This window comes from Arvicola amphibius, chromosome 15 (assembly GCF_903992535.2).
Source record: "Arvicola amphibius chromosome 15, mArvAmp1.2, whole genome shotgun sequence".
Classification (NCBI taxonomy): domain Eukaryota; kingdom Metazoa; phylum Chordata; class Mammalia; order Rodentia; family Cricetidae; genus Arvicola; species Arvicola amphibius.
In genome coordinates, this window is record NC_052061.1 from 29,874,640 (window position 1) to 30,018,818 (window position 144,179).

The following is a 144,179-nucleotide window of genomic DNA, read 5'->3' on the forward strand; positions in this document are numbered from 1 at the left end:
TGCTGAAATGTGGGATCTAGGAATCTGAATGTGATGCTGGTCTTGGTGATGGTGGTAGTGGTGGGACATGTGAGGGTAGGCGTGGTAAGTGTGGATGTGGGAAGGCTAGTTTGAATACTCCTTGTAATTAAGAATTTTCTAAGTAGGCTCCTAAAATTGTAGAGAAGACACCCCACCACTGGCCAGTTCAAGTTGCAGTAAGGAATCAGATACCAAGTCACCAAATTCGGTTTCCTATGGCTTACGCCATTCGGAGTGATCTGCCTCTGTCTCAAGTTTAGTGTCTGGTTGGCCAGGGTACACTTTTATAGGAAGGTGAACCAAAACCTTAGCCTCTACCCAATCCTATAGCTTCATATCTAAGGGAAGGAGAGTTTCTGAAATAAAGAGGAACGGCAGCTTCTGAAACAGTGCCAATTCTTCGCTTCTAGCCTGCATTCTTCTCTCTTGGCAAAGAAGGCTGGAACAAGCCTTTTTTCAGAAAAGGAAATGTTTCCCTTCGTCTCGCAGATGCATTTCTGTGCCAAAGTTGCTTCTACCTTTACAGCTAATGCACATAAAAAGAGAATACTTAGACAGCACGTCACAAAGGAGTGGTTGACTTAGGAAGTCAGGGGGTTATAACTGCCCCCCAGGAAAATGCCACGCTTTTCAAACAGCTTCAGTGGCCATGGCCTTCCAGCAGCCCATCTGGTCAAAGTCCAATCCAGTGCCACACCACAGCTGGAGTGAGTCTACTCAGAATGCAAGTGCAGCTCCCTCTCTCCAGAGAAAAGAGACTCAACATTTCTCCTACTTTCTGGTCACCAGCAGGAGTGTCAGGCACCTGAGTCCCAAGACTTCTGTGCTCCAGTTACTGCCAATTACTCCAGCTTTGCATCTCTCCTATCACTTTAGATTTCCATAGTTTGTTGTTTGTTTTTTTTTTTTTTTTTTGCAAAGGCATATCCTTCATATCTGCAATCCATCCTGAAAACCTGTCTGATACTTCAAGACCTAGGATTCTATGGACACCCTCATATGAATGACTTCTCTGCCTTTTTCAGCTTTCATACCTTGTCTTCAAATACCCTCCAGGTCTTTCTTAGTGTAGAACAGGGGGGTCTTCATCATCACCTTCCGGTAGAATAGGTCATCACACATGTGTACTTAAAAAAAAAATCCCCCCTAGCCATCACAACCAGCATTCTCATCCCTGTAGGTCCAAACAATCTCTGAGAGCCTACAAGGCTTCAGCCAAGGTGCTTATTGGTTTACATAGCCTAGATAACCATGGCGCTTATTTAAGGTCAGAGATCAAGTTGAATGAATAGGCAAATGAAAATAGCCACGTAATAGTGCAGGGAACGTACTAAGCACAACAATCATTGGCTGCTCAATAATTTATAAAGATAAATCTATAACTATTTATTTCCTTTTAGAAACAGGCTTTTTTAAAAGCAGTTCTAGATTTACAAAGAAGTTGAGGCGACGGTGCATTATTCCTATGGGTCCTGCACCAGTGATTCACTGTTAGTGGCATTCTGTGTTGTCATTGTATCTTTCTAACAATTAATATTCAATCTACGCAGGCAATTAACTAAATCCTAAGGTACAGTCTGTTTTTCTTAGCCCTGAGTAATTATGTCTCCAGTACTTGGATTTAACTGTGGAAGTTCATCAAGTTTTTCTAGTTTTAACTGTCTTGAGCTTTAAGAAATATTAGCAAATATCTTGGATTATCTTGGTGCTTGCTGTTTTTCTTAAGACTGAAGTAGGATGCAGAGTTTGTATAAGTTTGTGGGCTTATGTACGTCTAGCCACACCCATGCATGCATGCACACTGAAGAGCAGAATGATAAGGTATCATTCCTATCACAAAATAGCAAGGGCACACACATGCTATGAATGTAGGTTATGACTGTTGATGCTGGTCTTGGTCACATAAGTGAGGGAGTCCTTGCTACATTTTTCTGTTTGCTGCTTTCATTCCAACAGAATCAGAAGGAAATGACTTTGAAAACAAAGCATAAGAAGTGGGAAGTCGTATTCTCTTCCTGAAGACAGGACATCTAGGAAAACCATGTAATTGGTCTTCTCTAGCAAAGACCCACATTCCCTCCTCTGTTTATTAATTCTGTCAACTATTTATTTAGATGAATATAAACTCATGGATATTCATTTTATAATTGGGGTTTTCATCCAATACAGCCTGATTTTAATATTAAAATTATCACAGTCTTGGTCACTGAGAGCTCTTTCAATGGGTTCTTGAGCAAAAAAATTATCAATATGAGTTTATTCTTATACTTGAGCCTTTCTTAAATTTTATTCTAGGGTCATCTTTCATATTTCCTGCCTTAATTTATTCAAGTCCTTAATTTATTCAAGAGTTCCTGGTATCTTTTACTGGAATATGGTTTCAGAAGCCAAGATTTGGTACCAGCTCTTCACTTTGCCATTGAAGCGCTATTTCTTTCAGGCATTCTCAATTGGCCAAGTAAAACAAAAAAATTTGAAAACTGCGCGCGCGCGCGTGTGTGTGTGTGTGTGTGTGTGTGTGTGTGTGTGTGTGTGTGTGTGTGTGTGATTTCTGTACATGCATATACATATGCTCATAAAAATTTCTGCTGTATCTGTTCTAAGCTAAACATACTGATGTCTCCAGGACTAATTTACTAACGCATAATTCCTTTACCTTTCTCTCCTTGGTTATCTGTAATTCTACTTTAACAACAGAAAGTATGATTTATACCATTTGCCACATATTTTGTTTAATCATTCAAATCTTGTATAAATGTACAGCAGTATCAGAATTTTAACCCATAGCCTTGTGCAAAGCAACATTGTCAAGCCAAGTGTAGGGCCTATGTGAGAATCTTTTTGCTCTAATTCTTGCAAACTACCCAATTCCAGCATTACTCTGCTCAATTTTTTTTCCTTTTGTCCTCTTCAGTGAAGTTCATTTATGCATTTATGATATGGCTACACACGTGTTTGTCACAGCCTGTATGCCTTCCTCAAATGGAGTTATCCTGATTTCTAAAATGATTTCTAAGTACATGCATTAATGTTCACAGTTCGTGAATTAGAGTTCTAGTATTCATTCATTTTCCTCATCTATTTCTCACTCATTCATTATTTACTCCTCTTTCATGCTCATAAAAATAAGCTGAATTAGCTTAAATTTAGAAAATGACTCTCACAGTGGATTCATTTTCAACACAAAAAGATTAGCGTCTAGAGAGAAAAAAGGAATAAGTATCGACTTAGAGAATGTCAGGATCCAATCACTCCACTGAAAGTTCAAGTCAGTCCTAAGTCTCCTGGGGCCACACTGATGAAGAGAAGCATAGCAGCACAAGGTGCCTTTTCAGACCCTAAGTGTTCAGAGTTAGTGATAAGGGAATGAGAGGGAGGTGTTTCTGGATTAGACGATATTGACTCAGGCCCTCAGTTAGAAGAATATGTTCAGACTTAGTCCTTCTGTCCAAGCAAATTACATTGTGAATTCCACATAGTTTCTCTGGAAATACCTCCCCCAGAGACTCACACAAACACATGACATTCACTGTGAGTCCAGGATGCTGGCCTTCATCGTCATCATCACTACAATAGACAAGAACTCAGGTTACATATTTGCTCACAAAATACTTCTGCCTGTTTTTCTCATTCTTGGGGCCACATGGAATATCTTGTTCCATCATTTTTCACTCATGCCCATTTTGCAAATCAGCAGTCTAAGGGTCAAAGAGGACTTGACTTTCACTTGACAGGTATTGAAAAGAAGAGACTAAATTCCAGGACCTAGCTGTCTGCCTCCCTCTCTCACAATGAGCATTACCATTACCACCTCCATCCATATATACGGTCTGGATTCTTTATTTCTGATTCCTGCAGGTATCTATATTGAATGACCTAAGATCAAAATACAGGCATTAAAACTTTCCAAAGCTGTGATAAGCCCAGGTGGCCTCATTTAGTCAGGAAAGCAGATGTTTGATTTATTTTCTCCCAAGACATTCTGAGGTATCAGTGTTTCGTTAGATCTAACATTGTTTCTAAAACGCCGAGAAACGAAAAGCTGTATTTGTTACCTTTCTGGTTTTGTGATAAAACACTATGACCAAAACAATTTATGGAAGAAAATGTTTATGTTGGCGCACGTTTCCAGGCGGATAAGAGTCCATCATGGTGGGGAGACATGGCAGCAGGCAGGCATGGTAGCCCGCTGGAAGTGGAGTAAGGCTTTAAACTCTCAAGGGCTCCCAAAGCCTGCCCAATTGTGTACTTCCAACAAGGCAGCAACTCTCTGTAACCTCAGTAAGCAGCACCACCACCACCAGACAGCCTGTGAAGGGTATTTATCATTCAAACTACCACAAAAGGCAAAGTACAAAACATCATGGCAGTGCCCCTGAGGACCCCTCAGTATTTACACATAATACTTAATATTTGCTATTATTTTTACAAAGAATTCAAATGTCTATGATTGAAGGCTGAGAGATAGTTCAGCTGTTAAGAGCACCAACTGCTCTTCCAGAGGACCTGAGTTCAGTCCTCAGCAATGACATGGTGGCTCACAATCATCTGTAACAAGATCTAATGCCCTCTTCTGGAGTATAGGGATACATGCAGAACATTCATGCATAAAAATATAAATAAATATTTTTTTGAAAGTCAAACATCTATATCCTGATATCCACATTCATGGCACTCATTACAAACTTTAAGTAGGAGGAGACAGTATAGTCACTGCAAGATCAAGGCATTGAGGTTTCAAAGTAAAAAACCATATGAGAACAGTCTAGGATCAAAGAGTTTGTATGCCTCAGTTCTCCCAGGCACTGGTAATCATTTAAGCACAGTGGTAGAATTTGTACTCACAAATGTGTCACCAAATTATGTTTTAATTCAAATGTATTATTTTGTGTATGCTTTCCTTCAAAGGGTGACATTTTTGTTTTGTCTTTGTTTGGTTTTTAGATGTGTTTTGTTCTAAATAATTAAAATGAGTGAATGCTTCGGTGTTTATCTTAGAAAACGCTTAGATATATGGAAAGCAGGAGAACCCAGGATAACTCATTAACTCAATAAACATTTACTGTGTGTAAATTGTGCATCAGGAACCGAGGAGAAAGAAATAAACAATATTGATCCCTGTCTTCAGGAAGCTCAACATCTAATTTAAGAATCTGTCTCTGGGGATCTAGATTGCTGAGGGTTTTTTTTATGGCATGAAAGGCTGGTAGTTAAATCCTTCCTATTCTATGAGGCTTTTGGGTCTCCTGGAGGTAAGAAACATTGAATTAAGCCTTAAAGTTTGAGAAGAAGCAACAGGATTCATATATTAAGGAAGGAAGGAATCCATTTGGAGAAAATTGAGAGTGGGCTTCTCGGACAGGAGCTGTGATTATCCTTAGGCTAAATCAAATTGAGGCCTCACACACAGAGAAATCGGGAACGAGAGACCACAACTAGGTCTATTTCTTCTTGCCTCAGTTCCCTAATGGGTGTGCAAGGCACAATTGGAAACTGGTGGGTAAGTGAGTGAAGCCCCTGGTGTGGATAGTCAGGGCCAGGCACAGAGCAAAGCACAAAGGAAACATTAATTATCATCATCATCATCATCATTATCATCATCATCATCATCACATGGAATACCGAGCAGAGCCTATTCATTTGAGCTAATAGTATTCATTTTAACAGAGAAACAACATAGCTCTTCTTTGAAGAACAATTTCCCATTTGGGCTCAAGCAGTCTAATGATGCCCTCCAGATAGCTTAGAGCCCTGCTTGCACTTGTCCCTAGCCAAACCTTATCCTAGACTATGTTTCTCACTCATTGAAATCCTGTAATCATTCTAATTCCTGTGATACATTATTAGTTTTAGAAAGGTGACCTTGAACTTAAGAATCTTTTGGTTTGCTAAAAATACAGCATAAAATATCTAGGAAGAGAGTGATGCTGTCATAAAAAAATAGGATAAAAGGCACTGAGTTTGTTTTTAAAATCTGTGTCTTATAAACTGGGTGTCTTATAAACTGGGTTGAGTGGCCTCAGACTAGATGTGCATCTTAATAACACATCATATTTCTCACTTGCGGACTGTAAGTGGTGAAAACCTCTCGCGATCATAATTTTGAACATCTGAGTTCAAAGATAAAATACAAACATGGTTTGCATAACTCAGAAAAAGACAATGACTTTGTTGTTGTTACTTTGTTTGTCTGCAGTGGAGTCTCAACGGTCAACAGATCAAGTTCTGGTCAGAATAGGGATGGTTTATTTGTTTGGACTTATTTTACTTGTTTATTATTTATTGAGACTAGTTCATACTCTGTAGCTCCAGATTGACCCAGAATGTACTCAGGCTGGCCTTGAACTCACAGCAATAAGCCTACCATAGTTTCTGAAGTAGTGGAAGCACAGTATGATTCATAATATACAGCATATACATCTTATCTATTCATCAATACAAAGTTTTGGAACTTGGCTCCATAATCTTATCTGGGTAATGATAAACAAAGGTCACAATCTTTCTAAGGCATGGTTCATCTATATCAAGCTGGAATCACTGAAATAGTCAGGGATTCTGGTGGCATGGTCAGAGGTAAGGACTGCCTCAGCGTAGCATGCATGACCACCAGCTAGTCACTATCCGAACAACCCTTAGCAGGCCTTGCGAAGCTCTGAGATTTATTATCGAGCAGGAGAAAGATAGCCATAGCTACCTCTACTTCTTATGAGACAATAACCATAAACTTCCAGTTGCTGCTGTATCTGAACATTCCTACTGAATTCTCTTTGTCCAAGCTACAGAGCCCTTTCATTGAGCCTTGTGCGTTTTGAGACGGACTAATTCAAACCATGGTCCAGGAGTCTGAGATTTGAACATTCCCCATCTTTGCCGCTGAGTAGCTCATTGTTCCTAAGAAACACTTAACTTTTCTGGGCCTCATTAATCTGCTCTAAAAATGGAAGAGAGGAGAGAGAGAAGGAGGGAAGATGGAGGGACAGAGGGAAACAAGAAGGGAGGGAGGGATACAGGGAAGGACGGAGAGAAGGAAGGGAGGCATTTATATATAATGGCATTTATACCAGGCAGGCAAAGCACTGAAAGTTTTTATTTCCAAGATTCTGAACCCATCAATCATCCCTTCCTCACTTATTCACATACACACACAGGCACACACGCACATGCACACAAACACACTCTCCCCCCCCCCTCTCTCTCTCACACACACACACCACCAGCACACAAACTTTTCAACATGCTCAGAACACACACACACTAGCCACCTACTATGTACCTGGGATGAGATTTATAGGCAACAAATTCTTCGTATTTCCTGAAACTGTGTTTTCTAGCATCAGGCATTGAAACCAAGCACACGAGTGCCTCCAGTAAAGTGGAAGTACAGGACATAAAATCCATCGCTGTTAAATTCTGCACTGGAGCTATCAATGCCCACCTTCCATATGGGGTTGCATTGCTGAGCTTTGACTCATATTTAGCTTCCTAATGTGGTCAGGGAGGGTTGACTGAAAGAAGAGCTAGCTACACCACAAAGAAGGGCACATGTGCCCCCTTGGCTAAGGTTTACTCTTTGTCCACTTCCTAGTTTATGTCCACAGGAAGGAAGCAGTGGGGACCAGCACTGATTCGCCCTAAGGACAGCTGAGGGAATGTGCTTCAGTTAAGAAAGAGAGAATGCTTTGGAACATGGAGATAGAATTACTAGATACATGTCAGCTTGATCTGGGAAGCCTGGCGATACTTTTCCTGCCCCTGTCTCTGCATTCTGAGGACAGTTAGCCAGCTAGCCATCTATAAACGCTGAAGGCTCTTTACAGAAACGTGTCCTTGTGAGGGAGAGGGCTGGCCTTATTTTACCAGTAGAAAGCTATTATCTTCCAACAGCTGTTTATAGTTAACGGCAGCCCATACTTAGAGCCTGAATGCCGGAGCCATATTTACTGCTTGTGGATTTGCGGTGAAGGGAGCCAAGCTTAACCCTTTCCAATCCCAGTACTTAATGGCTTCAAGGATGGGTGAGCTGGAAGAAGATGCAAACAGAAAGGGCAGTTTAGGTAGAGGGGAGGCACAGGCTGGTGAGACAAGCAGTTGTTTCTAATTAGTGACATTGTTGAGGTTTTAGTCTGTGTTAGCAATGGGTTGAACATTTTGCATTCATTGTTTCTGTTCATTCTGACATTCAGCCTATTAATACTGATATACATCTGTCCATTTCACAGGCTAGACAAAGGAGGCTCAGCCAACAAACACCCAGATTAAAATAAACAAGAATTCTGCTGCAGAGGCAGGGTGCCTAACACCTAGATCCTACCGAATTATGCCTCCCAATAATTGAGAAGCACAACTGAGCATAGGCTATGTGCTCTGACTGGCACTCCGGCTATCTAGGAAGGTGATGCAGTAAGGATGGAGAAAAGTTAAAGAGGGTTGACCAGAACTCCAGGTTATGCAGGGAGAACTGGAATTTATTTAAACAGAGTTCATTTAAGAAGAGAACAGAGCTCCCAAAATCCAAGCCAGTGTGGGGACTGCCCACTTACGAGAGAGGCATTGGAACATTGATTTGGAGCATGTTTTGAGGAGTGGGCAGGGTCAGAGCCCTAAGAACCCCTCTCTAAGCCTTGACTTGATTGTTCACAGTGAGCAGCTTAGCAGCTGTAGTGGGAACAATATTTTGGAAAGGACAAAGAAGGTGAGAAAAGGTTGGCTTCTCTGTGATTGTCCAGGAACAGGAAATGGCCAGGGTTACTGGGCGTGCCCGATTGGGAGTCAATACAAAAAGGCATGTCTAAAGAAGAAGTACAAAGGACATTTGGGTTTGTTGTCTCTAAAAACGAAAGAGTGGTTAAATTTGCCATCAGGAAGTTGGATGGAATGCTGCTCAGACCACTAACTCAATCTCAAATGGCACGCATTCCTGAGGGTTCCAGGGCTAACCAGGGAAGGGAGAGCAATACAAAGACTTTGCCAGCTCTCTGTTTCTCTTGGTCTCTCTCTGTTGGTTTCTGCCCCCCCTCTCTCATTTTCTCAGCATGTCTGGAACTTTTGTCCCCTCTATGACTCCAGCATCTTTCCCAATGACAAAGAAAGCCAAGGATTTGAAACCCGTTGTGGAGCACAAAGAGAGGTGAACTGAATTTGGTGGGGAGGGAAAGTTGGCTGACTCCATACTTTATTCTCTGTCTTGGTACCCAACAATTCACAGTGGGAAGGAGAGTGGCTTGCCAAAGGGCTCTGTGTGACTGAGCTAAACTAGAAGAATATGTAAAGTTCAAGATGAAAAGACAGCCTTCGCTGCTGAAAACAGGGCTGGGAGCTCACAGAGCTTGGGAAAAGAGGCTTCACAAAGGAAAGTGCTTATTTGCAAACTCGTTTCTCTGCAGTAAATGCTCCAAGGACCTCTGGCAGGAGGAATTCCTGGACACAGGCCTCTGCATTGAGCTGTTACTGATCTGCGGTTAATTGCCTTTTTCCAGGCTCCCTTCTGTGGCCAGCAGAGGTCTGGGGAAAAGACTTGGCCATTTGAATCCCCCAAGTTCAACAAAGTTAGAGGCTTACAAGTACAGAGCTGGGGGAAAAAAAAATCTCACTTCCCCTTCTCTGAATTCCTTGTTTAACCAGAGGTATGAGAGATGGGTCGGGCAAGCAAACAGGGAGAAAGGTCAGAAAGGTAGGAGTGACAGCCACACCAGCAGAGAGATCGTGGGCAGCTCAGCTGTCTGCACTAGTAGGAGAACTGGACTGTCACTCACGGGCAGCCCTGCCCTGGAGTTTTACTGCAAAGCAGACTTAGATTTTTTTCTACTGGCCAAATGGCCTAAGGCCACCTTCAGAAATGCCATCCTGGGCTTCCATTACTTGAAATAAAAGCAAAAGAGAACAGCAGCTATCCAAAAAAAGGAGACCTAAATGTCAGAGCGTTGTTCCAGAGAAGCAGAAAAGAACACACAAACACACACATGTACACAAGCACACACGTGTACACATGCACACAAATGTACACATGCACACACGCATACATACACACACATACATGCACACTCATGTACATGCATGTACACACACACAGTGGTGCACATTCAGTTGCACTTGCTTAGTAGACTTTGAATTTTGATCCTCTCATAGGCCAGTCATATGCCGAGGGATACTCTCTCGCACAGCTGTATGGTAGCAAAAAGCCCCAGGCCCTAGTCTCACGCAACCATGAGAGTAATAAGCAGGGGACAGTCTGTAGTATCGGAGTAACTGCTAAGATTTAATATTAAACAGGTTAGCTGGAGAAAATTCAATTTTTCTTATGCTATTTTCCCTTTGTGGTGGGTTCATTGGACTTAAATTCCATTATATGTTAAGGAGCAACTGCAGGTACAGACACATTACCTGTACACACACACACACACACACACACACACACACACACACACACAGTAAAAAGAAAGTGAGGCTGAGAAATTGATTTCTTGAAGGAATTGGCTCCTGAGACTGCAAGGACTGGAAAGTCTTAAATTTATAGACCAGGCCAGTAGATTCGGGTCAGAGTTGATGTTGCAGTCGTGAGTCCAAATTCCACAGTCCAGCAGACCAGAGACTCAAGCGGCAGCATTCTTAATGTCCCTGTCCTAGAACACTGAGAATTTTCTGCCTCACAGGAAACCTGTAACTTGGCTCTCGAAGTCTTTAAAGTTGGTGGGTAAGGCCCATTCACATTATGGGAAGCGAGCTCCATCAAAGAGCAAAATGGATAAGGATTGTAGCATCCAACACCCTTGTGGCAGCATCTATCCTTGTATCAGACCGAACAGACCTGTAGCTCAGCCACAGGAACGTATAGAACTGGTACTTCTCCAGCATATTCCCTAATGTCCAAAGCCAGCAGCAGTCTAGCGGGGGGGGGGGGGGGGGGATATCAATTGACAAAAGCCTGAGATCAACACAGGAGCCTGCATTCATACTGTACTCCAAAACACTTCAGAAAAAAAAAGAGTATCACAAGCAGTACACATCAGAGTGTCTCCCCAAATCAATTTCCAGCTCTCTGCTCCTCTCTGAATCTATGATGCCCACCAGCACGTAATCCTGAGACTCAATTCCTCTGCAGACAGCTGTCCTGAGTTCTTCCCAGACCCAAGCACCAGACCACTCTATGGCCAGTGAGTAGGAAAGCATTCCACCAGAAGGACTTATATCATGGACCAAAGGCCCCCTCCTGGTTTGGTTTGTTTGCTTTGCTTTGTCTCTCCTGGTTATGATTTAACTCAGCACGTTTGAGATCCAACCACAGTCCTGCCCTCCATAAATTCCTTACACCTGGTTTCTAGAGGCCTTGAAACTTATGTCTATGACTTAGACTCACTCCCAATGAAAACTACAGCAAAGAAGCCTGGCAGTGGTGATGCACGCCTTTAATCCCAGCACTTGGGAGGCATACACAGGTGGATCTCCGAGTCTGAGGCCAGTTTGGTCATTAGAATGAGTTCCGAGACAGCCAGGGCTACACAGAGAAACCCTGTCTTGAAATCACCAAGCAAACAAAAGAATAAGAAACTGTAGCAGATTACAAATTATGAAATGATCAGCAGGAGCTAGGACTCTGCCTATAGATCAGGAATTCGGCACTTGCCCTAAATCCTGAGAAACTCTCTCAAGACTTTACAGGTAATAAGGAGGTGAGGCTCCAGGAGACAGCAAATGTAAGCACACATCCAGAAGTCCCTGCTAAAGTATGTCATCCTCTCTTTCAGATCACAGTGTCGGTGTCTCTCGTATTGCTTCGAACCAGCTTTGGCCACAAGGTCAGTGACTATAATGGTGATAAGACCTCCCCCTCTGGTTTGGGGATAAAAGTCAATTTTGAGGTTTTCCAGACCTCTGGTTGGTACATTCAGACCTCATTTCCCAGCCTTGCCCAGGGAAGCCATTGTATTCATAAAGGCCTATGTGAAGGTCATGATATAGGCTCCAGACTCAGATTAAATATATGTCCTAAGGCCATTGAGAATTCATATTCATGAATGTTTCAATAGGATTAAATCCATTCCACCAAATTCTGTGAAATGTAACTAAAATTTTGAAGTGTGGTACTGCATTAACTGCTTTGTGTAGCTGCAACCAACATGCTTTAGGAAAAGTACCTAAAGTGGGGGATTTTTTTACTTACAGCTTCAAAGCGTTACTTCACCCCAGGTGAAGCCAGCTTGGTACCACCTTCTGGAAGTTCCAGCCCCTCTCAAAATAGTGGCACCAGCTGAGGATGTAGGGTTTTAGAAGAGATGTCTATAGGAGACAGTTCATACTCAAAGAGACCCCACTAGATGTGTCTTAAGAATCTCTCCTAATGCAATGATAATTGAAAAACAAACAAACATTTGAAGCGTGAGTATTGGTAGGCAAAATGGAAACACTTCCAATTCCGCAATCATGGAATTACTCTGTTGTTACTGTGGAGTTCGGTGTCCAGGCCTTGGCCAAACGAGTCAGTGAAATCGCTTGAGAAGTACAGTCAACGTGTAGCTTACCTCTGTTGATGCTGGCCACAAAGAAGCCTTCAGATGACTACTGATGAGAACGGCCCCTAGCTCAGTCTCCCTTCAAACTGAGCTTCTTCTTTATAAGACGGTTCATTGTGGTGACTACATTCCTGGCTTAATTATTTGATGTCTTTCTTCTCTGCGGCAATGAGTTTGGGAAGCCTGAGTCTGGTATACTAACTTCTGGTAACTCTAAGTACATCTAGCAAACGTTCATTAAGTAAATTAACACCAGCCGACCATCAACCAACCAGTAGTTAAAGCACTCAGTCTATCAACTGGGACCTGGCATGCGTCTTCATTCATATGCCTATGTCCAGTTGGAGTCAAAGCAAATGGGAATCCAATTAAGTAGGTTTCCACCATCCTCCTCCTTTCTACTATTGTGGTATCCATAGTGAGAAACTGCCCCGTTTTCTGCAAGGAAGGAATTATTTGTTTTGATGAATCCCTAGAAAAGCACTACCAGTGTATGCATGTTATCAACTACACATCTTTTATCTTCCTTTCCTAAAAGTGTTCCTTCAAAGCCTGAAGAAAAATTGTGTTTGGAGATTTTTTTTTCCTATACTTACTTTTGTCCTTCAAAATGAAGGTGTCTGTAAATATATTTAACTAAGTCAAATCACCCTCCTCTCTCTCTCCCCCCACTCTCCCACCCTCTGTCTCTGTGTCTCTGTCTGTTTCTCTATGTCTGTCTATCTCCCTCCCTCCCTCCTTCTGTGTGACCTCTAGTCTCATCTCACGATACACTAAATGCCCTAGCCTTCCATAGAATAAGAATGGAAGTTAATGAAGTGTTCATTAGACATCAGGTTCGGGTTAATCCTGGAACTACATAGAGAACAACGGAGATGTAGTCATGCCCCTTGCACATGTTTGAGGAAGGCACAAATTAAGCAACTGGAATAGGAGCTAATAAAGTACTGTGGAAGTCCAAATAAAAGAAAATTTTGTCTAGTATGTCAAGACAAGTCTCCTTGAGAATACGATATTTAGCCTGAAAATGAAAAGAATCAGTTGCTAAGTAAGCAGAGTTGCCTTAGGGATGCTGCTGTGGGCGGAATGAAGGATGGTAAAGGAGACTCGGTATTCAAAAGGGACTTGTTATATCCATGCAAAGGAAAGAACGTAGCAGAAGGGAGCTTCCCAACATAACACATACCATATTCCCTCTGTCCTTGTCCCTCATTACTCTTTTGGTCTGAAATACTGACTGTTACTCTTCTCATCCTACCATATACTACCGGGTTCAATGTGTTTTTGTGTTCTGAAGTTTTCCCAGAATCTCCTTTGGTGGAAATTCTTTTTCCCTTTGAATCTCTTTATATAAACATATATATGTGTATATATATACATATATATGTATATACACATACACACACATAAATACACACACACACACACACACACACACACATTGGAGCTCATCTGGTTCTAGTTTAACCATGTTACACTCTACCCTTTGTATGACGGCAACCTCAGTACACGTTATTTGCCAACACACCAAGTAGCAGTGCCGAGAGGAACTCAATCCTTTTGCTAGACTGAATTGAATTAAACTATTTGATTTGCCCTTCTTCACAGTGACAAATATTCCAGGAGGCTTTGAGCCCCAAATCACACCTAATTTGCAGTCATTTTCTTCTGTATTTCTGACAATAAGGCTTTCTATCTAATTATTGTCCTCAAGAAATCCCACAGAGGGCAAAAGGAATGTAAGCTTTTGAGTGTGGAGCTATCTCTAAAAGAACATATTGAGAGAAAGGTTTAACTTGTGCAAGAAGATTAATAGTCTAAGCTTAAAAGTCATTAAGAAAATGTAAGAGAAGGATGAAACTGGAATAAACAAGGCTATGTATAATGAAACAGATTTTTATGTCAAAGGCAAATTATCAGCATTAGAACTGCCACTGAGTTTTACCAGATCTGGATGTGTCCTGGATATGTTGCATGGGGAGACAGACACACCACGAAAAGCTCCAGCCACAGAAACTGGGTCAGCACTGAAGATCTGAGAACATTCTAGAGAGGATTGTTCTGAGAGCTGGATGTCTGGGTTTAGTAACTGGGCTTCCTGTGTGCTCCCCTGGTTAGCTTCTGCTCTTCAGCTAGCCCTGGTTTGGGGGCCCTTTAGCAGACAACTCAGTCCCTTCTACACTGGACACTTTCTTGTTCTTCTAGTGCTTAACACAGAAGAACTACTCAGAGGATATGTAAGATAAAATGACAACTACATAACAATTCATTGTTTTAAAGCTCTCTTTTCCTTTTGTGCTGCCCTTTCCTTTTGTAAAATGAACACCATAGTGCTACCCCTGCTTGGGATATAGGGTTGTCATGAGCAAGGGCTCATGTATACACAAAGCATCCTTGGAAATGGAAGCGTCACACTACAGTATATATAGAAAGGCATCTGTTCAGGCATTTTTCTTCAGGTTCAGAGAAACCTGACTTCATTCTCTTCATCCACTTACTGGATCATGTGCTCACTCCATCATCTGCAGATGTTCAATCCACTAACTATCATTAATAATACATCATACTCTCTACTTACCGCTAAACATGCTTTATAGGATTGCCACGGTGAAAGAGTGAGGTTCTTTGATTGGAAGTCAAGGCACACAGCCTTTTGATTTGGGGCTTGTATGAGACAGCACAGTTTGTTTGCTGTTTTCACACCACACAGGATGAAGAGATTTTCCCTTCCATTCAGCTGTCCCAGAGCATCTTGTTGCATCTCAATGTTTACAACTCAGGAATGCAACTGGCTATTTTTTTTTTAATGGTGGCCCCCTGGAACAACTCAGTAAGAGTCTGGGCTTTGAAAAATACTGTAATGTAAAAATAAATCATCCCAAACATGTCTTCCAAATTTCTAATATTCTATTGAGGTTTTTTTATGAAATACAGTTGATAAGTATCTGGAAGTTTAATTTTATTTGTATGGACATCATAATAGGCCTTTACTGTATAATGCTAAACAAGGATGCCCTGCCAATGGCACCTGCTTTCCTGTAGCCTACAGTATACAACTAAAGCCAAGTGTGAGCCAAGCAAACACAACCATGTGTGGTACCTAGAGAGGAATGGAGAATGAGCAATGTGCTTGCAGAAACCCCTAGCGGAGTGGAAGGTGCACTTGATGCTGAGAGCAATCTTTAGTCTGCAGTGACTTGAAGGCACACGTGTGTCAAAAAAAAGTACATAGTGGGAGGTGGGGAAAGAGCGCTCTCATTGCCTCTATGTATTGCACTTTAAAGTTTGCAGTCAAAGTAAAGTAACTAATACCAGATACTGTGGTTCAACTCATAGTTCTGTATTTTTCAAATTGATTTGAGATGTTATATAACTTTGCTGCCTTAACTACCTCAGTGTCTTAGTTAGGGTTCCAAATTGCTATGAAGAAACACCACGACCATGGCAATTTTATAAAGGAAAGCACTTAATTGAGAATGGCTAACAATTTCAGAGGTTTAGTCCATTATCATCATTGTAGAAAGCATGGAGCATGCAGGCAGACGTGGTGCTGGTGAAGGAGCTGAAAATTTTATATCTTGATGTACAGGCAACAGAAGGTGAACTGTCACACTGGGCATGACTTGAACATACATGAGACCTCAAAGCTCACCTCTACAGTTTCACACTTCTTCCAACAAGGCCACGCCTACCCCAGCAAGGCCGTACCTCCTAATAGTGCCACTCCATATGGACCAAGTATTCAAACACATGAGTCTATAGGGGTTATACCTATTCAGACCACCACATTCCACCCCATGGCTCCTATAGGCTTGCAGCCATAACATAATGCAAAATGCATTTAGTTCAACCTCAAAAGTCCCCAAAATATATCACAGCCTCAACAATGTTTGAAAGTCTAAAGCTCAAAGTCTCTTTTGAGATTCATGTAATCTCTTAATTGTAATTCCCTATAAAGTAAAACTCAAAGATCACATACTTATAATATATGATGACATGGGATATTTATTACCATTCCAAAATGAAGGAAATGGAGAATGGTGAAGAAATACTGGACCAAAGCAAGACCAAAAACCAGCTAGGCAAACACCAGATTCTGTTTCTTTGTGCCTGATGTCAAAACTCTCTTCTGATCTCCAACTATTTTCAGCTTTGTGAACTACAGCACACTTCTTTCCTTCGGGCTTGTCCCACTCCCCATTAGCAGTTTGTCTCAGCAGGCATCCCATGGCTCTGGCATCTCTAACATCTTGGGGTCTCCAAGGCAATCCAAACTTGACTTTTCCAGCTTCACTCAATGACCTTTCTAAGTCTCCATGCAGGGACACCCCTGCCACATGCCTACCTTTGGCAGCTTTCTTAGTCACAGAGGGGGATTCCATAACCCCCCTTTAGCATTCTTGACTCTAAAGCCAGATCCACGTGATGAAAACTGCCAAGTTCTGTCACTTGCTGGGGCTGAAACATGGCCCCCTTGTTCAATTACATCTTCAGCAGCTTTCTGTTTTCCATGGTTTCCAGCACTGTCTCAGCTTGGCTGTTTAGAAACTTGCTCTGTAGACCAGGCTGACCTTGAACTCAGAGATCCTCTTGCCTCTGCCTCTGAAGTGCTAGGATTAAAGGCATGGGCCACTATACCTGACTCTGAGTTTTTCTTTAATCCCTTCTCATAAATTGGAAACTTAGCTGGGTGGGAACTTGCCCTGAAGTCACCACTCCCATTATTCCATTTATTAATCTGTTTATATCCTAGAACATAGGACTTCGCTCCATTTTACTTTCTAGTGCTCATTTTTCCCTCAAATTGCACATCTTGTATTTCCCTTTGCTCAGCTTGCTCCTTTTCATTATAGGTCAGTATAAGAGTGACCACTAATAACCACACAGAGTCGATACTAGGCTGTTTGAGGTTTTTCTCTGCCAGTGGAATTAACCCAAATCTCTTCACTTTAGCCTCAGGCAGACTCTTCAGACAAAATCAAAGGCATCCACATTCTTCACCAAAATATCACAAGAACACTCTCTCGGCAACTTATTAAAATTCTTCTCCTCTGAAACCTCTTGAGCCAGGCCCCTACAATTCAAATCACCTTCAGCACCACTGTCTTCCATGTCCCTATTAGTATGACTCACTAAACAGAGCCTCAAGTATTCCACTGTTTTCCTAACTGAAACTCCCAGTGTCCAAGCTCCTTCAAACAAGAGCATGCTCAGGCCTATCACAGTTCCTGGTACCAATTTCTGTTTCAGTTCGGTTTCAATTGCTGTGAAGAAACACCATAACTATGACAATTCTTATAAAGGAAAATAATTCACTGGGAATGGCTTCCAGGCTCAGTGATTTAGTTCATTATCATCACATTATGAAGTACAGAGCATGCGTACAGACATGGTGCTGAAGAAGGAGCTGAGAATTCTATATCTTGAGATGCAGTCAAGAGGAAGTGAACTGTCACACTAAGCATGGACTGAACATATATGAGACCTCAAAACTTACCTCCACGGTTTCACACTTCCTCCACAAGGCCACACCTACCCCAACAAGTCCATACATCCTAATAGTGCCACTCCATATGAGCCAAGCATTCAAACACCTGAGTCTATGGAGGCCATTCCTATTGAAATCACCACACTCGTCAATAAAATGTGAAGTACAAAGCCAGATTGTTTCTCAGTGAACCCATCTATCAAAAGGCTCTTGATGGACAGCAGAGCTGATAGTGAGAGCCATGTGAGTGTTAGCATTATGATCAGGAGGATGATCATGACTGTTACTTCCAATAATATTGTCAGCCAATTTTAAGAGGCAAATCATGACCAAAGCCTCAAATTTCCATCTGTAAATGGGAATATTAGCACTTACAAAAATTATTTCAAGAGGCAAATCATGTCCAAAGCCTCAAATGTCCATCCATAAATAGAAATATTAGCACTTACAATGGGAGGAGATTAACTGACATGATAAATGCACTGTGCATGTCTATAATAGGCATTTTTGAGTACTTAGAAAATACTAGAAATAGTCCAAGTTTCCTTGAGTCTAAACCTTGACCTTGGCCCTAATTTGACATTAATCAGCTGTCTAGATGCAGAAATACGAGCAGTATCAGCTCCAGGCTTGGCTAAAGCAAGGAACCCAAAGCAGAGGACAAATTAGCCGTATCACCCTCCCATCCTTGCCTAGCAAAACCCATTATAATAGCCAAATACTGCATCTTGCTGAGCTCTCCTTTTATCAGCTATTCGGTCATGGCACTTCTGGTATCTCTGACCCTGGACAGTTTCCCACAACTGTTGCTCTGAGCATCATTCTCAGTGAAGAAAGAGTCAGTGATACAAGGAGGTAGATACAGTAGGAAATCTGAGTGTCAAGGAGAGATGCAATGACCTTAGGTACCCATTGATGTCAGTCTAGGGGCTGTTGTCAGCAAAAAGAACCCATCACCTAGCCGTTTTCCCAGGTTCTATTAAAAAGCGGACACCATTAATCTGTTCTACGTTACTTCTCATTATGTAGAAATGTACTCTTGATCAAAAGTCCCCTTGTTCGACTGCCCGTGGCTGTGGGCCACACACCAGAAATTCCTAATTAGTCAATATTATCCACCCAAACAATTTCCAGAATTTGAAAAGCTCAGAACTATGTCTATTATTGGGAAGACATAGTCACACAAGATGCAATCTGGCAGTCAGTAAGATAAGGAGAAATATCCTTCAAACAGTATTAATTAAGGGACAAACTGCTGATGCCGTTGATTACATTTGGTTTATCAATTTTCTGAGGCTAGCCAACATTGATACCACACAGGAACTGAACATCCTTCCATTTGAAGATAAAGGAGATTTGGAATAGATAGAGTTACACCAATATACTTGCCAAGACACTTAGAGACGCCAAAGAGACTGAGACATTCTCTGACTAGAGTGCATATTTCTAGGTCCGTTGTCCTTTCCTCAGATCTATTTACTTTAATATCCACAGAGTATTGAACTTTACTTAATCACAGTCACCCCCTGCTCCTTCTATTTCTGACTACCTCAAGTAGAAGCAATCCAGATTATATAAAAGACAACCAGTACAAATGAATGGTGGTTGGTCTGTTCTTTGGATTTGTCTACTCGAACCCGAACCCTTTAGTTGATTGACTTCTTCCTTTGTTCCTTCCCTTTTTTCCTTCCTTCTCTCCCTCCTTTTTTCCTTCCCTCCCTCCCTCCCTCCCTCCCTCCTTCCCTCCTTCCTTCCTTCCTTCCTTCTTTCCTTCCTTCCTTCCCTCCTTCCTTCTTTCCTTCATTTCTTCCTTCTTTCCTTTCTTCCTTCCTTCCCTCCCTCCTTCCCTCCTTCCATCCCTCCTTCCTTTCTCCCTGTTTATTTTAAGAAATCCATCTAGTAAAGCTTCTCAGAAACTGGATACCCAGCAGATGATCAGAAAGCGATCCCACAGCATGTGCTTTGCCCGCTTCACTGATGCTATTTTCAAGCTGTCACAACCACAGGAGTCATGCTCCTATGAAAAATAAGCTTAAAAATACAAAAGTGTTTTAAAAATGAGAAAATCCCAGTGCTGGGTATTTTGATGTCAACTTCACAAAAGTTAGAGTCATCAGAGACGAGGAAGCCTCATTGAGAAAAAACCTCCATAAGATCAGGCTATAGTCAAGACTATAGGACATTTTGTTAATTAATGATTGACGTGGGAGGACCCAGCCCATTTTGGGTGGTGCCATCCCTGGGATGGAGGTCCTGGGCTCTATATGAAAGCAGGCTTAGTAACCCATGGAAAGCAAGCTGCCAGTAAACAGTGTTCCTCCATGGGTTCTGCATCTGCTCCTGCCTCCAGGTTCCTGCCCTGTTTGAATTCCTCCCCTCACTGCTTTTGACAATGAATTATTATAAGGAACTGAGAGTGACATAAGCCCTTTCCTCACAAAGTTATTTTTGATCATGTTTTATCATAACATACTAACCTAACCAACACAATCCTTAATAAAAAATACTACTTATTATCCGTTAACATAAATCCCTACTAAACATGCCAGAGGAAGGACTTTGTCTGCTTAGACAGCTTCTGACAAGAATATCCTGTTCCTTAGTCCTCTATTCCAAATCCACACCCTTCAGGTTGATCTAACAAAATGTGGGCTCAATTCTGCAGGTTCCCAGATTCAAACCACTATTTTTGCTTTCGGTTCATAGCCACATAAAATAATTCAAACTCCTTCCAGAAGAATAAAAGTCTCTGAATTTATTAGAAAGTAATTCTTGCCTGATAGACTCTTCTGTTTTCTAGACCATAATAATAGCCTTTCATTTGTTTCTTCTATGGTTTAACTTGAAAGTAACTTCCAAACATTCCATTTAAAACCGAGTGTCCTCCATAGCTCAGCTCTAGGGGGAAGAAACTGATAGGTAAATCCAGTCACTCTTCTGCGTAATAATTGAGTAAAAATGGAACCCAACAGTAAACAGAAGCCCAAATGCATGACCCCAGATCCCAGATTCTGTTGATGTTTTTGTACGATGAATAGGTATTTCCACAAATAACATTGTAGTATTGTTGCAACCCATTAATATTTAAATGAATGCTTCCATACTGTGCATATGTTTTACACTTTATTGTTTACAATCCATTATGTGTTTGTAAGATGTATCTGCTCATGTACACCAACTTATTTTAGTTTTCGCATAGTAATCCATTATGTGAGTTAACCACAGCTCACTTATCCAATCCCATTTTACCAAATATTTAAGTGTAGGAGAAATACAACAATGACCTGGAGGCCAGCCTACATGACACACTGTATGGCACTTCTAAATATGCTTATAATGATATAAGCCTTGTTATAATGTATAACCATGTTCCTGAACATTCCTGAAGTCAGAACACTGGATTCTGAAGTAACATGAGTGGTTAGCCTGCTGTCATGTTTGCATCCTCCAAGTCTCCCTTTAAGTGTGCTCCTTCCACATAGAGTCCCTGGGGTTACAGGTGCTCGCTACTCAATATGAGGTAATGTGCTAACAATCGGTTACCACGATATAAGAGGTTGTTCACATGCAATAAAGTAGATGCTGGTCCTTTACACGGTCTCCCGAGTGGTCCATCTCCACACCCTTTACTAACCCACAGGCATTGTGGTCCTTATTGAGGGACGCCCTGGTAAAGACTGCAGTTGCAAGATATATCTTCTCATTTACACTAACTCATTTACAGTGTTGTGTAGCAACACATAGCTTGCTTACTAAATCCTATTATACAAAAGATTTACAAGTATCTTAGATTGCTTAAGATTACTGAGATTACAATTGTACAATATATATATATACATATATATACATACATATACACACATATGAGCACATATAAATATGTATAAACACTCCTTGTATGGATCCTCACATACATTTCTTTACTGCTTGTATATATGCATGATTTTCATATAAACTGATAAGTGGAATGAACTGTTTTAGAATATTACATATAAAGCATCGATGGGCATTGACAAACTGTTCCCTTTATCAATTTGCCAGTATTAGCAGCACATACTTAACCTCAAATTGAAACTTAAAAGATTTTATTAGTTACATTCTCCAAGGATAATATAATAAAATTGCAAATAGTCACCAAAAGCAAGCAAAAATCAAAATTACTTGAAAGCCAAAGCTATACCCTCAAATAACTGGGCAACAAACCTAAAGTGTAGTAAAGAATCCAACAAATCTTATCAAATTCTATGAAAGTCAACTGAAAGTTGAAATCTAGGAACATACCACAAATTAAATTCACAGATCAAAAATGTTTTCAGTTCACACATGTGAGGCCCTGGTTCTGCAAAACAATTATTCCTTTCATAATTAAAGTATAAGGAAATGTTTAAAAAAATGTACCACCCATTTTTCTAATGCAGAAGCAGCAACATAAACCAGAGAGAAAGAGGAATTAACAATGTCTGTAATTATTAAAAAGGTAAAGCAATAGTAATAATAAAATCTAAAATCTGTTTCCTTGGAAAGACAAAAGGTAAACAAATATGAAAGTTACTTTCGGAGAAAGAGAGAGAGACAGCGAGAGTAGGATTTGCTAGGAAAAGGACCTTCTGCAAGCAGGAAAGATGTTAAAGGGTGTAACACATGCAACTTAATGAAATTAGTTTTTGAACCTAGAGGAAGTTTAGGATTTCTTCAAAAAATGACCAAAATTAGCATAAGAGAAAAGTCATATTATTTGTTGTTTATTACCATAATTACTACTGCATATAAAACATTTAATGTGCATATTTTAGGAACTGGAAGTGCTAATTTTTCTTATTTAATCAGTATACATCATATAAGAACATAAGTAGATTATGGTACATAAATATGTCATGTTTTCAGAGTTTAAAAAATAATAGATAGACTGATGGATCATGCAACCAAACCCGTCTCTCTGAATATGGCCAACAGCGGGGGCTGACTGAGAAGCAAAGGACAGTGGCTCTGGGCTCTGATTGTTCTTCATGGAAGGGCTCTGTGGGAGCCTTCTCAGCTTGGTCGATCACCTTCCTGGACCTGGGGGGAGTTGGGAGGACCTTGGTCTTAGCATAGAGTGGGGAACCCTGATGGCTCCTTGGCCTTGAGAGGGAGGGAGGGGAGGTATGGGTGGAAGGGAGGGGAGGGAAGGGGGAGAAGGAGGGGAGGGAAGGGGGAGGAGGAGGGGAGGGAGGGGGGAGGAGGAGGGAAGGAGATGGAAATTTTTAAATATAAAAAAAAATAAACCATGAGGAAAAAAAATAATAATAGATAGGTAGATAGATAGATAGATGATAGATAGAAACAAATCATCAGCAACAAAACACTAGCAATTCCCTTAATCCCAGTACTTAAGCATCTGAGACAGGAGAATATTGATTTGGGAGCTAGTTAGAGCTACATAGTGATACCCTGTCTTATTTGATCATTACATATTACATATGTGTGTTAATGATTAGATTGTGGTCCATAAATATGTCATGTTTTCAGAGATTAAAAAATGATTGATAGATAGATAGATAGATAGATGATAGATAGATAGATAGATAGATAGATAGATTGATTGATAGATGATAGATAGATAGATAGATAGATAGATATAGATGATAGATAGATAGATAGATAGATAGATAGATAGATAGATAGATAGATAGATAGATAGATAGATAGATGATAGATGAATAAATAAATAAATTAAACAGTAAAAGGCTACCAAGCTAAAAATAGTGTTACACGTCTGTAATCCCAGTACTAAGGCATCTGAGTCTGGAGAAACTTGATTTGGGAGCCAGCTACATAGTGATACCCTGTCTCAAGAGAGAGCAAACCACAACAAAGTAACAAAAAGATTTGGAAAAGATCCCTTTTCATTTAAAAATTGACTTTTATTTAAAAATATAGAAGTTCAAAACTAGCTATCAGCTACCATCAAGAAATGAGTAATTTCAAATGTTATATAAAATACTTCAGATCTTACCAGAAACAATTCCCAATGCAAGAGACACAAACGGGCAGCAACAACATGAAAAAGATCTTCAACAGTAGTAGCCATTGGGAAATGCAAATTAACTACAGTTAGATCCCATTTTGTAGCCAGAAAATGGTTTAATTTTAAAAAGAAAATTAAATAACAAACGTTGGCAAAGACGTGAAGAAGTTAGAATCCTCACTCACTGCCGGTGGAAATGCAAAACAATGCAGCCATTTTACAGCACTCTGCCACCTCCTCAGAGTGAACTGCAGAATTACCGTGCGATCCAGCATTTCCACTTCTAGGTATATACTCAAGAGAAACGACAACTGATGTAAACACAACAATGTGTGCAAATGTTTAAAGCGGCTTTATTCTTAATGGCCCCAAAGCCGAGACAACGCAAATGTTCAACAGAAAGTCAATGGACAAGGAAAGTGAGGAATCCTCTAAGATGCAAGTAAGTGATAAAGGATAATGTTCTGGTCCATGTTACAACCCAGAGACAAACTGAAAGCATTATACAAAATGTAAAGTCTGTGTGTATGATTCTGGTGTGCAAACAAGTTCAGAATGGCTGACGTATAGACCGATAGCCTGTTAGTGGTTGGGAAAATGTAGGCTCCTTTGAGGAGTGACGGCTATTTTTCAGAATCCAATGATGGTGAGGGCAGCAGGATCCTATGAATATTCTGAAGCTGTTGCACTGTGTACTTTGTATTAGTAAAATGTCTGTTATGTAAATTATACATAAACAGAGCTGTTGAGTCCCCAAAAGAATGGCCTGAAACACTAAGGATGAGCCAGATGGACCCACTCTTAGGTGCTATTATTTTGAAAACATTGTTGTATACCTATGAGGCTTCTGGCTCATTCCATGTTCTCAATATTCATAAAAAACCCCTAATAAATAGAGAATTAAGCTTTTTATTCTTCCATAGAAAATAAACTGTGAAAATTGCCATTCTGTTGCAGAATACATGGAAATGTCTCATTGCAAATACTATGTCTGTGCCTAAATTGATAGAATCAGCTAAAATGCATGTTATGGAATTTAAAAACAATAAAATTAATGCAAAAATGTATTTATAACATGTATTGTCTTGTGCCGACCTAAGGAAATTAATTGTAAAATGACTTAATAGAAGCTTTGAAAGAATGTGTATTACACAGGTATCTATATACACAAACATCTATGCATACAAATTTCGTTATGAAATGTGCTCACTAAAAAAAAAAAGAAAAAAGAAAAGAAAAGAAAATGAGTCCAGCCTGGTCTACAAAGCAAGTTCCAGGACAGCCAGAGCTACAACTGCCTGGAAAAACAAAAAAAAAAAAAAAAAAAAAAAAAAAAAAAAAAACAAAAAACGAAAAGAACCTAATTTAATGACTTCTGCACATGTCTCAATCATGTAATGTTGAGCATGACTTCCTTTCTTTCAATTTGAAAACAAATTCTATCCCATCATTATCCCATTCCATGTAGACTTTGACTAGAAGTGTTTCGTGAAGCTAGCTAAAATAAGCATACCTAATAACCAGAAAAGGACAGACAACAGGGCCGGTTCATAAATGTCCATGACCATATGTATAGAGGATCTGAAGTCTTGGCATCCGCGGGATAATTTAGTAGTCAGCTTTTTCTGAGTACTTTTAAAGGACCTTAACCTTCCTCCAAGTTGTACTAGATTTCCTAAAAGACCACTGCACGTTTCCTGCTTCCGTTTCATTACACTGTTTCCCGTCAATGTGTTCTGTTGTTTACCAAAGTTTCTAAGCTAAACGTCCTGATATAGCACCGTCACTTGGGCTCCTGGTTCACGTGTTAATGTGGAACCCCTGAGCTCACAAACTTACTCCGTCCTCTGTTAGACCCAGGCACTGTCAGTGAGATGCAAACCTCAGAAAACTAAGCAATTCAGGACTTTTCTCTATAGCTCAGAGCTTCTTAGATTACATGGTTCCATCTAAGTACGTTAAGTCTTTACGTGTTTCTGAACCCTTCTGGCGTTTTGTCTGTGGGATAAAGGTGGGGAAGTTTGCAATCCTTTATCAAGAGGTATTGACTGGTGCAGATGATTTCACACAAGACCACTGAGACTAGACAGGGGTTTGTCCCTCGACTCTTGAGAACAAGGACCCCAAATCTGGAAAGTGCTCTTACCTGCTTGGAGTTTAATTTCTTCTGATACCGGCAACACACCCGAGGAAGACAAAGCAAGTCAAAAGCACATTCCTTGAGAGAATAAGCGACCCAGGATGCCTGAAAGAGAGAGATGATGCTTTGAAGACACCACTCATTGAAGAAAACTAGAAGAGATGATGTCAAGAAAGAAAATCTAACTGAACTGAGCATTGAAGCCTTAAAATACCCCTGTAAGGTGAGAGTTTCATGCTCACTGGTTTGACAAACATTTTCCCGACAGAGAAAATTTAACACATTATATAAATACCCCAATCCGCAAATGCTCTGGTAGTAATAATTAGTTTTCTCCCCTTTTCATCTCCGTTGTTTCTGCCCACACATATTTCCTATTTCAAGCTTTGGTGTAACAAGTGCATCTTTCAAAGTGGAAGCCCACGCCTTGTTTGCACAAACACAGGTCTCTTTATCGCCACGTGCAGTCTCTCTAGTACTCAGAGCTGAACAATGCAGCATTTTCTTCCCTTCCAGAGCGCTGACAGAATTCATTTAATTTCCATGCAAAATGCAATCTGCGGATAATAATAGGTCACTCGCAGCAATTTCCTTCAGCCTGCCAGATCACCCATCACCGTGCTAATTGTGGGATAGTGTAGTGCACAGCCAAGGCGTGCACTTAGAATTAGGTTGGGCCTCTCATGTTGGTGATGCTACGGAGAACACAACAGGAAATGTCAGCAAATACCATAGGCGTTGCCCTTGTCCTCTGAAGTGACGGAGAAACCAAAGCAAGGCTTCTTGTGTACAGAGCATCTTCCGCTTCAGTAACCCTCATGTCTCCTGCAACACCTATAGACTCCTGGTATTTCGCCAGAAATGGGTATATGCTGACGTACTCTGATGGCCCTGCTTCAACAGTTTGGTGCTCCTTGGAGAGAAGCTAAGAGCAGGATGATTGTTAGGGCAGGTGCCAATCACCCTCTGAGTGACTATCCCTGCTTTAAAATATTGATCACAAACCTTCCATACCTTCTTTTCTGAACAACTTTTCTTTACGTAGAAATTTAAATTGACCACGATGTTGTATTTGTGTGTGTGTGTGTGTGTGTGTGTGTGTACGCGCGCGCGCGCGCCTGCGCATGTGTGTTTAGGGGGTTTCCAAACTCGGGAAATATCACAGAATGTGATAACATAAAGATGAACCAAAACGATGACTTTACCCATATTTCTTGTTTAACTTTTTTATCATATCTTATTTTTCTCATAAAGAAAATTCAGGATCACTGTAAATTATTCTGTTATGAGTTTAACATGAAATGTCTCTCCAGAGTTGTGTGTTGAGTGACTGACTGCTTCCCCAGCTGGTGATTGTTATTTTGGGAACTTCGGTAAGTCAGGTCTACCTGGAGGCAATAAGGTCCCCTGGGGCATGTCCTTGTGGGCTGAATCTTGTCCTCAGTTCATTCCTGCTGTCCCCTTTTTCTCTGTTGTGGGGTAAACAGCCTCCTCTACCATATGGCCTTCTCATCTTGCTATCTATCTCACCCTAAACCAGAGCAAACAATCTGACCTTGCACTCAAACCTTGAATCTGTGAGCCAAAACAACTCTCCCTCCTTGAAACTGTGCTTCTTGGGTATTTATCACTATGACAATGCCTAATTAACACATTTGGAATGAGTAAAGAAAACAGAGACAGGCCCCTCCTCCAGAAAGCCTAGTTCAGGTGCTGCTGCTGAAGTCAGAGTAAGGGGAAGTTAATCTTTAGAATGGAGGAATATGACACGCGGGGGATGTGAATGAAAGAAAAAAATAGAAATAAAACCCTGAAGAGAGTGTGCGCCCCAGACCTGTCTGCACCATAGCTGCATGCTGAGTCCCACCTACTTCCTGTTGTATAATGGGGATTGTATAATGAAGAGTATTTAGTGGGTTGTATAATAAGGGGGTGTTCAGGCAGGCCCTCCAGCCCCTCCATAGCAAAACAAACAAACAAGCAAGCAAACCAACAAACACATCAAAACCTGCAGTCTGCTGGCTCAGCGCATAGTTTGGACAGTGTTAGGGAGTCTGGCCAGATTTTCAGGTTTTGGAAAAGGAATCCAGCAGACAATTCTCTGGTTTCCTTCTGTGGTTTTGTTTGGCTCTGAGAGGATAGAATGTGTAGTTACCACCTGAGCAAGACAGAGAACCTCAAAGCTCTGGGAGAAGAGACAAGAGAGCTAGAGCTAAAATCAGGGAGAACAAGAGAGACGGAGACAATATACACAGGCAGAGGAGGTTAAAAAATGGTTATTGAGAAAGAATGAGGAGAGGAGAAAAGAAAAAGACACAGGCAGAAAGAGTAGGGATCAGAAAAAAACTGAGGGAGGAATGATGCAGAGGGAAAGGATAGTGCAGAAAAAGTAGCAGGCAATGAGGAACAGATGTTTATTTGGTTTATTTGTGATGGTCACAGTCTTTCTTTGAGGGAAGCCAAGGCAGAAAATCAAGACAGGAACAGAGGTCATAGAAGAGCTCTGCTTATTGGCTTACAGGCTCAGAGGCCAATCCGATGGAAGCAATTCCTCAATCAAGAGTCCCTTTTCCCCAGTAACTCAAGTCTTGTGACAAATCTGACCATCACAATACTCTAAGTCAACCTGCATACACATACACACACACACACACACACACACACACACACACACACCACACTCATGTGCGCATGCACACACACACACACACACACATGTGGGAGGAGGGACTGCTCTGTATTCATATCCCAAAATAGCATTAATGACCTCATTCAGGCTTAATGATCCAAATTAAATTAATAAACTAAAGACCACCTCATATTTCACAGGTACTACATGGCAAGCCCAAAACTGAATATTATTTTATCTAGTATGTGCCTGGATCCTCACAACAAGTTTGTGTGATACATTTTCCTCAGGCCAGAATCTGAGAACCACTCAGAGTCCAGTCATTGTCTCTTGAAGCATGCCGCTAGCAAGGGGCCCAGCTGGATTTCAAATGCACAGCTGCACACCTCCTGAGCTTGGGCTTCAATGGAGACGCTGGTCTATATTTCCCACTGTTCGTTGCCTTGGTTTCTGAAGATGAGCACTTGCCACGCTGTCTCCCTCCCTGGGTACAGGTAACTCGTTGCAGTCCTACCAATGGTCAGCAGGTAAGCATCACCAGTAACCGCATGTTAAGGGTAGATAGCGGAAGTCTGCAGAACTTGCTGAAACCTAGCAATGGGTACAGAGCTCCGAAGAGGCATTTGAGCCTATGTTGCCCTATGTTGATTATGAATTTGATGGGGGGTTAGAATCACCGTGGAAACAAACCTCTGAGGATGTCTATGAGGGAGTTTCTCGATAAGGTTAATTCTAAATGAGGTAGGTTCCAAATGTAGGAGGCATCATTTGTAGTTCTGGGGTAGCAAACGGAACTTCTAAGAGAAGTAGGGCTGAGTGGAACACTGTCTCTTCGTCTCATCCCCCTTCTCTCCGGCTCCTGAATGCAGATACGATATTACCAGATGTTTTGCAGCCCAACCACCTTGCTTTCCTTGCCAACATGGATGATATTTCCTCAAACTAAAAACCTAACACACTCTTCCCCCTTAAGCTGCATTAGTCATAGCAGCAATAAGAGCATCTGCTTTGGAATGTCACTTTAGGGTCAGGTCTGGAAGTTGGCACTCGTTTTGCCTACACTACGTACGGGTCCTCCCATAGCCATTAGACCTCCTGGAACTGTCAGCCTTGGATTAAAGGACACCAGAAACCCTGGATGTCCCAAGCTTCCTCAATTACGTATCTTGGGACAGGTCTCCTTGGTCGTCTCTCTAATTATCTTGCCATCAACTCTAAGTCACTGTAGCACACCATGCCTGTCTGCGCTCTATGTGCTACTATACAGATCATGAACCGGGCAAGGGGCTGGAGATTGAAACACACAAAGACTCTCAGACAGAGACACAGGTCATCCTTGATGCAAGAATGCCCCTTTATTGTGTCCAGAGGTAGCTTATATAGGGATAGCCACGCCCTAGCCAAACACACCAGAAACCACTCCCCTGCCATCAGGAACTCCTGAAGGTCTCCTGCTCAGAGCAGCTAGCTGTAGGCACTCAGATCAGGGGAAAACAAGTTGTTTACAGGAAATTCAAAATCTGGGGGTTCACAGCTCCCAACAGGTCACTTTTCCTGTCCCCACAGTACTTGCCTCTGATGCAAGTTTTCTTCCTGATTTTCTACACTGATCTATCAAGAGCAGAAAAATGAGGCAGATCATCCCTTAACATTTTTGTTGTTAAAGTTTTGGATGCTAGCTCCATAGCCCATATTGGTCCCAAACACACAACTGTCCTACCTCAATTTCTTGAGTGCTGGATTCACAGGTATTCACCATCCTGCCCAACTTTGACTTTGATTTCAACTTCCACTGCCCCCACCCAAGCTGAGGAACATCTCTCCCTGTAGGAAGGAGCCCTCCAAAACACAAAATGCCTTTGCCTAAAGCAAGAAAGCTTGTTCTATTGAATTATACAAATGCTAGCAAAACCCCAAAATAAACTCAAGCCGGTGGCTCTGAAAATACCAGGCATCATCAGGTATTCCCTCGGGGGGCGCACACCCTCAGAAGTCTCTGAATCCCAAGTCTGATTTTCCAAACTGCCTTTCTGAGCCATTTACCCTGTAGAGCTCAGCTTGCCTTTAGGCAGCCCGAAGGCTGAGGGCCCTGCTCAGGTGCAGCCTCTGAGTGGAGTATGCCCCTAATAAGGCAGGCGTCAGTCCAGAGAGAAAATATTATCAGTAATTGTTTATGAAGGATGTTACAGTGGCTGAGAAGGGAGCAAACTGTCTGCCCCAGAAGACAGTGACCAGAATGTAAAATTCTCACCTCTATTTGTAGCTGATGAGTGAGAGAGAGAGGAGGGTGTGGCCTTTCTCTCTTAAAGAGCAAAGGCTAGCACCATCCTTTAAGCAGGGACTGAGAATCATTGAATACAGATTGGTGAGCTCTGAGGTACCTGTCTGCATGCAGGAGGCTGGAGATTCCAGGAACATCACTCTGGGAATGAAAATATGGTTCAGCTCTGCAAATACTTGGAGATTAGAAAAGCCCCTTGGCAGCTTTGACTTTAAGTGGGGATTGTTCCCCGGGGAGAAATCAGCTGCACATTTGTGCAAACATATGGGCATAAGGGAGGAAATTGCTCGAGCAGGGTGGCTTTATCTACCTGCGGTGAAGTCAGAAGTAGAGAAAAGTACTCTGTAGGTATTAGAGGAATGGGCTGTAAAAGCCTTGTGGCCAGAAAGAGGCCTGGGATCTCTTGAGTGCCAAGTTCCATGGCACCCTTTCCCACAGTAAGAATGGTTGGGCAGGAGGTTAGAACAGGGGTATAGCATTGAGAAACAAGAATCCCAACTGAGAGCCTGTTCCAATTTTGTCAATCTGCTTCTGAAGGGATAAACACACTCTGTGAGGACGTCTTTCTAGCAGAATCATTATTTAAACACAACAAAATTCTTCAGGTTTGAATTGTAGTTCATTGAATTTTTGACAATTGCATTTCCCAAGAAACCATTTTCCCAAATGAAATATAGACAGTATTTTTATCACCCCAGTAAGCTCACTTTCTGCCTAACCAGTGTCTCCAGCATCCCATCTCCTTGCTAGAAGCAACCACTTTCTGACTCCTGGTTACCACAAGGTTACTTGGACTTACTCTAGAACTTCCTATCAATGAAATTGTACAGCAGATATTATTTATGTCTCTTGCAGCAGAACACACTTGAGATTTGTTTCTGTTGTGGATCACAGAAGTTAGTTCCATTATCTATTACAAGACTAAATCACAGTGTGTTCATCCACTTATCTGTACATGGACATTGGACTTGACAAAATATTTTTGGCTGTTATCAAAAAAGGTATTGTAAACATTCTTTTCAAAATATAAAATTTTGTTAAAACGTAGTATAATAATGGTGTGTGTGGTGTATGGCTGTCAGCAGAGGGCTTATGTATGAACATTACGGTGCCCACAAAGTCCAGAAGAAGGAATGGGGTCCCCTGGGCCAGAAGTTACAGGGTTACGGGTGAATGTGAGTTTAGATACTGAAAGCAAAACTCCAGGTTTTCTGGGGGAACAGAATAAGATCTTACCCACTGAGCCATCGGTCCAGTCTCTCTCTCTCTCTCTCTCTCTCTCTCTCTCTCTCTCTCTTTCTCCCTCTTCCTCTCTCTTCTCTCTCTCTCTCTCTCTCTCTCTCTCTCTGTGTGTGTGTGTGTGTGTGTGTGTATGTGTGTGTGTGTGTGTGTGTGTGTACAATCCATGGCACCTGTCAGCGGACAACTTTCATGAACCATCCACTGTGTGATTTCCAGTTATGGAATTCAGGCCATCAAGACTAGATTGGCAGCAAATGCCTTTATGTACTAGGTCGTCTTGATGGCGTAAACATTCTTGTGTAACCTTTTTTTGTGGAAATATACACTCATTTTACTTAGGTAAATTAATGTAGCTGTGGGTGTATTTTTAATTCTGTATGAAGTTACTGAGTTGTTTCTCTGTGTGTCTGAGTTCTTTCCCACTCCCACCAGTGGAGCAGGGCAGTTCCAGGCCATGTATGTGCGCTCAGTCAGCTTGGCTACTGTGGTATGTCAATCTTTGCTTAGTCTTCCGCCTGTAAAGCAATGTCTTGTTCGGTTTTAATTTGCAATTCCTTGAAGACTACTCACATGTTGTAGCTTCTAATATGCTTACTGCTCGCCATCTACCTTCTTTGGAAAACAATTTGTCCACTTTCTTACTGGATCACATGTTATTATTGAATCATACAAGCTCTTTGCATATTGTGGTTACAAACGTATTAGAAGTCTATGTCTCTCTTTCTGACTTACACAGTCCTCTCTTGATAGCACTGTTTTTTAAGAGCAGAATTTAATTTTGCTGAAGCCCAATGTATCATTTTTATTCATTATCATAGATATTTGTTTTGATTCTTTAAGATAGGGTTTTTATTTATGCTCAATTCTGAGCTAGTGTGGGATTTCTTTATAGCATCCGTCTTCATTCCAGCACCCACATGGATCCCACCTCCAAGCCTACAAGGTGGACCGGCCTCAAAGGCACAAAAGATCTGCATCCCAGAAGGTCTCCCTGACTGCCTGACTTGATTTCACCTACTAAACAGTACTAGCCTCATACACCGAGGATGACCTTGATTTCATGATCTCCTTGCCTCTACCTTCTGGATGCTAGGATTACAGATCTCTGGTTTATGAAGCATCTAGGCAAGCATTTCACCAGCTGAGCTCTATTCGGAAGCCCTGATCGGTACTTTTTAATGCCTAAGAAAATTCATCCGCTTTATACATGAAGATGTCCTTTCTGGCTCCTATCACCATCACAAGATTAACTTTGCTTGTTTTAGGATTCCGTAGAAATGAAACCACCCAGTACATATTATTCATGCCTGATTGTTTCGTGTAGCATGCCTCTTTGCTGGTGTTACAGAAGTTAGTCTGTTTTTTTCATTGCATAAATAAATCACAGTGGGTTTATACATTCATATATAGATGGATATTGGGCTTCATAAAAGTTTTTAGCTATTATCAATAATGCTATTACAAACATTCCTGTATAATTATACTGTTTCATTTTTATGCTTAGGTCTATAATTGAGCTCAAAGTAATTTTATGAATAGATTGTCAGGATTTAAGACCAGATTTTATCCACACAAATATTTAGTTGGTTGAAAATTATTTCCTGAAGACATTTTTCCTCTATTGACTTTCCTTAACATCTTTATTATATGTGTGTCTTTGTATGTGTGTATCATATGTAATATATGATAATAATAAGACCTTAACCATGAATAGAGATATGTATGAATACTCATTCTGTAAATCATAGGAGTGCTCAGGATATCTTTATTCTAATAGTGGTGTTTCATCCAAATACTTGATTCCTGACATAGAACTCCTAAATCCTTCACAACTCCTCGGTGGCCTGCATGACAGCACACAGTAAGGCCATCACATGATGGAAGCCAGGGACAGAAAGGCTGACTCTTCAGCAAGTCGTGTGCATAGGTGTTTGTGTGTGTGAAAGGAACGGATACAAGTCCATACACATACCAATCAAAAGCTTTCCCTCTGAACTGAATCTCTGGGCCTTCAGAAGCCCTCATAAGGAAACTAGTTCAATCCATAAGAGGAGGATCCCTTGTGACCTAATAACTTCTTGGAGGTTCACCTACTAGAACCTTCACAATACCTAGTAGATAGTTTCTGTACCTGAATTTTAAGACAACATATTCAAATCATAGCATTGCCCAAAAAGTCTCTCAACCATGGCCTGGGTCATCCGCGGTACATTTTATAATCCCAACACTTTGGAGGGTGACATAAGAGGATCAGGTGTTCAAGACCAGCCTAATCTACATAGTAAGTTCAAGATCAATCTGGCTTACATGGTATGTTAACTCAAAAAGTAATAGTAGTAATAATAAATATAATAATAATTTTATTCCTGAATATAATATGACTGAGTGCAGAGTATTGTAGTTCTTGAATCATCAAATGAGGATAGTCTGGGCATCAGCAACAATAAGTTTGTTTCTTTGGCATACTAGTATTAGGAATTCATATTTTCTATTCATCCTGTTTGCCTAGGAAACATTAAAAAAACTAACTCAACCTCAATCACTTTCTCTATTGGTCATCATTGGGCTCCATTGGTGTTTTCATATGTCATGAAATTAGCTTCTTCTTATACTTTATATGGCAAAATGGAGACCAACAATTAAAACAATGTTTCCCAATATCAACATTTAAAGATATGCATTTATCTCTAAGTGTATTTGATACTTCTTATTTAGGTGTGTACGTGTGTGTGTTGCATTTCCATTATTATATGATTACATGACCATGAACTGGCATACAGAGACCTGAGCAAGACATCTTCCTTTGTTGCTCTCTGCGTTACGATCTTGAGACAGTATCCTCACTGGACCAGAAGCTCACTGCTTAGTCTAGAATGGCTAGTGGATGAATTTTTGTAATTTGTTGCTTCCCCTCTGCTCCAAGTTACTGAGCTACTCCATGCATGTGAAGTCATACTCAGTCTCTTGCATGTGTGCTGGAGATTTGAACTCAGGTCTTCATGATCTTACCCACTGAGTCATCTTCAAGTCCTATCGCAAATTATAAAATGTGTGTTTCAAGTACCATCCATTTAAAACTTATTAACTATCCTGGTTACTTATTCTCTTTCGAATTATTTGTAGATTTTCCAGACACCATTTTACTAAACACTTTAAATGTTATTTTAATCTTACCAGAGAACATGCTCTATGATTCCAACCAGATGACATTTACTTGACTTATATATCTTTATGAACATCCCCAATATACTTGTCATAATATGTATATTGTAGACACTGGAGATATGATCTACAAATGTCAGTATGTTAAATCTGGCTAAAACCACTTTCAAATTAACCACCAGTTCTGATTGATTGGTGTTTCTCTTGACTTTTGTCAGGCTTCCCTTATGGATTTTGTAGTATTTTTATTCATTGCATACATGTTTTTTAACATTCTTTAGAAGTCAGTGTATTAATGATGGTGTGATATGCTTTGTCTATCCCATTATTCCCTGATATAAGTCTGGTTTCCTGGTACACAGTGCTGGCTTCTTTTGTATATCCACAGAAGTCTGTTCATGATGTCTCTGGCCTTTGGCTCTTTGTTTACCTATGTGTGATGAAGTGTGTCTCTGAAAAACATGCTTTTGACTCTCCCTTTACGTGCCATATGGGAGCTGCCCTTGACTGTCAGCTCATTCCCCTTCCTGAGAAGCATGGGTATCAGCTTACTCTCTGTGGAAGTTCACTGCTGAGTATCTGGCTTCTTTGTATTTGTTTCCTGTTTTCTTCAGTTACTCAAGCTGTGAGCTGATTTTCTCTGTTGAGCCAGTCCTCTTGCTGAGTCTTTACGTTTGATTCAGTTTTTCTTGTGTTGTTCTGTAGTGGGTGTCCCACAGACAACAACACATCCTTGGTTTACCGGAGTTGGCATTGTATCTGCACAGCTGCAGGAGAAGCCTTGTGGGAACAGTCCTCCTGTCTGTCCCCTCTGCTCCCCATTTCCTTCTCAGCTCCTCCCTCATCTTCTTAATGTTTTCTCTAAACAATCCGCTGTGTTTTACGTCGGTAAAGGAAAGCGTAGCTCTTCATACTTAGCATTTCTAGCTCTTCCTTCCTTCCTTTCAAATTCTAGTGTCCATTTTTCATCATTTACATTGGCCCTGATGTGTTCCCTTTTGCATTTCATCTAGTGTGAGTCTATATATATATTTCGGATTCTGTTCATCATCGAGAAAGCTTTAGTCTTCATTTGAAAGCTGTTTGTACTGACTAAAGAATCTATCTGAAAATGTTTATCCACACAGTCTCTCCTCACCTGATATTTTACAATACCATTTCTTTGTTTTCTTGATTTCATTGTTTCATTTTTTATTTTGAATTATTAAGCCTGCTATGATTCTTCTTCACATTCCCCAACTTCTAGATGGTTCTATGGCTTTTCAGTAACAGAAACTTAACTATATCATGTCGGTGTACAATTTTCTTTGTATCTGGCTGCTTGATCTAAGAGTCAGTGATTCTGATCGAATTTCAAAACAGTTTGTCAAATATTTTAAAAATATTGTCTGTCCAATTTCCCCTCCCTTCTTGAGAAACTCAATCAGAAGTTTCTGTTTTATTTTTCAGACATCCATTAGATGTATATTTGTACCTTGTCATTAAGTTTATGGGTACCTTTATTGTACCCAGTATGTCATTAATACCACCAAATTAATCTCCATTTCAACTATTGAAATGTCTACTTAAAAATTTGAATTTATCCTTTTCTGGAAGCTTCTCTACTTGTACTGAAATTCTCCATTTCTTTTGCATATTTATTTCTTTAACATTATTTTGTAGGTTAAAGTGACTGTCTGTTAACTCTAATCCAATGGTTCTCAACCTGCAGGTCACAACCCTTTTGGTGATCGAACGACATTTCACAGGGGTCACTTAACAGATATCCTGCATATCAGAAACTTACATAATGATTTGTAAGAGTCATACAATTACAGTTATGAAGTAACAACATAATAATGCTGTGGTTGGCGGTCACCACAATATGAAAAATTATATTAAAGGGTCACAGCATTAGGAAAGTTGACAACCACTTGTCTTATCTGTTTATTGGTTTGTTTCCTCATGATCAAGATTTCTTCCTCCATCTTCATATATTTAGCATTAAAAAAGAAAAAGGAAAAATAATCAGCTGGGCATTGTTGTTACTACTCTACAGACTCTGAATTCTTCTGCTTTGTTTGAAACAATGGTAGTGGAGTATATTCACTAACACCTGGATGCTGTAGCATTTAGTTTAAAGTTGTTTTAGGCTGATACTGTTTTGCTTTCTCCCTTAGTTAAGGTCAAATGTTTTAGTTCTCAGAAGTGGTTTCATTTCCTAGGCTTGGCCTTTGTATGTTTTCAGAACCAAAGATGTTTAACAAAATTCACTGGCATAAGAGGATTCTAACTCAAAGCTCTTGGTGGGTAGCAGAGGAAATCCTGCAAGGATGTTTCATCCTTTAAAATGTTAATATTGCCTCATACAACCATAGGGTCTGTCCACACCTGCATAGTTTTAAAATCTCGTAAAGATTTTTAAGGGATTCATATATGAACACTTGGCCCCCCCCCCCCCTCTCTCTCTCTCTCTGTGTGTGTGTGTGTGTGTGGCTGCATTTTTTCTGAGAATAATCTCTGGAGATTGAAGGATTCTGTCTTCTGACTCATCAGACGCATAAATCTGCAGCTTGGGTTCTAGCACCCACATTCTGTTACTCTCGGTATGTTCCAGGGAATAATATATAAAATTCTCGTCTAGGAGATTTTCTTTGTTCCAGAATCAAATCTGTAGTAGTTTCTCTTTCCTTTGGTCACTTTTTTTTTTATTTCTCTGCTTCTTGAAAATTTGTTTTATGCTCGTATTTTTATTGTTTTCATTGGAATAACCAATCTAATGCAAATACAATTACCTAAACTTAAAATTCTTGGTAAGTTTATCTGGTCATTTCGTCAATAACCATTTATAAAGCCTGTCTTGGTCACTGTTCTATTGCTGTGAAAAGACACCACGACCAACACAAATCTTATGAAAGAAAGCAATTAATTGGGGGCTTGCTTACAGTTTCAGAGGGGGAATCCTTTATTTTCATGGTGGGGAGTATGGCAGCAGGTATGGCAGGCATGGAGCTGGAGAAATAGTTGAGAGCTGTACCCTGATTCACAAGCCAGGAGTCGGGGTGGTGAGAATAGACCTGGTAAGGGTTTGTGAAACCTCCAAGTCCATCCCCAGTGACATACTTCCTTCAGCATGCCACACCTCTTAGACCTTCTAATCCTATCAAAGAGTTCCACTCCATGGTGACTAAGCATTAAATCTTATGAGTCAATGGGGACCATTCTACTAAAAGCATCGCCAAGCATTTTCCATTGGTTTTGTGTTGGTTGTGACATTGGCATCTTAAGGGATGACGCTAGAGAATGAAAATGGAAGTCTTTCTGAGGAGTGTCACATAATAAGAGTCACACACTAATGTATAATGTGGTTATGAGATCCTACAGCAGGCCAATTTTAACCATTAAAGAAACCCATGGAATTGTCTCTGAAGAAAAGAATTCAGCTAGCGTTTAAAAGAGCCACTGGTCCCTGGAAAGTATCCCTGCCATTTCAGTTAACCAGTTCGCAGTGCATATCCTAGAAAGGAGGCCAGGATACTATGGTGCAGTGATTCATCCATAACCTTTTCTAGATCTATCAATGCCAATGAAAGCATCCTTCATAGAAGTCCTACAAACTTAGAGATCTTTAATTGGAGTTTTGGGGGAGAGAGAAAGTGTAGCCAGACATCCCAGCCAACAAATGAAGCAGAAGGTCAGAGACTAAAGTTCTCAGGCCACTTCTAGATAACAAACAGAAATAAGATGGGGACACAAGATCTAAGAATCATCTTATCCACCTAAGAAGAAAGGACTGGGTGGAGGGATGAAAACTTCCTTTACAGATTGAAAATGCTACTGCAGGAGCAGAACTATCAGTAAAACAGTACGTTGTTCCCATTCTTGAGCCCCGTGATTCTCAGCCTGCAATTCCTGTTGAGATCAGCAGGAGCAGGAGGCAGGGCTTCTCAGCAGCAGGACCCCAAGTGTGGGAGCCAAACACTTTTACCACAAACCTGGAGAAGGGGATGCCCTGTTCTCTTACACTTGTCATAGTAACTACTTAATATTCTTTTATGTTGATTTATTCTGAGTTATGTCAACTTATGGTAATGCTTTCTCAACTTCTTTTAAAATTATGAAATAATTACAAGGGGTTGAATGGATACTTAGTCCCTCTTTTTCTTTCTGGGCAGTGGTAGGCATTCTGCCTAGAACTCAAAGTCTGATTAGCCAACCCTTGATATAATTTGCCTTTTATAAAATCCTCCTGGTTGAGTAATAAAATGAAACACATCCTTCAGAAGATGCTCATTATCTTTGTATTAATTATATTTGACTGTAGATGGAACGGCAGGGGCTGTGTCCCGCCACCCGGCTAGCTTTACCCAAAATAATTACACGGAAACTGTACTCATTTAAAACACTGCCTGGCCCATTATTTTCAGCCTCTTACTCACATCTTGACTAACCCATATCTAATAATCTATGTAACACCACGAGCGGTGTCTTACCGGGAAATATTCAGCATGTCTGACCTGGTGGCTAGCTTCATCACATCTGTCTCACTCAGGAGAGGCATGGCGGTCTGTCTTACTTAGGAGAGGCATGGCATCTGACTGAGCCATCTACCTCACTTCCTTCTTCCTGTTCTGTCTACTCCTCTCACCTAAGGGCTGGCCAAGGCAGTTTCTTTATTAAAACAGCAGACTCTCCCACATCATTTGACTTAGCAACACTTCTAATCCTATGAAGAATATTTAAGAAAACAAAACAAGACAGCAAAAAGAAAGGCATAAAATATTCACAGCCTATTACTTAACATTTGTCAATGCTAACATTCAAGGTTGAAGGCTTGGTTCCTTTTAGCAGATGCATATGGATTGAACTTGGGACTGAATACATCCCTTGGAGTGGTTGGATATATATGCTAAGTGATAACACTACAGGTGTTTGCTGAACAAATCATAGACAGCCTTTTAAGTCATACTAAACATCATATACTTTATTCTTAAGGCAATGCAAAGTCACTGAAAGGTTTTTAAGCAAGGGAAAGTGTACAATCAAGTTTGTATTTTAAAAATATCCCATATTGCTAGCTGTCATGGCACATGTCTTGAAGTCCTTAATTTGGGATGCAGAGGCAGGTGTATCTCTGTTAGTCTGTAGCCAGCCTTGTCTACAAAGTGAGTTCCTGAACCAGAGTTACATATGCTCTTTAAATAAATAAATAGTCCCTGGCTACATGGCAGAGAATGTAGGGGTCTGGGGAGATGCTGTTAACAGGCTGTGACTGTCTTCAAATGAGAGTTGACAAAGGTTGAGACAAACGCAGGAGTGATGGAAGAAGAGAACATTGCACAGGAAAACAAGAGATAGTTACGAAAGACAAAGGAAAATGTCAAGTAAATGATGGTTGGATGTGGTATCTTTTAAAAGATTTTCTTTTTGTTTTTGCCTATGTGTAGGCTTCTCTTTATCTTAGTAATATTACCTTAAGTGCAGAAATATTGTGCTGTTCATTTCTGACTTAGCATTAATACCATATTTGCTTCTTCTTCCATGCTGCTAAATACAGTGTAGTGATTCCTTGATGTATGCAAAGAATTTAGCCCTTCACACCCTGATGTGGAAGACAAAAATGGTTCTCCAGGTTTTGCTAACATGTCTGATTCTGTAATTGATTCTTTTAGGCATGAAAAACCTTCTTTATATTTTATTTCTTTTAGAATAAACTCTCACAAATAATTTACTGGGTTATAGTATAGAACCATATTAAGATTCTCATAGGAGCAAGTGCATGGCTATATTTTATCATCTTCGTCACATCACTCAGGACAAGACAGAAGTCATCACTAATTAGACTGGTTGTGTCAAATCCCTTTCTTCAAGGAAAAGGCAACAGTTTGCCTTTACTTAAACAGATACATATATATACTGTCATAATTACTACCCATAATATACTGTCATAATTACTACCCATAGGCTGACAGAGCATTGTAGTCACCTTCAGAATAACACAAAGGACTACAGATGAATGAAGAAATCATTTTACAAAAGATATGTAGTCATTGGTTTGTTCTTATGGAATTCGAAGGTTTGACAGTGTGATTCCTCTACCCAAATCATACTATGGCCTGGTAACTGTTCAGTTATGACACAGATTGGGAAACAGCATCTGTCAATTTAGCACGATATCTTCAAATATGCAATATATGCTTTGAATATGCAACTCATATATAGCAGCATTTCTCCCACAACCACAAAATGTGTGTCTGGAATCGCTGGGGTAAAAGTGAGAACAAATCCTTTAATGGTTGGATCCATTCAAACATGGTCTAACCCCTGCGCTACACCCTGGAGCTCTTCTGATGTGAAAGCTTTAGCTACTAATGGAGAAATGTTTTCCATGAGAGACACAACGACCATGCCATTGCATTAGCAGACCCCTCTCAAGTTCAGGCTTGCAGCATTACAAAACTCACTGGGTCTAGAAGGGTGGAAGGGCTTGTGTTTACTATCCTAACTAGATGACTGACCATGACCTCAAAGGAAAAACCAAGTTGCTGCAACACACTGAGTCCGAACAAACTATACCTGTAACCTTGATAGGACATTGAATAAGTTGTAGTATTCCCATGTGTAATGACAAAAGTTAATAGGAAATCACAGCAAACAAATGGAAGACAAAATAACTAAAGAATTAGACCATACAGGAGTTGAGGTTGGAGCTATGTGATTGGTAAAGAACAGTAATTAGGAGAAAATTGGAACTGGGAGTTTAGCATAATAGAGGAAAGTACAGTGGTCCCTCTGTCTCTGAGTGACATTGAGTGATGCCTTAAACCACAGAGAGCACCAAGCACTGTGCCTACCATCTTTTCCTTCACAGACACGCCTAAGACTGTGTTTCTAAACCTAAGAGAATTGTGTGAAAGCACAGTGGTGACTTGTAACAAAACAGAACGTGTGACAATGTACTGTAGTAAATGCTATTTAAATTTATTAATTTATTCCTGAAATTTTCCATCCTAGGCTTTAGTTTACCAATGGTAAGTTAAACTATGGTAAGAGACACAATAGATAACAAGGAACTACAGTACCAATAGTGCTAAAGGGCAATTTAGAAACAGAGTGTGATACATGACACGTGAACACACATGTGTTTTTACATTCATGTTTTACATCTCTCCTCATCTTTTCTCCCCATTTTTATATAAAGTTTATTACCATGGTTCATAACGTATTTAACATCCACTTGATTTTCACACCAGAGATTTATTCGTAAATGGTTTCACCAGGCATACCAAGGTAAGATATATGAAATGGAAGTTTAGATAATACATGGGCAAAATTAAAGGGCTAGCCTGCCTTCTGGAAAGACTGGCAGAGTTCAGGACATGCATTCCTTAGCCAAGCTAGGAACAGAGGAGAGAATTCAGCTTAGCATAAGAAAGAAACTTCTAGTTCACACAGCACAGCATTGAAAGTGTGTCTGATTGTCCAGGTGTTTGGCTCCCAACCCCGGGAATCTAAATGATAGTCAGGAAATTTAATGAATTAAATACGAGATTGTGAAGTCAATATAAAGTGCTACTCTTCTGGCTTTATATTTAAGGAAAATGATTCTAAGAGAGGTGTTGTAATTCACCTCGCACTCAATTTGCAGTGGGCTAACTCCATCCAGTACTGAAATCTTGCTTTCCCTATTACTGATGACAAAAGGACTATGGGTAAGTTATTAGGCTTCTTCTCCTTCAGCTCCTTTGGGGAGACATAGTCTCTCTTGAGTAGTAAGCACCTTATTTGGAATTACTTTAATATATATTCAAAATGCACCATTAAGAGAAATTTTAAACTAATTATTTACCCTATGAATCTCCAGAAATTTATAGGCTATTGGCATATTATTAACACCAACTTCTCCATCCTTAGTCATGCACAGCTCATGATACCCCAACACACACACGCACGCACGCGCACACACACACACACACACACACACACATACACACACACCAAATAAACATGGGTTTGAATTCAAGAGCTTTTGTTGATGTATTCTTGAATGTGGGAGACAGCCAAACTATTTAGATACGCAGACATTTATGAGTCCATGAATGTAGCTAATTCTCCTATGCATCCAAAAGCATGGAAATATGTTTCTCTTGACTTTTGAAATATATGCTCTTAAATCCACTTTATAAAATGAATTATGACTGTATAATACCTAAGTTACTCTTAAGATGAATATTGAGCTGTGGTTTTCATAAGATGGCCAAACCTCCCTCCCATTATTTCCTCCCAGAGTATAGATATAGCAGAAAACCCACTGAAACCTGATTAGACATGTATCATGAACAATAATCACTTGTTCTAATCCACTGAGAAGTGATACTTGACTATATATGCAGCAGAACCCAAACGATCCTGACTGACACACAAACCTACAAGCCTTGCATAAGTTTGAATCAGCAAACCATTTCTGAGAGATGGATATGTGATTACATCCATTCTACAGTTGCATAATTTAAAATTTCATGGCATGTGCAAATCACACTGTGAGTTTGAGATGAAAGAATTAAAGGAAAAGGGGATCTACGTTCCTTGAGAAGACAAATGTTTGGTTCTGTGCTGGAGAATTTGTTGGATTCTCTAGAGAGCAACTTTGAGTTTTTCCTGACTAGGATGGTTTATTCCGCTAACAACTTATATCAATTGATCTTCGGAAGAGATAGGGCCATAATAAAATGTACTTTTGCACACAATATCCCCCAAGGTTGCACTCCTGACCGAGGTGCTTGAAAAGACTTATCACAATAAATAAGTAAGTAAATAAATAAATAATAAAAAAAAGACAGTCCCTTTGAAAGAAATGTCTCCTCTGGAAAACAAATCCCAAAGGTGGGTGTAAATACATCTTAATGGACTACAGCTATTTCTAACCTGCCCCAAAGGTTAAGTGTTTCACCTGTGACTGCATAACACCTCGGGCGGTGGGGGCAGAGGTCACACACAAGAGCATGGAGCACTAGAAACAAAAACATGAGGGAAAGAGGAAAATTTAAGGTATCATAATAAAATTGAGTTACAACCAATAATCTATACTGTCCAATGAAAAATGATAAAACTTTGCAAATTTCACGGCTAAGTGGTCTGCTAGAACCCACTCTTTACCCCTCTTTCTACAGCATACCCAAGATGATGGAGATCCTGCCTAAAACATAAAAGACAAGAAGTAGAAATGGCCAAATCCATCTTCTTAACATGCATTCTCATCTGTAGAAACAAAACAACAAAACAATTATTCCTTTACCTAGAATGTTCTCTGACAGATGATGGAGCCATCTGGTCCCTGAACATGGACTGCCTTCTAAAAATGAGCTAAACAGGTAGTTTTACACATTAGAAAAATGCTGTTAAATGAAACAAAATTCTTTCCAGAGCAGTTAGCTTTAGGTGAGGAAGAGCTAGAAAGAGCCAGCATCTCCCTCAGCTCTGGCTATTGGCACCCACTGGGTACTGACTGGACGCCTTTTTTTTTTTTTTTGTTCTCAGGAGCTACGCTTGGTTTTTGTATTGGTGCCTTGAGTCCTCGCTGCTGTTCTTGATATCTACCATTTTGTACACTCCAAAGCTGTTCTTCCCACCACTACCTTTCTCACTCTGGCAACACTTCTCATAGATGACACAAGGATTTTCAACATACCATTTGATTTACGTCACAGCATTGATCTTTGAGGTAGATGGCTCAGTCAGATGCCTCGCCTCTCCTAAGTTAGGCAGACCTCCGAGCCTCTCCTCAGTGAGACAGATGCATTGGAGCCAGCCATTCAGACATGCTGAATCTTTCCCGGTAAGACACCATTTGTGGTGTTACATAGATTATTAGATATGGGTTAGTCAAGATGTAAGTAAGAGGCTAGAATTAATGGGCCAGGCAGTGTTTAAAAGAATACAGTTTCCGTGTAATTATTTCGGATAAAGCTAGCCGGTGGCTGGGAGCTGGGCGGCGGAAAGCTAGCCCACAGCTCCACACAACAGAATGGCACCCACATGGATAACTGAATCCACAGAAAGCTTGAGAAAGCTTGGGAAAGAATAGAGTAAAGCATGGCTTCTTGGTAGCAGCAATTTCTCGGGACTGAACGTGTGTTTTTCGGTTTTCAGCCGTAGCAGGAAAAAAGCTGTGCTGTTTTAAAATGCCAGCTTTCTGGGCCGGCCAGGGCAAACTCTGCTTAGGGCAAACTCTGACTCTTTCAAGCAGGCGGTCCTGACTATGGAGCTTTTGATTATTGTTTAACACTGTTGCAGCTTGCTTGCTGGCAAGGACCTTGAAACACTGTAGAGTTGTGGCGATAAACTAGGCTCTGGCCTGTATCTCAGCCACAAGGCTGGAATCGCAGAAAGCTAAGGAGTGGGCTGGATCTAGCTGTCAAAGTCACGGCTTTAGTCCTACTGATATTGTTTGGTAAATTAAAGACTCATGTAGTCAGAAAAAGAGAGATATACAGTAAAAGAAAGATTCAAAGTCAAAGAAAACATCAAAATGGTTTACAATGTGTTGAAAATATATGCAGGCTAAAGGTTAAAGTTCTTAAAAGTAAAAAAAAAAAGGATGTAGCTAGGGTGTGGTGGTATACACATTTAAACCCAACACTTGGGAGGCAAGGTAAATTGACCTCTGAGACTTCAAGGGGCAGAGGTAGATTGAACTCTGTGACTTCAAGGTGTGGTAGCACACACCTTTAATCCCAATGCCTGGGAGGCAGAGACAGACAGATCTTTGTGAGTTCAAGGTGTTGTAGTACACACCTTTAATCCCAGTACTGGGGAGGCTGAGGCAAGTAGACCTCTGAGTTCAAGGACAGCCTGGTCTACGGAGTTATTCCAGGACAAAGATATACAGAGAACCTGTCTCAAAAAGTAAAAGTAAAAATAAATGAAATAGAGGTTAAAGTAAAGCCACATAAAGATGGAAAATACACAGAGAATCTTGATACTGTATACTATTATGCTCTCTTTGAATTGTTTGAATGCTGAGGAAGAAGCAACAGCTGCTAAAAGATATTTGTTTATAAATGCTCCTGAACTAATCCATGCTCCTGAACTAGATATTTTGAAAATACCTTGTCTTCAGAATTTGGATCTAAGGATATGATACTTTGGAAAAGAGATTCTTCTTTTATTTTTACAGAAAATGAGACCTGTTGGATTGCTTCTATCCCAATATGGTATGACAGACCACGCCCTCCTGAAAGGTTGCTGTGAACATCTTCAGAAAATTACTTCACCCAACTGATGACTGAGATGAACCTGGCACACAGGTTACACTATGAAAGATCTGATTAACAGCATCCCCATTCAGCAGGAAGCAGTTTGGAGAGAAGTAACTGCGTCCATATTCCCAAATATTGTTTATAAATGTTCTTTTACATTTAAAGGGGGATATGATATGGAGATGAATAATTTGCATTGATATGGATTTTGCTTTAGTGATTTAAATTTAAGGTCAGTTTTGTTATATGTATATGTATTTCTGATACTGATTAAGGTATTGTGATTGTGTAGTTCATTTAAAATGTAATGTATAATTAGGAAATATAGGTTGTTGATGGATAATCATCAATAATAGTTAAGCTTGTAGTCATGTTAGATTTTCTATATATAGAGAGATATATTTCAGTTAGATAGACATTCTTCATATCTTTCAAAGACTGCAAAATATGGCATTTAATGTTTTAATAACTTAGGGTTTTTCATGACAATGAGACACGTCTGCCTCTGGCAGCACCAGCTACTTCAAGAGGAAGATGGGCATCGAAGAGGCTACTTAAGGAGTTTGATAGCCATTTTGGCAAGAAACTGCTCTTGCCTGGACTATTGGCATAAACTGGACACAAAGAACCCGCAGAGAGAGGACTGCTGAACTTGCCTAAAGGTGAGATGGTCTTTTGGGGTTCCTGACTCATGAAAGAGTCTGCGAGACGTTCTACAGGACACAGCAGAAAGTGACTGAACTGCCTTCGAAATTTCCTGCTTTATGGAAATGTCTGCTGGAAACTATGGGCCTGTAGGCCAAAGATGGATGCCTCAATGGTACAAAAGAACTTTGGGTGACTGTCCAGGCAGCGAGATGTCTCTTTCATTTCTAGAGTTTTGGAAGTAGCTTATTTCTTGTTTACTTAGGTAAAATTATATCCTTCTGGAGTCTTTGATGGAGTTGAAGAAGAGATAGATAGTTATAGTTGTTTTCCTTTGTTATGATAAAAGATAAAGTAGATATAAATATTGTAACTGTAATTCTTGCTTTATAACTGTTTTGTTATATATAATTTTACTATGTTAAAGTGAAAGCCTTTTTGTTTAAACAGAAAAAGGGGAAATGATGGAGGCGGGTCTTCTATCAATCTGTTGATTTCATTGGTTAATAAAGAAAACTGCTTGGCCTAATAGGTTAGAACATAGGTGGGTGGAATAGACAGAACAGGAAGAAGGAAGTGAAGTAGATGGCTCAGTCAGATGCCACACCTCTCTTAAGTTAGGGAGACCACCGTGCCTCTCCTCAGAGAGAGATGCCATGAAGCCACCCACCAGGTCAGACATGCTGAATCTTTCCCGGTAAGACACCATTCGTGGTGTTACAAAGATTAGATATGGGTTAGTCAAGATGTGAGTAAGAGGCTGAAAATAATGGGCCAGGCAGTGTTTAAAAGAATACAATTTGTGTGATGTTATTTCGGAGTATAAGCTAGCCGGTGGCCGGGAGCTGGGCAGGATGAAAAGCAGGCCTGCCCACAGCTCCTCACTACAGATCTTAAGCATGTCCATGGTTCTGTGTCTCGCTCATACGAAATCCAAATGTTCCAAGGCAGAAAAGACCCATCTACCTCGGCTCCCTTCTTAGAATGTGTTCTTAAACACCTGACCCTTCGGTTCCATCTCTAGTCTCAACCTCCCATCCTTTTCTACTTTCTAAACCCCTACTGTCCCCTCCAAACTCCTATATTTTATTTTCTATGATGCCTCTTCCTGCATTTGGTCCTACACAAGTTTGCTGGGATGGGTTCAATATTTTGTTTTTAATCCCTTTTTGACCTGACTTTCTACACCAGTGAATTATGAAGGCACTGACATCAAGGAATCAGTGATATCATTTGATATCACAAGATATGGTTGTCATATAAATATGAGGTGGGGGAGAAGACTGGGAAGAATTAAGAAGGAAAGAACAGAGAAGGAAGGTGGAATGGGAAGAATCCAACATCTCTGATAGTCTCTGTCTCGTCTCTTAGTCTAGAGCCCTTTCCTCTCTTGATGGTTCTTTCATCAGACACTCAAAAGTAAAATCAAAGTAGCCCCATGCAAGTTCTTGTTCATTAATGAAAATCATATTTACATAACATTTTCTTCAAACCTGAGAAGAAAATTTAATATAGGATAATAGAATTTCTACAATAAGGAACTCATATAGAACTCACTGATATTTGAGATTGGATATTGAAATGATATGACCATAAAATATAGCAACAAAGTAAATTGTTAGAGTGTTACATCATCTTTAGCAACACTAGCATGCAATGTCTCCTGTAGTAAAATGCTCTGCGGAGTGAATGTTGCTGTTTCCGTTCTGTAGAAGAAGAAAGGGAGTTTGGAGAATTCTCAAGGCCACCTTGCAAACCTGAGGAAAAAAGTCCCTGTATGCAAATCCCTGAACTTCTGATGATTAAACTTCACTTTCTAAACACCCTGCCGAGCTACTGTGCTTTCAATACAAAGTCAAGGAGATTTCCTTGAACTTGCATGTCACCCTGGGTTAGACTGTCCTTTGTTTGGCAGTTCTTATTCACTTTCTTATCCAAGTTATACCAGCGCAGCACGTACCTAATAACCTTCTCCAACAGCAAGAAGAGCGATGATTTCTTTGTCTTACTTTTTTTTTTTTTTTTTTTTCCCCGATGATATCAAAACCACTGTTTGCCAATGTCTCCCCTGCAATTAAATGAGCCAGGCAAGGGGAAAGTGCATGCTGAGTCCCTGGAAACCAACGTTCTTCTCACAATCAAACAACTTTACATGAAAATTTGAACCCTGCCTTAAAAGCCTGGAAGAATTCTTGCATTCATAGAGGTGATTCTTATGCTAAAATGTCTAAGTGTCCCCCAGACCTCGAGGGAACAGTCTACTTCAGTTTACCCATTCAATTAATCTTTTAGTAAACACAAAGGTCCTAAATGGAACCAGGCCTTTTTATACACAGCATCTATTAATAAACTAAAGATCCCAAATCTGGTAGCTGACGCTCTTTTCCTCTTCTTTCTCAATTTAGTTCTTTCTACATTTTCTTCTGCTAGGGCTTGAACTGCTGTATTGATGAGAATCTCATTACTTCCTGAGGTCCCCAAGGTTCAGTGGTTTGCAACATCTATGGGACAGGTTTCAGGGACAAACACAATTCCCTCACTCATGGGGCATGGTGGAAACATGGAGAGGCCAACTTGTTAGGGGCCTTTGTAAAGCTCCCCTGTGGTCCTGCATTAGACTAGCAGGCTCTAGCCTGTTTTAAGACAAAAGAGACCCGACCATAATTAAATAGTCAGAGAAATTCCTCATAGGTTTCTGCCTTTAAACATTCAGAAGGACACTAATTAGGTGGGAACCCTTCTCTGCCAAGATCCCCAGCACAGAGGGAGGGCTGCCTTGGAGGATTCTTCTCTAACTAGCAGCAGTGTGTGACCCCCTCATTGATTCCCTAAATTGTGTTTGCCCCACTAATAAAGCCTAAAGGAGGGAGCCGGCAGACTGCCTGCCTCTATCCATCCAGGGGACACTGCTTTCCCTAGCGTGCTCTGCTGGGCATGAATGACCCTTTTGTTTTCCTCGCAAATGTTTTGGCAGGGCTTCTGAAAACAGTAGTGAATGAAAAACCACATGGTTCTGATTGTTTTCTCTGAGCTCACACTGATTTCCTCGGGGTGTCTGTCTCCTAGGGGAGGTGCCTCTGGGGCCTGCAGATCAACGCTGTCTGTAAACTTCTCAGCTAATCCCCCCAAAGGATTTGTTAAGAAGTACCAAAATAGACACAGTTGTGCTCAAAAGGGATTTGTTCTCTGCCTGGGTTCCAGTGATCATCCCGGAGAAAGGTACTCCTGGTTAAAGGATACCCTGAGCTGAGGAAAAGACACCGAAGTCAGGGCAGTTGCTAAAGCCTTCTGGAGAGGGTCTTCCAATGTTTTGAGTGAAGGAATAACAATCAACCAAAGGTAGAAGAAAGGGAATGGGGTGGAGAAAGTTACCATTTTGGAAGTGTGCAACATTGCTGGGAGGGTCACCTTGTCACCAGTCTGTGATCAGGGTTTCTCAGTGGTTGACGTTTTAGTTAGGGCAATTCTTTATTCTAGGGACTTCCCTGAACAGTCTGAAGTGCCTATCAGCACTCCCATGCGTGCAGGCAGTAATACCCCACCTCCTGCTGCAGCTACCAAAAGCAGCTCCAATTTTGCCAAATGCCCTTTGTTGTGAGGTGGAAGAGAAGGCTAAATTCACACACGTTGAAAAACCACTGAAGTTGTCGGATGAAGAAGACAAAAATAAATGCAGAAACAGTCAGTGTAACTTGGTTCTGGGATTGGCAACTATGAAAGACCCTTGCTTAGCCTAATATGAGCTGTGACTTCTGCCTGCCTCCCACCCTCCCTTACAAGAGCACAGCAACAGGTATGCAAAGAATATGACTGAACCGTCAGGACTGTGAACACCATCTCAGGTTTCTCTATACTTGAGTCCCAGGAACAGCAGGAAGGGGGAACTCTGGCACTACCCACGACCCTTTGACTCCCTCCTGGGGTGCACATATGCCAGGGGCTGAGAAAGAAGGAGATTTCCCAAAGAAAAGAAGGCTGTTGACATTTTAACAACCTCATTTGGCAAGTCATTGACCAGCCCAGGCCACAGGTCACGTTCCCAGCTCTGACATTCTGCTTCATGCAAAATGAAAATCCTCATGGTGATAATGAATACCTCCAGCCTCTAGTTACACTCTGGGGGTAGAGAAGATGTATCGGCAACCTGAATCTCCCCAACATTCTTATGTATGAAATGGCGGGTCACGCACATACCTGTGGTCTCCTTCTTAGCAAGGCCAAAGGCCTACCCCTCTTTGTCTTCACTGATTGCCAATGGGCAATTACTCCATCTGGTTTCTACCAGTGACTCCCAATTTCTACCTTCATGATCCAGCCACAACTCCCTGATGCCCTGAATTCCAGGTTTATAGCAGTGTCCCCACCATCCCTCCAAAAAAAAAAACAAGTCTGTATGTTTTTACTGTGTGCTTGCTTGAAATTCTTGAGTAGTTTTCATTTCTTCTGAACTAGGGTCCTAGCTTGCCAAGACAATCACACCCATGTCTTTGTCTGTTTCCCCAAACCTCTCAAGAAGTGTCCCCTCCTCAGTCCTTTCACCACCTGCACCTCAGTGAGCCCCACATAATTCTCCAAAACTCTTCTGCTCAACCTCAGACCCAAGTCCATCTCTCGGCACAACAAAACACTCATGACCAACGACTTCGCCAAGACCCTAACTTTCAAAAGCCAACGAAATGATCCAAGGGGCTGAGGAAATGACCCGGTGGATAAAGGACTTGCTGTCAAAATATGAGGACTCAGATTGTAATCCTCAGAGCCCTCAGAAAACCAGGCAGGACATAAAAGTCTGTAGGTCGAAGGCTGCAACACTTTGATAGGAGGCAGAGATAGGAAAATTCTTGGAAGTGAACTCTCCTTAGCCAACACAAAGCAGAGAACAGCAATGAAACTCTGTCTTACACAAGGTGAGAGACAGGGGCCAACACCTGAGGTTGTTCTCTGACTTCCACGCATCCACCATAGCGTGGGCGTACCTGTACTCACACGAACACCTAAGCGTCGTGCACCCCATACAAGTCTTTCCTTCCTGGAAAATGTAAACATATTACATCATACAGTTAGAAATATAGCCGCCATCATAATGAATGAATCTAGTTGAGAGAGTGAAACATTCCTGTGATCTCAGCACATGGCATGACTTCATGTGGGCCCCGCCAGCCACCAGCACAAGACCCTAATGAGATTTCTCAAGCTTGAAACAAGGAATGAGCTATGCTCCAGCCTCTGGAGCAATGAATGGGTTTGGTGAGTGTGGAAATGAGGAAGATGAAATGCTGGGTGCTCTGGACACTCTCTGTCCAGCCAGCCAGACATACCTGGCTACACTCCCTACGTGTGTCTCAAAAACTTCACAAGACCCGGTCTATTTCTCCCTTGTCAGGGATTGTGGGGGTGAGAGGCAGGGTCGCATGTTCTGGCCTCACAGACCCAATGCTTTGTTTCTCGATCATTGCAACTAAAACCAGAGTAAACAAGCAGAAGCGGTGTCTGGAGGTGGAAAAGAAATGGCCTTTGGTGTGAGCCAGGCTCTGTGTAAATCTACCCCTGCTACCTGCTTACAATCTCTGTAGTCTGGGAATAGATCTTTTAATTCTACTGAGCCTCAGTCTCCTCCCTCCTTACTAGATGTAACACCTCCCTCCAGGATTGAGTGTAAATTCTACTTCTCCCGTGCTCAAGTTCAAACGTTAGGCCCCCTTCATGGTTCCTATTCCATGGTTGATTTCAATAACACCAGCGATGCTAACAAAATCCCTTAGCCTAAAGTTTATCCTTCATCTTTGAAACAAACTCAAAATGAGTAAATGTTTTCTTGGGGAATCCAGCTCATAGGGACCGTACTTTGCTGTAAGCCTGGCAACAGACCAGACTTCAGACCTTAGAAATAAATCTGAATCTTGGTTCAGCTGACTGAAGATGTCAGAGATGCTTGTGTCAGAGAGGCTTCCAAAGAGACTAAGGCATCAGAGAGTGTACCAGTCTGAGAGTTGGTACTCAAGTTCCAAAGACAAAGGAACTGGTTGGCCTTTGGTATAGCCTTGTGTAGCTTTAGGAAGGCATGCTGGTTATAAAGTCCTTTAATAAGCAGCCCAGGACATTCACAGGAGAGGTGTGAATCTCTCCGCTGCAGGAGGAGGTACACTGCAGGAGGAGGCCATGTTGCATTTGCAAATTCACTTTTTCAGTAACTGTCTTGGTTCCTTTGTCAGTGTTCTTATGCAATACTTGACCACAACAGCATATGGAAGAGAGTATTTAATTTTGCTTGTAGTTTTAAAGTACAGCTCCTTGTGCCTGGGAAGCTATGGTGGCAGGAGCATGAGGTGACCGGTGACATGACACCGTAGTCAGGAACCAGAGAAGGAAGGAAACAGAAGCTGGGGTTCTCCAAATTTCTCCCTGAGATTCCAGCAATGGACTGATACACCCACTCTACCCACAGTCAGAGCTGGTCTTCCTCCTTTAGTTCACCCGTGCCTGAAACACCCTCACAGACACGCAGATTTGTCTCCCTGGTAAGTTCAGATCCCATCAAGTGGACAGTCTATATTAACCAGCATGGCAACTCACAGACATGCATACTTATCTCTCTTTTATATGTAAGGAATTTTCATCCTAAGGTCATAGAGACAAAAATGTGACTTGAGGACTTGAGCCTCCAGATCTGTCTGATTTTAACGTTCTAATTCTAACGTAATAGTTACGATGTCTGGTAAGTAAATACCCTGTTAAACTTGCCTCTCACATAAGCAACAAATAATTTTTGTATAAATATACCCACACACATTTTTCAGGATAAGTTTATCTAAACTAGTATACTTTGAAAAGCATCTCTTAGCTTGTCTTCCATGACAATTTAGCTGAGCTTCTTGCATTTTATCTGACAATGCTCCTTAGGAGGCTCAGGCTGCATAAACAGATGACAAGAAGAGGTAAGACTCTCCACCAGCAAACTGGTGAAGACATGCCTTTCAGAAGTGGAAAGTCACGTCTTTCTTACTGAAGGGTTCTTAGAACCCTAAACGTAAGACTACCATACTTACTTTAACGATTTTGGAAGAGCAGAGAGCACTAGAAGGTGTGGGGATTTTTAGGATGGCTTTCTCCAGGAATCTGACCTAGATCTAGACACCTCAAGGATATGCAGAGTGAGAGCTACCCATCAGAGCTGGCAGTGGAATGATCCATGGATAGATAGTGCTGCCTGAGCAAATTCAAACCATGCCTATCTTTCTCTGAATACTCATAGGTCTTATTTGGAGGCTCAGACAAGACAGCCACCGTGTTGATTATTTATTTGTGACATTTTATTTAATCTGTTGACATTGCTGTGAGGTAGATTGAAAATCCCATTTATTGACTGATAGATATGTGGATGATGAAATCCAGATCACAATTCAAGAGTAGGAGACATAAATTTAACACAGACCCACTTATTAGAAGCTTACAGCTATTATTGTGTTATATCCATGAAGTGTGGAGATCACCATTTTGTAGCTATGTAGTTGGTTTTTCCTACAACCACAGCTCATATTGCTCTCTCCGAAGTCATTCTTCCTGAATGATCTGCTGTCAGCTGATCTGTACCCCAAGTGACTCACCTCTCAAGCTCCATGTCAGAACTGATGATATTTATTAGCTTTTTTTTTTTTTTTTAGTTTTATATACATTGGTGATTTGCCTGGGTATATGTCAAGGTGAGGTGGTTTGGATCCCCTGGAACTGGAGTTACAGACAACTGAAAGCTACCATGTGGTGCTGGGAATTGAACCCAGGTCCTCTGGAAGATTAGACAAGGCACTTAACCATTGAGGCATCTCTCCAGCCAGAACTGGCAATGTTTATGAATCTTATCTGATACTTTCAATGAGATGCAACACTTCTACTCCATACCCCAAATCATTCCCTAATTTGGCTTCGGATTTGAACTCTCACTATAGAAACTAGGTATTCCCTTCCCTATTACATGTATAATGTCTCTTACTATCACTGGAGATGTAGCTTATCACAGTGGTTATGAATATAAGCTATAAAGCCCTACTTCTAGCTCACCATTACTGGCTGTGAGACATTGAGCAAACTGTACAATGTCTCCAAGCTTCAGTTTCCTTGATTTATAATTAACATTATAACTCTTACCAAAAGACATTGTTATATAGGCTGAATAACTTAAAGGCTATAAGTCATTTAGGATATTGTCTATTGCAAAATAAGTGTCCATTATATATTATGTTTTTAGTATTACTACTAAATAATGACAGCAAGGAGTATTTTAACTCTCGGTAGGTATCAAGCACATAGATAAACTTACATACACTATCTAATTTAATTCTTGCAATAGCTTCAAGGGTTGGTTGAACTGCCATTAGCTACTGGATCAGAGTGAACAGGCAAACATTGGCTGACTATGGAGTCTATACTATCAATCCCAGATCTCTCTACTCTCTTGAATTTCTTATTTATTGTTGAATGTGCTTCAAATTAGTAGCTGAGGTGAATGTCACCATTTTCTTTATTAGGGTAGCACATGTAACACATGTTACCCAATCAAAATCTTTGTGATTATGCGTAAGAATTTAAACAGCAAGAATTCAGTGAGATCATAATAGTTGGCCTAACTTAGCTTTTACATTGGTAGAAGTGCTATTCCTTTTCTCTATGTATGTGGTGTGCATGCATGCATGCATGTGGAGGTATTCACAAGGGTGTGGGTGCTTATGTATTCAGGTGCTTGTGCTCATGTATGTACGTGTTTAGAGCTTCAAAATTGACATCTTGCTTGATTCCTCCCCATTTTATGTATTGTATCATGGATACTCACTGAACCCAGAATTCATCATCTATTATCAGTTTAGTTAAGATCTACAAGATGACCTGCTTTTATGCAAGTCTTGGAGAACCAAACTCCATTGTTCATACTTCTGTGCCAAATTCTTTATCCACTGAGCCATTTCTAAAGCCCATGCTAATAGATTTGTACATTAAATGGCAGGTTTGTAGTGGGGAGCAGTGGGCTGGCTTCCCGCCGCCCGTCTAGCTTATGCTCTGAAATAACAACACATAAATTGTATTCTTTTAAATACTGCCTGGCCCATTATTTTCAGCCTCTTTCTCACATCTTGACTAACCCATATCTAATAATCTGTAACACCATGAGTGGTGTCTTACCGAGGAAGATTCAGCATATCTGACCTGGTGGCTTGCTCCATCGCATCTGGCTATAGAGGCAGGGCAATTGTCTGAGCCATCTACCTCACTTCCTTCTTCCTGTTCTGTCTACTCCACCCACCTATTTTCAAACCTATTAGGCCAAGCAGTTTTCTTTATTAATTAACCAATGAAATCAACAGATTGATAGAAGACCAGCCTCCATCATTTCCCCTTTTTCTGTTTAAACAAAAAGGAAAGGCTTTAACTTTAACATAGTAAAATTACATATAACAAAACAGTTATCAAGTAAGAATTACAGTTATAATATTTATATCTATTTTATCTTTTATCATAACAAAGGAAAACTATAACTATCTATCTATTCTTCAACTCCATCAAAGACTACAGAAGAACACAATATTACCTAGGTGAACAAGAAGTAAGCTACTTCCAAAACTCTAGAAATGACAGAGACATCTTGCTGACTGGACAGTCACCCAAAGTTCTTTTGTACTGTTGGGGCATCCATCTTCGGCCTACAGGCCCATAGTATCCAGAAGATTTTTCCATGAAGCAGGAAATTTCAAAGGCAGTTCAGTCAGTATCTGCTGTGTCCTGCAGAATGTTTCAAAGACTCTTTCATGAATCAGGAACCCCGAAAGACCATCTCACCTTTAGGCAAGTCCATCAGTCCTCTTTCTGTGGGTTCTTTGTGTTCAGTTTATGCCAACAGTCCAGGCAAGAGCAGTTTCTTGCCCAAATGGCTAACAAAGTCCATAAGGAGCCTCTTCGATGCCCATCTTCCTCCTGAAGTAGATTGGTGCTGCCAGGAGCAGACATGTCTCATTGTCATGAAAAGTCCTAAGTTATTAAAACATTAAATACCATATTTTGCAGTCTTTGAAAGATATGAAGAATGTCTATCTAAAATATATCTATGCACATCTAGAAAATCTAACTATCATAACTACAAGTTTGACTATTATTGATAACTATCCATTAACAACCTATATACATTACATTTTTAAATGAACTACACAATCACAATACCTTAATCAGTATCAGAAATACATATACATATAACAAGATTGACCTTAAATTTAAATCACTAAAGCAAAATCCACATCAATGCAAATTATTCATATCTATATCATATCCCCCTTTAAATGTAAAAGAACATTATAAACAATATCTGGGAATATGGACGTAGTTATTTCTCTCCAAACTGCTGCCTGCTGAATGGGGACACTGTTAATCAGATCTTTCATAGTGTAACCTGTGTGCCAGGTTCATCTCAGTCATCAGTTGGGTGAAGTAATTTTCTGAAGGTGTTCACAGCAACCTTTCAGGAGGGTGTGGTCTATCATACCATACTGGGATAGAAGCAATCCATAGGTTCTCATTTTCTGTAAAAACAAAAGAAGAATCTCTTTTCCAAAGTATCATATCCTTAGATCCAAATTCTGAAGTCAAGGTATTTTCAAAATATCTATCTTGGATTTGTTCAGGAGCATTTATAAACAAATATCTTTTAGCAGCTGTTGCTTCTTCCTCAGCATTCAAACAATTCAAAGAGAGCATAATAGTATACAGCATCAAGATTCTTTGTGTATTTTCCATCTTTGTATGGCTTTATTTTAACTTCTATTTCGTTTATTTTTACTTTTATTTTTTTTTTATTTTTTGACAAGTTCTCTGTATATCTTTGTCCTGGAATAACTCTGCAGACCAGGCTGTCCTTGAACTCTCAGAGATCCGTCTGTCTCTGCCTCCCAGGCATTGGGATTAAAGGTGTGTGCTACCACACCTTGAAGTCACAGAGGTCAATCTCTGTCTCCCAAGTGTTGGGATTAAAGGTGTGTACTATCACAACAAACTACTTCCTCTTTCTTTCTTTCTTTCTTTCTTTCTTTCTTTCTTTCTTTCTTTCTTTCTTTTTAACTGTAAGAACTTTAACTTTTAGCCTGCATGTATTTTTAACTCACCGTAAACCATTTAGAGGTTTTCTTTGTCTTTGAATCTCTCTTTACTGTATATCTCTCTTTTTCTGACCACATGAGTCTTTAATTTACTGAGCAATATCGGTAGGACTAAAGCCGTGACTTTGGCGGTTGGATCCAGCCCATTCCTTAGCTTTCTGTGATCACAGCCTTGTGGCTGAGATACCTGCTAGAGCCATGTTCATTGCCACAACTCTACAGTGTTTCAAGGTCCCTGCCAGCAAGCAAGCTGCAACAGTGTTAAACAAAAATCAAAAGCTCCATAGTCAGGACCGCCTGCTTGAAAGAGTCAGAGTTTGCTTTGGCAGGATGACCCAGAAAGCCGGCATTTTAAAACAGCACAACTTTTTTCCTGCTACAGCTGAAAACTGAAAAGCTTTTCATCAACACCGTTTAAGTGTTTTGTGGCAGGACCTCTTAATAAGCTGCAGGGTTTTGCAGCTGAAGCTGAGTCAGGAAGCCTCTCTTAGATGAGAGTGCTTGCTCAGACCCGAGAAATTGCTGTTATCAAGAAAACATGCTTTACTCTAGTCTTTCCCAAGCTTTCTCAGGCTTTCTGTGGATTCAGTTATCCATGTTGGGTGCCATTCTGTAGTGGGGAGCAGTGGGCTGGCTTCCCGCCGCCCGTCTAGCTTATGCCCTGAAATAACAACACATAAATTGTATTCTTTTAAATACTGCCTGGCCCATTATTTTCAGCCTCTTTCTCACATCTTGACTAACCCATATCTAATAATCTGTAACACCATGAGTGGTGTCTTACCGAGGAAGATTCAGCATATCTGACCTGGTGGCTTGCTCCATCACATCTGGTTATAGAGGCAGGGCAATTGTCTGAGCCATCTACTTCACTTCCTTCTTCCTGTTCTGTCTACTCCACCCACCTATTTTCTAACCTATTAGGCCAAGCAGTTTTCTTTATTAATTAACCAATGAAATCAACAGATTGATAGAAGACCAGCCTCCATCACAGGTCTGTTGCAGGCCTTGGGTTTCTTCCTACACCACAAGAACATCTTTACAAATTAATTATTGTAGAGGAGTCATATATATTCAAACTTCTTATATTTATTTATGTTTCAGGAAGGCTGTTTGTTTGTCCCAGCTGCCCAGAACCTAATTAATCACACAAAACTATATTATTTAGACCACTGCTTGGCCTATTAGCTCTAGCTTCTTATTGACTAACTCCTAAATACTAATTTAACCCATTTCTATTAATCTGGGTATCACCACATGACTGTGGCTTGCCAGCTAAAGTTGCAACCAGAGTCTTTCTCTGGCAGCTCCATGGCTTCTCTCTGACTCTACCCTTCTTTCTCCCAGCATTCAGTCTAGCTTTCCCTGCCTACCTAAGTTCTGCCTTGCTATAGGTCCAAAGCAATTTTTTTATTCATTAATGGTAATCACAGCACACAGAGGGAATGCTCACATCATATTTATATATGTTATATATTTCATTTATTCCTTAACATAATTTTTAAAGATTAACATATCATTTGACTAACCCCAGCTTGAATGGAAGAAGGAAACAAACTTAAGAGACATTTTACTAGATGTAGAACTTGCCATACAGTGCCCGTCAGGGTCCGTATTCCTGGTGACTCTCAAAACATCTTGTACCAGCCAAACCTTTTACATCAAGCAAACTTCCCTTCAGCTGAATGTGTGATTCCTGGGATGTTTGTCATCCTGTTTAGTCTCCAGAAGACCTTAGACAGGGACCTTTGCTAGTGAGTGGGACAAGATCTCTTCGAAAACCCCTGAGTAGGCTTTGTCTCATCTACAGGCAAAAACCTAATTGAACACTTCATTCGGTGACCCCCTCCCCAAGGAAAAGCTTCCTAAAGCACTCAATTTTTACAGACCTGAAAAGAGAAAAATCAACACTTATGCAAAATTCCTGTGGCACAGGTAGATAAGACATACAAAAAGATAATCCATTTCAGCTATATCCAGAATGACAATGGTCAAATGGCTTGACCATGAACAAGTTTCTCAAATTCTGTGGACATCAAAATCTATACCTATAAATCTGTGGGAGTCCTTTCCCCCAAAATTATGGCAGGTGTCAAGTGAAGGCATAGATGTTGAAGCATGTGGAATGACCGGTTTTCACTGCCATTGTCATTGGCCTGTTAACTTGATTCCCAAGGGCCACTCTCGTCTGTATTCATAGCACACTGATGAAATAACGGTTCTTTTGTCAAACTTATAACATATTTGAGCATCAACATTCAATGATCCACATACTTTGCTATTGAATAGGGTTGATTTGGTGGCATTTTCAACTATCCGAGTGAAAAAAATCAGGCAAGAGCCATAAAAGTATGATTTCATTGCTTCTGCAACTTCCCGAACCCAGACAGTTATAAACTGATGCAGCGTATCTCCCTCCTATCTAGTGCTGTTCTGATTTCATAAAGCCACTAAGAACATCCTGCACTACTTTTATATACATCACCACTTTTATAGCTTTGGGGTCATAAGAAAAAGCCGTTCGTTGGAAACTAAGGATTTTGGGTCTTGTTGCTTGTGAATCTGTGGTTATTTTTGAGCAGGAAAAGAAAAAGCCAACTAGAAATTAGATATTTCTATGTAGTATGTCTGCTTACTGTGTCCCATCCAGTCAGTCCACATTCTTCCAGAATGTCAGATCGTTCTTTCCAAAACACTATCGATAAAATATTGGCCGGCTTAACTATCAAAGATTCCCCTGTTGCTTTGATTGGAAGACACTAAGTCCTTGGCCTGGAATACAAAAACGGCTAGTGTCTGATCTCATATCTCAGCCACATAAAGAAAATGACTAATGTGTTCTTCATCTTCTCCAAAACTTATGATGTCAAGTATAATGCGTCCTCTCTGCCACTTTGATAAGCCCCCTGCCTGGATTCTCCAATTCATCGCCACCTATAAATAAACACTCAGTTTCCTTGGTTTAATTTTCTGTAATACTGGGGGTTGAGCCTAGAGGCACTGTGCATGCTGGAATAGCATTCTGCCACTGGGCTGTGTCCCAAGCCTTGTTCAGTTTTAGATTGAGACCAGACCTTGCTAAGTTGCCCAAGTGGACTTTGAAATCACTTTGTACCCCATGTTGCCCTTGAACTTACGTTTTCTTGCCTTAGCTTCACTTGAATAACTTGGGTACAGGACTTTCCTGCCAGGCAAGGATTTTTAAAAAGAAAACAAGCAGAAGTAAACCTGGTGGCATCCAAAGTCAGCTCTTTGTCTATCTGCCAACCAGGAGCTAAACTTCTTCCTTGAAATGGCCATAGTCTTCCCAGTCACTATGTTCTGCCTGTGGATCTTAATCTTCGGTCACCCGATCCTCCAAACTGAAATCAACATTTCCCTTAGACGAGGAAACGGCCATGTTCTGTATCCTGCAATGCAGGATGTGTGAGGAAATTTTATAAAAGGAAAGGACCCTGGCAGGAAACTAATCAAACCATGCAGCAGTTAAGTGGTTTAACCCCAGCCAAGTGGAAGTTCTGGCAGATGGCTTGGAGCCCACTACAGTCTGCTTTCCACATTGGAAGGAAGAAGGGACTGGATAGATTGGTACATGCTTGTGTACATGAATGTGAATCATCACAGGTAGATGTCTGTCAAATTCTGAACTCCCTCTAGGAATAAAATGAGCAAAACCCTTTGATCATTAGGCAAATGACATCTCTCTTTATTTGGTACACATAGAAACTCTTCTCTGGTCCTAACCACACTTAGTAAATGACCATGCAGTAAACTTTGGCAGAATACCCAAGAAAATTCTAGGGGAAAATAACATTATTTGATCTCTAGACAACAATAAAACTTACTTATCTAGAGTTAAATTTGTTTTTTTTCTTTTATTACATGTATTCATTATTATGTGCACTTGCATGCATTTACACAATTATGCAGATGCTATAGAATACAGACATAATAAGACAATTCAAGGGAGTACGCTCTCTCTTTAACCTCTTGGAAGCTGAACTCAGGCCATCAGGCTTGGTGATAACAATGTCACTGAGCCATCTCGCTGGCCCAACAGTTAGACTTTTAAACATGGTCTCATCTTTCACTATTATGCCCTTCTGCAAAGTGAGTTATTCCCCTTCCCCCCCCCCCCCCCCGACTCAGATGTTAAAACTACTTCCTTAACAAAATCAGCTTCAAAGACAGACATAACTGGTGGCTTAAATGATGATGTGTCCCTTAGCCACTAATGTACATGACACTGAAAATACCAACCTAGGCATTTCTCACATGGTTGGGTCATTTGGCAAGTGACTGAAGGGACCCTGAGAGAAAATATTTTTAATGACAATGCTGACAATTCATATGAACAATTCTGATTTCTACAAAGTTCCTTGCCTAAGTTTAGTTCCTTAGTCTAATAAGTTTAGACAAAGCTTAGGACTTTGTCTAATTGCTATAAGGTGGTATTAGCTACTGGTGGCTGGAGTGACTGACACAATGTCACATGCTAAACAAGTAGCAAAGACAGGCTCTTGTCTGCAAGACACTTTCAGTCTAAAGAAAATAACAAAGGAAGGAACATATCGCTCTATGTCACATCCTCCCATATTAAGTAGCAAATCTAAAGGAACAATATCGAATACCAGTGGATAATCATACTCATAGGAATTTGGAAAGCATTCCCTTCTTTCCCCGTAAGTACCTCTCCTAGTAGGTATAACAACACACTCCAATTATGGCTAATAGGCCATTATGGGGTTCTTCATATCCATGTCACCCCCAGCTCTTAACTGCCTCTCTCTTTTGAGTTCTTGAGCTGTAAACAAAATAGCTGCATGAACTCAGCCCTTGACATTGGTAGCAACCCTGCAGCCCAATGATTCTTACGTATAGATCACACAGCAGGGTACAAGAACTAGGACCAAAATCAGCTTCGTAATTCCCAGCACTGGAATATCAATCAGTAAAGTCATTAAAAGACTGGAAACTCTGAAACCCCACTCCTAAAGGGGGTAAAAAAGGAATCCATTTCCACAATAGCCCATGAGTAAGTGCAGCCCTTGACGTTTCTGGCCCTTCACATCTAAGACTCTTACACTCATGCTTTGTATAAGTTTCATATAGCCTGCCTGTCCCTGTGTATTCTAAAAGTTTCCTGAATGGTCCATGTATTTGGAGTGCTTTCTCTTGTTAATAGCACAATACCACAGCATACAGTTTTAAAGAAAGGAGGTTTATTATGCTTCAAATGAGCAGAGGTCACATATGGTGGATGCCCTCTTTTTTGCAGAGCCCTGAGGCATCTCAGGCAGGAACTCCCTTTCTCCCCCTCTCTCCCTCTCTTCCTCCCTTTCTTCCTTTGTCCCTTTCCCTCTCCCTCCTTCTCCTCACCTCCCTATCTCCCTGTCTCTCTCTCTCTTTAAAATGCTCTCTTTATCTCAATGGTGTTTAAACTCCAGTATAACTTTCAGAGGGAAGAAATCATATATAAACCACAGCACCCCTGGGAGGTTTCAAACACATCAGAACTTTCTGGAACAGATCTCATTTTGGGTCCAAATACAAGGCTCTTTCAAAACCACTAGTGTTCCCATAATAGGTGACTTTAATGGGAAAATGTGATGCTTATCCTCACACTTGTCTTTTCTGTCCTGTACACGGAATACATAAATAGTGCTTTACAGAAGATTAAAATAAGGCAAAGGCCAGAGAACCAACTGTGTGCTCTTTCCTAGTAATGACCTTAGGAGTCATAATGATTCATGTTCCCAATGGACCGCACTCCCTCTGACTCTGAGCTTACTTACATGGTACCAAGATGAATCAAAAGCATTCTAGCAGATATGCTCTGAGAAGACTGTAAAAAGCCTGACTCTCACCTGCCCTGCCCATTTAAAAATCCTTAGCATTCTGTTGTTAACAAAGAGAAGAAAGAGCTAGAAGTTGCCAGGGTTTCTCATGCTTCTGTCACCACATTGCCCTTAGCAAGTTCTGTGACCTCTCCAAAACAAACTGGTTTCTTCCCATCATGGGACACTGGGGAAAGGAGCAAGCATCTCGGTGGTAGCATTTTATAAATATTCAGAATCAGCAAGTGATAAATAAGGAAGCCACAGCAGCATGATTCAGAGCGTGAACTCTACAACCAGCAAATCTGGGGGTGTGCCTTTTAGCTTAGCCACCTTCTATTGCTGTGACCTTGGGGAACTCGACTATTTTCCTTCAGTCGTACTTCACGTTAACTAAGAATTATAACACTGATTACATGGGGCAAGGTGTCAGTGAAAATAACTGAATGCATCTAAACCTGAAGCATTAGCTAGTATTCGATGTAGAAAAGTAATAATCTGCCTTTAGGACAAGGCTCCTTCCATAATAGTAAGATTATTTTCAGCCGTAGGTACTATTCAAGTACTAGACACACACCAATAGACTCCTAAATCCAGACTCTTGCCGCCAACAAATGCCCTTCTCCTCTTAAAATACAAGCTTTGTTTCACATTTCCCCCAAAGTATTAAAGCATATGGTATTTCATCTGCTCCCATAAAAATCTAAAACACATACAGATGTTCTTCCCTCCAAAACGTTGGACTTAGAGTCTAAAGGCATGATTGTGGATTCTGCCTCCCCTGCTTAAGTAACCTAGTGTGTGTGTCCGGGGTGGGTGAATCACTTGGCCGCCTCTCACTAAGGCTCGGGGTTCTGTCACCAGTGGAATAGCCTTGACATAGTATGATAGCAACAGTGGTCAAAATGATGGCAGTGGTGGTGGTAGAGAAACAATCATACATGCACTTCACAAACTTACTAGGAAGATCAACCTCTTTGTTAGATAACGACTAGAACCCTGAAATTATCACATTCCCATTAGCCTCAGTGCTTGTGATTGGAAACCAAGGCTCATGGAGATGTCAAGAGACTCAACTTCACCTGTTCTGCCCATCAAGCCAAATTGCAACACCTTTCGATGAATTAAGCCTCATACACCATCTGGGATCTGCTAGCCTTTGACCTGTTTTTGGTCTGACTCCAGGATGAAATAACCGCATGCTCACTGAACCACTTGTGAGAAGCTTGACCATCTCTACCTTCAGTAACAGCAGGCTCATCTCTGACTGTGTGAAGAGGCAACGGCCCATTAGAACAAAGCAAATCTGAATGTGTCCAGCCATCATTGGAATCTAGAGAGAACAGAAGGACCTTAGAAATACTCTAGTGCAAATTCTCTATTGCCATGAGGCTACTGGTACTGAGTGGCTACAGAGCTTTTTATAGTCTTCCAGAAAAAAAAAGAGAGGAGATAAAACATAAAGTAAATCTTCCAGATGCCTGGGCTATCGCTCTGGGTCTCAAGTGGCTATCTGGCAGGCATAAGTCACCTTCATCAAGGTGTCCCTGAGAGTCAGTGAGATAATTTGCCTGGGCTGTCAGCTATGCTTTAGATAGTTATTTCACCGTTGTCAGTTCCTACTCTGGTGGAACACCCATGGGCAAGGAGAGACCCAACATCCTCCCAGGTGTATGCTTTCATGCGGTGGGAATGCAGTGTTCCCCAAAATAGTAGTATCCATGTTCTTACTTAATTGACACTCTTCTATCCAAGGTCTTTATTGGGTCACTCAAAATCAATTAGGGGATGCAGTGAAATTTCCCTGGGTGTCCACGAAGTTTAAATATCGGTTGAACCCCAGAACTTGGTGAGGGAGACAGCCATGGGCACTCTAAAGCTTTGTCAGATAGAGTGTTCCTATGTCTTAAGTTTAGAACTGTGCTACCTAATCCAGGAGCCACTGGACGGGAAGTGTAAACTGAAAAGTAATTAGAATATAATTTAGCGAGATTAATTGAAATGGAAGACAATTTTTAATTAGAGGTTCAAGAGTTTTTTTCTTTTTTAAAGCTTTAAATTCCATTCCAACACTTACTGACCCCCATACTACACAGCACAATTTAGGAACCATCCCTCATCTTTTCCGGTAGGTCTGCTGAAGATCCGTCTCTCTGCTGGCATACACAATTGCCCCTCTTCTAGACTCCTAGGATCCATGTCTCCTTTCTTCAGTGCTTTAATTTGCAGGGGAAAGACTTGATGAACTAGGTTTAGATTCTGTAATGATCAGCTATGATCTGCGAGAATCAGATCATTTTAACGCAAGTCAGGCCTGGCCTCTAACTGAGAGCATGGGACATAATAGGTGGGTCTTCTTCATGGTGTGGGCACCCCAGTCTCCAGACTCATCAACGTGTATCTGTATAATGACTCCAGGAACCTCCCTGTGCATCCTACATAATGCTCACAGTAGCCCGAGACTCTAAACTAGACAACAGAAAATGGTGCATGAGATGGCAGAAAAGGTTAAGCAATAGACTCGGGGCTTTGAGCTCCTTTTCCTCTGTCTTGTCTGTCACATGCAGGGCACCTTTTGTGGTCTTATTTTTTTTAATTAATTTATTAAGAAAGACACTTTTGTTTATTTCATTATTGTTCACTTGGAACAGCATTCCTGAAACATCCCAGTATAGGTTTTTAAAGATGAGTGAACAAGAGAAAAAGCAGGGGGAAAACAAAACAAAATGAAACACATTTGTGTCTCCTTATCTCAAATGTGACCCAACGTATCTGAGGCTCCGTGGCCAAAAGGAAGGTTTATTTCAAATCTAGAGCAGGCTCGGAATGCATGGTGTGCTTTTCAGAAAGCAAGTTCAAAAGAGGGACAGGGAAGTCAGAAGAGGCTCCATTTAGAAGCTTTTGTGCAATCTATGAAAAGAGGCTATCCAAATAACAATGAAATTGAACACATAAAACTAATTATTGGAGTCATTTTTAATTAACCTACCAAGATAAATAATCCCTGGAACATTTGTTCATTGTAGAAGCTTTATCTCAAGGAGCAAATAACCATTGGTTTTTGTACTCATTGGGTCTATATTGACTGAGCATCATCAAATCCTTATATCGAGTGGTTGTGCTGGTAAGCAGGCTGCGAGATTTAGTTACCCCCGCAGCCTCCAGTTCCTCCTTCACTCTTTCAAATTCCTCACAGAATATTTGGATCTTCTCTAGTTCCACCTGCCTGCACAGCAGTGTTTCCCATGACAGATCCGTTCATGGCCCCGGGCCCCAAACACCCTCAGCCCCTGAAGTACAACATGTCCACCTGCGTGGAGAGCCAGCAGCCCTGTGTGGAGACACCCACAGCTTTGGAAGGCCCTGGGTTCTTCGTCTTGCCTGAGCGTTAGCGTCGCCGGTGGAGCTTTTAAAAAGACCCAGTCCAGCTGCACTGCAGACTGATTAAACCAGCATGTCTGAGGATGGGACTAGCATCAGTAATCTTTAAAGCTCCCCAGATGGCCGCAAAGATTACTTGAGTGGCAAGCTCATGGACAGCAGCATGGGCACAATTCAGAGCTTGTTAGGAATACAGACTCACAACCCCACACCGAGAGATCTCCTGAACAAGAATTTATACTTCCTTGAGACATCCCAGGTGACTCGTTTGGACATCAAAAATTAAAAAGCATGGCTGGACCAGTGCTCCTCAAGCCGGATCATACATCATAAGCACCTGGCTGTCTTGACCAAGCCAAGAGTTCTTGTCTCACCACATCAAGAATCAGCATTTCTGCAGTGACATGTGGCTGGTAATACCAGCTGAGGACCACATTTCAGACAGCATGCTGTCTGGACTAAATAATATTTAATAATAATAATAATAATATAATATTTAATAATAATAAATAATATTTAATAATAATAATAAATAATAATAATAATATTATTTCATTTATTAAAAAGCCAATAAATTATTCAGTTTATTCTGTAAGACTTTTAGGTGAAGATAACATTTGGGAACAAAGAGGATATTGAAAAGGGATACGTGAGCCTAAATTTCATGGAACTTCTTAGACTCAACAATGAACAAGAAAACAACTAAAATACTAAAACAGGCATCCTGTTAACTGCTTATGAATAAAAGTATACTGAGAGATGAGAGAGAAGGTGACCAGAGGTGTCATTTAATACCAAGTGGTTCAGTACGCATGTCCTCCCAGAAAGACAAGCAGTCGGATGAGAAAAGGGCCAGGACAGAAGAGATGAGGTTCCATGAAAGAAAATCTATGTGCCCAGCTCAGAGTAACATACAGAATTCCAAGCAGGGTGGAGAGGCCAAGGGTTAGAGCCAACTTCACTCAACTTCTATCTAGCCTCACCAGCTTCTGACTACACCGTTTTGGGGAAATTCCACTTTTCATTTCCTGTCCCATTGACTCATCCAGCTTCCTTTGTAGGATTCTTTGGAAGATTAAATTTTCATCAAGAAAGTCATTCATGCTCTACGCACACCAAAGTTATGCTTGCTTGCTCAACCCAGATCTCCAGGGGGAAGGCAAACAAAGCTTGCCAACAGTAGGTGAGCCATCCATCTTTACTGAAGCCGGCAATAGAGACATAAGAAGGATGAGATGTTTCCTCTGTTCTCAGGAAAAAACTCAGCCACACAGGAAGAAAACACAGCAGGAGGGAAATGAAGAAAAACCAAGACACACAGAGAGCAATGTTGGATGTGAATTGTGGGACAGACGAGAAGGGGATACCCCAAGGACCGGGAGAAATCTTAAAAGACACAGAGCAGCAGCAAGAATTTAAAGGAAGAGAAATAAGAAGAGAGCCTTACACATCTGCCTCCATTTTTTATTAAAGAGCTAGATGCCTAAGCCTAAAGAAAATAGGAGTCGAGAAACTTTAAACCCCTTGTCATTTATATTTACAGACCTTATCAATTATGCAAATATGTTTACTCTTCACGCCCCTCCCTTATCTCTTCCAAGGACTGAACTGCATCTCTTCAGGATTCCTGTGTTGTTGCTCTAACCCTCAGAGTGACTGAATTGGAAGAAACACCTCTTCCGAGGTAATCGAGGTTAAACAAGATGAAAAGGATGGAACCCTGATGCAAAGGGACTCATATGTTTACAGAAAGAGGAAGAGAAATGAGAGGGCCCTCTTGCCCCGTGTAGAGCAAGAGCACCCAGTGAGAAGGCGGGAGGCGATGTGCCACAAAGAGCCCCTTTGCCCTGCCGAGCATCGGTTTTCAACGCGACTGACTTGAACATGCTGAGAAGAGAAACGTCTCTTCTCTGCTCCACAGCCTGTGGTACTTGTATGGTTGCTCGAACTAAGACAAATCCAACCTGGAAGCAGAGCTAAGAAAGTAAGAGCCAGTTAGAATAAGCAGTAGCATGATGATATCCTATTTTCTTTTGCTACTTGTGCAGTGGGTGAATGGGTGGGTGGAATCTGTGCACACGTACACAGAGGATTGCATATATGAGTTGGTTCTCTGCTTCCAACACATGGGTCCCAGAGACAGAACTCAAATCGTCAGGGTTGATAGCAGGTGTCCTAGCATGGAGAATTTTTTTATGTTTTTTTGTGAGGTCCCATTTGAAAAAAAAAATACATGAAAGCAGAAAAATTAACTTTCAACTAATGGTAGATGCTCCATAGATGTCAGTTTGGTCTCTGACTAAAATTGTGAGTTGCCATTGCTTCCCTGGTCTGAACACAGTCATCCCACATATGAGCAGAAAATGAGAGTTAGGTTTAAGCCTAATTGATGCTCAACTGTCAACCGCCTCTACCGCAACCCTCTTTACAAGTTGCTTAAGAGATTTCCAGCCAAGATGCATTTCCCTTAATTTGCCTCGAGGTAAATAACAGCTGTCATTGTCTTCTATGAGGCTCATTAGAGGTGATTAACCATCCAAGTCCTCTAGTTTCAAGGGCTCCAAATGAGATAGCCTTGCCTACTTGTGGGAATTTCTGGAGATCCAGCTTAGGGGTCCTTTGAACTGACGAGGTGTAGGAGGAGTCTCTGAGCCCCACAGCTTCACAGAGATGGCTATATTCTTCATTTGGATGTTTTCTGTTACTTCTTATATTTGGGGTGTCAAAGACTGTTCAACAATCCCATTTTCCTTCGATTGCCTTTAGTTATTTGTGATAACAAAAGGCACAACTTTGATCAACAGCTGTTCAGGATTGGGTAATGAAAAATATGTATTAAGAGAGTTCTGGAAAACCTAGAGAACAGCCAGGAGCCAAGAAGCTGTGATTATGCTTGAACTCCAGCCAACAGCGTGTCTCCCTCCCCCTCCCCCTTCCTCTCCCCTGTCCTTCCTCTTCTCCCCCTTCCTTTTCCTTCCTTCCTTGCTCCTTCTCTCCCTCCCTCTTCTCCTTTGTTTCTCCTTTTGTACTTCTTTTTTCTTTCTATGCATATAGATAGGTGAAGATTTTTATAAGTTATTTCAATCTATTGTTTTTAAGGATTTTTGACCCTGGAGAAGCTACCAAAATCCCAACTCCAGTCCTCAGACCGAGCACATCAATTTCACAGGTGTATGTCAATACACATCCAGGTGGCTCAGTGACAGCAAAGATACAGATGACAAATTAACACCCAGAGGCCAAGCAAAAAAACCTGCACACTGGGATGAGAATTTTGAGACATCTGTAGTTGGACTTCATGTGTCTACTGTGAACATTTGTTTGTGGGGCTAACTCCTGCAGTTAGGTCTGTTTCAGGGACTCATCTGTGGATGCCTGCTGCATGCAGCAGTTAGTGTCCATGTGTGGTCATTGCAGATGCCAGATGTAAACTCCAGACCATCTTGGTACATTAGAGTGGCAGATGCTTTGGGCATCCTGTGTCTCATTCTCTTGACCTGCCTCTGACCTGCCTCTGATCTCAGCCAGGGCACTGGTGGGCAAATCTATTCTCTCCGAAAACTTTTGCCCCTAATTAAAGCATGAGGCAGAAATTGTGGGCCACTGTACAAAAACAGCCCAGCACAACACAGCACAGAACTCAGCACAGCTGGCTTTCTACTCAAGTGTTTGAATTCCTGCTCTGCTCTCTTCCCTTCCCTTCCTTTTTCCTTTCCTTCTTTTTTCTCTTCTCTTTGTCTCCCTTGATGTGCCATTTTTCTCCCTTCCTTCCTACTTCCCCTTCCCCTCCCTCCCTCTCTTTACCTTCCTTCTTGGCCTTATTTCTCACTTCTCAGCTTTCTCTTTTCTATACTCATATAGAAGGAGAAGGGTGTTGTGGGGAACTTTCCCTAGGGACATAGCAAACATCTGTTTACTCTAGATGAGGCACCAACAAAGAAACTGTATCCTTCAAGTATAATTTGATGGGCCAGTTGAGTGTTTACCTGGGGGTGACTTGCAGGAGCGTGGGTAAAGGGTTACTCAGGGGAGTACAGAAAACTTAGGAGTCGTGACATGCTGAAGCAGACAACTCTTTCCAGGAACTGTAACTGCTTATATGTCCTCCCAAGGGATGCGCCTCATAAGCCCCCATCCTTGTGTCTGACAACACGTTAATGCATCCAATCCTGTAGGAGGACCTCATGCCTGCACTCACAGCTGCTGAGAATTCATGGCCTTATTGTGCTAAGAGGACAGGCTTCGACATTGATGCAACTATTTACTATTGGTCAACAAATAACCACGTGGATACTGATGTCAACAGAGATGCAGATGATACGTGGATGCCTTACAGTGTCTTTTGTGGAGTAGCAGCATCTTAAGTTTCACATGGGACATTGTTCAATTTGGGGGCATCTGGGGACCTGAATTAGAGCTACATATCACATTGTACATTTGAAAAAATGTCTTCAGATCACTCATGAACACCGGAGTATTTCATGGCTAGAGAAAAGATGAGCTCGTGAAGCCTATCAAAAATCCTCCCCAAAACACCTTTCATTCTGGTAATGATGGTTGGCCTAATATGAACTGGAGTATTACAGACTCTTTAAATACAAGGGGAAAAATTCCCTTCTGCTATTCCCATATCCAAGCTCATTGTCAAACAGCCAGAGTCATTCGTTCAATTAACATGGAAAACAAAGTTACTCTAAATGAGTGAGTGCAGGTTCATTTTGGTACTTAAACACTCTCACTGCCAGAAAAACTAATTCCCGGAAAGCATCCTACCACCATACAAAGGAAGTCATTCTCAAGGAAAAAATAACAGCCCTAATATAATCACTTTTCATTTGCACTCATGCAAGAAGTTGCCAAATGTTTACATCCACCTATTCAATCAAGAAGTTGCCTTTTTGCAATAATTAAAATATATGATAGCTGTTCCAGTAGTCACCTTGTGACACAGGTCAAGACACTGAGAATCTCCTAGTAGAGCCTTGGTGATGAGGACAAATTTAGCTGGTTGATGGGATACATTTTACTCATGAATCTGAATCAAGTCTTGATTTGCTGCATATATACAGACAGGAAGAGACACAAAGATACGGGTATGCATATGAGCATACATACACACACATGCACACATGCGCGCACACACGTGCACACACACACAAAGTAAAAATAAATAAATGAAATAAATATTGGCACTTCCTGAACAAATAGTTCGTTTTAACCCCGTCTATCTGCCAATTATCCAACTAGCGATATGTCTGTTCAGTCATTGACCATTTGAAATCAAGAACATTCACTTTGAGCAGCATTTAAATTACTCAGCATTCAATTTCTATTTATTGTAATAACTTCCCATCAGTCCCGTAAGTGGAGGCTGACATTTGGCAGTGTCCATTAGCACTACGTATTGTTCATCCATTCCCTTGAGATCTGAGCAGTTCTTTTTTTCCCTTACTGTACCTGTGACCATGCTTTTTCCTGGGCTTTTTCAGTGGCTTGTCTCTAAAAAGAGTACCGTTTCTGAATCCCAAATGACTTCTTGCTTCTTTGCAGGTGTGTCTGCTGTGGACTCAGCAAAGGGAATGTTTCTGAGTAGGGTCTGGAGGCTGCAGCATCCACCCTCTAGGCTGGTGTACCTTGGAAAGCATCCTTTACAGGCAGGTTATAGGAACCTACCTGTTTACTATGACATTTATATCATGTATATCAATCACATCTATCTTTGTCTCCTCATATCTCTACATCCCTTCCAAACCTCCCTAGAGTCCCTACCCCACCTATCTCCAAATTTCATAGCCTTGTAACATTCCAGTTCTGATCACCTTCACAGTCTGATTAGTGGAGAAGCCTTGGCACCTTCCATTCCATTCTACAGGACTATAAACTAAAAACAGAATCAAAAGACTGAGAGGTCTAGGGGTGAGAGGGAGATGGGAAGGGGAAGAAAGGAGAGGAGATGGGAGGGAAAGAGAGGAAAGAAGGAGAGAGCAGAGGAGAGGAAAGGAGAGGAGAGACAAGCAGAAACTTGCTTATCAGTGAGGTCATCCAATTAATGAATTGATGAACATGTCTCAGTGATTTCAAATAAAGAAGAACCTGTCTGATTTCCAGGAAATATATCAAACCCTTGTTTTCCAGATCATCCTGGATGACTTTACTAAAGAAATGGAATATTGTATATATGTAAAGTGCCTGACAAAGCCAACAGGTCTAAAGTAAATGCCATTCTTATATTGTGGCCAATATGTATGGGACACTGTTATTTATAGTTGTAGGTTTCTTGGTTTCTATTTAAAATAGCATGCATACAGCCTGTTTGGCCAGTAATACATTGTGATAGCTTCAGAGTATAGCCCCACAAATGGACATTGCTCTTAATTATTCAGAAATACGACAAATTCATCATCATTTCCCAGGCCTGAGTATCCTGGGACTCCGAGAACACAGCTCAGACATTATTCCAAAGCCACAGCCTTTCACATAAGAAGTATGGGTCCCCAGTAGCCCACCACCACCACCAAGGTTAAACCCACCCAATAGGAATATGTCCGCTTTCTGTTTACATGCTACAGGCAGACTTTTCACTAGCACTATGAGACCAGGAAATCCCCCACAACATTCACACTCACATACTCACACTACACACCCATAGTGTAAAACAATCCATATGTTTAAGAAGCTGACTGAAAAAGGACCTCAAAGTGACTATTCATCTACCACCCTTGTCATCAAAAGAGACAAGACCACTCGCCCACTGCTTTCAACCATTTGTGAGCTCAGGATATATAACGTTTGAAGCCCATGAGACATCTTAGATCTTATAAGCAGCTCAGCATTTGCAGCTGGGAATAGGAGGTGGGGCCAAGAGAAAGGTTTTCAGACTGAATGTATATTCATAAAGAAGACTGTGAGATACTGGAGCCTTCTGCCTTCTTTTGTCCCCTAGCTCCGAGGTGAGTAGTTTTGCTCTCCCCATGAAGTACTGCCTTTTGACAGGAGCCAATCAATCATTGACTGGAACTTCCATGGGCCTCTACATGTTTTATCTGTTAAATTGATATCCCCGGTATTTCTTACAGTGAGAAAATTTCCCAACATAAACTCTAAGCCTTTCTCTGGCTCTGACCATGTTTACTTATAATCCCTCTGTTTGCAGCATTCAGATCCCCCCAATCTTCTCTGGAAATAAGCATGACTAGAAAGAGAAGAAAACCACACATGATTCCCAAACACAACACACAAAATAGTATCCCAGAATGGCACAGCTTACTGTGGGACCTGTCTGCCTGCCAGCCATACTCTCCTCTGATTGCTGTCTTACCATGGGCTATAAAGCAAGCCCAATGCCCCTCCCCCATTACTCAGATGAAAAAATAGCCCTGGAATATTTATGAGTTTTGTTCACATATGACCAGAGTGGTTCAACATGCAGCCATGACGCTGTCTATCTAAATAAGTGACCACAGAGGAAGCCTCCAGTGGGCGCAGACAATCAAAAATCTTCTGGAAGATTTCTAAAAGTTAATGTCTATGGTCAGTCCTGAAAAGAACTTAGGAATTGGCATTAAAAGGGTAGAAGGGACATGCCCTGGCAGAAAGGCATAAATAAAAGCATGGCAGTGGAAAACCCAGGTCATTCTTCTACCCGCAGTTTGGTCATCATGGAGAAGGAAATGTAGGAAAGAGGAAAGGGAGATAGGACAATAAGAAAGGCAGAGGGGTGGATACATCCTTGAAGGCAGTTATGTGCAATTGGCTAGAGTAGATCTAATTAATAAAGGGACACTATCACTATTTGACCTTAAAGTGACTCTCTGCCATATCGCATATGTTCAAGGGGTCACAGAGTGCTGGAAGTGCAAGAAGTGCTATGTAGCTTTGAAAGAGGCCCTGACCAATGGCACTATTTCAAATGCTCCAAGCTTGAACTATCCCAGGGTACTTCAACATTCTGTGTTTTAATATTGAAGAAGCTGAATGTGTCTGGCACATGGAGCAACAGTAAGAGATTTCTCTGAATAATCAGACTGTCCTGGCACCGATTTGTCATGGGGACATGGAAGATAAAAGAAAGGCCGGAGCAAGAGAACATAGCTCAGAAGTCAGCTCTTTGGCCACAGGGAGCCTGAACCTTGAATAGCTCTCCCATGAGATAATGCTCTTGTAAACTGTAAATATTTGTCACTTATATTTGTTTAATAAAATTTTGATTGGCCAGTAGTCAGGCAGAAAAAATAGGTGGAGCAACCAGACTAAAAGAATTCTGGGAAGAGGAAAGCAGAGACATATTTGTCATCTAGAAGCAGACAAAACAAGATGAGAATGCCACACTGAGATAAGGTACCAAGCCACGTAGCTAGACATAGACAAGAATTATGGGTTAATTTAAGTTGTAAGAGCCAGTTAATAATAATCCTGAGCTAATAGACCAAAGAGTTTACAATTAATATAGGCCTCTGTGTGTCCCTTTGGGACTGAATGGCTGTAGGACTGAGCTGGACAGAAACTTCCATCTACATAGCTCTGCTGTTAGCTCACACTCTCAGACTGGAGAAAATCTGTAGCTCCTGTCATGATCAATAAAAGGGAGAGGACATGGGGCCTTTACAGAGCAGCACTGCACATAGAGCCTTTCCATAAATGGAAGCTCTTCGCACAGTGTGCCTGTAATGCTCTCTAAGTGAGCGTGAAAGAGAAAGCTGACAGTTTTGGGTCATGGGCACCATCCCTGAGGGTGAACAAAGGGAATGTGACCTGGGAATTGTGGGAAAAGGTGGGGACCTGCATCCTTGCAGAGGGCTGAAGAAAAGATGGCAAAATCCTAGGTAGTTAAAGCAGAGAAAGGCATGTTTTCCATCCACAGGGAAAATTTTAGGAAATTGAACCAGCAAGTCTAGCATACACAGGAAGACCTGCCGAGGCAGAGGGGTCATTTTGGCTCTAGAAGAAATGAAGAAAATTCACAAACCAAGATGTAGGAAGGGGCGTAAGAGCCAGGACAAGACAAAGAGGCAGAACTGCAGCCAAGCCATCTGAAGAAACTATAGATGATTCAGGACATAGGAGTACCGAAAGAACAGATTTCATCTTCCATAAATCACTGAGTGTGCTGTTCTTCAAGATCAGAAATCACCATGCCTAGAGTGAGCCTCAGGCCTTGGCTCAGCAAGAGCTGGGACCCTCATTCTCATGCCTTCTCCACTGAGCATTCCCGCACTACTAGAGCTACCGATGTGCTCCCACAACACTGAACATGGCACACCCCATTTATCCTCAGCAGAACAAGAACATCCTCTGTACTCTGTTGGCCTAGATCATGTGCTGATCTCCGCTTAGAGAGTATAAGAGCCATGATGGGGAAATCTAACCCTTTGTTGATACTGTCTCCATCCCTTGAAGCTCAACCAGCACCATGTGCCCATGATGCTCCAGATGTAACCAATTCTTCTTATGGCCTAAAGAGTCTGACTCCATATGTGATGGGGGAGCTAACCAATCCCCTTTTTTGAGGGGCGTGTCCCCTGGGAGGAGCAAATACCTTTAAAACATCCGTGTGCATTTATTTTCGCTCTCTTTGTTTCCTGTGCTTCGCTGGAACTCTGGCTTTGTAAGTTTTTCCCTTTTCCTCCTTTTATTAAAGCTGCATATTTTATAATAAAGCTAGTTTGGTTAATTCCAATTGCCGACCGACCACGCCCCTTCGCCCCTTCACATATGGACTCACACGTATCCCACCCATATCACCAACCTGGCACCCAATCATATGATTGGTTAGACTTCCCAGGCCACTGTCTCAAATAATCATCCTTCTTTCTTCCTTCTTTTACCCCATTAGGCTCTGTGGGACTCTTAAAGTACTCATCTTGTACCCCAAGTATGGCCATTTCAAATCCATTAAATCAACTCTCCCACCTTTGGCTCCCTGTTCAAGCACTGTGTGTCATCCTGCTTTTCAGACTTGCCAATCAGTTAAGAGCTTGCCACTTCTGGATGCTTCTCCTTGTCAGTCATAGAAATATTGTTCTGGAGGGGCTAACAGAGGTCAGACTCGAGATGCACCGCACCATTATTAGAGAGCATCTCCAGAATGCTCCAGGAAACTCCTCCCACAGGAAGTCAGATCATAAGGTACCGAGGCCAAAGCAGCAGCAGAGTGAAGAGTGGAGGAGGTAAATGAGAAAGGGCTCTGTATCCCACCTTCAGTGTGTGAGGATGCTGAGCAAGTCTGGTACGATGCTAATAAAGGTGACTTACTATGTGTTAAGCCTGTGTGCTGTACACAGGTGGCTCCCCTTTGATCCTTGGATCATCTCTGGGAGCTAGACAGATTCCCATTTTACAGAAGAGACTTAGGCTCAAAGTGAGGTGACCCTGAAACGAACACAGCCCTTCAACAATGAGAGCCCAAATATGGACCTAGGTCTGGACATTGCCGAAGCCCATTCTCTTTCTGTTTCCACGGTACTCTCTCTCTTTATCTCCCTCTCTACCCATGCTGGGAGGAAAATGTCAAGTCAATTCCCCAAGTCTGAGCTTTGAAAGTCCAGGCCAAGAAGTACAGCAAATATAGTACACACGACATATCTGGTGGGAAGCTAAAAAATGTCAAGTTTTGAACCATGAATTATTTCCCTTCTGTTTCCTCAAATCAGCACAAGGCCATCTGCTGTGGGATTTCCTCAGGCAGTTCGCTAAGAACAATTTCCACCCAGGTCTCTTAAGCCTCCCATGACACTGTCAGAAGACTGACATTAAAATCACAAGAGTTAGAACCATGGTACAGCCTGTTTGAGAGACCTTAACCCCACCTTTTAATACCCTAGCTTGATTGTCAGATCTCTGCTTCATTTCACAGACAATATACCTTCATTCTTCAACTAGAAAAAATGGAGCCTGTTAGGAAATCTCTGGGACAACATACTCTAAATTTTATTAAGGTAGGCATGGCTGACTGTTTAGAGAGAGGAGAGGAGAATAGTACTCAAATTCTATGTATCCCATTAAAATTTTAATCTCCACAGTAATCATGCACAAGGTGTACTATAATCATCCCATCTGACAGAAGGTCCATAGCAAGGTGGAATTTATTTTTGTCATCATAAGGTACTGAAAACCAAAGAGTATTTATTTGGGGCAACAGAAATACATACTTGGGATAATTAGGAGCTTGAAGAAGTGTCGTCACAGCCTCGCAACCAAGGAGCAAAGCAATACTGAATTAGAGTAAGTCATCCAATTTCCCCATTTTGCAGATAGAAATACTGAGACCTAGACAAATGATTCTCTTAGAATACATGAAAGTCTTGCGTTCTTCATTACAAACACTTCCAACAGCACAGGATTTCTTAAACTCTCTGAGAGTGAAATGCCTGCAAGAGATGCTCTCAGTACACTGGCCAGATGCTTCCTGAAACAAGGGTTTCCATGTCCTAGCTACCCATGGCTTACAGCCACAGAATTCTTAGGTTGGTGGCAGCCACATACCAGAGTGGACTGAAAGTTGCAAATGTCTTTGTAAACCATAAAGACAGTTCTCCTCCACTGACTATGTAGGGGCATGGAAGTCTGAACCTGGGGCCTGTGAGATGACTCAGCAGGTAAATTCACGTGCTGCCACGTCCAATGACCTACATAAGATCCTAGGATCACTGGTAGAAGAAGAGAACCAGCTCCCTAAGATGTTTCTTGACCTCTACTTGATTTATATGTATGCTTTGGAGTGTGTATGTGTGTGTGTATGGTGTGTGTGTGTGTGGTGTGGTGCTGTGTGTGTGTGTGTCTGTGTGTATACATACATACCTATATGCATAAAACAAAAGTAAAAATGATGAAATTTTTAAAAATTGGTTGTTTGCTTCCTGATAGGACAAACTAGAGCATCTCTTTACCAAAAATCCCCATGAGAACAAGCTGGATGAGTCTCCAGCTAAGAAATTAGATTCTGTAACTTGTTTTCTTTTGCCCTATTTCTGCACTCTTCTGTTTCCTTTCCCTAAAAACAACACACTCTTCCTAAATCATATATATGAGAATCAATCCCTGTCCTGAAGGAGGCAAAATCCCCTGAGGGAGGCAAAAGAAAAAAAAAGTCCTTGTGTCATAATCCCCTGGATTTTGCTAAGGATTTCTTTCATAGAATCTCAGTTTCAGACTTCAATACTGTATAAATCAGAAGCCTTAAAGATATCTAGTCAACTCTGTCATTTTAGTTATGAAATACATGTCCAATGATGGGAAGGAAGAAACTCATCAGCTCATACAGATATTGGTCCCCAACATATATTTCTACCAATAATAATAATATTAGACCCAAACAAACTAATTCCCAATTTCTGCAATGGAGTACAAACTCACCATCCCCAATCCAGAGAGAGAAATTCTCTGTAAACAGAAAGAGAGGGCCAGGATCTGGCCTCAGAACTTTGCAAGGTCCAGTTTGGTTATGATTTGATAGGCTCACAGTATGAAAGTTTTGCTCTATGTCCCAGCATGTGCATCCACACAGATGTCTATGCACGTTTGGGTTTGGAATTCCATGATCCTAAGACACCCTAAGTTGATTCATCTCCTATCTTTCCTAAACTGAAGCAAACTGTTCTAAAATGTTATTGGTCTATAATAGTATGTATTTGTTATTACCAGTTGGAATTCCACACTAACAACAAACACAAGTTAAAACATGTATGTCCAAATGTTAATGGAACATATATAGATTACAAACAAATATGGTGCTCATGTAGTCGGGAGTATTGTGTATAAACCCTTGAAGGAAGTGCTCTATACCATAAAAATCTTGGGAAACTCATCATCCTCCAGTTCAGACTGAAATTTCTACATCCTTCTTATCATTTGAAATAGTACCTCTCTTCCCATGACCACAGCATCATGGGCTCAAAAATGGCATTGCAGGACTATGCTCCCAGGAAATAAATGATAAGGACAAGAGAGTCTCTTCCTCTGTCCACACATGTTTTCAAACATATTTACATGTATTCCTCAAAAAACATACATCTACTATCTTCATCATACACAGCACATGTGAGATCTAACCTTCCTGTGTCAAGAAAGCAGATTTCAATATCTACCAGGGACACAGCGTATAATTAAATGGATGAAAGCTTGTGCAAGTGAATAGAAGTTAGTTGTTGTCTGTGCCACAGAAGGAACGAAATAGGTTACTTAGTAAAGAAAAGAATGAGTAGTATCTGAAAGGGCTTTTGGGAACTGCCAGACAAGAAATGTCAGCTGTGTGAAGAGAGAAGGATGAGGACTCAGGAAGAAAAGGCACCATATAAGAGCATGGGGCCAGAAAGAGCATTTCATGTTTGACTCTCTTAGAGGAGTGAAGTAGGCAGTGGGGCAAGGGACATGAAATAAGTATGGAGCACAAGCTGAATCAAGATCACACGAGATTTCACCCACCATAGTAAGGTTATTTGAAGTAAAGTGGAGTGCGAATGGTCCTTAAGCAGAGAGGTAACACAAATCTATCTGTACCCCTTGTTGTGACTCTTACTAATCTTCAGACCTCCAACAATCACAGTGAAAGCTCTTAACAAACATTTGTTGGGTAAATGATTCTGTTCTCCAATTTGATCCTTGCTTCCTTATTCGTAACAGGCTCTTTGAGACTCCCAGCTAAACCCCCCCTTTTTAGATACTATTTGTGGTTTCCTACTGTTAAGAAAGAGTCAGAGAGCCCGGGCGGTGGTGGCGCCCGCCTTTAATCCCAGCACTCGGGAGGCAGAGAGGCAGGTGGATCTCTGTGAGTTCGAGGCCAGCCTGGTCTAACAAGAAGCTAGTTCCAGGACAGGCTCTAAAGCTGCAGAGAAACCCTGCTCAAAAAAACCAAAAAAAAAAAGAGTCGGAGAAATATATCAAACCCATAGGATCCCCCCTTCTTTAGAAGGGCCTTCTAGTAGCAAGGGGAGTTGAGATATAACTCCACAAACTACCACCAAGTAACATCTTGGCTTTTAAATTAAATGTCAGTACTGGCTTTTCCACTGGAATCTGGCCCAACCTTCTGGAAGGCAAGATCTGGTTGAAAATACAGGCCAGCCCCCCTCAGGATGGAACTATCTTAAGAGGGTATAGAGTTATGGAGGGTGCCCACTCACAGGACACTGTGAGTAGAGGTGGCACCGCCCAGAGAAGTGTGAGAACAGAGGGTGCCAGTCATGGATAAAGGGAGAGGGGCCCATCACATAAATATGGTGGAGAGCACCCAGGGCAATATGTTAGACACCTGTAATTAAGGCTTTTGAAACTCAAAACAGGTGGATTGTGAGTTTGAGGCCAACCTGAATTATATAGTGAGTTCCTGGCCAGCATAAGCCATGTTCCATACATTGGCTCAAGGAAAGAGAAAAGAAATGTAATAAGCCTCAGTCCTAAGCTGAAGAGCTTTTGTGAGTTGTCAGCTACTGGGGCGGGGGGGAGGTCTTAAGTTTTATGGATGTTGCTGCACATTTTGAAAGCATAAATAGGAGGGTGATTAATAAGGAACAAGAAGAGGAAGAGGAAAAAGAAGAGGAGGAAGAAAAGATAGAAATGGGAGGGAAATGTGTTGAATGAGATGTCCGGGGGGGCAGTGGGATGGGGAACTGGAGTGGGTTATAATCAAAATACTTGAATACATATATGAAATTGCCAGATAGATATATAAAAATATGATAAGCTGGACGGTGGTGGTTGCACGTCTTTAGTCCCAGCATTCATGAGACAGAAACAGCAGATCTCTGTGAATTAGGGGCCAGCTTGATCTACAAAGCTAGTTCCAGGACAGGCTCCAAAGCCACAGAGAAATCCTGTCTCAAACAAACAAACAAACAAACAAACAAATAACTAAATAAATGATGGCCATGGAAGAGCCTTTTATGCCTCATCTCCATAGTCGTCTTCTAGTGAAGATGCCACTAAAATCTGATCTCTAGGGAATCAGATAGGTGGCCACATGCCAAGACAGAGAGAAGACAGAAAGGAAGAAATCTGGTACCTTTGCTTCTTATTTCTTCTTGCGTGGAGTTTTTATGGATGTCAGTAAAGTTTGTGTTCACTGCATTAGGATAAGAGACGTTTATAGTCTAGTTTCCTCTGTCTCTTAGTGAGAGCCAATTCACCATACATTGCCTTATGTACACGGCACCCACAGAGGAATAACCTTTGTTTTAGATGTTTCCTCCCCACCAGTGTTTGAGTTTCCAAATGTCAAAATTCTTAATGTCATAGTAGGCATTTCCCGGTTCGCCCCATTCTTCCCTGTGCTCACCTCTAAGTATCCATTCCCCTAACTGAGACCTTGCTCATTGACTCTGGCCTCACTCCACAGTCAATACCATCCTATAATGGGTGTCAGATCTTTTAAGTGTCGGGAAGACCACTTCTTCCTTTTGGTGTGCTCAGAAGGGTCAAGTTCATTACTGGAGGCAGATGAAGCAGAGCTAGCATGGAGTATGTATCCCATAATGACAGTCTAACAGGATCTAGGAGATAACTTTTCAGATGATAAAGTTGAAGGTTAAGACCATGTAAGAAAAACCCACATGATTTAGATATCAAGAAACAACTTCTAGTTAAATCCAAGTCTACCTAATTCTACAGATGGTTTTATTCCACATAGCCTACCTTCCCCACACACCAAGACACCCAGTTTACGAATATTCTCTCCTTTTCCTTTCTCCCATACACTCTCCTCCCCAAATCACTTGCAACTATCATTTGGTTCCCCCATCTCACACACCTCCCTCAGTCCTTCCCTAAATCTTCTGTTTCGGGAGAGAGGGCTCCTTAAGCCTCCTGCAGACCACGACAGGAATGCAGTTTCTTTGGATTTCTGAGGGACCAGAATTGAACCAGAGGCCACCAGAGCAGACGACATCTGCCACAAGCAGACTGAGACATTTAGCTTCGCTCCTGTGAGGATCTCATCTGGAGCGTATGCAGCTTCAGAGCAGGCAAACATCATAGCCATCAGCAAGGAGTTGGCTTGAGTTTTCCCCAATCTCCAAAAGTCAGAAGTGCTTAACTACACAAGAAGCCCCCTTGCGGGGTTTCCAACTGTCAAAGAGAGAAGTTTAATCTTCTTCACACTCTACAACTGCCGCCTCTCCCCTTCGCTGTCTCCATCTGGCACTGGAAGGCATGAATCTGAGGGTCATGCTCTTCCTGGGCCCTTCGAATGTGCTTTGGTTGAATATGAAGTTTCCACCCACCAAGTTTCATGCGTTAAAAGGCCTGTTCCCCAGGTAGAGATGCTACTGAGAGATAACTAAAGCACTAATATCAGCAGGGGATATGTTAATATGCTCAAAAGCTCATAGCTGGATGTGCTGTTTTGAAGAAATAGGTCTCTAGAGGTCACCGAAAACCTCCCTCTCTCACTCTTTCTGTCCCCAGTCCATAACAGTGTAACAGTCCCCCCCATCCCATGTCCCTCCAGCCATGATACCTTCTGCCTTACCTCCACTACATGATACCGCAGGAGCATATGCTGGTATCTCTGATATCTTATACCCAAGTATTTCCCCTCCTTTTAAATGGTTTGTTTAATCAGGTATTTTTTTTTTAAAACAACTAACACCATAGATATTCCTACCTCAGTACTCCTGCTGGTCTGTCTCCTCCATCTGGAGTCTAGACCTCTATCTTTCCTTTCAAATTTCTCAAAATCCGTGTGCCATCTACTTCTCATACATTGTCGCCATGTTATTGTGACGTTATTGGCAGAGAATCACTTTTCAATGTGATGAGAGTACAGCATAATATGCCACCCTCTAGCTAAGTAGTGTGTGTGTGTGTGTGTGTGTGTGTGGTGTGTGTGTGTGTAAGATGAATATGTGTGGCATGGGTGCATATATATGTGTGTGAGTATAATAGAAGATTACTTCAATTCTTGTTACTCAACATTCTCTCTACATTGGATTTTAAGACAAGGCCGCTCATGGCCTGGAACTGACCAAGCAGCTAGGCAGACTAGTGAGATAGCCCAAGGATGCATCTGTCTCTGCCTCCACTGTGCATGCCACCACTCCCATCTTTTTTTTCATGTGGGGTCCCTGAGGGCTCAGACTCAGCGCATCATACTAGGCAAGATGAGCACTTTACTGACTGGCTGACAATTCAACTCCCGTTCAATAAATACTCCACCATTACATAACAGGTGCTAGGCTCTGCGTCAGATTCGAGAAATAGCCATGAGCCTAAGGGGGAAAAAATCCCTCCCTTCAATAGGACTTATGTTCTGCTGTGTGGAGTGTCTGATCCCGAGTTAAGTTAAAAATAATGGTTCTTGTAAGGTATTGCTTGTGCATCTAGCAAAGAAGACACATCTCTATCTTTCTTCTCTGGGACACGACACAGTACCCTGCTCTCAGTAACATCCCATCATTGTCTTTATGTTTGATTGAGGAGGACATGAATAATTACAAAAAAAAAAAAACCTCCCACAAATAACCCGAAGACCAAAATTAACTTCCATTCCAAACACAGGTTTTTACTGAAATACAAGTCAGGGAGCACACACTTATAGATCAAAGCTGCCTCAAAATCTGCACTGCATTTTTCTTGGGGAGGGCGTGTGGCTGGGAAGGTCTTAGTGGAGCTGAATACATAAAGTTACCAGAAAGCCTCCAAATCTCAGCCAAGGATTCACCTGATCCTAAAAGCGGGCCCTCTGGCAAGGTGATAGCCCGTCTTCAGATCAATCTCATCGTTGTGCTTCATAATCAAGCCACTTCCCGAAAGACCTCAGCTCAGTGGTGCTTGCTGGGGTTTCTTGTCCATCCTGTGTGGCTGCATCTCTCTTCTTCTGCAGTAATAGAGGGTGTGGGGAGCACATCTTGGTCATGAAGGTTTGACCTGATTGTGGCTAATGGTACGGCAGTGACCTTCCTCCTTCTTGCCGCAAAAGAATTCTACACTGGTATGAATTTGAAAGCATCCCACCCACCCCTTGTATTGCCCCGCCCTCCCCCCCCCCCCGCAGAATGCAAACCATTTCCTTTCATGAACTAGACAAGACCATGACATCACAGTGGTTATTGTGGAGCAGAATGGAACAAATCTTTAGGGTCTCCTCATATAAAAATGTCCATAGAGTATACCTTTTTGGTGGCCAACAAGAAGAGGAATAGAAGGTTTTGTACAATCTGCCATGTTTTAATATGTAAATCCAGGGGTCTCCCTTGAAAATAACTCCATCCCCAACTTACCAGAATAAGGAAGAGAAAAAATGGCAATGAGAAGATGACTGAACTTACCATGTGAAACAAGCTAGTGACCCATCTGATACCCATCCTCTCTGCAGGAACTCCCAGGCAACTCCAACTTCCATGTCTGTACTAACCTCAGGAGTGGCTGCAAGCTCTGTATATTCACACAGGTTCTAGAATAGGCACAGGGCCTTCCCCTTAATTCTCAGAGGCACAGTGAATATAAAACTGGAATCTCCAGGGATATAACAGAGAAAAAAGAACATATATACATGCCCCAAATCCTATACCTCACTTTGAAAAACATGATTTGCTTCTGAAATTTGTGGCAACCCCACTCTAGCCCTGGGCTTGCTACCATGTGGCAAGCATTGTTAAGACTGCACCATCCAACAGCAAAGAGCTGGGTGTCTGTCTTCTCAGATGGCCATAGAAAATGGGCGTAGGCATTGCACCTCATCATATGGGAGATGGGGAGGTGAAGGCAAGAAGATCAGAAGTTTAAGAGCATCCTTGACTAAGCAGCAAGTTCAAGGTCAGTCTGGCTAGAGTAGAGCCATCTCATAGAATAAAAGAAAAATCTAAGGAGGTGAGGGATTTCTGAAGGCACGATGTGTGGCTCTTACTTTGTGCTCTGATAAAGGCTCATGGAGATCATTTTATCTCTCAACTCAGTTGAGGAAGTTTTCACAATGGTGGGGTTCTCTCCAGTGAGCTACATTCCATGGCGGGTGTGAAATTGGAGGCCTCCTCCCAGTAGGCAAATAGTCATAGAGTTACCTTACACTTGAGATGCACAACAATGTTTGGGGAAGATAAGATGGTCTATGGTTGTTGAGAAATTTCAGGCTCAGGTGAGTTGTAGCATGAATATGGGATTGATCAAAGCAATCTGATGTTAGAGATCCCTTTGACCACACACACACAATGCACACATGCACACACAATACACATACACACACTCAACCCATATACACACCACACGCACACACACACATGCACACACATACAACTCACACTCACACACACATACACACAAATGCAACACACACACACACAACACACATTTACACCACACCATCACTACTACCAGAAGCAGCGAGTTCCTCAGCACTGTCTCGTAGAGTCCAAGTTGTAATTTGAAGTGTGGTGTCCTGACCCAACTGAAATGAATCCAGGGAGGTCGAATCTTATTAAGTCACCAGACCATAAAGCAAAAAGGTATAAAGTTGACAAATCGCTTCTCCCAGCGGCAGCAGCTGTGAGGTAGTCAGCAAGCCAGACTTTGACCCAGGAACGGCCTAACAGACGGTCCCCTTCTTCTCCCTGGGGACTGCCACTCACTCTTCTTCTTTCTTTCTCTGGATGAAAGGGGTTGTGTGTTTAACGGCTACTGTTTAATATGTTTGTCTTATTTTCTTCACAACTCAAATAGGGCCTGGGTGTGTCATAATGCCACCCTAGGTCTGTGAATGTTAAGTGAATAGTAATCATAGAAAAGACTTCCTACAGGTGATGCACTAATTTAACCCTTGGCAACTCCCAACATGATGGACTTAATTTCCTAGATAGCCTGGAAGCTATTAACACTGTTAATCATGTGTCTCTGAAAGGTGGCCTCTTGACTACACTGCAGGATGTACTATGTTTTTCTCTCCTTATGCGCTGTCAATCATCATGACAGTTTCCAGGAAGAGGTGCAGGAAAACAGCCAAACCTATTTTTCCCATAGAATCTTCAAGGCATCTTCCATGCAGCCATACAAGGCCAATATTAATGGTCCCTTTTGTTAAAAAAAAATGTTTATCACACATAGTTATTAGTCCAAGGTCAGTAGTAGCACTAGTGCCAGCTCCAGTTGGGACACACAGTTCAGTCTTGCTGATTACAGAATGCTTTAGTCTATGTATGACATGCTTTTCTTTATTATCCCCAAACCCCTCCTTTATTCTAGTTTGCTTCCCTGAGCTATAAGAAGCTGCGTATCCTCCATCCCAGAAGGACTTTCCTTGTTCTCACAATGGAATAATCCGTTCTGTTCCAAGCCTTCACAATGGAGTTTACCACTTTTCAGAAACACACCAAGAAGTTTGTATGCAAAGCTCTATAAATCCTTTATCCCCAGGCTTCAATATTTGGCTTGAACACCTGCCCTTTTAGCCCAGAGCGTTTTTTGCTTGTTTGCTCTACTGAAAATCACTGCCCTCTGCTATTCCGCCACATAGGTCTAAATTGAGAATGTTGAATAAAAGCATGCTGCCGGTACCCAACACCAGGTATTTGTCTAGAGCACTTTGTTCTTTTCCTTTCCGACCAAAGAACTCTTGGTCTTTGCTTCACTGCAAATACTGTCCCCAACTGTTACCTGCTCACCTCAATTTTTTTCTTTTTTAAAAATATTTATGTATTTATTATGTATACAATATTCTTTCTGCATGTATGCCTGAAGGCCAGAAGAGGGCACCAGACCTCATTACAGATGGTTGTGAGCCACCATGTGGTTACTAGGAATTGAACTCAGGACCTTTGGAAGAGCAGGCAATGCTCTTAACTGCTGATCTCCAGCCCCTCACCTCAATTTCTTAAGATGACCCCAGTTCTCATGTCAGATCCCTGGGTCTGATGAGATATTTGGAAAAGCTTATTCCACAGCAACCCAAATAAAACACTTTATTTTTAATATATTTTAAAATTGTATATTTGTTGGGACCGAATATATATATATGAGAGAAGGCATTCATGGAGGCCAGAGGTATCTTATCTCCATGGAAGTGAGTTACAGATAGTTGTGAGTCACTAGATGTGACTGCTGGAAATTGAATTAGGGTCCTCTGAAAGAGGAGAAAACTGAATCATATCTCCAGCATCCCAAATAAAAACTCTATATAGGGCTTCTAGAATTATACATCATGACAGATAGATAATATATATCTCCATAAGTACTTTGATGGAGTTATGTTTGTCTCTATTTTTTGCTTATTATGGGATAGCAATAATGCCCCTTACCTTGAGATAGCTTGAAGATTCAATGTTGTTCCTGTCATATCCATACACAGTACTTAGAATAACAAGGAGCCTAGAAAGTCCAGTAAAAGTTAGTTCCACCTTCCTGCTCATGGCCCCTACACTCCACCCTTCTTTTTGAGATATTATTCATGTGCCAATGCTGCACCCCTTACAGCTATGGAAAATAAGATATCAGATAACAGATAGTAACGTAACCTTGGGGCTTTCTACACACTGAGAAACTATGATGCCCTTCTTATCTGGATCATAGCAAGTTCTCAGCAGCACATGAAACATTCATGGATGCTCTGCCAAATGCACCACATTTGGATTTCTTGCATCCACATGGAAGGGCATTAATATTACAGGCTCATGTCCGTAATCCCTGTGCCTCATGAGGACCCTCTCAAAAAAAAAAAAAAAAAAAAAAAAAAAAAAAAAAAAAAAAAGCTCTCAAGAGGACCCTCTAGACTTAGAAATACAGTTCTTTACCCAAAAGAATTAGAAACTTGGAACTGGGAAGATCGCTCATCAGTTAAGAGTGCTTCCTGATCTTCCAGAGGACCTGAGTGTGTTCACAGAACCCACAGCCCAGCTCCTATATCCATACTGCACTACTTAACTCCAGTTTGAGGAAGATCTGTTGCCCTCTTCTGGCCTCTGCAGGTACCTCCAAATACACACACACACACACACACACACACACACACACACACACACACACAGTACTAATGAAATATTTAGAAGAAAACAAAGAGAGAACTAAAAGTTAAATCAGAGCACCGGCCTTTCCCTTTGCCTGCTTTTCCCACCCCTGCTATTTATTACCACGGCAGAGAAGACCCATTCTCTCACCCACATTCGCTAAGTCATCATTCCAATAGGTTGTTTAGTTCCACCTATGTTATTTCGAATACTAAGATTTTTCAGTACCATATCCAAATCTGTTAAAATGCAAACATCATAACAAAAACAGTAAGCCTCAAAGATATTTAGGATATAAACTGATCATTTTCTCTATTCTACTGTAGTATTTTGTAAAGGTACAGAATATTTGTTTAAATGGCTTATTAAGCAAGTATGTTCATAATTTTGAAAAGAGCACAGGGAAGGGTAAATCCAAGTCTCAATGAAACGGCCTGATGCCATTCTAAGTAACAGTCTTATCCTTCAAACCATGGTTCAAAAACTTGCCTTCTCCTGGAGGCCTTTCCATTGATCAGGTTTCAAAATGGTACTACAAAACCAGAGACTGTAAACAGAATATCTAGTCAAAGTTCCCAACAGAGTTAGGGTAACAGTTTGACTTAGGAAGTAACAAGAATTGGAGTCCACTGAGGTATACACATATGAGTGCTTCCCAGGACACCTGGTGCATTGGAAAGATGAAACACTTCAACAACATTTTAAAGAGCGCCAGCACTGTCTAAATTCCAGTCTGTGCTCTTGGAAATTTCCAAGCAAACCACCCAGATATAGATACATCTCTTCTTCCAGCGACAGTTGGGGATATGTAATGATATAAGAAGCAGATTCTATGCTTCAAGAAACATAGAAACACTTATCACATAATCTGTGAGGTCATTATTATGCTCAACTAGTTGACTGCATATTAAAATAATCAACAACCATTTGTCCAAGGTGCCGCTTACCCTCTGAGAACAATAAAAGGTTTCTTGACTTTTGTAAGCACACACTGCCGGTGTTTCATTTACTGCCAGAAGGAAAGGAAATCATTCCCATTGCTCCTTATGTCTTCACTGTTTCCATGACCACAAAGGCAAAAGAAATTGGAGACGGAGACAAGGGAAGCAACTCAATGTTGCTTAGTTAAGCTTCCAACATTCCTAACTGGCTTTATGGAAATGTGATAATTTTCATTAACCTGTTCTCTCCATTGAACATAAGGAAAAAGAGTTAGGCTATGTGACTGAGTTCTAACTTCACACAAGCTAAATCTGAAGAGTATACACTGCTTCCTATGAGCAAATCCAGGCCTATAATGCAATTTCTCTTCAGGAATTCACACAGCTACACAGCTACCCATTTCTTCCATGTGATGCTCTATGTCAAATCTCAATGATGGCTGAGTGGTGGTTGTGCACACCTTTAATGCCAGCACTTGTGAGGCAGAGGCAGGCGAACCTGTGAAGTTGGGGCCAGTTTGGTCTACAAAGTGAATTCCAGAACAGCCAGAGCTACACAGAAAAAAACACTGTCAAAAAAAAAAAAAAAAAAAAAAAAAAAAAACCCACAACAACAACGAAAAATAATAATAAAAAAAAAACTAAATGATGGATGAAAATCCCAGTATATGAAGATCCAAGCCCATTGTCACCATGCTTCCTGTATTTTCCTCCCTGAGTCTCCTACATTGAGGAGGTCTTCCCAACTCTCATCTCTTAAATCTATATGTCATGTTTCAGCGCCCCCCCCCCCCAACACACACACTGCAAACTCAAGTGTTGATTCTGTCTGCTTAAGACTCAGTAATGACTATCATTACTGAGACTCATGCATGGATCATTTAGTCCAGCTTCCTGTTTTCCCCACTATAAGCCTGACTAACCCACCCACCTCAGACCTTCTCAACTGCTACAGAAATCTTTCTTCAATGTAAAATGCAGCCATGTAACTAAAATGACTACCTTATTAACAATTTTTCCTCCAGAATAGATTTACCGGTATTACACTCCCTGAAGTCCTTTCCCTCATCTGACCCAGATACCAACTTTTTGACCTTTTCTTAGATGCTCTGTCTCTGATCTACAGAAGCATTTACATCCCTTCAATACTGACTCATCTTACCATAGCACTTACTACTTCTGCGTTAGGTACTGGTAGTACAGGGTAGAGGTATATCCGCCGTCTAAGAATCGCTGGCTTTTAATGAAGCAAACTCAGTCACAATATTGTGCCCACTGCTATACTTAGACTGGTAGATGCTAAGTCTGTATTTGCTCTTCATCCTGTTTTTTCTGTATCCTTCATTTTCTCCCTGACTTTTGTTGGTTGGGATTATTCTGCTCTCTTCTTCCTAGCCTGAGTCTTCTGTGGGTTTGGATTTGGGAACAACAGATCTATTGCTCTCTATTCACCTAAAGTTTTAAACCTGAGTCATTCTGAACAACTTTAGAGAAAATTGACACCAGTAACACCCAGACAATAAAAGATGAACCATCACATTTTAAATTCCTTCAGCCCCTTTACCTAGTCCCCGTGCATTACATACCAGATTCGGCTGAGGCGCTTCAGTTAGAAATCTTAATTTTAAAACCGAACACACTAAAAATTAAAAATATAGAATTTTTATTTACTTGCTTGCCATTATTTCCTTATCCTACCGACTTATCCTCACACATTTAATTTTTTCTTGCTTATAAATCTTATTAAAAGAATCCATACATGGCACAACATTGAAAATTAGAAGATCTGTTGATTTTACTTTCAAACTTTTATTGAATTATATTAGGGATGGAAATTTGGAAATGATGTTAATTTCCTTCTACACATTTGGAAACACTGCTACTCTGCCTCCTCTTTTGCCTGAGAAGCCTGCTATCAATCTGATCTGTATTCTCTTAAAAGCAGTTAAATCAGTCACTCCACCTCAAAAGCTTCTAGAATTTCCTTAATAATGTCATTATATAGTGTTTTTCATCTATTTGACTATATAGTCATGGATTCTGATTGATTGATATCTAAGGTGTCATTGGTGTTATTGGATTCTTCAGTTCTATTGAATGTCCCTATCCCTTCTGTTTGAGTTGGTTCAATCTGCTGCTCAGTTTGTGTGTTCACATTTCTTGTTTCAACCACCTAATTTTTAATGCCTCGGGCCTCTAGTTATTCCTACTGGAATGAAAAGCTCTGAACTAGAATTCTAAATGAAATTCTTGTTTAAAAGGAAAAGCCATTCTAAGCTGAACGGTCATCTAGATTCAGTAGGTCTGAAACAAATACATCCAATTTTACAAATCAAGGTTTTTCTGCAGAAGTCTACAGACTACCTAAGAAAATTCCAGATATTGGACTCTCAGATGGAGCAAGGGAAGGCCAGGGAACTAGAGCTCTGGGTTGGTTTCCAGCTGTGCTCTTCTATGGTGATCTTTCAAAGACTCTCCGTCAGTCATGGCTTGGGAAGCAATACGTCCTAGCTATGTGCATGGTAACTTCTGAGATAAGTGAATGGAACATCTATAGCTGCAGATCCTCACATTTTATGAAGAGTGTGATATTTTACATAGAATCAGATGAGTTGGGCATCAACACAACCAAGTAGAACTGAAGACACCATGTTCCCACAGCAATTTCGAGTGTGCCCACGATGCCCAGTCCACAGGTGAACTATTACTTTCCAGAAGCATCCAATGCATACATACACAAGAAGAGCCTGCATGGATTTACTTTCAGCCTTCTCTGATCCTGCGCTATTTATATTCTCAACCAAAGCATTATATATTTTGCCCTGGGGATTGCATTTTATACCTAATCCCATCCTGAAGGCATCTAACAGGGGAATGACTTTGAATTCCTTAAAAAAGCAATGAGCTTGAAATAAAAAAGAAACGTGTTAGAGGATGTTATTATTAACTCCCTAGCTATCCTTCAGGGTGTCAAAATCACCCTCCCAAGGAGCAAGGAGTCTAATATTGGTACGAATTCCCTTGTGCTTGACTTTCAGTCTCAGGGTTTTAATTGACTTCAGACTTGCACATCATGTGCCCCATGATAAACAACATTCGTCTGCAAGATTTCATCACCACCCCTCCCCAAGCTGTGGGAACTCCAAGGGAAAGGTGGAGAGACTTTATTAGATCATTATCACCCTATTTTCAGTGGCCTTCTCAAAGCTAGCCATGACAATATTTGCCTGAGTCTCTGATCAAGCTCCTTAGCTGTCAAGGGCACGCATCCTGCAAAGTCTCTCCTAAAAATAAGTAAATAAAGTCCACGTGCTTTCCCAGAACTTCCTGGGCCTCAGAAAAACAGAGAAAAAGGAAAGCAAATGCCAAGCAGACACAGCTTTCTAACACAGTAGAAAATTACGATAGTTAGGGTTTGTGTTGCTATGCTAAAACACCAAGACCAAAGCAATGTGGAGAGACGGGTTTACTTCATCTTACATCTTATAGTTTGTCCTCGGTGGAAGGCACGGCAGAACCTGCAGGAACCTGAGGCAGGAACTGAGGCAGAGGACATGAAGGGGAGCTTTTCACTGGTTTGCTTTTCATGGCTTGCTCAGCCTGCTTCCTCATAACACCCACGATCACCTTCCCAGGTGTGACACCTCCCATAGTGCACTGAGTCCCTCACATTGATCATCAATCAAGAATATACCCCATAGGCTTGCCCATAGGCCAGTCAGCTGGAGGACATTTTCTAAATGGAGGTTCTCTTTCCCAAAATGACTCAAGCTGACATAAAACTAGCCATCACAAAAGGAAAAGGAACTGATTCTGATCTAGCAACTCTAATGTTTACCAGCTGACACAAATGCTTACACATGCTACAATGCACTCTGCACACAGAAAAATCGACAGCCAGAGTCACAGCCACAAAAACAAATACACTTTTTTGTCTTCAATGCAATTATTTGAGAGAGGTACAATTATCTCCTACAGGTGGGTAAACTGAAGGACAAAGCACTAAAAACTTAAAAGCCCTGTCTTCACCAGTATCCTTTTGCTAGGGAATCATGTATTCTGAGTCACCACTTCTATGATTCATAGTCAGAAACTTTATCTGAGTCTCTCTACCTGGAAGAGAATTGGACACTTAGTAGGTGGTCAATGAAGTTTTATCGAGTGATTGGAGAACTGGCAATGATATGAAAACTACACAGGAAGTTACAAACATGATCTTTGTAGACAGGAGGGCATGCTGATCACCTACTGTGTCACAGACCCTCTTCCAGAAAGATGGAAAGAAGAATGAAGTGACAGAACTCATAGTTATCTAGTGGGAATAGAATAACCCAGAACAAATTAAACTTCACTGAACTTTAAAGAAGCTGTAAGACTGTTAGAGTAAAGGATATCACACAAAAGTGGGAAAGAGGTCACATGTAGGTGATATCCAACCCTGAAGTAAATGTCAGAGTTTTGGACATCCAGTCTCACGGGAAGTCACTGTGACCTTTTGCCATACACATCTAATTCCAGTATGAAGGTCAAGATGCTGTTGCTATTGGCACATAAGCATACACAATACACAGGGAGTATTGGATTTCCTCTGAGCAATACTCAACAGATTTAGCAAGTAAAATTGCATAACTTCCGTTTAAGTTGGAATTTCACAAAATTAAATATTTTAAGAAAGGTTTCTCAAATATTTCATGAGTCATACCTATACCGAAATTATGCTATTTGTGTCTGAAACTCAGATGTAATTGGATTTTGCCGAGCCTACTAAAAAAATTATTCATTAATTTCTAAATGATTTACATGTATTAAAACATTACACTGTACCTCATAGATGTGTACAATTATCACATGTTCATAAAATAATTTTTAAAAGTCCTTAAGGACATGATGATGTTAACCAGCCATTTTGATACAGGGTTATAGGAGTGCCTTGGAGAACGACAAAGTCATTTTGAAGAGCCAATCCTGAAAATCTGAAAATTCAAAGGCTACCAAAGGTACCCTGAGCTGGTGGCTGGGGGGCAGGGGAGGTCTTGTCATGAAGATTCAAAGAAATAAATTGATGGGCCACTGAGAGTGAGTTTTAGAAAGAAGTATTTCATTAGGGAAGGAGAGAGAGAAAGAACACCAGGAAATAGGGTACTATTCAGCTGCTGGTTTGGTTTTTTTCAAGTGACTTATGACAAAAGAACAAGGGGTAAAGATGGAGGGGAGGAGATGAGTTGACCTGTGCAGTTGACCAGGTGTCCAGGAGCCTACTCTCAGTTTCAGGCAGGAAGTCCTGTGTGCCTTTAGGCAGAGGTGATCATCAAGAAATCAACAAGGAGACAGGAAAGAGAGCTCTCCTCTGGCATTGCTGTCCCCTAGCAAGGGTACTCTCGGAACTGATGTTTTGGGGGTCCCTGAACTATATGACTAGTCTCTACCTCCTGTCCTCCTCATTTCGGTTATTATACATTGCATACATGTACGCAAGTACCTCACTCTGCTCCAGAAATCGGTACATCTAAAATAATAATTTAAAATAAGTGAATAATAAATCATGGTTTTAAAATTAACTAGAAGACAATTCTTTTAACTGTATTACTGAAATAAGATTGCAGAGCTTGTTTGACTGGATTTATATATGTATATATTTCATTACTGGGAGAAAACATTCAGAGAAGACGTAGTATCCTCCCACCTCTTTATCCACATTGGTTAACACACAAGGTATTCAGAACACCAAGTCTGGAACATAGGAAGCACTTGGTACCAGCCATGGTTTCTAAGTTTCATCATTGCCATTCACTGATCTGCTGTGTTAATATCCCATGAATGTTCCTATTTTCTTAGCATAGTGTTAAGGTTATCTGCATACATGACGTATGCATGATCTTTCAGTTCCCAGCAGCCTTGTAAGGAAAACATTTTCTTGATTACATAGATGAAAAAGCCATGGCTAAAGTGGTGTGAAATCTTGACAATGCAGATCCATCTAATCCACCTGATTCCAAGTCCGGAGGTTTCTCCATCTAAATAAATGAAACCATAGCGAGTTTAGGGTTTCATTTAAAACTCTGTCCCAAAGGAAGAAAAATGAATCAGATAGTGAATTCTAATTAGGTAGCCCTAAATATAGCTAGCGTATTCTTGCAGTCTTTCTTTACTGTGTGTGGTTACTTGTGGCAGGTCAGCCACCAAGACATAAATAACTGCAAGCACTGCAAGGAGGTGTGGAAAGCTGTTAAAAAAGAAAAAAGAACAAAGACACATTGGTATCGAAATGGAGTGTCTGCTAGGATAAATAGGAACCATACACAGTCAATAATGAATTATAAGCCTTAGACACTGCTCTGTAGCTGAGAGGAAGGAAGCCAGGGAAGGAAAGACGGTTGCTGTCCCAAAGCATCATCCACGTGTGTGAGGAGAGGGTGCAAGTCTTCTGTAATATCTGTTAAGTTCCTTGTCCTACAAAATAGTCCGACAGCTTCTTTAACGTCCTTTTGTTTCTGTAACAACACCTGAGAATAGACGCTGAACAAAGGGAAGACCTTTTAAAGTTTCTTGCTTCTGGAAACTGCAAAGTCCAAGTTTGGAAGACTTCAACTAAGAAGGATTTGCTTCATAATATGGTAGAAGTCTGAAGGACAAGCAAGCACAAAACACAGGGAGATGAAGGAGTAAACCTTTGTGACAAGTTGATACATTTCTATTAGAAAGGTGGCAATCTATCCCTGAGAGCACCACCGCCCTGACTGCACACCTTCCCATTAGGCCCACCTTCCAGCATGTTCTCAGTACAGAACAGGGGTTCTAATAACATGGCCTGGCCTTGTGGCACACATCTCTATAGCTCCAGCTCCTCAGGGAGCGAATACAGGAAGAGGGTGGGCCCAAGTCCCACCTGGGTTACAGTTCACAACCAGTCTAAGAAATTTAGTGGTTCCTCATCTAAGGTGAATGTGGACTAAAGATGCACAGTTCAATTCAATCTTCAACACCAAGAAGAAAAAGAAATTCCAGTACCTACATTTTAGAGGGATGGACTCAATCCCACAGCTAAATACAAAGGGAACTTCATAGAGTCAGACAATGTCTGTGCAGTCCCGAGTGCTTCATCCAGTATCTCCACATTTCCAGCCAGAGGAAAGATATTGTATAGGTCAGGGGATTGAGTTGTCACAGCCTGTCACTCATCTGGGAAAATGTGGATAATAAAACCTCACGGCAAAGCCTACACCCTCAGTGAATAATTTCCCGAGCTCCCTATAATTATAATGCTCATCATTATGCACAATTTGCAGCCGAGCTCCCAGAAGACCTGAGAAGCTGCTTAGGAGACTCTCCCAGCGTGTCACAGAAGCATGGCCACACACAACAAAGCCAGAAACAGGAGGCAGATCCCGATCAAAGCAAGCGTGCTGGACTTCAGGCCAGTAGATCCAGTCTACCGCTCTAAGTGCCAAAGACCTTGGGATAGACACTGATGTTCATTAGGCCCTTTGGTCTATGCCCTTTGTATCTGTATTAGCCAAACTCGTTCCACTGTGGGATAAACAACATACTCATATGTTTTCCTACCCACACAAACACATCCACCCAAATATTAATTTGTCTACTATCATTAATATCACCATTGCTATTTAATCATTCTCATCAGCATACAACCATGCTGTCATACCACACACACATACACACACACACACACACACACACACACACACACTGTCATAACTTATACTACTTAACTCCCTCCAACTTTCAATTAAAATGAATGTACAGACACAAGTTTGGACATTACATATGTGTGTGCATACATATTATATGTGGTATAATAGATATCATTTTTATATACATATGCATATAGTTATGTAATCTATATGCATATGCATATGAATCAAATCTACTAAAAGCTGAATTACAGAATCTAAGTAGTGGGTGTTTGGACGTTCACTGTGCATTTATTTACTGCTTCTTTAATGTTTAAAAACTTAAAAAGTAGTATAATGATGGAAAATCTGAAATTTTTCTGACATTTTGTTTTTCATCTTTCTTATTCACAAGAATTTTTCTTGTCCAAGTCCCTGATAATGAAATGCTACAGTTAGCCTTCCCATCCTGGTATTTTACTGCTGGTAAATACAACCCAGCTGACCACCTCTGTGAGGCACAATTAAAGACACAGGAGGAGTTAATATTTAGAATCAAGTCTTTGTGGAGGTGAAGAAATGCAGACACGGGTGCATCTTGGAGAGCTTGACCTTAGGAAGTTTCGTCTGCAGTAATGAGTGCAAACACACAGACATTTAAGAGTCTCTTTAATCCATCATTCCCACCAGTAACTCAGTTCTAACACTGCTTTTCTCTTTGTCATTAGCTTATTCTCACCTTGATTCCTTCACACATGCATACACAGAGAGAAAAAGATTGATTTCACTAACATTCAAATTTAAGACCGTTCCCAAGATTCCCTCTTCCATACATATTCATACTCTGTGATCAATAGTTTCATCGCTTTAGATGTATCTCTATAGATAATTGTTATATGCGTATCTTTAATTCAGCGTTCCCCAATGAATGTTCAACTCCTACTTCCGACCTTTTAAAAATGTCTAAATTAAAACTCTCAGTCTCAACCAACTCAGTTAAAATCAATAGAGATAACTGGTGGACGATCACAGGACAAGGCATCTGAATTAGCTATCTTTTCCCATTGCTCTGCCCAAACCCCTGACAAACACAGTATGATGAAAGAGCAGTTCAGCCTCATATGGAGGCTGGCATGGTTCAGTTGGTAGTGGCAGGATTTTGTAGCTAGTTCACATCTTTGTAGATTAGAAACCAGAGGGTTTGGGCCAGAAGCGAGGCCTGGCCATTACCCTGGGAGCTGGGGAGACACTCTGTCTCAAAACAGGGTAAGGTAGAGACAAGCTGAGGAAGACACCTGACATCAAGCTTTGTCTGCTCCAGGCAAATATGCATACACACATAAATATACAACATACACTCATGCATTCACACACACACACACACACACACACACACACATGTATGCACACACACAAGTGCATGCTTACAAATATCCACTTCCAATGACCTACCCCTATAAGCCATGAATCCTTCCACAAAGGCTGTACAACCTCTGAAGACGGCAAGTGCTTAAATACATGAGCCTCTACTTGACATTTTATGATCAAACCATAACAGCATCTCAATTCACACTCAGCCAGATATCAGACATTGCAGTGGGTCTCCCTGATCAACCGGTCACCAATCATCAAGCCAGCTGATGACAGAAACATGAGAGGACCTGTTGAGATCAACTGAATTGGCCCATTCCAGAAGAACCCCCAAATGAACAGCTTCGTTATGAGAACAAGAAAAGGCAGTTTTCTGAAGTCACCAAAATTTATAAGGACTTGCTATTGGTTCAAGTTCCAGAGCACCTAAACTATCCTAGAAGACACACGAATTAATAAAAGACAACCATCGAATTCCTTTTTGAAATACAATAATTGGAAGCTATCCTTAACATAGACCCTATTTCTTTCAATATGAGAAACTTTACTGTCCTAATTTTTCTCATCCTGGGAAATTTGCATGGAAGGTTAGCTTCTCCTGGCTGTCTTTAAGATTCTTAAATAAAACTTTTCACATACTCTCTCTGGGCTTTAAAGATATCTGAGCTGACACATTTCCTAGTCACATGGGCTTCAGACAATGAAGAGAGACAAATCAACATAAATGTGCCCTCTGCTTTTATTTTTAAATTCATATGATATAGTTTGATATAAATCTGATCAATGGGCTTTACTGACTGAGATTCCCCTGTCTTGTATTGATTAAATCTTAGGATTGAATCAAAGTATGCTGAATTACTAAGACTTCATTTTTTTTTTTTACTATAGATTAGATACAAATATGGCATCAGATTTTATTATAACTTAGAAATTCCTACAGAAACTTTATTAAGACTATATGACAAGCTACCCATTTTGGATTTGACCTGTTAGAGTAGGAGGAGGATTTTACAGCTCTAGGGGCCCCGAATCCTGAGCAGAGAATTTAAGATTGATTTAAATTATTGATAATGAATGGGAAGCGCATGAGATAACTCCAGTGAAATAAAAGGTTCTTATGGATCCAGAGAAGTCTTAAACACAGCCACTTCACTTTCTCTGGTCTCATTTGCGTGTCTCTCAGTTACAATGTTGTGCTCACATGTAAAGAATATGACACATGGGACCCCCTGTTTGAACTACCCCCAACCAGCCTCATTTGCATGATTCTCCTGTATCCCCTACCTCTCTGGGTTGCATCTGCCTAGCTGTTAATGTATGCTGCTGCCATTGTGCGTTTGTCAGCCATCTGCCCTCCTAGGTGGATATTCCTTAAGGTCAAGCTGAGTCTTATTTACATCTGTGCACCCTATACCCAGGAAGACACTTAGCTCAACACTGGTGTTCCAAATAGGCTTGTTGATTGAATGAAATAAACAGCTTCATGTCTCATTATCAAATATAAATCTCCCCCAAGAAGCTTTCGGACTGATGGAAGCTACACAAGTGTTTGTTACCGTCATCATCATCATAATCACTCACTTCATTTCAATAGCTGTGGCTCCTGTATTTAATTTGTTCCCCCAATCTTCATTATCTTGTAAGCAGCGGGAGGCTGGGCTGAAATCCAGGCCTCCTGGCTCCGAGTCTGTTCATCTCTCCTCAGAATGTTATTGCCATTAGCCTGATGGAGACCCATGGAGGTCAACACAGCAAGAGTGGTACAGGGCCTGCGGGAGGAGCACATCAAATCTGTTGCCCCCAGGAACAAGGGGAAGGAGAATTACCATGGAAGAACAAGGACCCTGTGCCATCACCATACCCATCAGTCAATAAGATTTATCTCTTTTTAATTCGCACAAGAACCCTGGGAGTCAGGTAATTATTATGCAGATGAGGAGAAAGTCACAGTGAATTTTCTAGGTAAGAAAATGAATAGACCGTTGACCAGTCGCTAATTCTCAAGCCAACTAGCCTTCCTGGATATCCTAAACACATTCACACCTAGGTTCAAGGTTGATTTTATAATCTCATGTCCAGGCAGATTGGAAAGAAATGACAGACATCTAGAACCAAAGCCAACTTTACTGGAGACTGAGTAATTGGAAAATGCTACTGGGAAAACCAGGCAAATCATCACTTAAGACTAAGTAGGCCTTTGAGATAGCAGGGAGCCCGAATAGGTATAGCTAATAAATATATTTCTATCATTATCCGAAGTATCTGAGCTCTGAGGAGGTTAATACGCTATGTGTGACTCTGCTCCTAGACCATGCATCTCATAAGCAAACACTTTGAGAGCTTGGCTAATTCAGAAGGAATAAATCTCATAAAAGTTGCGTGGGCGTCTAAATAGTGCGTTTAACTACATCAGCTCCACATTGTTATCACAGTCCATACTCCATTGCTACACCAAAATACCAGACCCCGGGAAACTCATAAAGCGTACAAATTTGGTTTCATTTGGAGTTTTGGAAACTGGAGAGTCCAAGCCAGGGCAGAGCTGCCTCATACTGTTTTAAACCCTAGGACAAAGTGTAAAGGCAAGCTAGAAATGGGCGTGGTGGGGGGGAGTAGCAAGAAGGGCTGAAGAGACTTCAGTGAGTGCAGCGTTTGTAGCATGATCCTAAGGTCTTGACCTTGATCGTTAGCAATCCTGGAGCAAAACTTGGGTGCTGGGATAGGTGACTGTGGTCTCAGCACTGGAGAGACCTAAGAGGTAAATCTCTGGGAGTTGACTGGCCAGTCCGTCTAGACTAAGTAGCATGCCCCATTTCCCAGTAAGAGACTCTGTCTGCAAAGACAAAGCATGGCATGGTGGACATGCTTCTAACCTAGTACTCAGGAGGTAGAAGCAGGTAGCTGTGTAAGTTCAAGGCCAACCTGGTCTACAGAGTGAGTTCCAATGCAGCAGCCAGGGCTGCATAGTAAAACCCTGTCTCCCAGACAAGCACCCAAACAAACAAATCAAAAACAGATGACACTCATATGTAGCCTCTGACCTACACACACACACACAGAGAGAGAGAGAGAGAGAGAGAGAGAGAGAGAGAGAGAGAGAGAGAGAGAGAGAGAGAGAGAGAGAGAGAGAGGGAGGGAGGGAGAGAGAGAGAGAGAGAGAGAGAGAGAGAGAGAGAGAGAGAGAGAGAAACAGATAGAGAGACAGAGAAAGAAGCAAGTTAGTCTAGGAAGTCAAACTAACTTCACAGCAGCTCAGCTGGCAACAACTAACACAGGAAGTACCCACTCAATCCTCTAAGACTTTCCCAGTCCCTGAAGGGCAGCACCAGTGACTAAATCTCTCTTAGCAGACCCTACCATCTCTCAGTACTATGGCACTGAGAATCAAATTTCAAAATGAGTTTTAGAGAACCCAAACCTTTTAAAAACTGTAACAGATGTACTCACATTAAATAACTATTTTTTTTTTAATAAAAGCTTGAAGTTAAAATGGAGGAGGTGTGAATCTGGGCGAGAGGGAAGGTAAGGGGGGCTGGGAGGAAAAGAGGAAAGGGAAGCTAAGGCTGAGATGTAATATAAGAGAGAAGAATACATCTTAAATTAAAGTCTAGTATTTTGTATGTTAAAAACGAAAACTATGCGTTGATTTTATTTTTATTTATTTATTCACTTCTTACTATGGGGGCATTATAAGAAAATTATTCTGATTATTTTACTGAGGTGGGAAGAACTCCCCACTGTCGGTGGCACCATTCCCTCGCTGGGATCCTGGACTATGTAAGTGGAGAAAGGGAAGTGAGCAGCAGGGAGCAGTCAGCACTCTCCAATGCACTCTACAGCTTCTTCAGGCTTCTTCTGCCTTGACTTCACCATGGTGTTCGCTAAAATAGACCCTTCCTCCCTTAAGTTGTTTTTGCCAGGGCATTTTTGCACAGCAACAATAAGAGAAACTGAGACAGGGTCTCCATGAGTAACTCCAATCACTATGCGTCATCCCTTTGGGCCTCCCAATGCACACAGCCATGGCAAAAAGTGGGGCTTCTGGAGCATAAGGAAGGCAGATGAGATACGAAAAAGCAGCCAGCAGGATAAACCCATTGCTCTTATCATTGCATAGGTTCTATAAGGTCATTTGCTTTCCAGATCTTCTGTCCCTGGGACCGGGTCTGACACTATGGAAGGAGTTATGTGCATATATTTAGAGAGCCTCTAGTGAACACTTATCTTTGCTTCTCACTATGTCCCTCAGTGACTACTGCTTTAAAGACTTCCCTTCCTGAAGGACAAAGCCTTGGGGTGAGGTTATTGCTGTAGAAAAGAAAATCACCCTATAGAAAAAGACATAGTGCCCCAAGCTATAGATCTATCTTTGCCCCAAATCAAGCAACTTCTATTATTAAGCCCTTTCTTAAGTCCTTTGCAAAAGGGCAAGATTCACCATAAAGCCACTAAAGTCTCTTTCAACTCTGATTTTGTTCTAGTGGGGTCATTCCCTGCCTCTGTGATAGTTAGTCTTGATTGATAGCTTGACCTGATAAGGGGTCACCTAGGAGAAACACTGTTGGGCATGGCTGAGGTCATTGCTGGTACGGCTTAGCAGAAGAAGGAAGACCCATTCTGTGGGCACTCTGATCCTATGGACTGGAGCTCTGGACTTAATGAAAAAGAGAAAGCAAGCTGAGGAGGCATTCATCTCTCTCTGATACCTGACAGCAAACATAGTGTGACTAGTCATTTCATGTTCCCACCACCACGCCCTTCATCCATGGTGGAATGTACCCCCCTTGAAATTGTGAACCTGAATAATCACTGTTTACATTTTTTTCATCACAGGAATGAGAAAAGCAACTTATATACTATTCTACACCAGCTTTAGTACAAACTAATAGTTTATTCCAAGCGTTTTGTTCATCAACTACATGTCAAATAGATCCTAGGTAACATTCATTAGAGGAGAACAAAATGCATTCTCTTTCCTATACTTGAGCTCACGAGGCAATAGGAAAAAATACACAAACATCCATTTATAACTTAGGGTGGAGAGTGTCATTGCAGGCTCACAAACAAGGTACCAGGGCATTTCCAAGAAAGAAGAGAGCCAGTGACTCTGTCCCACAGGATCTGAGAGGAGATCAGATAACAAAGGACTCTTAACTTTGTCTTGAAAGAAGAGTAGGATTTCTTTAGTCGGAAGGGTCGGGAATGTTTGAATGGATGTCAATGAGAGGCTCTACATGAACAGAGAATGTTCTAGAATGCTAACTGGCAATTACGTAAAGAGAGACGGAGGGCCTGCTTCCTTGGCGATGAAGACAAAACTGCAGAAATAATCCTGCTAGTATTCTGACCCTCCTAAAGACAATTAGTTTTGATCTGTCAATTCTTAAAATGTATTTCTTGGTGACATTAGTTCATGTAGATGAAATTGGAGCCACCTAACATATAGATTTGGCAACTGTATGTTTCCAAATGCTGTGATACAGGACTCCAGAGGAGTGCTTGACGGAAATGAGAATTTGTCATCCTGTAAGGTATTTACCTCACTCGTAGCATGGATCCCAGCAGAATGGGAAAAGAGCCCCCCAAACAGCGTTCAGCCTGACTCTCCAGTTCAGAGTGTTTTATAACACCATCAACCTCAATGAGGCACCCAGAAAGGATGGCTGATGGTTTTCAGGTTGAAAATCCGTGCCTATTGCCTATTGTGGGAAGCTGACGCCTCATTTTTTAAGGATGACATGCCATTACAAAGATGCATTGAGAGGTTAACATTCAAGCACACTCTTGAACATCGTAAGTGGCACACCAGTGAGAGGGAGACTCTCATTAGGTGTAATGGCTCTTCTACCTTGAAAGGCAGGGAAAGGACGCACGCGCCAAGAAAACAGAACATATGTTGGGTAAATAAAAACCCTCAAAGAAACCAGGACAAACAGGATCTTGTTCTGTTTCAAAATGCAAATCCCTCCACATCTACGATCAAATGAACTGAGCCAAAATGCGCAGTCTCTCTCAGGCCTGCTGAAGCTCTTAGGAGCCCCTTTCAAATGTGGCCAGGACACCGTGCACGCAGTCCACACACAGGAGGACTCTGGGATTTTTAGACAGGGCCATAGGTGACATTATCTTTGGTAGTGTCTAAGAATGACATCCACCTGCCTTGTGTGAGCTAAGGGCTATCCCTGAGAAACCTGCCCTGAGGAAGGGTGTTTTAGGGTGTTTGCTTTAAGAAAAGGAGACAGATGGCTCAGCATGGTACCCGAAATTCCACTGTTCAAATGATGGGTGCTCTGTTATAACTGGGGTCCCCAAAAACAAATGGAGCCTCTTTCTGCTGAAGGCCAGAGGCAGAGTTTCCTCTGATTTACTAACATGAGTCTGTGAAGTGTTGGCATCTGAGCCAAGAACCTCATTTTTTTGTCTGACCAAGTTCAGTTTGTGCCCTTTCCGTATGCTCCAAATAACACCCTCTCCCAAGCCTCTTGACCACTTTAAGCTTGCAGTCAACTTGCCTCGACAACTGTGGTCTCTGGTATTTCTGTTCTCTATTGAAAGGGAGTCACTTGATAACCTTTTAAATCCTTCTTTAAAGAAAAAAGAAATAGCCATTTATATTCCTGCTGCAATCCTCATGGTGCAGCCTGCCTCTGAGCTGCCTTTCTCGGCCCCCATGCTCCTTGGGCTTTGTTAACAGCCTCTCTTTCAGCTGAGGTTGAGGAATGGTAATTCAGCTAGTCGCAGGGACTGCAGGAAGCAAGCCTGAAAGGTTTCCAGAAAGCCAGCAGGCATGGAGCACGTTTTCAATGCACAAGGGCAAAAGAGTCAAGAGTCATTTTCCTCAAGTGGAGTGTGGTGTGTGTGTGTGTGTGTGTGTGTGTGTGTGTGTGTGTGTGTGTTAAAGAGAGAGACACATAGAGAGACAGAGACACAGAGAGAGGGACAGAAACAGACAGATTCAGAAAGACAAGGACAGGCAGAGAGAGAAAAAAGAAAGAGAAGACAGAGAGATAGAGAGGGAATGACTGAAGCAGGAACACATCACTATAAGTTATTCTACATAATATGAGCTCTTTCAAGCAAATTTAACCTTTAGACAACATCTTGGTTACAGATATATTTACAAACTCTGAAATTTGTCCAGTTTCAAAGTTCCCTGTTGCATCCAATACTTCTAGAATGAACCTTATGTAGAGAAGGTTTTATATTTTATATCATAAAATAGAAATTGGGACACCATCCTTTTCAAGACATTACTGTATCCGAAGTGTGGATTAAAGGCTCCCAGGGTTGAGTATGTTTTGAGGAGCCCTTCTCACCCGTATGCCAGAAACAGTGAGACTATCAAGACCCAGCATGCAAACTTCCCAGAACCCAGATGTACAAGGAAGACCAGAACCAAATGTCTTAGAGTGGCTCCATGCACAGGGAAGTATAAGAATGCAGCAGTCCCAGCCACTAGCTATGTTTTTCTTTGGTCCTTTTGATGTTACTAAGTGTGCTTCCACTGTCACTATTAGAGCTCACTCTCCAGTGTTGTGCCATGTCCCTCTCAAGCCACCAGTGCCTTCCATTGGCCTGGTTCTCATGGTTAAGGCAGGCTCTAGTTTCCAGAAGATTGCACTAAACCAGAAGGAAAATAACAGAAGATAAACTCAGTGAACACCTATACATATGAGCATGAATTTAGAGTGGAGAGCGCTCTCTAAATCTGCAGGCTTCTTTTCTTTCTTCAAACCTCCCGCAATCCATAGCATTCATACCTACAGCACTCTGGAACCTGATGTCCCAACTCCAAATCCATCAAGTTAAAACCTGTAACTTATTGAGCTGAACTGCAGAATCTCATTCAGGCTTTTAAGAGAAGGAATTTCTGACATAGGCTTCAACATGGAGAAAATCTGAAAACATTAAATTGAGTGAAATAAGTCATTCATAAAACACAAATATACAGCAAGGCATGGTAGTTCATGTCTATGATCCCAGATTTGGGGAGGTCAAAGTTTATTGTGACTTTGTCTTTAACATGTGTAGAGTGGAACCTATTCAAGAAGGAAGGGAGGGATGAATGAAGGAAGGAAGAAAGGAAGGAAGGAATATATGGTGTGGGAGAATTGTCTGTAATCTGTCAATCATGTTTTAAATAAAACGCTGATTGGCCAGACAGAAAGTATAGGCGGAAAAACTAGACAGAAAGTAAAAATGATATAATGAGAACAGGAGAATTCTGGGAAGGAGGAAGCTGATTCCTCCCACTTCTGCCCAGACCATCAAAGCAGCAGGATGTGATCTGCCTCACTGAAAAAGGTACTGAGTCACATGGCTAAAATAGATCAGAAAATATGGTTAATCAAGATGTGAGAGTTAGCCAGTGAGAGGCTAGAGCTAATGGACCAATCAGCTTTATAACTTATAGAGATCTCTGTGTTTATTTCTTTGGGGCTTGCTGGCTGTGGGGTACTGGGCAGAACAGAAACCCAAACAAGCAGGCCTGGCCTCCTTCATGTTACAAATATAGACTCAAATAGTATATGATTTATATTCATGTAAGTTCGTTATTGTAGTCAGGTTCATAGACATAGAAAGAATGGTGATTCTCAGCAACATAGAATTTCACAAACTCAATTAAAAGTGTGTTTTAATTAAATTGGTTTGAACTAATTCTAAATAACACAAAAGTTAGTCATATGAATGAGTTAACATTTGGTATTTCTAATATACACATCTTGTATTTGAGTTAAGCATATTGATCTCAAATATTTATTTCTTAAGGCCAAAAAAATTCACAATTCCTTCTTCTGGCTTTCTGAGAGTCTCATAATGCAATTACTAATTACTGCTATACAATAGGACACCAGCCCTGCTTAGCAACCCCAGAACTTAGTTCTTATCATTTTGTCTTCACTGTGCCTTCCTTCACCCATCTGTCAGCACTAACAAGCAGAAGATTAACACCATATAATAGATACTCAATCTGATGTTGTATATACCTTACCACAGTTAAGGTTTTAAATACTAGAAGTTGGAGTGTCTTCCAACAATGGCTTTTCCTTTGTGCCTTGTGCCATTGCCTTCTCTGACCTTGACAGTTTTAGGTTTCACCCCTGGAATTTGCAAGATACCCAGTATTTTCTCTGTCTTGCTGGAGGAAAATGGGATTTAAGAAACTAACTTTCAAGTTTAAATAGAAACGCATTCACCCCAATAGTGTTGGCTTTATTCAAATTAAGAATCCAGGGTTCCTGTCAAGGTGAGCAAAAGGCAGAGCTGGGCACTCTGGCATGAATAGCTCTCAAGAAGATACGTCGCCAGATGAGTTACTGAAAGCAGCAAGATCTCAGTTCCTCAGTGTTAATTAATTATCAAATCCATTTGTTCTCCTAGTCATTCAATCAATAGTATTTTCCATCGCCCCCTTTGAAAACTTTACACAATAAGATATGTACTCCTTGCTTGCTTTCATCTAATAGGAGAAGAAATTTGCTCACAGCTCACTAATCAACTGTAGAGTCAGATGCCTTTTATTAAACACCCACAAAAAGTTAAGAAGTAGACAAATCAAACTAAATAATCATGAGTCTCAAATCTAATTCTGCTTCCTATCTAAGCAGGGCCAAAAGGCTATTGTTTTTCATCTTTGCAACAACCCATTTGGTTCCCATATTAATTTATCTTTCAAAAGCATCCACTCCAGCAGTCCCTAATTACGGCTCACAAACATCAACACTCCTTCACAAGTGCACAGCCATGTAAAGCTGTGTGTGCAGCTAAAGGAGGAGGATTTTGGTGCTGCGGATGTGAAAGCAGCTGAAGGGTAAAGATAAAAGGAGAAGAACGGACACAGAGAAGAGGAGCAAGGAAGACACCTTGGCAAGAGCCATCACGAAATTGAAAGGGAGAGATCTGGGGGGACCGGAAGAGAGGTGAGCTACAAGACTGAAGGGAGAAAATAGTTTGGAGCTGAAAGTGATAGGATCCAGTGTTGTTAAGTACGATGAGAAGGGATGTGTCCTTAGAATGGGAGGCAGGTCCCCTGAGATTCTCAGGAAATCATTTTTATAGAATTGGAGTTGTAGAAAGGAGAGCGACACACGGATAGAACAAAATACAAAGGAACAAATAACTGTGAGTCTTTTTGAAGCAATTGACCAGGATATGAAGTAGGCATAGAAGCACAAACCTGAAAGGAGCCACAACTTAAACATTGTGATGCTGCCTGTTGAACTTGGGCTAGAGTTAAATAAATACTCTTGTAGGCCGAGGTGAGACTATTTATAGAGAGGAGTACTGAGGGAATCCGAGGCTGAAAAAGGGTGATCGGGAATAGGAAGATCCTCAGGGGGTGACAGATGGAAGCTAGACCCCAAGGAAATATCAGGTCGTGGGGAGAGAGAGGAATGGAGAGAGAGAGGGGAGAGAGAGAGAGAAAGAGAGAGAGAGAGAGAGAGAGAGAGAGAGAGAGAGAGAGAGACAGAGAGAGACAGAGACAGAGAGAGACAGAGAGAGACAGAGAGAGACAGAGAGACGGGGGAACCCTTTTACATAAAAAAAAGCTAGAAATATTCCTTCATCCTCAGAGCTCTGATTCAGATGCCAGCTCGGCTGATACTCATCCCTTTCTCATTGTGGAAGAGCCCCATGCAGAGTAAGTCTGGAGAAACTGTCGGTAGAGTACGTACAAGAAAGAAACTGCTTGGCATAGCTTAGGTATCACTTCTACAGTGATCCAATGATCCTGCATAGAGGTCAGAGTGCATCCAGCTAGCTCCTTTGCCCTGAACAGCAGGTGCTCTGACTCTTGTGATGTCTGCAATTCTTCTTCCAGTTAACTCCAGATCCCTGCAGCTCTTGTGTCCCTTCCTGCAGATAGTGGATCGCTCTGTAAGGCGGTTAGGAAAACCCAGAGCTCGTCACGCCAGGCAAGCCAACCTATCTTCTCAGCAGTGTGTGGAAAGCTAGATAAGCCTCCTTCTGTCCAGTTCCTTGTCCCCAAGGAGCTCATTCCTAGAAGCACTAATAAACTTCAAACCATGCAAAGCACAGACACGCAGCAAACTTCCTCCCCCACCCCTCCGCCCCATGAAGAGGTCAGCAGCCACCTGGTTGGCAGGAGGCCAGGAAGAAATCAAACTCTCAGCTGGTGGATGGCATGCTCTGCTGGCCTGTCATGCTCCCTCCCCTTTCTACAGCTGGTGTTGATGGCACCAACTGAGAGTCTCAGCAGTGTGTCTGGAGGCAGAGCCGGCCTCTCCCAGAGGACCCGATGTCCATTCTTGTCCACTGTCAGCGTAAGACTTGAACATCCTGTACCCTGATCCCCTCCTTTCTCCTGTGATCTCAGTCTCTGCCTCATTGCAGTCACCTCACTGTGAGCCCAGACTGTGTCCTTGGCTATATGACTAACTCAGGAAGCAAAACATTGCTTCCTTTTAGTTTCCTGATCCCTATGTAGCAAGTCCAGCCTTCTCCAGTCCTCTAGCCTTGTCCATGAGCCCAGGGCTGCTGCATCAATTCTGAATACAAATCATAGATAGCAGCCCACTCAGGAATTTTCCTTACCACCTACCAGGACACAATCCTATGCCAACAGGGACCTCCCAGCATTCACAGCTCGGAGGCAACTCAGATCTAAGTTTGAATCTAAGCTCCAATACTTAAACAAAAGTCACTGAACTTCCCAAAGACTCGCAGTTTACCAGTGATGCCTCTCCAGCAGGATTTGCCAGATAATAGATTGAGATGATGCATAGATTCAAAGGCTTTCAATGGATGTGTTGCCCTGCCTGCCCTGATTCCTGAAGAGGCCGACAGGCCACTACAGGTTTTCAAATCTAGACCCCATGAGATTTCCTAGAGGAAAGAACTTTCCCCAAAGGGAATTGAGGGTGCCAGCAAACAAAACTGGCCACCTCCTCCAAGAGTTGGAGACTCTGCTCTGATGTAATCAACTGTTTGTGACTGACTCTTCCCTGCATCTTGACAAAAGTTTTCTTAGGTTCCTCCAAATTAAATAGGATACTTGGGAACTTTTGGCTGCTGTAAGGCTATAGGCTCAGAAACCATTTCCTATTCAACAATGTCTGCATGCCACTGTGAGTGCCCCCGTGCCATGGGTCAAGAGCTAGCCATATCTTATCACAGAAAGACTGAAGGAACAGGAGCAGGAACCTTTACAGTCCCTGCCCATTGAGCCACACTGCGAAGAGCTTAAAACAGTGGCAGGAGAGGCCAGAGGGGTTCCAACTGCTAGACTGGATTCCCCGTTTATTAGATTGGAACTCTGGAGAAGTAACTTTCCCCCTTTGATCCTCTACTTCCTCATCTGTAAAATGGACATTGTAGCATTGCCAGAGAGAACAGCGTGGCAACGTGAATGACATGCTTCCACTATACAAGTGAGAATTATAATTAGCTATATTTAGTAAGCAGTTCATGAGCTATGGGCATCTCAAAGAGAATGGAAATTACTGCTGGCATTCTTGCGATAATCCTGCAAACACACCATGGATACAGATGCATGGTTCCATTCTACTGGAAAAGGCTGCATGCCCTGTAGAAATTAAGTGATACATTGAGATCACTAGAAGGTTGTGGTCCCACGTGCCTGCCTCTGGAATATTGGCTGTGCCAGGGCCTAGGAACATGGCAGAAAGATTAGGAGTTTACAGACAGGCTGGGCAGCTGTCTAAACAATACTTAGAAGAGATGATGGACAGTGAGCTAAAGCCACCATCATCCACTTCCCCACACCACCTGCTTGGAGCTGGCTCTGGAATGGAACGCCATCTAGAAATAAGGGGAATGTATCTAAAATTGCCCGAAAATTCTAATAAAGAGATCCAGCATGTTCTTTCCTAGAACTCCAGAGTCCAGCAGGTCTTGGTTCTTTCTGCATTCTGTTTCCTGAATTTGCAATGCTCTCGCATTTCCTTGGCCAGGACAATTCCTATACGTGTGTCAGCTCCTCTATAATATGTATGACTTGTCTTGGGCTCCCACAGTGTCCTGAGTTCCTTCTGTATTGCATGATTTTAGTGCATTTAATTGGGTATCACTGCCAAAACTATAAACTCTAGGAAGGCAAGGCAATACCACATCCAACGCCAAAAAGCAGTAAGCATCATCATATAACCATACCATCATTAAGTGAGAGAGTGTGCTGTGCCCATGGGCAAAGGCAGGTGATGGTTGTGAGCAACCACACACCTCTGAAATACATACAGGCTGTTCTTAAGAGTGACTCTGAGTGTGTTCAGCTGTTTATTCGACCATTTGTGTGTGAGGCTCTGGCATACTCCCCAAATTCACAGAGAATAGAGGAAACCTGGCAGTATTTGTAATATAGACATGTGAATGCAATAGAATAAGCCTTGCAGAGACAAAGCACACAGAGAGCTCAAGGGTGCAAGTAGTATGGATGGTTCAAAGTGAACCCCATAGGGAAGGCCTGTATGTCAAGCAAAGAGAATGACAAGCCTTTTCCGACATTCAGCAAATCATGAGATACACATGATAGCAGGGTAGTAAATAAAATTAAAGATATCTTAATCTCAGATCATGTTTGGCTATTTTATAAAATCCCCAAGAAATCCTGTGTGTTCAGAGAGAACATGAGCCAAGGCTCCAAGCTTCAGCCCCTGTCCCGTTTCTCTCTTGGTGGGGAATCTGCTGGAGCCACTGTCTGATAGTTAAGTCTTGAATCCTGACGGGTGTTGCTATCATTGACAGCCGCTGAGCCATGCTGGGCTGCAACCCCCAGCCTTCTGAAATGTCTGAAATGTGATAAATAGAGACCTTGATTAGGAAGGGCATTGTTTTAGGGTACCCTCTCTAAACTGAGATTGTTTCCATCAAACCAGCTGTATCTCCCCCAAAAATGTTTCTCCCTTCTTACTCAGATGGGATGAGAAAAAAAAATGACCCAGCTCTGGGATAAAAATATGAATGCTTTATGTTCCTCCATGGAAGTAAAATAAGACAAGAGAATCTATGAAAGTAACAAGGAATTTCACCCTTCAGTGGACTTCAGAATGGATATTTTAGACTCAGCCATCCATAAACATTGGGTAATGTCATACTCTTGTAGTGCAGAATGAATTCCACAGAAGCAGCCACAAATCTGCATTAGGATCAGAGAGGGGGCCTGGCTATGTGCATTTGTAAATCTAAATGGTGACTAGCCTTTGCTGTGCCCAGGTAAACATATTCCTCGGGTGTCAGTCAACTGACCAACCAGCTAAGTATCTGAGTAGCATGCTGCTGTGGGGGTGGGGCTCTGATGGAAAATCAGGTCAGGCTGTATCATGGGCACCTTGAAGTATCCAGGCACCCTGAGTTGAAATTCTGATAGTATTAGACCATAACTTGCCTAGGAATCTACTGAGCGCAGTTTTTAAGATCCTGGGTGATTTGGCTCAAACTTCTGCCCACACATTATCTTCGACTATTTCCCTTCTGTTCTTCCCTGAACTCCCAGCTCAAAGCAGCAAGGCTGTCTGCCTTCCTCCTCCATCCTCTGTGACCCATAGGGTAGGGGACTGGCTGTCCTCTCAGCCTTGTTCAGTAATTCCCAGACCTTCAGTTCTCAGCTCAAACAGCAAACCTTGCAGGAAGCTCTCCTGATCAGTGGTATGGATTAACTGTCTCTTCTGCGGGCACATGTTGATTCAAGGCAGCAAGTCCAAAGCCTTTCCAATGCTCCATGTCACCTCTCTCCAGGGCCACTGTGTCCAGCATCTCTGGCCCTATGCACAAGACAATCAAGCTCACTCATATATACTCACATCAAGGCCCTTTGCCAAATGGCTAAGTCCTTCTTGTCTGAGCCTGCCAGGCTGTTCTCATGCCTGAGCCACTGTCCAGGCAGTTTCCCCAGTGACTTTCTCACCCTGTCATCCTGAATTAGAAAGTAAAAACCTCTTCCACTTTCTCCTCTGAGGAGCAGTTCAAAATGAATATCACATCCCAGACCAGACTTTACACAATGGCTTTCTACAAGTAGAGGCCCTCCCATTAGATCCTCATAACCCTCTAGTCCCCTTTATGGCTCACAAGCATGTGCCCAAGTGGAAGGATGAGCATGTGTTGAAGTTCAAAACTTCTAAGAAGACTGCCTCTTAATGGGTCAAAACAGCCATTAACACCCATGACATTAGTAACCGTCCCAATATGCAGAATGGTATGTCACTGCATTTTTGGATGGGGCAATGAGAAAACCGAAATAAAAGGGGTTCCTTCCCTTCCCTTCCCTTCCCTTCCCTTCCCCTCCCCTCCCATCCTCTTCCCTTCCCCTTTATGTGCAAGTAATTCACGTTCCACAGCCTCTTCTTTCACTCCATGTTCTTCTTGGAGTCTGTGTCTGTGATCATCAAATGCCAAGGCAAACATTAATGGTTATGCATGTGTGCAACCAAAGCCTGCCATCCTCCCGAGGAAGGTGTGTTTGGAGACTACATATAGAGGAGTCCAGCAACCTCTTCTAAGGCTTCCTAACTATTTCACAGTCCTCATCTTTTCAACCCCCACAATAACATGAGTAGCCAATGGGGAAGAGAGAGAGAGAGAGAGAGAGAGAGAGAGAGAGAGAGAGAGAGAGAGAGAGAAAGAGTACCCAAATAAAAATATGAAGCACTGAAACTGGTTTGGGGGCTTTGAGCTCCAGCAGCCTGGTCCAGCGCCAGTTCTCAGAGCATCCATGTTTGTCCCATGTCTCTGCACAAATTTTCTGCAGCACTTATTTGGATTCTGTTGGAGCTTAGAGAGCCTGCACAGCCCGTACACAGTTAGATCAACTTGTCAACAGCAAGCTTGCTCACAACAGATCTTTTTCATCCCTCCTCCCCCGAACTTGCAGGGCTGACAGAGTGGTATATTGGATTTCCACCATCATCTTTCATTAGAAAAATATATACTTTTGATCGCCCTGTCTTCCCAAAGTCGCAAAGGCTGAAGATCAAGTTGCCAACTGGAATTCCATTCATCAAGGAGATAAACATCAGCTATCTATTCTCCGACTGCCATCATCAAAGAACATATCAGCTGGTTGGCAGCTGGCAGTAAGGCAAGAAGACTTGAGGCAGAATTGAGGAGGCTTGGGTTTCCATCTTGGCTCATGTGACTACGTCACTTGACCTTAGGCAAGTCACTTTTCCACAGACGGCTTGTTGCCCAGTCTGTAAAGTAAATGGTCATCATTGAAGTATTGAATGACTGAATAAATGAATTGATGAATTAGTGAATCAGGTAACATACTACCCGGGTTTCTGCTCAAAATTGTATCTCTACAGAATTTTCTGAAGCATCATTGGCAAGTCAGAATTAGCATATGTCTGGGTGTAACATGGAATCCTCTCTTTAAACAACAGGTGACTCCAACCATCCATGCTTTAAGCAGGCCCTATAGCACAGTGTGAGCTGTGTAGACATGGAGCCTTTCTATTTCTCTTCCCACTAAAATCCAGGTTTATACATCCACACACAGGTGTCCATGTGGAACGGCCACTTTCTAGAGCTGGGGACAGTTGATTTGAGCATAACTGACCTCTCAAGGTCTCTTCTGGCTCCAGCGCCTCTGATTCAATAATAGTTCCAGTGAATAATAGATCTGTTCCTTGACACTGGGCATGATAAAGTGACCTGGCACAGAGTCCTATTAAGATAAATCACATTTAAGTTTAGGAAATTATATGTTTGAATCCTGTAATTTAATGTCACTGTGATGCCTGAAAGGAAGGAAAGGGAACTCAATTAGAGGCTAATTATACCAAGCAACTCACAAGGACTGGGCTGCATTCCTACCTCCGCTAAAATGGAGTTAGGCCCAACCACTCTCAACTCCAGCCCTTCTAGTCTCAGCCTTAGCTGCCCCACCTCTAAAATGGGAACATCTGTGCAAAAGAGAAAAGCAAAAGACTTTCAGTGAGACAGAAAAGGAAACAGTCCTAAGAAACGCTCCATGGTCCCAGTCCCCTGCCGCCTACATCCTGTCTCTAACATGATTCCAGGGAATTCTGCTGTGTTGCTATGTTCTATGGTCAAGCTTCAGAGTGTTTCAACTGCATACATCATGAGGGAGATTCTGTGTGGGATCAGGTCTACAGAAAGGTCACTCATGTCTTCACATGACTTCCCAGAAAGTGGACAAAGAATAAACCATTGCAAACCACAGTCGTCTCCAACCTTCCTTTCAAAAAAATCTTCTAACCATCTCCTTTAAGCCAGCCCTTTATTTCTGTCAATGGAAGGCTGTTTTGCCACTTCTTGTTATGATCCTCCTTGCCGAAACAGCTGTTTTAATCCAGCTTCTCTACTCCTCAGTCTCCCTTGAGAACCACTACACCTCTGCAATTCTCTATGCCAGGATCACTAGGAACCTCTTAAGAGCCACTTGATCATACTTAACCACTTTCCAGAATCAGCCACTGAATTTTCACTTCAATGAATCTCTGATCCTTTTGAATTTTGGCCTCCTGGTGTTGTCTCTTCAAGGTTACCATACACAATTGAACCCAAGAAAAGTCCTTTAGGGATACAGTGTGGACAAGAATGCAGAGGCCTGGGAGCCATCTGGTCCAAAACTCGTCAGCAAGAAATGTTAAACAGAACACAATTTGGGTTTCTAGAAATGAAGAGTCATCATAGAAAGGCCTTCTTTGACATGTTGTCTAGATGAGGGTGGTAATTTAGCCTGTCCCCTGTGGTAAAAATAATAAGAGAAGACATCTTCACGTAGACTTCAGCTTTACTACCTCACAGACATGCGTGCTAGAGTCATGCAAAAGAGACACCATCTGAAAGTTGATTTAAATTTTTTTCGATTTTTGTGAACTGTGAAAAATATATGTCTTTAAATTTTCATTTTTTTATTTGGCCCCTCGGGTAGCCCCAACAGCAAATATTGACTAAAACAAAAGTTAAAATTAAAAATTTATAAAATTAACAAAAATCTGAAGATCATCAATAATGGAAACACTTCCACCTTCAAATCCTGTGTTTTGTAAGCAGAAAGCATTGAGACTTTTGAAGTTCATAAAGCCCAAAGTGTTCTGAAGCTTCAGGGAAATGCTGGATTTGAACCCACATCCTTCCCCGTCCTCACCATAATGCTCCCTCAAAGGTACGAACCATTGCCAGCCCCATTTTACACACAGAAATCCAGGGGCTCACTGAGGCTCTGAGAACTGTGAAGAATGACTTTGGGGCTAAGGCCACTACTCCTGCCACCAAAATGAGATGTAAGCCGTGAAAAGCTTTGAGGAAGACACCTTCAGATCAGGACTTGGCATCTCAGCAGGCCTGCCAGGCAAGTTGCCTCTCAAAACAGCAACAGCATCCTCCTGGTAGACCATAGTACAGACAGAATGCAAACCAAAGAGAAACAGGAATTTGGCCTGAAAGAAGATTCTGTCGCTGCTCAGCATTCCAGATGTAATCAGAGACAGCTCGATAAGCCTGGGAGGTGATGGAGAAGGGGTTGTTTATCTCTGCCCACAAGGGCCTCTCAGGGTTCTTTACAGAGCCTCCACAGCGTGTTTTCATTGGGAGTATGCGGAGCGGATGGGGAAGGGTTAAGGCAGGATACAAAGAAAGACCTGAGTGCTTGCTGGGGAAGGGAAATGGATGAGAGACGGGGGGGGGGGGGGGGGGGGGGGGGGGGGGGGGGGGGGGGGGGGAGGGGGGGACACGACTTGGTGAGAGTCAAGCTCCATGTGGCTGCTCAAATATTAATCAACAATATATTTTAATGACATAAAACACCAGTGAGCTTCTGAAGGAACATGAAGGGCTTTGGGTACCTTGAATAATGGTATTGTCACTCACAGTTTTTATGGTCTCATCTTTGGCAAGAGCCTCAACAAAACCCTAAGCAAATAATCAGGTGCTATGCCCAAACTCTGAAACATGAGGCAGGAGCTGTGCCACAGCTCTCTCCTGAAAAGCCCCTGTCACCCTCAAAGTCACCCTCACCACCGCAGTGTGTCTACAAATCCCAGGCTGAGTACACTTTGCTATGGAGGCTTGAGCATGGGCTCCAATACCCCACACAAAGCACGGCACAGCACTCCCACACCCAAGATTCCAGGGAAACTGTAGAAGCGGGGCAAGAAGATTTTTAAGAGCCAGGGGATCAGCGAGTTTGCTGTGTGATTGTGTTTCCTAGTAATGGCAGAAAATACAGCCATAAATTTCCACCAACATGACTGCTCAAATGTAAGCAGAACAAGGCAGACACCAACAGTCATGCCAAACTAGGTGCAGAAAAGACCGTGAGGCCTCAGCCCTACACGAGCAATGGCAGGCAATTAAGTAAACTGGAGGATGGAGAGGTGGTCTTTGTCAGGGAAGAGAGCGCTGATTGGTAGTCTGGTGCCAAGTGGTCAGCCCTGAAAACATATGCACAAGTAACATTATGTGGACACAACACATTATGTTTAGGAATATATATGTTTATGCAAATATATATATGTATATATGCATGCTGTAACAACTGATGAAAAAAGAGGCCATGAATTTGAAGGACAGTGATAAGGGCTATATGGGAGGGTTTCAAAGGCACAAGGAGAAGGGAGAAATGTTGTAATTAAATTACAGTCTCAAAAATAAACAACAGCCGGGCGGTGGTGGCGCACGCCTTTAATCCCAGCATTCGTGAGGCAGAGGCAGGCAGATCTCTGAGTTTGAGGCCAGCCTGGTCTATAAGAGCTAGTTCCAGGACAGGCTCTAGAAACTACAGGGAAACCCTGTCTCGAAAAACCAAAAATAAAATAAACAACAATAACAAAAAAGTCTAGGACACAGTGTTATGCGCATAAAAAAGAACCTTTGGGGTTCAGTTTTGAAAGCTGTGATGTGGCTGGATTTAAGTCAGTGATGAAAATCGAAGAGAGGAATTGTGTGATAAGACCCGATGGTACCTGCCCACATGATGATTTGGTGTAAACTCATTTTAGAGACATTTTCCTAATTTCAGATCTTCCTCATCGTGGCTGCACATGGAGGCTCAGAGAGAAACCGCCAAACCAGTCACTCCTGTGAGTCTAGCATTTAACGCTGAGGCACTGAGGCTGGAGGATCACAAGTTTGAAGTCTGCCTAGGTTGCATAGAAGGTGTCTCAAAACAAGGAACAAGAAGAGGAGAAAGGGTCTGAGGAGGATGCAGGAGGAGGGTCTCCATGTATACCTGTGCACCACAGGTGTACCTGATACTCTTGGAAATCAGAAGTTGGTTTTGGATTCGCGGGAACTGGCGTTCTGGATGGTTAATGCACTGGGAACCCAACCCAGTCTTCTGTAAGTTCCATTAACCATGAGCTGGCTCCCAGAACTAATGTTTACACAACTCTTTACACATTGAGTAGGTCTGGATTCCTTGTCGCTATGGGGTGAATTGTTTTTCCTTCACCTCTGGATACTTGAATACTTGTTCCACAAGGACCATTCAGCTCTGGGTTGGGAGGAGAACTGGCTGTGCAATTATATATATATATATATATATATGAATGAATGAATGAAACCACAGTCTAATGAGGCTGTGGGATCACAAGGCTATTCACAGGGAGATAGGGAGAAAAATAAAGAAACTGCCTCTGAGAGTTGTTGGTTCCTGAAGGAGGCAGGAGCAATGTCACAGGCCATGAGAAGGAAAACGGGTGCCGGCCACTGCACACCCGTCATCTTCAGAGCACCTTCATTTCACCTTCAGTTGACCTTTGTTCTGTTGGTCTTCCAAGAAGAAGAAAGGGACTTAGAAGGATAAGTTCACTCAGGGTCAGTTGGCCCTTAGTCTTCACAGTGACACAGAGACCGAGACCTCAGAGGCCCAATCTAAATTCTGTAGAAATACCTTCCAGGGTCACGATCAGGTCAGGGCACCTGAAGGCCACTTACATGCACCTGGAGTGTGGCACAAAGTGAGGGGGAGGGTATGCCTGACCTGGGGAGGGACAAAGAGACCCTATAAAGTCTTCTCGCAAAGGGCTATAGCTTTGTACTGCAAGGGGAGTGGGAAGCCAAGGGTATTGAGTTTGATTACACACCATGGCACCCCTCTTCCTGGGATTCTTATTAGTAACACCTACGTATCTCAGAAGATTTTAAGAGTCAAGATGAAAAAAAAATGTTTTCAATGTGGCCACTGTTACCTAAATGTCATTTACTTTTCTCCCTTGTAGAAATATAGGGATGTTCTTCACATGACCATATGTCCTCACTTTCTCAAAGGCACGTGGACAGTTTGCGCCCCAATGAAAGCCCAAGAGAACAATGAAGCAGCTGAGAAGATCTCACACAAATGCTAGGTTGCAGAAATCAGGTGCCCTGCCTCTACAAGAAGCAAACTGAAGCCACACAGCCGACAGAAGAGGATCCCCAGTCCAAGTTCATTACAGCAACCTTGATGCATCATTGGCCTTGCCACTCGTATCAAAGGAAATTAGGGGCCAAGCGGTAGACAAGGAAGCCCTTGGGCCTCTCCGATTCTGGGCTTGAAGACTGCATTCTTGGAAGCTTGAAATAAATCAAATTGATCCCCAAATCCCTTTGTTTAGAAAAAAATGAAATGTTTTCTCCACTTTCCCAACAGGAAATCAGATTTCCGCTCTCGTAGCCGCTTCATCATTTCCTCTCTGCTGTTATCGAGATGGCGGCGTCAGAGATGGTTAAACGTTCGCCACGCTGAAATTATTGTCCCCATTTTTCACAGGCAGAAAGCTGACTGATGATAGGTGAAAATATTGTATGAAAATAGGGCTGTTTGCGCAGCTGTGTGCACGGGGCTTTGTGTGTCCACGGAGTTCCCAGGATGTCTCTGTGGTGGCACTGGGTGTGGTCTTCTGACTTTTGGAGGTAGTAACGTGAGAGAGCTGAGGCTGGACCTTGAAGACATGGCGGGTGGTAGGGGGTAGGAGTACAAGCGCTTGCACGCTTACATTTCCCAAACACTCCATCTGTCTGTTTACTGACACCATCTTTCTCCTTTCTGTAAACATCTGTCTCCTGAGTGCTTTGATCCTTTCCTCTACACTGGTAGCTCTGGCTCCAATCAGATCTTTACAAAGCTCCTCCCGTATCTCCCACACAGCTCCTAGAGTGATTTTTCCAAACTGCAAAATGAGCATGTGCTGCCCTGCTCAGAATACTTCAATGCCTCCGCACTGTCCTTCGGATTAATCCTAGACTCAGCAGAAAGACTCAACAAGACTGTTCGTGACATCTGCACGTTCGTTCTATGGCTGATCACTTAAGTGCTAACCTCCGAGGACTTGGTTCCAGGGCCCTGACTCTGCCATGGTCCCTCGAATCTCTGCTGTGGGGCTTTGTTCCAACATCTAAGATGGCAGATTGACCTGAGCTACAAATTCTTTGATACTTCATCTACAGGTCGTTTATCCTCCCATGTGCAGTCTTAGAGGGAACTGTGGCCTTTGTGACTAGTGAATCCAGGGGTCATAACGTCCAGCTGCTTAGGAGTCTGGTAAGTGCTTTCTTCCCTCCTCTCTTCCCCAGAGCCCGAGCAATTGGATAAACACCTTAACTACCTTATCAGAGAAAAGGACAAAGAACGTGTGGAGAATCTTTGACGCCATATAGAAGAAGTAACTCTCTTGACTTTCCCAACCAAGGCGCCTGCGAGAAGCCCTTCTGAACCAACCAGAACTAATTATCTTCCATCTAACTTCACTTGGCACCACGTGGAACAGAAGAGTAACTCAGTTGAGGCCCAGACAACCTCCTAACCTAAGAACTGTGAAATCTAACCAAGTCATTCTTTAAATCTACTTAGTTTGGGAGCAGGTAACTATACACTAAAACATAAATACCTTCTCTCCCTCCGGTTCATGCTTCCACTGTGTTCCTATAGAAACTCCCTCTCTCCCATCCGAATGATTCTCTCTTCTGCAACATTGGGAGGTCCACAGAGACTGGATCCTCTATTAGTTCATGCCCACCCTTTACTCTTCATGAAAGACTGAATGAAAAACATGAAGATCACCTGGAAAAACAATGAGATTTATAATTTACGATAAGAGGTTGCTTTTAACCTCTTATAGTTTGAACATGATAATTCCTCCACAATCTCCCAAATATCCATTGTGATTTTGAGATGCTTTGGCAAATACACCTGGTGGAGGATTACTAACAAGGCCTCAAGTGAAGCGGCCTTAGGGTGAGGTGTTGCCTTTACTGTCTTCGCTCCAAGCTACCACAAGGTACATACCCGTCCCACCACAACACTCGCCCATACCACAGGCCCATAAACAGTGCTGCTGATAATCACGATAAACTGAAGCGGAGCTGTGGTTTAAAACCTGATCTCCCTTCTTCCAGCTGTGTCTGTCAGGCATCCGTCAATGCAGTGAGGAGCCTGAGTAGGAAAGAAGCCAGGAGAAAGAATCATGTTCTCGAAGTCATCTCACAAGGCAGAGTTCAAGAACACTGAGACTATGCAGGAAGACGTTTACATTACATTCTGCTTGAAGCTAGGTGTAGTGTATTTCCAAACACCATGATGAGTGACCGTGAAATCATTAAACATTCTTTAACACTTCACTATACATAAACACCACCTAGCATGGGATAAGACGATTGATAACTATGTCCCATACTTGTACCAACCTAAACATCAGATACAGATAATGTATTTATATACATTCCTTTATTCATTTACTAAGGAATGTATCGTGTGTCTCCTGTGCACCAAATGCTGCACCAGTTTTTAGAGATATAACGTACAAAACCCTATTAGGGGCCCTATTAGGCAGATGGAAACCAGTCAGAAGCAACTCGGTGTTAATCAAGGAAGGCTGTCCCCTGCAGGGGACTTGAGTTACAAGGAAGGAGATACCTGCATCCATCCATCGCCTCAAGTCTCCAAGGATGACACTGCTTATAGCTGATAATTATTAAATTAAAAGCAGCAGGAAGCTGGGGACAAAATATGAAAGCAGTAACCTCGGTGTGGCATGGGAGCATATGCTTCTACGAGAAGCAGGCAGAGGCAACGTCCACCTGGGTGGAGGGCCAACAGTGTGGAGGAAGGCTGAAACTGTTGAGGAGAAGGGGAGATAGTTCTAAGCTGGTGGCAAGACCCAGAGCTAAAGGCTTAATTAAGAAAGCAGACATCTTAGGTTCATACACATAAGCCAACAGAATCCCCTCGGCCCCTCCTGATCACTGCCAAGTAATTGCTTTAAAGCTGTGGTTTTCTCTGCTTGGGCGATCCTTAAATACGTGCTGATAAAAGTAATGAAGACACGAGTGAGTGGAGACCAGGCTGCTCCTTCTCAGCCTGTTTCTAGCTCTTCTCGACTCCATGAGACCTGAGCAGTTCCTTGTCCACCTTCTCAGTTGCTCTTTGCCTCCCCACCAACCCAAAGTACCTGAGGATGACATTGGGGTTCGGGGTAAGTGTCCAATCAGATGGATCCTAATCTGGTCTCAGGATCATGGAGCCCGGTTGATGTAGCAGCTCAGACTCTCACCCAAATCCACAGCCATTGTAGGTCAAATATCAACTCCACCATTTGCTTATGACTGTGGACTTGGATGTAAGAAGGGGAAACTGTGAATTCTTTTCCCTCACATTAGAAATGAAATCTTTTCTGAGGGAAGGCAGAGTAGGGAGTGGGTTGGGGGAAAGGGGAGATGGAGGGGAGAGGTGTTGAAGCAGTAACGGAAGTCAGAACACAATATATGAGAAGAATAAAAAAATTAAAATTAAAATTTGGGGGTTGTGGCTGTACTCAGTGACAGAGAACTTAACTAATAAGGCCTGAGATTTGATTCCCAACACTACAAAATAAAATTAAAAGAATTGTTTTAGTGGTATTCCTAATTCTGTGAGAGTTAAGGCAAACAAGGGTCAGGTATTAGGGGCCTGAAAGCTAACTGTTTTTCCACAGACTCTGCTGATGCCTACCACAGGCAACTGGCCCACTGTGAAGAGTTCTGGGAGATATCAGCACACCACGAGTCACCAAATGCTCTTGTCACCTGGTCCTCCTCCCTGGAGTCCTCCTGATTAACTAATAGTCCTCCTTGCTTTTGCACATGGATGTTGTCCTAAAGTGCCTGCGTTTAGGCTGATCTCCCCACTATCCTCACACCCATCAGAGTGTAACGTACTTACCTGCCCCTCTGTCAGCTTGCATGAATTTTGGTTTCATCTGTAAACTGGAATCCCAAGTATCTACCACATTCATCGTCATAGCATACTAGGCAATTAGAAACCCTACTTTATCACTAAGAGGGATGAGATACTCCCTAACAATCCATGCCCATCTAACACATAATACAAGAATTATGGTTAACAATATAGTCTCATATCCAATACTTTTACAAAAAGTATAGTTTAAGGACTCTTGCTACAATACAGTATGAATAAGGAATTATGTAAGATGATGCCTACGTTAACTAGCCAGGCTGCAAAACCATTTCACCCTCCATATGTATGTCAAAGCATCATGTTGCATGCCTTAAATGTAAATAATAATAGTTATTTTGAAAATGCTAAAAAAAGAAACAGGTCCAATGTTTTCAATCTCTTGAAGCTTTTAATTTATAGTTATTTCAATTTATTTACAGACTCAGTTGGTACATGCACATACATATCCATGAAAAACTCCTACCAAAAGGGAAGGATAGGAGTAAATTAAGCTGGCTGAGATCTTTGTAAACCTTGTGCATAGTTGTATATGCTCTTCAATTCGAAATTACAGAGCAGGTATTTTTCTAAACAAAGTCACACTCCATGTCGGTGGCACAGCTTTTCCTTTTAAAAAAAATGCTTAGAAGAACTGAGAGATGTGCTTGTTAGATGTCTGACTGGTCTTTGAATTCTAGTGCTAGACCACAACTGATATTTACTTTAAGATACTGCCAAAGTTGTCTTATTCCCCACCCTTTCTCTACAATCATTTGACTCTTGGGCAGTAAAGCAACCAGTTATTTCTAGAACTTTCCTCTAAGTTGCTGGCACTCATTCAATGAGTTTTGTCATGGATTCATGAAGACAAAAGCCAAACTTATTACAACGATGGATGGCCAATAGCAGCCATCAGATGATAGCCCAGACCTATTTTGAGCTACTGAGTAGAAATGTGAACCTGGAGAATTCTACTGCCATCTCACCTGCAGGACAGGCAGAGAGCCCTCTCTCTGCTGCCATCCGTTTGTTCCATTCTGACCTTCAGCTGATTGGATGGAAACCACACAAGTGGTACAGGGCCAAGTGTTGTAAGCGGTCCACCCATCCGATGCCAATCTCATTCAGATACTCCTAGAATACTACTTACCCAAATGAAACTGATCATGCCAAGGGTCAGAGTGTTCTTCATTCCCTCAAGGCTCAATATGAGGGTTTTTAGAAAATGATTCTTGGCTTTCTCTATGTTAATGTTCCCTAAAATCTAATTTGTGGAAAATACAGACCTCCAGAATATTGTATCACATCTTCAATTCATTCTCTCTCAGAGACTCATCACTCCGCTTGTTTATTTGTATTTCTCTTTTAAGCTATTGAATCTGATAAATTAGGGCTATTAAGGGACTGTTTGTTATTCTGTCTGAGGTTACTATTTTGAGGGCTAAAATACTCATATAGATGCATGGACTCTAAGTGGATTCACTTTAGCCAGTGGAAATTTCATTTTCCCTAATATGCCTTTATAAAGTGTCCTGCTGAAAATCTGCACAATGCCTCTCCATGGTCTTCTCACCATCCCTCCCGTTTTTATCTGATAAAAGCAGATCCATCACAAATGCGCTTCCTGGTCTCTGCACCATAAATAACAGTCTGAGAAGGGGAACATCTCCCAGAGCACGGCAGTGTCAACTTTAACCAATTTGGGGATTTATTATTAAGCCTTTTTTGGGACAGAAGCCAAGAGTACCTGCATGTCTGTCAATGATCTCATGGCCTCTCCTAGGCTTGGACAAAGAAAGTCTGAGACCAGAGAAATCTGCATGCTACTTCAGCTCTCTTTGGGGGTGGAGTGATTGTTACACAAAGATGGCTCTCTTGGGCACGTTGCAGATTACACCTCTGACCCAAATTACATTACTAAGCCTGGTATCTTTTACTCTAGCAGGTCTCTGGTATGTATGATAAACTATGTGGTCCCTGGGGAGGAAGCCAGGTCCTCCATATTGCCTTTCATTGACTCCCATCCCCAACATGATGTTCATTTAAATAACTGAGACATTTTTCTCCATCCATCCTAGTAAAAGGCAACATTTGAGGTGAAATAAGAGGGGGTGAGGAGAGGAAGAAGCAAAGATGATTTCAGTGACAAGAAAGTTCCTAGAAACGTGAGTTTAGTTCACATCACGGGCAAGGCACTGTATGACTTTCTTCAGTCAATCATTAAGAGATACCATGCATTCACATTCATTCTTAGAACAGCCTCACTAGGAACTGGAGCTAGGATCCTGCGCTGTCTCTGTCTGCACAGTGACAAGAACCAGATACTTTACAAACAGTGTCGTTTTAAGAGGTGTGTGTATAAGACGGGGTTGGGGGGGGGGGAATCCCTAATGCATACATGTATCCTATGGATTCTGCTTCCCCAGGAGCCACATCTCCAAGGTTGCTGAGAATCCGAACTGTAAGGCTGGAGGTGTTAACTGGGGCTGATATTCCTGAACTCATATTTCTGACCTAAAGAGTGTTCTAAATGCTAGTGAATCTTATTTCCAGGTGTTAAGAAAGCACTGACTGACTCTCCCTGGAGAGATCAGGGATCCAGCTGTCCCACTCATTGCCCCTAGTCAGCCCTGAAGCCTCTCCTCCCCATTTTAGGTACAGGCATCTGCCTTCACAGCGTTAAGTGAACGGACTTGAGGACTTTGAAGTCCAAGGCTCCTGATCATTTCCCTTCCTCGCTGAGATTCTCGTGACCAACAGCTGATTGACATCTGTGGGGCTTCTCTGATCATTTCTCCACTTGGGGACACAAAGATGCCACATGGTGGAATGAACACAGAAGTCATAGACAGACCCAGTTTTAAGTCTCATTTTTGATACCTTTCTCTGTGTGACTTAAAGTAAGTTACTGGATCTCTCTGAGTCTTGGCTTACCTCCCCATGAAATGGGATTTTTATGTGCAAGGCCAGCAATTCTATACTTAACATCCTTTCATATGTCTCTAGAAATTTCTTAACACTTGGCTGACAGCTCCCATCAGCTACACTCTGTCATGAATTAATAACACTCTATTTATTGTTCCCAATTACCATTACTTCAACCTAGAGAAAAGCATGAATATCAACACAGTCATTGATTTCCTTGGTATAACAAATGCTTCTAAGAAATGAAGAAAAAAGATAACCTTATAAAAATGGTAGCAGAGAGTACCAGGCAAGTGGCATGCACAGGATTGTGAGGGCAGAAGACATAAGAATGGCCAAGAGAGAATGGGTATTTAAGGAGCCACAGATGCTCAAATGGACCAACTGCTAAATCTGCTGACCTATGCTATTACCAGAACCCACATGATTGTTCTCCCCACCTCCACAAGTGCCATGGAGCAGATGCCAGAACGCACGCACACACACACACACACACACACGCACGCACGCACGCACGCAGGCATAGGATTGATAGGTAAGTGGATGATAGATAGATAGATAGATAGATAGATAGATAGAGAGAGAGAGAGAGAGAGAGAGAGAGAGAGAGAGAGAGAGAGAGAGAGAGGTTAGATAGATATGAATGGTAAACAGGTGATAGAAAGACAGATGCAAGAACATATGTGTTTGGAAAAAGAAAATCATCAAAGCTGATTAACAAAGAGATAAAAATTAAAACAAGGCATGTAAGATTTTTAAAGGTCACAAGAATAGTTATATCTGGAGTTTTGAACTTAGTAAAAATTATGTAAATAGCAGTGCATCTATCAATAGTATTTGAGAAGCTTTTTATTGTAAAATTATGCTCAGGGATTTTATCTCAGAGATGATTTTTAAAATACATAAAGCTTTATGTTAGACAAGGCTTATCAAATGTTACTTAAATTACAGAAAATGTGAGATAAACTTAAATGTCTAATAGAGAAAGATCAGTGATATATTTAAAAATTCTTTGCAGACATTTAAAATGTGGTTTGGGGGAACATTTAATAGCAGGCAAGTTACATTAAGTGGTGACCAGAGCATGTACCTGGGTGTTACCTCTGAACTGTGGAGTTACAAGTAACTACTCTTTTTCTTTCTTGCGTATTGCTATGTGTTGAAACCTGGCTGGGAAGAATAGAAGGAAGAAAGAAGAGAATGGAGAAGTTGGGGAGAAAAAGCAAGATGCTTTCTTTCTCCCAAGCTCTCTGGTAGATGGGATACCAGTCCAGATAGACCAGAGCATCTCCATTGGAGATGGATGATTGATTTGCTCAGTGGCATTCTGTGTGAATTTTTGCTCTGGTCCTAACTTCTCTGCTCTCCAAGGTTCTTCGCTGGATAAAGATGAAAATTGCCAGACCAGCTTGCGCACTGGGGCCGCTGTGACGATCAGAAGCGATACCCGTATGTGAAAGTGCTCATCAAACCGCAAAGTGCTCGACAAGTCCTGGAGAGTGTAATTATTGCCTTCGTTAGTGCGATCATTCTCTCTTGCTCCATTATCCTCTGCTGGAGAGCTGCTTGTCGGGTGGTGAAGTGCACTCAGGGTTTCTACATACACAAAGAGAAGCACGTTCGGCTGTCCAGACCTGTTTCAACAAATCTGGCATCAAGATAAAACTGAGTGGATACCAAAGTACCCAGTGGTCCCAGGAGGGGAGTGTGTGTGGTCGTAAGAGAACAGCATGGACAATGGACAATCAGGCTAGTGTGTAACAAGTCCACTGAGAGCTGTGTGGCATCAGAGCTCCACCTGCCTGAGCCCCCTTCATTCACTTGTGAATGGAGAGTCACTTCAGTCCTAATTGTGCTGGAGTCATTAGAGAGAATATGCCTGATGTGTGACACATTGTGGCTACTAACACACACTAATGGGGATATCATGGAGAATGCCATATGACATATTTAACAGAAAACAGTTCCTCTCCAGGCTAACATGCAATATAGGAAATGTAGGGATGTTTGGACGAGTTTCAGAATCACTTCTCAATGATCTGTGTAGGCTCCTATATATGTGAATGTCCATGATTAGGTTTGTTATTGTTATTATTACTATTATATTTATTATGGTTTTTTATTGAGACAAGGTCTCTCTACATACCCTTGGCTCTCCTTGAACTCACTATGTAGACCAGGCTGAACTTGAACTCAGATTCACCTGTCGCTGCCTCCCAGGTGCCGAGATTAAAGATTTTAAAAAAACACCTTTGACCACAAAACCCAATTTTATGGAGCTCATGATCCTTGAATCAAGCACCATTCATGTTGTCCTAAGGCAAAGCTGACTGAGAATTGTGGCTTGCTTTTAACCTCCGCTACCCAGAACTCTTGAGCCCTTTCATCACGGAGGATGCATAGCATCCTTTACAGTTCCCGGAAACAACACATCAGTCTTACTCATCGATGTGCACTACTGCCATCATACCTCACCATCCTGTCACCTTCATGTTCATGGTTTAATGAGTTTACCCATCTCCATTTCTCCTTCACTCTTTCCTCTATTCATCCATTCATTCATTCTCATTCCCATTGAATGAATGAGAAAATTAAGGATCCAGAAGATGAGCCATCCCAAAGGATGCTCAACCATACCACAAAGACTCTTGCTCAACTATGTTCATAGCAGCATTACTCCTAATAGCCAGATCCTGGAAACAACCTCGATGCTCCTCAACTAAAGAATGGAAATGTGGTTTATCTACACAGTGGGGGATTAATCAGAGGAAAAAAAATTCAGTGACATGGAACTAGAAAAAGGTCATCCTGAGAGAGGTAATCCAGACCCAGAAAGACAAACACAGTATGTACTCACACCTAAGTGGATATTAGATGTAAAGCAAAGGATAACCAGGTTACAATCCTCAGCCCCAGAGAAGCTAGGTAAAAAGGAGGACCCTAAGAACCACACAGCTTCCATTTAGAATGCCAATTCTAACTATATGTAAGTTCACTAACCCTTGTGTGGACTTTGGGTCTGGTTAATTTTGCTATGTGATGTTTATATTTATTTGCAAATTTTTAAATAATAAAATTCGGGGGTTTTGGTTGCTTGGGGGGGTATTCCCTGGGATTAGTGAGACTTACTTTAGGGTACATCTGTGATGAAATTTCCAGAGACAATTAGGTCATAAAAACTTTGACCTAATCATCAAGGGGTTGGTTCCTTGGCAGATTTATAACGTGATGGCACTATTGGTAGGTGAGGCCTAAACAAAAAAGCGGGCCACCAAAGGTGGCTCATTAGAAATTTTATCCTGCCCTGGCTGCTTCCTGCATTTTCTTTACTTCTGCTTCCCATCTGTCAAGAAGTTCCACCACACAGTGCTACTGCCACAGTGAGTTCACGAGGGCCAAGTAACCATGGGCTAATGTTCGGGAATTGTGAGCCAGAATAAATAGTGCCTCCCTGTAAGCTGCTTCTGCCTGATATTTTGTCAGAAAGATGGGAAAGCTAACTGTTACAGTGATAATACCTCTTCATCACAAAGCTTTGAGAAAGCAAAGAGCCAAGGTGCATGAAGGCCTTGACGGTGGTCCTGGCCAGATGGCCTCGATCCCTTTCTCCTCCCTCTGACACGGTCTGGGTGAGAAGTTTTCGAGAGAGCAGATTAATGAACTCTGAGAGCAGAAAAGCATGAATGTAAAGCAATTTTTATTATTGCTGTTAATACTGGTAATGACAGCATCAGCAGAAAAAAAACCTACCGTGATCACAGCCACTTCTGTTTCCTGATGCAATCTGTCCTCAAATCTGGTTTTCATTTGTCAACTGAGGCTACATCAGAGGCCCCCCTTTGGTAGCCTTGTAAAGCCCTGCATACATTCTCCTTTACCCTTTGTTCATTAATAAAGAATAACGTATTCCTCATTAAAGTTTGTCCTGACCTTCAAAGGGCACTGGGTACAAGAACTGTGTTTTAGCCGAGGACACGTAGAGCAGGAAAGCTTGGTTAATTACATTGCTAATTACTTGAAGCATCTTCTGTTTGACAATATAAGCATGCCAGAGTGAGGTGAAATATCTCAATTACTTAGGAAAAATAGCGTAAGACCTCAGTCTGCTTTTTCTCTTTCGATTATGCAGGCCGTATTCTAAAACATTTTCTCAAATTACAGGTCACTTACTGAGAAAATGAGCCACAACCATGTATTAAATCCTCATAGGCCCTTTGGTATCTTTAGTTTGCCTTCTAAGGACAGTTATTTGGGTGAAACCATGAGGTTTTCTTAAAGAAATAGAATATCAAAGTATGGATGTGAGCTCTGTATTATCCTTGGTTGACGTTCAATTTGCATTGGGGTGTGACTTCCAGCAGGATCTTTAAGAGCATCCTAGAAAGATCTCAGATGTGAAAGCAAATCCTCATCTTTCTTGTGGTCAGAGCTGGAACACACCACATTTGGAGTGGAAGTCATTTCTGATGTCTAAGATTTATCGGGTTACAAGATGCAAGGCTGATACTGAAGGGAAAAGAGAAAAACTGTGGCGCAAAAGAAGGACAAAGGGACGGAAGCTTCACACCAAAGCCGCTGGAAAGCTCATCATAAAACATCTCTGCTTTTCCCCATCATCTGAGAGGTGAGATGAGTTTGTGCTCAGTGAAGGTCAGCAGACAGCCGCACGAGCATCACCTGGGCTATATTAGAATCTCACTCGCAGCTCTCCCTGAAACCCAGACCACCACAGAATGATGCCCCATGTACTCGTGTGCACAGGAAAGTTTAGAAGCTCTTGAAAATTCTGTACACCTGACATACCTCCTTTGCTCTTTTCTCAAAAGAATCTCAAGTTCAAAGAACTACTGGCAGACTCAACTTCTGCTCCAAAATATTCACCAGAATTACCTTAACTAGCCCAGTACCCAAAGCGCTAGTAGGCACATATCTACAGAAACCTCTACCAGATCAAATCATAGGCAGATGTGGTAGCTTTGTGCATCTCTTATAGGCAGCTGCTACCTATCTGGTATATTGATTAATAAATTGATCATTGGACAGCAGTTAGACAGGATTATGAGTTCAAATCCCACCTGTGCTTTATAGTGAGACCTGACAAAGGAAGGAAAGAAAGAAAGACAAGAGCAGGTAGGAAAAAGGAAGAGGGAGGAAAGGAAGGAAGGGAGAGAGGGAAGAAGGGAGGGGGAAGGAGTGAGGGAGGGAGGAAGGAAGGGAGGGAGGGAGGGAGGGAGGAAAGAAGGAAGGAAGGAAGGAAGGAAGGAAGGAAGGAAGGAAGGAAGGAAGGAGAAACGTCATGAACCAGTGATGTCCAGCACACAAGTGTACCCAGTTGTATCATAATGAATTTAGAAGAAGTTTTGGTAGCAAGGGGTTTGTAGTGAAAGCCTGAAAAATCAACTAACCCAGACCCTAGATGCTCTTCTCAGTTTCAGACCAGAGCTTTTCATGTTTAAGATGAAAACACTGAACCTCAACCACAGGCCTTTCCTACCCTGACACCTCTTCATCTCACCAATTCATGATCCTCTGTTAATTCCATCCTGTCACACATGTTTGTGTTCCCACAACAATGGATTTTCAGCACCACCCCCTTCTCTTAGAGCCCTGCTCTCCTCTCTAAAGTCTGGTGGTGCCTACAGGGGGAGAAGGAGGAGAGGAAAGGGTGAGGAATGTTGGGAGGAGAGCCTGCCAAGCACACTGGCCTGAAACAGGGTCTCAGATCTCCACCTCCACTGGGGCATCTGTTTCCAATGAAGCTAAGGAAATTCCTCACCCTACCCCGGTGTTCTCTCCTGGCTCTTCCGATCTTGCCTCCCCTATATGGGCTCTGAATCAAGTCAAGAATCCCCATATGTTTTCAGAGGCCAGAAAGCAGAACAAGGCCTGGCGCCCTGGCTCCCCTGGTGGTGGCTAGCTGCCAATTCTACTTCCAGGCTGTTTAAAAGCTCTTGATAGGAAAGTCCACTGCTGGGCATTGGAAGCTTGTCACCAAGCCTGTGAACAGGGCAGTGTGGGGAGGAGAGTTTTGAACAAAACCAGTCTTTAGTGACATGGTTTCTCTAGAGACATCTGCCCACTGTGTCCAGAACTTGTGTTCCTGCTGACAACAGAGATGTTAAATATAGCAAAAAAAAAAAAAAGTAATAAGCAAAAGGTGACATCTCTCAAGTTCGGACGTTATCTCCTGGGAGGTATTGGACAATATCTAGAAATACTTTTGGTTGTGTTAAATAGAGAGAAAGGTGCTACTGTCATCTAGTAGGTAGAACCTAAGAATGCTGATAAAAATCCTGCAGTGTGTGTGTAAACCCCTGTAAAACAAACAAGGATCTGCTCACAAGTCAGCAAGTTCAAAGTAATAAGAGACACCAACCCACCACCGCCTCGCCAGACTCTCCCACCCTACATCCACAGAAAGGTGAACTTGGCCCTTACCACACCTATACTCCTAGTTTGTAGACTAGGGCATCTTGGTGCAGGCAGGAATAAGTGTTCCAGGAAGCACGGGGAGCTAGTAGAAGGATTATATCCACACGCTCAAAGGCAGCCAAAGGAAAGCAAAAGCCAACCCTAGGAGAAACCTCCTTGGGTATACAACAAGAAGGTGGAATGGAAGAATAGAATATAAGAAAGTCAAGCTTCAGGGTACAGTCACCACACCTATGGTAAAACCAGTTTCAGAGATGAGCAACACATTCAGCTTGAATGATAGCTTCAAAGAGAAAGAGGAAAAGCATGGTGGAGGAGAGCTGAAGATGCTTGCTCCCACCTAGGTTCACACGGACACTGTTTAGAAAATTCAAACAGAATCTAAGGCTGTTGTTGTTGTTGAAATGATTTCCAGAACTATCCAAGTTACTCCAGAGTGGCTCCCGGGACGGGTTTCATCTGCTCCCAGGTACATCCCTTGCCAGGCCCAAACAGAAAATTCATTACTCTTTGTGGCCTCTGGTTTAGGGTCTGCACCATGAACCACACAGTAGAGAATTCGCCTATAGTCCTGATGCTAAGTCAGAAAAATGACTAAAGTCTGAAGGTTGGATTGGGTGGCTTTGGGTCTTTCTCCATTCATTCATCCACCTTAACAACCCACTGAGGTCGCAGCAGTGGGTTCTGAAGCTGATGAAGAAGATGGAAGGATTTTCGGGCACCTCTTCTTTATGTCCTCCATTTGAACGGGTCTGACCCTGCTATGCTCCTTTCGTCACAGCCACACTTTGACTTACAGATGAAAAATGCACTGGTATTGTCCACATCTAAGCAGCCAAACACTATCAAAGTCAGGCCCCATTTTGCAACGCCCTTGTTGAAAAATGAAGCTAGAAAATCTTTCCTTTACTTCTACTGACCAGCAAATCATCCCTCCTCATCATTAGCATTCCCACAGCATATGCAAAAGTCAGAGCCAAATATTTATTCTTATTTAAAAATAATCCATCTCCTTTGTAGAATATTATACATAGAAAAGTGTAAAGTTCACCTGAAAAAAAGTCTCACTAAAATGGTCTTTGCCAAGTAGAAGTCAATATGCTTCTTCAATCTTTGTGTACACTCATATCTATACATAATACTATATAGCAGATACAAATACATACATTTTAAATTTCCTCTGTTTTATACACAATTTCATCATCTACTTTTTTTTAACAAATTGTGGATTATAATCTTATTCTCCTATAGTTAAATAATTTATGTATAATTGCTATATAATATCATAGTGATTTACCATAATTCACATCTTATAATTAGATGACATTTTTTCTTTATGGTATCACAAATAACTGTAAGAAAAATTCTTACTATATGCCTTTGAGTCTTTCCATAGTTCCATAAAGTAAATTCCTTCAAGAGAAACAAGAATTTAATACTTTTTAGACATCCCTTCAGATTGAAAATATCTTTTGAAAGTACTGGGAACTTCTGTTTCAGACTTGCAGATATATAAATACCCATTTTAGAAAAATAAGTGAAATCACTCTTTTTAGTACAATTTTGAGTAATTAAGATCTAATCTGAATGTGTCTCACTCACTATACCTGCAATTCAAAAAGTGACCACTAGTAGCCACTCAGTGGCCAAATAGGATGAAGGCAAGACTAGATTTACAGATGTATGTGGATACATCCAGCAATATTGGAATAATAATTGTGCTATCACAATGCACACTCGTTCCCTTCTGCTTCTACCAGATTGGAATTCCTGACAGGAAGAGATCATGGAAATCCCATTTCAGAAAAACCTAACAATAAGCAAAATGTCTGCCAGAGACTATGCATTCATTTTATGGGTGAGGAATTTGACATCAACATGTAAACAATTGCAAAGATGCATAGCAATGGTAGTTCTAAGGCCCCCGTGACGTGCTGAACAAAATAAGACTTACCCCCTCTAGTATGTACTCTAATGTCAGCTTCATAGGAAACCAATTATCTCAGTGAAAGATAAGGAGAGTAAAATGAAAGTATGTTTTAGGGGAAAATAATTTAAAATAAACCGAAAGCATATACAGGAGAGTGGCTAGTGGTGCTTAAGGTAACCAGCCAAAGAGATGACATTTGCTCGCTGGTTTCCAATGCACATTTCTGGGAACAGATTCGGGTGCACATGGAAATAAAATGTGTGCCATTCCAGATCCTAGAAAACAGACGGTGAGAGGCAAGTCGGTTCATTTCGAAAACAGAGAATATTATTTCGAACTGCTTGATGGTGAACAAACCAACCTTCCCCACATGTCTGGCTATGGCTTCTGTCTACACAGAGTGCCAAGGACATTTAATGTGTGATATTTGATTTGCTGGGTGCAAAGCTCAGATGGGACCTTCAAGATCCATCTGTACTCTTACAGCTTTCCAAAGAGAAGCAAGGTTACTAACATCTAAGCAGGTTTTATTGTGATGATAGGGCCTAGAGCCTGCAAGGGATCAAGTCGATTGAAGAACGGTGCGTGGTGGGAAGATCTGGGCTAGGAAATCATATTCCTCAATCTATGAAATCCTGTGTTCATCTCTTTCTCTCTTCTCCATTCAGGTCTGCGCTATGGTGTGACACACTCTCCATGTGTTTCCTTCCGTAGGAACATGAAATACATTCATAAATGAAGGCCTGCTTGTCTGATTGTGCTGGGAAGTTTCTGTCAGTTTGAGAGCCACCAGGGAAAAGAGGTTTTCAATTAAAGAATTACGTCTATCAGATAAGTGAATTTGTCTGTGTGTGTGTGGGGGGGGGGATTTTCTTGATTGATTACTGGTGAGGAAGGGCCTTCACACGGGCTGTGGCACCATGCCTAGGCAGGTGGTCCTGTGTTCTGTTAGAAAACAGGCTGAGAAAGCTATGAACTGTAAGCCAGTAAACAATGTTCCTCCATGATCTCTACACCAGTTCCTGCCTCCAGGTTCCTGTCTTGAGCCCCTGCATGAGCGTCACATCAGAGGCCTGTAAGCAAAAACAAACCCTCTCCGCCTAAGTTGCTTCGGTCAATGTTTTATCACAAGAAGAGAAAAGCAAACTATGATACTCACGAAGCATCATTGTCTACAAGCTGAGTGATATGTTACAAAATAGCTTTAAAAGCCAGTAATATATGAAATGCAGTGAGCAGTATTCTGCCTTTGGCACATTATAATGGCAAAGAATACATCATAGGGTGAGCATACAAGAAACTGAAACTCTAGGTAAGGTTTGGTTGAGCAATTTTCTTCAGTTATTTTTAATCCTTCAACCCTATGGCAATGTCCTTATTTGGGCTTTTAAATGGTTTACTAGTCTGACTATAAGAGTCCATAAGTGACTGGGTATGCTGGCACATGTTTGTAATCTCAGCATTTGGAAGATATAGTTAAGAAGATCAAGGCTTTAAGACCAGCCTGGGCTATATAGAAGTGTGTGATATCCTACCTCAAAGAACCGGGAGGAAGAACGTAGGAAGGATAAAATAAATTAAGAAGAAAGGACTGTGGCTAACTCAGTGAACGACTGAGGTATGATTCAGGAATGACTGAATCAACATGACATACTTAAGCAAGATCAACAGAATGCAGAAAATTGGCTTAATCAATATTGAAACAGTTCAGAATCCAACCTGATGAGAAGATGAAGATTCAGAAAGTATTAGAAAGCTGCCACCATCCTCTGATTTCAGGGAGAGAGTGATGTGGTGGCATTACTGGAGTCTAGGATCTGAAACCATCTGGTTGGAGTCAAAATCAATCAGATACATTTGTAAGGAGAGGGTGTAGGGAAGAAGGAATAAAGGAAAGAGAGAAATTGGGAAGGAAGGAGAGAGGGAGGCGGAGGGAGGGAGAGAGGGAGGGAGAGGGAGGAAGAAAGCACACCTTGTTTCTCCCTGTAGCTGGATCAGAGCAAAGATCAGAGGAAGCTCAACAAATTCATCCCTTTCATGACCCCTCTTTGTCCCCTGGGGTATCTTAACTATAAGTCTGATATTGACATTTTCTGCTTTATAGTCTTCTGTGGTACTTGTTGCAGTGTGGGAAAATATTCTCAATTCCAGCACAACACACAGGATTCAGCTCTATCTGTATGGGTTTACACCAGATCTAGGATATTAATAGGATTCCCCTTCTGAAAGAAAAGGCCCATCTATTGGCCTTACGGTGGGAGCAGTATTATCTAGCAGCGTCACTCTGTGATGGAGAACCCCGTGAGTGGGGTCCCTCCAGCTAGAAGAAGGCCAAAAAGAGGGGAACACAACAGTGGGGCTCAGAATAAGTTAGGGATGCCCTTTAAGCCACGGTGCCCTGGTTCCAAAGATCACCAGTGATAGAGGTGGGAAGCTGCATCTCAGGAGGAAAATCTCTTTCTTAACACCTCCTCCCAGGTGAATGTATCCAGAAAATTCCAGGCGAATGGCAGACTTTGTGAAGCCCGAGTTGAAAATACAGCAGCAGCATAGGACCAGCTCCTCAGTACCTTACGAAGCACCTGGGTACCTCCTCCAGGGGTACACAACATCACCAGGAATAGGAGACTTGAATCCACCTACAGAAAGGTAAATGTTATCACTTCATTGTGAAGAGTATCCCAGAGAGAAGGATCTGGACTAAAGCCACCACCTGGTACCTGCTGCTGGCCTCCCTACTCAGCCCCACGGCACAGGCCACTCCAGGCTCTAACCCAGCTGTGCCTACACTATATCCCCAACCTCAACACCTGTACCTTATTTTTTAGAGACAGAAAAGTCAATAAACTCATTTTCTCACAGAAAGAATCTGTCCTCTGTAAGGCCCTGGGGAATTTGGCAGCAAAGTTTAATTTTCTGAGTAGGCAAAGAATCTACAAGGGAAAGGAGCGTGGGGAAGAATTGAAGGCACTGACATCTATTTATGGAGAATTGATGCCACACTAGGAATTCTAGGGCTGTGATTCGAGCCAATGCTTGCAGCAGGTTTCCAAAACAGACAAAGTAGGGGCATGAGTAGGAAGTTGAAGGGATCAGAGCTGCCCATTCATCTCTAATGCTTGCTTCATTCAATAAATAACCATCAGGGGTCAGAGAGATAGCTCAGTCAGAGAAGTCCTTGCCATGCAAGAACAAGGACCTGAGTTTGATCCCCAGAATCCTTGTACAAATGCCAGGCACAATCCCGTGCTGAGGAGGCAGTGACACGCAGATCCCTGGGCTAATTAGACAACCAGTCTAGCTGTTCAGAAAACCCCAGGCCAAGGGAGAGTCTGTCTCAGACAAACAAGGTAGAGTCTTGGGGTGGAGCTCAACAAACAAGAGAGCTTGCTGCACGCTTTAAGAACCTAAGTGTGAATTTCTAGTACACGAGTGAAATACTAAACAGCACTGTGAGCACTGGGAACTCCAGCACTGGGGACAGACAGAGTCATGCCAACCCTGGGAGCCAGCCAGGCCAGCTGAAGGAGTGAACTTTTGGTTCAGTTCAGAGACAAACACTTCTAAGGCAGAAAGTGACAGGGAAAGGATACTTAATGTCTTCCTCTTGACCCTGCCTAAATAGAGTGAAGACTCAAACACAACACACACACACACACACACACACACACACACACACACACACACGGATAAAAAGGAAAAAGGGTGTTGGAGCAAAGGCTCTTTGGCTAAAAGCACTGGCTGCTCTTCCAAAAGTCATGGGTTGGATCCCCAGCACCCACATGGTGGCTCACCACTGCCGAGGACTCCAGTTCCAGGGCATCCAAGGTTGTCTTCTGGACTCCTCAGGACCCAGACACAGGCATCCACTTTGTGCAGACAGACATGCAGCCAAAACACTCATACACATAAAATCAATAAAAAAACAACAACTTACAAAAAGAAGAAGAAGAAGGTAGATAGTGCCTAAGGAACAACATCCAAGATTGCCCTCCGGCCTCCTGGTAATCATATTTGCATGCCTACCAACATGCATGTACCCACAGGAACACACATGTACCTTTAGGTATACACACAATAATAATTGCAGTAGTTTTCATTACCCAGTGATCATCATTAAGAAACTAACTCCAGGGGCTAGGCATGGAATTAGGACTGGAATCCCAGTGCAAACCCAGCATCGTCTTTTTCTCTGGAACATCTGTATCTGTGTGTTGGAAGTGGGAACATGGGTAAGGCCTTCAAGCTACTTCCCGAGCCCTAACCTCCATTGCCAGCTCTGCCAGGCCATGCTTGTTCTGTACCCAACCCAGGGCTTGCCAAATATCTGTAATATCCATTTTCATGGTGTGTTGAAAATCTGGATGCATCTCACAATTGGTGCAGAAACTTAATGTGATGGGCTTTGGGTTTTTTTTTTCTCTCCTAAAAACCACATGAGAAAAAGCAAAACAACAAGGTCTATGACGTTCATCAATCAATGGTGTGGATCAATTCAGTCTTAAATTTGAGTAATTATGGAAATTGTTTATAATCAAGATATTAATACCTCCCATTTGGGAGACACTATGCAGACTATTTGGGGGAGGAGATGTGGGTTAAATTTGTGTCCCCACCCTCACAGGATGCATCAGTAACTCTCGCCTTTGTCACATGCTTCCCACCCTTGTGAGCCAACCAATCAGTGTCTCAAGGAGAAACAAGCAGAAAGGGAAAATCTACTTCTTGTTATTGAGTAGAAAAATGAAATATTCCCTTTACATTATTGAAGGTGAGGACCACGTGGCTTAATCCAAACCGGAGACTCTCTTCAATGTCTCCATTAGGATAGGGACACAGACGTATGTATGTGAGAGAAAGGACCAATTAGGACCATTGAAGACTAATGTGTTTTTGCCTGTGTTAAATCAAGGTGTGCCCCCAAAACATGGCTTTCCTGCTGACTCAACCTCAACTCCATGCAACAAACACTAATTCACCAAAGCTCCCAGGGCCTGAGGCTGGGAAACAACACGTAGGTTTTTAAATAGGGTTCCCAATGTGCTTCACCCTCCTCTAAAGAGGCTCCATGTTAAGGGGCATCAGAAAGAAAGCAGAGCTAGTGTGTGTGTTTTCAGGAGACCATATGTGTGTGTGGAGGTGAGGCCACTTTAGAAAGACAGGAGTTCATGGGGAAGTGGTGGCACCTGGACTACCGAGATGGGCATCTCAAGGGCTGACCTTCCTCTCTCCTCTTAAATGAGACAAAAGAGAAGGGGATTTTTGTTTTTCAAATCACTCCATCTTCTAGGTTCTCTGGGGGATGTTTGTTTTGATGAGATTTCAGGCCTGATTTCAAAGAATAAGGAGGTGCCAACTGTTTGTAAAGCTCCTAAGCCAGCACACTCTCTGACCCCTCGGGAGATTTATCTTATATTTATACAGAACATTCTTAAAAGCCTGTTACAGAGACAAAGAAGAGACTGAGTGATTTCACTTAAAAGGCAGCACCATGTTTGGAGTGCCCACACTTAAAGGAAAGCAGCGCGGGAAGGTTCCAGAACAATAAGTGGAGAAAATGGTTTTAGTCATTCACTTCAATTCAAATGTAAGTCAGCACTGCTAGGCTTTGGCAGATTAATCTGCACACAGACACTGCTATCAGGAACACATAGTTTGGAAAAGGAAGCTAACTTGCAACAAACACAAACTTGAGTTTTGCATGGCACTCGGTGCAGCAAAGGAAGCAGGGTTTCTCAGGAAGAACTGCGAACTTGCTGCTGCATGGGGGCTCTCCAGAAGTGGTGGTCCGAGTGTGATATATTAAAAGCACATCATCTCAAGTTGATGTTATCTCTGCTACATCATAAGCTAGCAGGAGATTTCATGGTACGAGATAAAAACGGGCATTTGTTCCCTTCACTTGCTCTGATTCAGGGACTGCACATTTGTGCTCAAGATTGGGCCTAAGCTGTACCTCTCTTGAGGACAGGCTGAGGTTGGGGGGGGGGGGATCTGTTTTCAAGGCAGCTTGCTCATATGAGTAGCAAGTTTCTATGACAAACCCAGGGAGGCCTGGATTATTCATTCTGTAGACCTCTCCACATAGAACTGTTCATAGCATGGGACCTAGACTTCCCCTAGCCAATGGGCCAAGAAAATAATGCACTGTATTTTGGGCCTTAGCTTTCTCTAATTGGAGGAGGCTGTCTACTGTACCCTCAGTATTGTCCCCTCTAAAGGGTGGGAGAGAATTACCTGACCAGGGCTAGAAGGCCAAACAGTTAAGAGTCACTGGGAGCCATCTTGGACTGGGTTATCATAAGCCATAATGGTAAGCAGGACAAGAGTAAGTCATCTTTGTCATATCTGCCCTTTGGTTGGGAGTTGGAATAAGTGGCAGGTCAGTTCAGTGGTTATTGAACATCACAGTCGAGACCTGCAGAAGCCTCCTTTCAAATCCTAGCTCCATCGCTTACTGGATTTCTCCCTTTCTCTGGGAAGTGGGCAATGTTACATTCTAGAAAATTCACAATGGAGGCAGGGATGAAAGCAGGATCACCTCCCTCCAGCGGTCCCCAATCATCTTCCCATAGACAAACATGTGAGAACGTTAGAGCCGTTATATTCGAGGCGCTCCTTGTGAGCAGGCCTTTCCTTGGAGCCTGACACATTAGTTGATGCCGAAAGTTAAATCTCCGTGTCTAATTTTTCACATCTGTAGAGCCAGAAATAGCAACTTCCCAGGAGTCCAGCGCAGGATGAAATAATGCATGAAAATGTTTTTCCAGCGTCTGGCCCCAGAGTTCACACACTTGTCATTGTCACCGGTGTCCTGCTTTGAATTTACGAGCAGGGTTGCCACAACGGATTCAATAGAAACAATCAGTAGATTCGGCAAAGGCTTGTACTCATCCACCGACGGTGTCACCGCTGGAGGAAGTATTTTCAACAACTTCCTTTGGAGACCCCTTTCATGGGAACCTCAGGGATTTTAATAAACACAGTAATGGTTTCCAGAAAGATTATACGCTGGACTGCTTGCGGGCCAGGCTCCGTCTTGAACATCTTGGCCTTGCTACTTCTCAGTTTCCAATTCTGGAAGACAAAAAAGAAAAGGAAGGAAGAAAGAATGAAGGGAAAAATAAAAAAGAGGGAGGAGGGAGGGGGTGAATGAAGGAAGCAATGGTCAGTATTTCTTGCTTCCCAAAGAACGCATGAAACAACCACAGCAATCCGGCTGCTTATCCACATTGCTTCTTTGGCTCTGCATAACATGTTGCCGCGGAAGGTATTTTATTGCTTCAAGCATGTTTGCAACCCCTGAGATGAACAAATGATCTACAAGTCACCGTCTGGCTCCATGAATCTTCCCTAACCCAGTTGCAGACACTTCGTGCCCAGCAATAACTCCTGTTGCCGAGTCCCCTCACTTCTGATATTTTTAGGTGCCTGCATTTGTCCCAAATGGATTAACTTTGACAGCTGGTGTTTGACAGACAAGAGCCAAGGAGGACTTTCTCGGCCCAGTGAGTCTGCATCTCTGCTCTGAGCCTAGCCACCTAGGAAGGAAGGAAGCGTTGAAGCAGCCTGCAGGTTATGTGTAGCCAGCAAGGGGCAAAGAATCCTCCTGAATGCAATGGCAGTGTTTACAGAGAGGAACAAGATGAAATGACATAGATCCTGAATTACCACTGCCATCCAATACCCAGGTCCTGAGATGAATGTGATAAGCAAAACCAAAATGGCTAGTTTGTCTTCTCCCCTCTTAAAATGATTGTTTTTAGTTTAATTTTCCTACTGAAGTTTCTCTGGCCCAGCCAACAAACTTTTGCTGAGAATTACCTACAGAATAAATTTCTATGAATCAGTGAGTAAAAAGGAGCTGACACAATGAGCCATATCCTGATGAAAAATAAATAAATAAATAAATAAATAAATAAATAAAGGCCCAATGACATCATAGGAATGTGCTGGATGAATGCATGTCCCAAATGCCAACCTGGGCTGAACAAATCCTTGGCTTCCCTCCTGGTTGGTATCTCCTACCCATGGCCTCAGGGAACTTCCATTTCCCCTGGAGAACTTCTTTGGAGTACCAACTACTTATGACATTTCTGTGTTTCTGAATTACCTCTCTTAAGGAGTCTGGCTAAAGAATGAACACCTAGGACAGAATTGAACGCAAAGGAATTTCCCAAGGG